Raw genomic sequence first — 134481 nt, 5'->3', positions numbered from 1 at the left:
ACGAAGCACCTTGTTACCAGAAACTGACAGTGACTTGTGAGTCAGCTGGCCGTGTGTGTGCTCTTCATGGTCCTTGATGGAAAGATGTGAAGACTGACTGCTGCCCCACCGATGAAACCAGCCCGATGTCTTCGCAGCGCGCTAATAATAATAACTAATAATAACTGATTAAAGCGTTGCCCTAAAACCACCTGGCATAATAATAACAATAATAACTAACATTTGTACGAAGCGATTTAAGCTTCTTAAAGTAGTTTACATTCCGGAGTTCTAATTTAATTTTTGCAACAATCTTAAGTGCTACAGATCAGCCAACAAGTCAACAAGCATTTTTTAAGCGTTTACAATGAGCCAGGGACTGTGCTAAATGCTGAAGGATCAAAGAAAGACAAAAATGCAATCCTGGGTCTCAAGAAAGGGAAAACAGACAAAATTCCTAAAGAGAGAGAGTACAAAACATACTGTAAGAAAGGAGGATCTAGGAACACCTTCTGCAGAAAATAGAATTTGAGCTGAATCCTGAAAGAAGTCAGGGGTGCCCAGAGGTATCTCCCTGGTAGAGGGAGATAATTCCGGGAATGAAGACTGACATAGTCAGACATGAGCTTTAGGAAAGACACTTAAGACCAGAGATTGAAAAGACTTGAAGCAAGAGAACCAATTAGAAGGCTGAAAGCAAGATTTGACGACAAATTGGATACGTGGTTGATAATATATAGGTATTAGAGTATTCCTACTTTATAGATGAAGAAACTGCTCCCCCACTCCAACAACCTCAGTGGCTAAATGACTTTTCCTGGGCGATAGAATCAAAAAGTACAGGAGATACAGGGTTCAAACCCAGAACTCCCTGTTGAGAAGCTTAGTAGGCTATACATTAAACTGCATTTTCTGCCAATCAATTATTTGTTTCAGTTTTAGCTTATGAAGTTACATTGCATTATTTTCTATAATTAATACACTCCCATGCTGAGCATACCCTCTTTTGGTAAAAATCAAACAAAAAGACATGAGTCCTGCTCTAGCAACTGGAGCAGATTGAAAAATCTACTTTTTTTTAAACTGACAAACTTTTATTTTCTTTTCCTCTCATCTTCCTTCTTGACTTCCTCAGGAGATAAAGAAAAAAAAAAGCTCTTGTACCAAATACATGTAGTCAAGTAAAACAAATTCTCACATTGGCCATGTAAGGAATTGTGTCTCATTCTGCATTACCCTCTGGAATAATGATTCCATGACTTCATTGACCAGAGCTCTTAAGCCTTTCAGAATTGTTCATTTTTACAATTGCTTCTGTTGTTGTGGTTGTTCAGTCACGTCTGACTCTTCTTGACCCTATTTGGGTTTTCTTTTTGGTTTGTTTTGTTTTTCTTGGCGAAGATACTGGAGTGGTTTATCATTTCCTTCTTCAGTGGATTAGGCAGAGTGTGTGTGTGACTTGCCCAGAGCCACATAACTAGTAAGTATCCCAATTTGGATTTGATCTCAGGTTTTTCTGTCTCCAAGCCCAGCACTCTATCCATTGAATGACCTAGCGGCTTCAATAGTTATTGTTGGTATAGTATAAATTGTGCACCTGGTTCTGCTCATTCATTTCACTCAATATTCATTTATACAGGTTTTCCCAGGTTTTTCTAATATTTCCTCTTCATCATCTCTTCTGGAACCATAGTATTCCATTACATTTGTGTAATTAAACAATAATGATAGTAAGAGCTAACATTTATATAGAAGTTTAAAGTTTGTGAAGCATTTTGCAAGTATCTCATTTAATTCTCCTAACAACCCTGGGAGGCAGGTATTATTATCTTACAGATTTTATAGATAAAAGAACTGAAGTTAAATGACTTAACCAGAGTCAACATCTAGAAAGTGTCTGATGCTGAATTTGAACTTAGGTCTTCCTATGTCCAGGGATCTATTCATCAGCCTACCATAACTTGTTCAGCCATTCACCAACTGACCGGTACCACCTTAGTTTCCAGGGGGTTTTTTTCCAACACAAATATGAGCTGCTATAAATAGTTTTGTACAAAGTCCTTTTTCTCTTATTGTGGTAGCTATTGCTGAGTTAAAGGGCAGGCATGGTTTAATTGCTTTGGGGGCAATTCCTAATTGCTCTCTAGAATGTCCAAGCCAAAATTGACAACTCTACCAACAGTTTGTCAATGTAACTATTTTCTCATAGCCCCTCTAACACTTGTCATTTTCCCTTTTTTTCTTTACCTTCACTAAAGTGGTGGGTGTGGAGTAGATTCTCAGAACTGCTTTCATTTGCATTTCTCTAATTATTAGTGACCTGGAGCATTTCATTAATAGCTTCTATTTCTTCCTTTGAGAACTCTTTGTTCATATTATTCACCCATTTATCAGTCAGGGAATAGTTCTTATTCTTATGACTTTGAGTCAGTTTCTTATATATCTTAGAAATGAGAATTTCTTTAAAAAAAAAAAAGACCCATGGGGCACAGCTAGGTGGCTGAGTGGATAGAGAGTGAGAGCTGGAGATAGTAGGCCTTGGGTTCAAATATGGCCTCAGACACTTCCTAACTGTGCATCCCTGGGCAAGTCACTTAACCTTAATTCCCTAGTCCTTCCCACTCTTCTGCCTTGGAAATTATGCTTAGAATTAATTCTTTTTTTTTTTTTATTAAAACCCTTACCTCCATCTTGGGATCAATACTGTGTGTTGGTTCTGAGGCAGAAGAATGGTAAGGGCTAGGCAATGGGGGTCAAGTGACTTGCCCAGGGTCACACAACTGGGAAGTGTCTGAGGTCAGATTTGAACCTAGGACCTCCTATCTCTAGGCCTGACTCTCTATCCACTGAGCCACCCAGGTATGGGTTTTTAAATAAATAAATAAAAGACTCTTGGTTAAGAAGTTAATTGCTTATTAAATCATCCTCATTAATACACTTTATAAATTATCCTTAGCAAATTTTAAGATGACATCCTAGCTTGTTTCAGCCACTCGGCATACTTACTTGAAGGCCACTTTTCCCCAGTGGCAGTGATAGTATACCAAGGAGATTTTAGTTAAACACATAAGAATACATTCACCAGAACAACCTAATGTGATTACATTTAAGTCTACTACCAAGGGAGTGACCAAGCTGAAATATATATAAAATCATAGATTTTAAAGCTGGAAAGGGCCCAATCCTCTAGTATCCAGGACTATCATTTTACAGATGAGGAAAATGAGGCCAAGGATCATTAAAAGTGATTTAACCAAGGGCATAAAGGCAAGCACCAGGGTCAGGATTGGCATCCAAATATCCTAATAATCATTGTTTTTCCCCATGTATCACACTGCCTCCCCTTTTCTTTGTACCTATTCTTTCTGTATATTCTAGACATTCAGTGAACACTCATCTACAGAGAACAAATTTAATCCCTTTTTAGGAGTAGGTGGGTAAAGACTGCTTTGCCCAAAGTCATGCAGTGGCAGGAGAATTTGAACCCAAGATTTGTGACACTGACCATGATGGTTCATAGACTAGTCTATTCCCTTAGTATACCAAAACCTTGATCTCTGGCCTCTTAGTAGAAGTTCTAGGTTGTGCTTGAATAGAAGACCAGTTGTCAGGTTATTTTCTTTAAAATCAAAAACTGTGAAGATCCTTTGTAATTCTACCACATCAAACACTCCAAGCTCCCAAAGAGTGTCAGTACATGTGATAATACCATTGGAACTTGCCACAGCCTAAGTATTACTGACTTGAAAGTTGTTTTTTTATATTCTTTGTCACCTCATTTGGGGTTTTCTTGGCAAAGATACTGGAGTGGTTTGCCATTTCCTTCTCCAGTTCATTTTCCAGATGAGGAAACTGAGACAAACAGGGTTAAGTGACTTGCTCAGAGTCACACAAAATGTCTAAACTGGATTTGAATTTAGGAAGATGATACTCCTGGTATTCTATCCATTAGGCAACCCAGCTCCCCTTGAAAGTGGTATTATCAGTCAATCAGTCAGCAGTCATTGTCCTCGTGCTATACGCTGAAGATAAAAAGAAGCTAGAGTCCCTGTCTTCAGGATGCTTACGCTTTAATGGGAGTAAAATGAGAAGATTGAACTAAATGATCTTTTAGGGTCCCTGCATGTTCTCAATCTATCATCTTGAAATTCATCGAAGATGTAAACTCATAATATTCCAATGGATCCATGAGATCATAGTATTCATCTCAATGTTCTCTTCTACAACACAAACTGCAAACCTGTAAGTTTGCTGCAGAATCCAGAAAACTAGGAGCATCCTCAAGTATCCACCCATCTTCCTTCCTCCTGGAACCACAGTAGAAGAGGTGATATGCTCAGGAAAACTGAGGCCAAGTGGGGAATAGGGCTGGTGCCCCACCCCCCTCAGCTTCCACCCAGGAGTCCTCCTCACCAAAGAGAGGATTGAGGAGCAGGGATTCCTCCTCTAAGGACAACCATAGAATTCTGGGTCAGAGGCAACTGAGGCTTTTCATCACCACATAGTATAAACCCTTGGAATCATGAGAGCTAATTGAAAGCAGTCAGAGGACATCAGCCCTAGCTCTGAAGGAGAGCATAGGATGGGCTCGGTTTGGGGAGCAGCTTCCATTCATTAAAATGGAAGCTGCTGAGAGGTGGAGGGCTATATGTGAAAGCCTTTTGGGGACTTTGCAGAGAAAGTGAGAGGCAGGAGTTAAGAAATATATGGTTGTCACAGACTGCAAGACCCAGCCTCGAATACAAAGTATTATAGGGATAAGCATAAATTGTTTTCTGGAAAGCAACTGTGATATGTCTAAATTAAATCTACCAATCTATTTAAAAAAAGAATATCTTGATTGTGTTGTTGGAGATGAGGCAGACAATGTGAACAAGCCTAATTTGAGAGACTTTTGGGGTAAATTTCCCAGATTATAAGCAACTTCCACTGGTGAAGATGGAGGTGGGGAAAGAAAGAGACAGAGCAGAGAGAGACAGAGAAGAAGGAGGAGGAGGAGGAGGAGGAGGAGGAGGAAGAAGGAGAGAGAGGGGGAAGTAGAGAGAGGAGAGAATGAGAAAGAGGAGGGAGAGAGAAGAGAAAGAGAGAGGTAGTGAGGCAGTGTTATATAGTAGCTAGAAAGTAGGCCTCAGAGTCAGGAAGTCAAAGAATGGCTTCCTCCACACATACTGGCTGTATGACCATGGGCAATTTATTTAAACACTCTGTTCCCTTAGACAACTTTCTAAAACTATAAGTTGAATAATTAAGTGCTAGTCTTCATTTTTAGAAGGAATTTCCTCATAGAGTTCCTTCCATGCAAAAAAAATTTTTTTTGAATGTCTGGTTTAAAAAAACAAACAATCCTCCAGAGGAAAGGCCACAAGAGACAAGAGATTGGCATTTTTGGAAGGACAGAGAACAAAGGAAACTTTTTGTGTTTGTTTGAATTTTTCTCAACCACCCTACACACTTAAGGTAGGGTGAGGTTAGGTATAAACCAAAACAGGCCAGGTATGGATTTGTCATTCATAAGTAAAAGTGTAAAATCCTTGGCAAATTGCTTCACCCGTCTAATTCTTTTTCTTCATGTATAAAACTAGGGATTTAGACTAGATGATTCCTATGTCAAAACCCTCTGATACTAACTTCTTGATCCAGTCATCTTGTGTTTTCTGTGCCCAGTCCAGTGGGCACGAACAGTGTGATCTTGGCTCACCTAGACAGGAAGAAAGGGAGGAAAGCAAGTTGGATTGTCTTTGGAATATTGGGCAGTGCTTTTCAATGTCCCAGATTTCTCCCTGAAACTTTGTTCCATCTTTTTGGCTTCCAGTTATGATGTATTACTCTAAATCATAGTATGTTACCTTCTTGAAAGAATAAAAGTTGTGTATGTATAATGGAGAGGTTGCATGGTGAGCAGAACTGTATCCTGAAGCAAAATGCCAATTAGAAATCCCATGAGAGAAGCAAAGAATATCATCAGATATGACCAGAAAAGACCCTGGGTTGGTCACAAAGTGAGAGAGGAAGAATGGATGAAGGAAATAAGTACTTATTAAGAACTTAGAAGATATCAGATATTGTGCTAAGTGCTTTGCAAATATCTCATTGGGCAGAAAAAGCCTTTGATAAAATACAACATCCATTCCTATTGAAAACACTAGAAAGTATAGGAATAGAAGGGCCTTTCCTAAAAATAATAAACAGCATATATCTAAAACCATCAGCAAACATCATCTGCAATGGGGATGAACTAGAAGCCTTCCCAATAAGATCAGGGGTCAAACAAGGATGCCCATTATCACCTTTATTATTTAATATTGTACTAGAAACACTAGCAGTACCAATGAGAGAAGAAAAAGAAATTGAAGGCATTAAAATTGGCAATGAGGAGACCAAGCTATCACTCTTTGCAGATGATATGATGGTCTACTTAAAGAATCCCAGAGAACCCACTAAAAAGCTAGTGGAAATAATCAACAACTTTAGCAAAGGTGCAGAATACAAAATAAACCCATATAAATCATTAGCATTTCTATATACTTCAAACTCATCCTGGTAGCAAGAGTTACTTTTTTATTATTCTTTTTTAATTTTATTTAATTAGATGATTTAGAATATTTTTCCATGGTTACAAGACTCATGTTCTTTTCCTCCCCTCCCCCCACCCCCTTCCCATATCTGACGCACAATTCTACTAGGTTTAACATGTATCATTCATCAAGTCCCATTTCCATATTATCAATAATTGCACTATGGCGATTGTTTAGAGTCTACTTTACCAGTCATATCCCCATCAACCATTATGATCAAGCAGTTGTTTTTCTTCTGTGTTTCTTTTCCCACAGTTCTTCCTCTGTATGTGGATAGCGCTCTTTCTCATATGTCCCTCCGAATAGTTGAGGATCATTGGTATTGCTGCTACTAGAGAAATCCATTACATTCGATTGTGCCACAGTGTATCCATCTCTGTGTATAATGTTCTCCTGGTTCTGCTCCTCTCACTCTGCATCAATTCCTGGAGGTCGTTCCAGGCACCATGGAATTCCTCCAGTTCATTATTCCTTTGAGCACAATAGTATTCCATCACCAACATATACCACAATTTGTTGAGCCATTCCCCAATTGAAGGGCATCCCCTCATTTTCCAGTTTTTTTGTTTTTTTTTTGCCCTGGTAACAAGAGTTAGAGAAATTCCATTTAAAAATCACCTTAAATAATATAAAATACTTGGGAATCTCTCTGCCAAGACAAACACAGGAACTATATTGTGGAAAGTAAGACTGAATCAAGTTTTGGGCTTTTTGTCAATCATGTGGAACTAACAGCAGTTAGAATTAAAGAGAAGATAGTGACAAGAATGACAGTTGGTGGAGGAGGGGCAACTGGGAGTGGCAGTTGGTCTTGTGACTTACTCTCTTCCTGGCTCTGGGACTGGTAGGAGCCTCTCTCATTAGGGAATGACTATAAGTTATGGCATATGAACACAATGGAATACTATTGTGCTATAAATAGTGAAGGGGACAGTTTCTGGAAAACCTAGGAAGACTTGTATGAACTGATGCAAAGTGAAATAAATGGAACCAGTATTATAGCAGCATTATAATGACAATCAATTTCAAAATACTCATAATTCTGATCAACACAATGACCAACCACAATTCCAGAAGACTGATGTTAAAATATGCTATCAGCCTCCAAAAAGAGAACTAAATGAATCAGAGTGAAGATTGATTGAAACATTTTCTTTCTTTCTTTCTTTCTTTCTTTCTTTCTTTCTTTCTTTCTTTCTTTCTTTCTTTCTTTCTTTCTTTCTTTCTTCTTTCTCTCTCTCTCTCTCTCACTGTCTCTCTCTGTCTCTCTCTCTGACATGGTTAATGTGATAATTTATTTCAAATAACTATACATATATGTAATGGGTTCTTTTTGATCTTTTCATTGGATGAGGGAGAGAATTTGAAACTGAAAAAAAATTTTTTTAAATGTGAGGAGTGGGGAGGAAAGAAGATGGGGTTAGGGAGGAAGAGGAGAGGGAAAAGTTAACCAGGAGGCATAGAGGAGAACTTCTCTCCTGCAAGAGCAACTCCCTCTCAAGGTCCGAGGTCCAACTCCCAAAATGAAATTCTCTACTTCTGCACTGCTCAACTGTAAAAATATCTCCAACTTCTTGAAGTTTCCAAAAATGCGGTTAATTGTTTGGTTAGCTAGTCAGCTGTTCCTTTTTTGACTCAAAGAGCTTTACAAGGCTTAAACTGTTTTGTCTACACTTTTATAACATCATATGTGATGATGTTTTGTGATTATATTAACTGAGCTGAAGGAAAATCATATCTGCACTCCCTTCCATGCCCATGTTGTTTTCTCTGTTAGTATATGATTCCTTGGGGCCAGGTCTGTTTTTGTTTTTATACCTCTAATATCTTGCAGTGCTGATTGATGGAAATACTCCATATGAGGTTTGGTAAAAGAGGTCCTTAAACTCTGCTAAGTGTGTTGCTGTTAATTATTTTCCTACATCTTGAAATTCTTGAAAAATGTTTTAATGATTCTTTTTTTCTGATTGGTTCTTATTTTCTCTCGTTCTTCTTTCTCTTCCTTACCCCTCATATTCCCCTCTATGTGGGTATCCAATAAGACTGTTATATATCTGCTTTCTCCTGCTATATTCATTCCTTCAGTTGGCTTATCCACTCACTTCTACTTTTACCCATATGCTATTGGTTCCCAAATCTATATTTCTACATTAACTCCCATTCCTAGCTCATCTTGCCTCTTATTATCAAAAGTGTCTGAACTGATTATTACTTTTTTTAAAAACCTTGCCTTCTGTCCTAGATTCTGTATAATTATCAGTTCTAAGGTAGAAGAGCAATAAGACAATTGGAGTAAAGTGACTTGTCCAGGGTCCCACAGCAAGGAAGTGTCTAAAGGCAGATTTGAACCTAGGACTCCCATCTCCTGGCGTGGCTCTCTATCCACTCAGCCACTTGGCTGCTCCTATTTTTAGTCCTTTCTTTATCCCTACTCCCAAATATGTATTACATATTGCTGCCAGATTAATCTTCTTAAAAGTCTGCTTAAATGTTTATTTCCATTAGCATTAAAACTTAATAAATATAACCTCTGGTTGCCTATTGGTTTTTGTCAAAGAATCATAGAACTGAGAGCTGGAAAGGTCCAAGGCCTGATAATGCTCTTCAGTTGGTTACTCAAAGTCTGCTTTACTTATTCCATTGTTATCTCCTGCTATGAAATACCTTTTCAATCAGATGGATTTCTATCTGTGTCCTTACCACCTACTCACACCCAAACACCCCCACACACCATGCTTATCCCTCTTTCTATGTCTTTGCTCAGTCTCTTTCCCTTCACAAATTCTCCCCTCTTCTCTATCAATCATAGGATCATAGATTGAACACTGTTTAATCTAATCTCTTTATTATACAGATGAGGAAACTGAGGCTCAGATATGTCACATAAGAAGTAAATGATGGAGGCAGGATTTAAACCTCGGTTCCCAAATTGACATCTGCTTTTCTTTTAAATCACAGTGCTTGTCCAAGTCCCATATGTACTTTATGTCCTAGCTTAAGTTTTACCTGCTTACCTGACAACCTACAAGAAGGAAAATTGTATCTTCCCCTCCTGAATTCCTATTGATTAAATAAAACATTTCTTAAGCTCTTAACCATGCCAGGCACTATTCTAAGCACTGGGAATACAAACAAAAGTTAAAAAAGAGACAGCCCTTGTCTTTAAGAAGTTTAACGTTCCAATGAGTACATGTTATTCATCCTTTGTTTTTGAAGAGGACTAATGACATCACGCGGTTGGGGTCAGGGTATAAGGTTTTTGGCTGTGGCTGATCAGCCCAATATGGGCTCAGAAAGTTCAAAGGGGAATTGGGCATGAGTAGTTGGTTAGAACATTTGAGATGGAGATATGTCTGGATTTGTGCATTTCATGTTTGCCTTGAACTTTGCTTATGGACTACAATGCTTTCTTTGATGCTGGGCAGTCCTGTGCTAGTGTTTCCCTTGTCTTGTAATTGATATTGAAGTGTTTTATTTTTATTTTTTTAATGATCCTTACTTTCTGTCTTACAATTGATAAGGAAGAGAGGTAAGGTCTAGGCAACTGGGGTTAAGTGACTTGTCCAGGGTCACACTCTATACTTTGTTGTATCTCGTTCATCCTTAGAGGGCACAATCATTTGTGAACAAAAAGTGCATCAACACTCCTTTCATTTTAGATCTGACTTGTAGCTGTAGAAGAGTTGTTACACCTCAGAAAAACTGTCTTGTAATCACTGAGCTTAGGGAGACTACACGTAAAAGGGAAATGAAAAGGGGGTGAGGGAAGGCCCACAGACAAGATAGAGAAGTTGTCCAGAGAATAAAGAGCTGAGTCAAGTTAGAGGCAAAGTAGGCTAGCATGGAGGTTCTGACAAGGAATTTACCAATAGGTGGAGGAAAGCTGTAGGGGAAAACACATCTCTCGCAGGAGAAGGCAGCAATGATAGTTTGTACCATGAAATCTGGCTTTTGATCATGTAGTACCTAGTATCATTCTTTAAATTTCTTCAATGTCTTTTTGATCCTCAGGGTATAAACTCATAAGAGTACAAATCATATCTTCAATATCTTGTATCCTCCTGAGACTTTTGAATAGTACTGTGCTCTCAGTGGGTTCTTAGAAGACATATATTTAATTATGGAATTTATAGAAGACATGGTAAGACTTTAGAGAATGTATCAAATTGATTAGCTAATCAATGAAGAAGCTTTTTTAATTTACAGCATAAGTCACTGTGCACTTATTTCTTTGTTGTAAGCATTCCTTCCAACAATATGGATTATAGACATCTTCCTCGAACCATCTATGCCTTCTCACCCTGTATGAATCTCTTCCAAATACTCCCCCTAGACAGTCTCCCCACCCTAAGAACAAAGTTCAACTTTAACATAAAGTTCAAAATCAAGAAATAGGCTGGAAAACTGAACAAACAACAACAAAAGAACCTGACCATAAAAATATTTTATAGTAACAGGGAAGAGATCAAGAAACAAACTCAAAAGACAATTTCAGCTACAAGCAAAAACGTCAAATATAAAAATTTGAATTGGACAGAAACCTGGAAGAATTCCTGGATGAGCTAAAATTATTTTGAAAATCAAATGAGTGTAGAAGAAAGATTGGGAAAAGAAATGAGAGTGATGCAAGAAAATTATGAAAATATAGTTAACAGTTTGGTAAAACAGGCCAAATATACAACAAATTCTCCAAAGCAGGTCTGCCCAAAGTTGTTGTTTTTTTTGAGGGGGTGGTGGTGTTGGTAAGAGATCTTTCTTCAGATATATTCACTTTGTGTGTTTATCAGTGGATAACTTTTAAGCTGGCCATCAGTAATCCTTCAAGGCAGCTAGGTGGCACAGTGGATAGGAGTATTGGGTTAAGAGTTGGAAGATCTAAGTTAAAATATTACCTCAGAGCCTTACTATCTGTGTGATTTTAGGCAAGTCACTTAACTGCTGCCTCAATTTCCTGAACTATAAAATGGAATTAACAATAGTACCTATATCCCAGGATTGTTGTGAGAGTTTAATGAGATATTTGGGGTTTTTTTTTAATTTTTATTTAATTAGTTAATTTAGAATATTTTCCCATGGTTACAAGATTCATGTTCTTTCCCTTCCCTTCCCTTTGCCCCCTCCTATAGTTGATGTGCAATTCCACTGGGTTTGACATGTGTCATTGATCAAGACCTATTTTCATATCATTGATATTTGCATTAGGGTGATCCTTTAGAGTCTACATCCCCAATCATATCCCCAGAGACCCATGTGATCAAGCAGTTGTTTTTCTTCTGTGTTTCTATTCCCACAGATTTTCCTCTGAATGTGGATAGTGCTCTTTCTCATAAGTCCTTCAGAAATGTACTGGATCATTGTATTGCTGCTAGTAGAGAAGTCCATTACATTCGATTGCATCAGTGTATCAGTCTCTGTGTACAATGTTCTCCTGGTTCTGCTCCTTTCACTCTGCATTAATTCCTAGAGGTCATTCCAGTTCACATGGAATTCTCCTAGTTCGTTGTTTCTTTGAGCACAATAGTATTCCATCACCAACATATACCACAATTTGTTCAGTCATTCCCCAATTGGAGGACATCTCCTCATTTTCCAATTTTTTGCCACCACAAAGAATATGATGAATATTCCTGTACAAGTCTTTTCCCTTATTATCTTTTTGGGAAACAAACCCAGCAGTTCTGTGGCTGGATCAAAGGGTAGGCAGTCTTTTAGCGCCCTTTGGGCATAGTTCCAAATTGCCTTCCAGAATGCTTGGATCAATTTACAACTCCACAAGCAATGTATTAATGTCCCAATTTTGCCACATCCCCTCCAACATTTTTTACTTTCCTTTGCTGTCATGTTAGCCAATCTTCTAGGTGTGAGGTGGTACCTTAGAGTTGTTTTGATTTGCATTTCTCTGATTATAAGAGATTTAGACATTTTTTCATGTGTTTATTGGTAGTTTTGATTTCTTTATCTGAAAATTGCCCATACATTTTCCTTTGCCCATTTATCAATTGGGGAATGGCTTGATTTTTTTGTACAATTGATTTAGATCTTTATAAATTTGAGTAATTAGGCCTTTGTCAGAGGTTTTTGTTATGAAGATTTTTTCCCCAATTTGTTGCTTCCCTTCTAATTTTGGTTGCATTAGTTTTGTTGGTACAAAAACCTTTTCATTTAATGTAATCAAAATTATTTATTTTACATTTTGTGATTTTTTCTAACTCTTGCTTGGTCTTAAAATCTTTCCTTTCCCAAAGATCTAACAAGTAGGCTATTCTGTGTTCACTTAATTTACTTATAATTTCCTTCTTTATATTCAAGTCATTCACCCATTCTGAGTTTATCTTGGTGTAGGGTGTGAGATGTTGATCTAAACCTAATCTCTCCCATACTGTTTTCCAATTTTCCCAGCAGTTTGTGTCAAATAGTGGATTTTTGTCCCCAAAGCTGGGATCTTTGGGTTAACATAGACTGTCTTGCTGAGGTCATTTACCCGAAGCCTATTCCACTGATCCTCCAGTCTGTCTCTTAGTACCATATTGTTTTGATGACCACTGTTTTATAGTATAGTTTTAAGTCTGGTACTGATAGGCCCCCTTCCTTACATTTTTTTTCATTATTTCCTTGGAAATTCTTGATTTTTTGTTCTCCCATACAAACTTTGTTATTGTTTTTTCTAATTCAGTAAAAAAGTTTCTTGGTAGTTTGATGGGTATGGCACTAAGTAAGTAAATAAGTTTGGGTAGGATTGTAATTTTTATTATGTTAGCTTGTCCTAACCATGAGCAGTTAATGTTTTTCCAATTACTTAGATCTAGTTTTAATTGTGTGGAAAGTATTTTGTAGTTGTGTTTATATTGTAATATTTATAAGGAAATGTAGGGGATTGAAGAACAGGGGATATTGAAGGTTTTGTAACAGGGAATGGAGGAGTTGAAGGGAGAGAGGGAATATGGCTGCCAGTGAAGTAAAAGGAAGAAGATCCCCCCTGCTGAGAGGCTATCTTTGAAAAATGGGGTTCCCAAGAAATGGGCCAACTAAGATAGCCTGAGGGAATGTCTTCTCTATTGATTGATATTGAAGATACCCCAGAGCAGGTAAGCCTGGACCCTCCTGAGGGACAAGCCTCCCCGCAGACCAAGTTTGCCCAGCAGAGGTCCAATAAGGATCGTCTATGGTTGAATGGCTGTCCTGAAGTTCAGCTCCCTCTATATCCACCTGAAATGATAGTCCTCTTATCTGACTGCGGTTATTTAAATAAAGATGAATTTTAATAACAAGTTTGAATTCGGAGGTATCAGGGAAGAGGGATTTCCCTAGATTGGGTTTGAGTTTCTCTCAGCTTTTGAGCTGAGGCCAGGCCTCACAGGCTGGTGGAGGATTTCTTTTATTCTTGTATATGCTAATCTGTGCTAGTTTTCTTAAGTTCAAAGCCTTTAGCAGTAGACAACAAGAAGAAGAAAAGGTTCTGACCTTAAGAGCTGGTTGGGCCTGTCTCTTTGGGCTGATGCCCTTAAAGATCAGCCTTACAGTTCAAACTGCTTCCCTTAAGCCCTTTTGTTTGATGACACGATCACATCAATCCAGGTAGAGCACACAGTTGGGAAAATCAGGAATAGAGGCACTTCTATCCCAAGACAGGAAGAGAGGCTCCTTCGAGGACCAGAGAGTGAATCAACTGCCACTCCTAGTTGCCCCTCCCCCCACCGTCATTCTTGTCAATATCTTCTAACATTCCAACTGCTGTTTGTTCCACCTGATTGGCAGAAAGTCCAAAATTTGCTTCAGTCTTCCTTTCCACACTAATTGATGGATAACCCTTCAGTTTCCAATTCTTTGCAATTACCAAAAGAACAGCTATAAACATTTTTATATATTTCCTCTTTTAAATTTCTTTGGGTTCAAGACTTAGTAGCAGTACAGATGCACAATTAGCTTTTTTGAGCAGACTTCCAAATTTTGAGCAGACTTTGGATTTATCATACACTGGATTAGTGTACTCATTTACTTCTATATATATTATGTACCTAATCTATTCCAATAATCATCTCTTTATTTCTTATTCAGTACCAAATTGTTTTGACAATTATGGCTTAGTAGTATAATATAGTCTAAACTGGTTAGACTAGTTCACCACTCAACAGTGCATTAGTATCCTTATTTTCCCACATCCCCTCCAGCATATATTTTTCTTTTTTGTCATCTTAGTCAATCTAAGGGGTGTGAAGTGATACCTCAGAGTTGTTTTAATTTTCACTTCTCTAATTATTAGTGATTTGGAACAATTTTTTATATGGTTATAGTAATATCTTGGATTTTCTTCCTCTATAAAATGTCAATTGCATATTCTTTGACCACTTATCATTTGGAGAATAGCTTTTATCCTTGTACATTTGATTTCCTATATTCTTGAAAAATGAAGCTATTATCAGATATTCCCCCTAGTTTTCTAGTAATTTTAGCTACATTTTATTTATGCAAATTATTATGCAAAACTTTTTAAATTTTATGTTATCAAAATTAACCATTTGGCTTCCTGTGATCTTGTTTGGTCATTAAATGCTCCCCCACAGATCTGACAGGTAATTTCTTCCAGATCTCACTGAATTTGCTTATGATATCACTCATTATGTTTAAATCATGTACTCATCTTGAACTTATATTGGTATATGGTGTCAGATGTTGGTCTACACCTAATTTAAGTTCAATTACTTTCCAGTTTTCCTGACAGTTCTTGCTTTATAATGAGTTCTTGTCCCAGTAAGCTGGAATCTTTGGATTTATCATACACTGGTTTAGTGTGCTCATTTACTTTTATTTATTATGTACCCATAGCTCTGAGTTTACACCCAGCTCTGAGTTTACACTGACCCGGGGTGCTGCACAGACTTCCCCAAACTAACTCGAATTCAGGTTCTCACCACAAGCTTTGGCTGGGACTCCTGACCTTGCTTTGGGTTTGCACAGATCAGGTACGTAACAGACTGCCTCTGCCTGGAATTCTAGACCTTGCTGCAGTCTTGCTTGGAACTTTACAGGTGTGTCAGGTTGTACTGCTGTTGGCTTAGGCACAGTCTCGGGGTCTGGATGTTGGCTTGAGCCCTGATTCAGAACCTGGCACAGTAGATGTGAGGGGTGGGGGAGCTTGTTGGCTTGTTCCTTACTCCTTGTAGCCTCCTGCAGGCTGTGCTCCATTCTCACCCCAGGGACCCCGATGCTCTCTGCCTACCTTTCAAGTTGTTCTCTGCATGTTCTCTATTTGGTTCTTTCACTCCCACATTCATTTTGTGGAGTTATTTTAAGATTGTTTGGAATTGTTTTGATTCTCATGGTGATTTTCAGTTTCCCTGCTTTTACTCCATCACCTTGGCTACACCTTCAATAATTATTTTTTAAAAGGGTATTAATGGGGGCAGCTGGGTGGTTCAGTGGATTGAGAGCCAGGCCTAGAGATGAGAGATCCTGGATTCAAAGGTGGTCTCAAACACTTCCTGGCTGTGACTCTGGTCAAGTTATGTAACCCCCACTGCCTAGCTTTACTGCTCTTCTGCCTTGGAATCAATACACAGTATTGATTCTAAGATGGAACAAAAGGGTTTTAAAAATGAAAATAAAAAGATATCAATACCATCCTAGAGACTTGGTTGGCTCAGTGGGGAAAAGCTGGGGCTGCTGACTTAACTCCTGGTCACCTGAATGTCAAGTGGTCATAAATAGCTCCAAGAACTCTCTCTGATGCATGGCTGGTATAAAATGATGGGCAAGGAAGTTTTGCTTAGCCAAATTAACTGGAAATTTCCTCAATGCCTGTCCTTGTTAAGTATCCATCTCCTGCTATGGCTAAGTGAATCTTTTATTGACTGTTGCACAATATGTGAGTATCTTGTTTTGGTCCAGTACTGAACCTAAACTACTGAGGGACAGGTCTAACTCAGGGGCAATCCCCCAAATCAATTAATTCTTTTTATGAGATCCCAAAAGGATCATCTAGCTTCTGAGTAAAGATCTCCAGGTATGGGGAACTCACTATGTATCATTAAAAAAAAAAGTCTTTACCTTCTGTCCTTAAAACTGAGACTAAGTGTCTTTGCGTTAAAGCCAGGCAATTAGACTCCAGGACTGGTGCTCTACCCATTGTGCAATCTAGCTGCCATTTTTGAACAACCATAATCATTAGGAAATTCTTTATATTGAACTGAAATCTACTTCCTTATAACTTGGCTTCCTTGTTCCTATTTCTGCCCTTGGGCCAAGCGGAATAAATCTAATTCTCTACCACTCCTCCCACCGCGCACACACACACACACACACACACACACTCTAATTTGAAGACAGAGATTATACCCTAGCAAGTTGCCTCAGTTTCAAAGGTCTTAATGGGATTGGTGCCTTCCTTTTATCCTCTGTCTTACCTGTTTCCCTGACTGTCTTGTCCTGTCTGTGGATTTCCTGGTTTATGACTACTCACCTGACTATTTACTACATTATAAACTCCTTTCTCTAGAGTAAAGATAATATCTTCTATTTTTTCTAAACCCTCATCCTCCATCTTAGAATCAATACTGTGAATTGGTCCCAAGGCAGAAGAGTAGTAAAGACTAGATGACTATGGGTCAAGTGACTTGCCCAGGGTCACACAGCTAGGAAGTATTTGAGGTCAGATTTGAACCTAGGACCTCCCATCTTTAAACCTGGCTCTCAGTCCACTGAGCCCCCTAACTGCCTCACCAAGGATTATATCTTAATCATTTCTTACTTGAAGGACCTAACACAGTGCCTTGATGATAAGGATGTTTAATAAAGATTATCAATCAATCAACATTTGCTAAGCACCTTCTATATGCCAGGCACTATACTAAGTGCCGGGGATACATAAAAAGGCAAAAGATCATCCTTGTCCTCGAGTATTTTATAGTCTAATGGGGGAAACAACATGAAAACAAATATATGCAAAGCAAGCTCTATAAGAATAAATGGGAAATAATTAAAAGAGAAAGCACTGGAATTAAGAGAAGGGTTAGGGAAGGCTTCCTGTATAAGATGGGGTTTTAATTGGGACTTAAAGGAAGTCTGAAAGGTCAGTAGAGAAGGGAAGAGTACTCTAGACATACAGGACAGCCTGAGGTAAAGCATGGATCTGAGAGATGCAATCTTTTTCATGGAACAGCCAAGAAGCCAGTATCGCAGAATCAAAGAATCTGTGTCAGGGAGTAAGGTGTAAGAAGGCTGGAAAGGTAGGTTATGCAGGGCTTTGAAAGGTGGAGTGCTCTGTCTTTGCTCCTGGATTAAATCTAAAAATGGGTAGATCTTCCTACTTTTAATTAGGGTGTTTACACTTTTGGTGATTAAAATCTAAAAATAGGCAAGGGTTACAATTTAATCTTCACAGTCAGGGGAGAGTTAATTATTTTCATTTTCATAATTAGGGAAAAGTTAAATTTAATCTTCATAAAACTCAGCAGTGGTATGGCTGGAACAAAGGGCAGACATTGCTCTTTGTGATGGCAAAAAACTGGAAAATAGGGGGGTGTCCATCAATTGGGGAATGGCTGAATAAATTGTGGTATCTGATGATGATGGAATACTATGGTGCTGAAAGGAATGATGAGATGTTGATCTAAATCTGATTTTCCCCATGCTGTGTTCCAATTTTCCTAGCAGTTTTTGTCAAATTCCATATTTGTTCATATTCCAAAAGTTAGGATCTTTGGGTTCATAAAAAATTAGTTTGTGGAGGTCATTTACCCCTAGTCTATTCCATCAATCCACACTTCTGTCTCTTAGCCAGTACCATATTATTTTGATGATCATTGCTTTATATTATAGTTTAAGATCTGATACTGCTAGTCCATCATCTTTCACATTTTTTTTCATTATTTACCTTGATATTCTTGGTCTTTTGTTCTTCCAGATAAACTTTGTTATAATTTCTTCTAATTCTATAAAAAAGCTTCTTGGTAGTTTGGTAGGTATGGCACCAAATAAGCAAATTAATTGAGTAGGATTGTCATTTTTATTATGTTATTAGCTCATCCTATTCGTGAGCATTATGGTTTTTCCAATTATTAGATCTAGTTTTAATTGTGTGAAGTGTTTTGTAGTTCTGTTCATACAATTCCTGTGTTTGTCTTAGCAAATAGATTCCTAAATATTTTATATTGTCTAGAGTGATTTTAAATGGAGTTTCTCTTTCTAAGTCTTGCTGCTGTTTTGTTTGAAGTATATGCTGATGATTTATGTGGGCTTATCTTGTACCCTACAACTTTGCTAAAATCGTTAATTATCTACACTAGCTTTTTAGTTGGTTTTCTAGGATTCTTTAAGTAGATCATCCAATCATCTGCAGAGTAATAGTTTAGTTTCTTCATTACCTACTTTAATCCCTTAAATTTATTTTTCTTCTCTGACTGCTACTGCTAGTGTTTCTAGTACAATGTTAAATAAATTGAGGTGATAATAGACTTCCTTGTTTCACTCCTGATCTTATTGGGAAGGCTTCTAACTTTGGACCTATACTTTAAAAAGTTCACTTTAGGGGCAGCTGGGTAGCTCAGTGGATTGAGAGTCAGGCCTAGAGATGGGAGATCCTGGGTTCAAACCTGGCCTCAGACACTTCCCAGCTGTGTGACCCTGGGCAAGTCACTTAACCCCCATTGCCTAGCCCTTACCACTCTTCTGCCTTGGAGCCAATACACAGTATTGGCTCCAAGACAGAAGGTAAGGGTTTAAAAAAAAAAAGGTCACTTTAGTGGCTGAACGAGGATGGCCTGGAGTAGAAAGAGAACTGAGGCACGCCGACCCATCACTAGGTTACTGCAATGATCCAAGTGTGAGGTGATGAGGACCTTCACTAGGATGGGGCATATTCAAAAGATGTTACAAAAATGAAATGGACAGGTCCTGGCAACAGATTGGATGGTGCAGGGGGAGATAGTGAAGCGTCCATTAGGATTTCTAGGTTGCTAGCTCAAGGAATTGGGAGGATGGGATTTTCTTGAGTTTGAGATACTTTATATCAGCCTCTTCCCAATGTACCCCACTGCAGAGAACCTTTCCTTATTACAAAGAAAACCAACCAATTAAGCAAATCCAATCAACTGTTCCTTGCAGCATATGCAGCACTCTATATCCATATATCCCTGTTGTCCTAATGTGTGGAAGGAAGAATATTATATCATCTGTTGTACAAGTCCCAAGTTTGATAAATTTGATTGATCTATTAATTAATATAATCAATCTAATTAAATAATTAATCTGATAATCAAACAACTGCCTTTTATTCTTTTTAATTTGTTGTTGTATTCTATTACTGTTGTTATAGTCTATTATTCTACTATACTACTGCAGGTAGGGGGCGCCAGAGTGCATATAGTGTACCTGTCCCCTGTACCTGTCCAAATCTTCCAAGTCTCTCACTCCAGTCAGGAATACCAGAGTTTAAATCTGGTCCCAGAACCATAGTGGGTGACCCTGGGCAGGTAATTTCCCCCTTATTTGCCTTGATTTCCTCATCTGTAAAATAGGAATAATAACACCTACCTCCCAGGGCTCTTGGGAAGACTAATTGAGAATAATTGTAAAGGCTTAACAAAAGTGCCTCCTACACAGTGTTAGATAAATGTTAACCGTTTATTACATTGTTATCCTGATTCAATTTTTTTTGTTTTACATTAATGCACATGAATCTTTCTACATCTCCTGAATTCCTCATCTTTATAATTTCTTTTGTTGAATTTTTGTTAGCCTTTCTTCAATGAGCATTCATTTTTATTACTAAGTATTTGCTATAACAAAACATTAAATTAAGCCAAATGTTAAATTTAAATTTAATCAAAATATTAAATTAAATGTTCCCTGCATGGTATAGTATCGTATTCCCTGTCCATTCAGGTTGTAAACCCTTCTGAATGCATTTTAACTATTTTTTGGAATGGATTTGCTAACTCTAGATGAAAGAACTCCACTAACATAAGGCAGCTAGGTAGCCCAATACCAGGAGTCAAGAACCAAGTTCAAATGCTGCCTCAGACATTTACTAGCTGTGTGAATAGACCTAGCTCCCTTCATTTCCTCTTCTGTAAAATGAGTATCATAGTAGTACCTGCCTCTTAGGGCTGTTGTGAGTATAAAATGAGATTTGTGAAATGCTTTGCAAACTTTAAAGTGATATGTAAATGCAGGTAGGCAAACATACTTGAGATGCAAAGTTGTTACTTGTTCAGGGTTACCCAGGGAGCATGTCAGGAACAGGACTGGAAACAAAGACTTGAGGCCAGCTCTCTGTCCATTAGGTACCACTGCCTCACCTCCAATGAGGGATAAGAACTGAGCACAACACTCCCAGGAAGTGTGATCTGTTTGGGGTTAGGATAGAAACCAGTGGAATTATCACTATTTCAATTTATATTCTTCTACAAATGGAGCTGAAGATTGTCTAAGTTTCTCTAACATCTGTGCCACAATGTTGACTGATGTTGAGCTTGTGAATGAATACTCTCATTTGCAGGTAATTTTCATATGAACTATTATAGAGCCACATTTCCCCCATCCTGTATGAGCAAGTATATTTTTAGAACCGAAGTGCAGGACTTTACCACTTATATCTCCCATCTGTCCACTATTCTCTGCTAACATGCCAACTACTACAGTTTAAGCCCCACCTCATCTCTCACCTGGATTATTTTAACAGCTTCTTGTTCTCTCTTCTTGAATTCATCTTTTATACAGCTGCCAAGACAATCTTTATAAAGCATAGAGCAGATTCTTTTTTCTATTTCTCCCCATATTATATGTCTTTTTCTCTCTCCTGCTCAAAAATCTTCAGTAGCTCATCAATTCCTCTAGGATAAAATACCAACTCCTTAATTTTGTATTTAAAGTCCTTGCCAATCTGATCTTTCTCATTTTACTTCCTTCATGCCCTCTACCTTCCAGCTAGTCTGACCTCTGCTACTCTCTGAAGCTGAATTTTCACCTTCTGCCTCGGAATGTGCCTAGAATGCATTCTCTTCCCTTTTCCCTTGGACTCTTCAGATTCCTCCAAGGCTCAGTCCAGATGTCACTGCCTATGCAAAAGCTTTGTTATCTACCTTGTTCTCAAAGTAGCTCCTATTTACCTATCTGTGTACCTGTCCAATTCCCTTTGCACTTTGAGGGCGGGACCTGCTTTTGATGCTCCCTACATCTGGGACTTCAGCAAAGTCACTTCAATTCTTTGGCTTCCACTTCTTCATCTGTAAAATGAGGTGGAAGGTACTGGGTAGCTGATGAGATAGATGGTTTGAACATTTCTTTCTAGCTCTAAAGCTATGATCCAGTCCTCATTATACCATCTTACCCATAAAGATGTTGGGAGAATTTGTCAGATACTTGTAGGGCTCTTCTTTACTATCTCTTTAGATAGCATGATGCTCACCTTTTTAGTGTGGAAGGGGAAAAATTAGCATTTGGTCATTTTGGGGACATATTCCTACACAGAAAGCTAAAGGGGCTTTAAAAAAAGATAATCTGGCACTACTGTTCAGAGCAGAGCAAATAGAAACAGGAAGAAGAGACAAGCAACTTTGCTATATTCAAAATATAGCTAAAACAAGGTGGGGCAGCTTGGAAAGGTTTCAAGAGATTTCAAATGTGGGGACTGAAATTGTGTGGGAAAGTGAAGGGGAGATCTTTTATTCCTATCCTTTGTTTTTCTCTCAATCCATGGCAATCCAATTTGTCAAAGGCTTTTTCAAAGTAAAAATAAAGCATGATTTATGTATCTTTATGCCTATGTATCTCCAAAACAACAAATAGATAAATCGGGCATGTTTCCCCTATTTATGATAAGTGATCATTCCATGATAATTTCAACCAGTTTCTCAGATATAGGCGTGAAACCTAAAGGGTTCCAATTTCCTAAACCTTCTCTGGAGACCTTATGAATAAAACTAACGTTGGCCCAGCAGTTGTTTGCTGCTACCAGATTTTTCCTGGGAAGAATGTTTGTTATTTAATATATGTTGTCCAAAATATTTTGGCAACCCAACTGCTTTCCCCAAGGATTTTAATTTCTTTCCATTTTTTTTCTTATACACTATTTTTTCATCTCTTCCTCCTAAGAAACCAATCAACCATTTATTAATTACCTGCTCAGTCTTGAGAACTCAAAAACAAAAGTAAAAATGTGCCTGCCTCCATTGATCAATGGTGGTAACCTTCTGGGCGGTACTGAACTTAATCATCACAATGGCTCCCTTCAAGCCCTGAAAACCAGAGAGAACAGAAAGATGATCTTTCCCAGTTCTAGAATTGGAATTAAGGGGGTAAAGGATGCTAGACAGTGTGATTCTAACCATGTCTTAGGCAAGTTTAAAGAAAGTGAGGGCTGGATCATTCTATTTTCAAATTAAGCAATTAAACATGATATCCTAAATTCCCCTAGTTCTAAAATTATTTGAATTTCTTCTCTCTTCATTCCCCACTCCCCCTCCATTAGCCACCTTAACTTAATATAGCTCAAACAGGAACTGTTCCTACAAAGAGACTTCCTGATCCCGATCCCTTCAAAAGTATACATTGTTCTTTTAATGTCTCAAGCCAAACTAAAGCAAGTTTCTCATCATGGTAACTGAGAATTTGCCTGTACCATAGTACTGATCACCCACGTGATCTGATTTGAATACCTGCTAGAATCTTGGCTTGTTAATAATTACAGATGGGAAAAATTCATCCGAGAAACCTGTAGGCACCTGAGACTAGTCGAAGGTGGCAGGACCACATTCTTGTGAGGTCAGAGTATGAGTCATAGAAGCAGAAACTACCAGTAAAGAATACAACTTTTCCCAATACCAGATCTGGGGGGCGGGAGGCAGGGCAGCTGTGCTATGGGTATCAGGATAGAAACTGGCTTAATGTAAAGCAATTAGATATTCTTGGAGGAAGCATATACACTAAAAGTGCTACCTACATTCGTATAATGTTTCACTAGTTAAACATGAAAAGCCATAAATTTAGTATGTGAGTAGTTATTCAACAAGATTGACTCATACACATGTAGGGGAAGGTTGGCTCATTCAGGAGAGTGTGCCAGCTGGGACAAGACTCTAGGGTTTTACTACTGATTGGGTAACAATGGGAGAATTACTTGGAATGAAAAAAATCTCCGTTCATTTAGGAACCCCCCCCTCCCCCCACCTGCCAATGAGGAAGCTAAAAGTCTACAAAGTTTCCACTGTTTACTCAAGGCTATTATGTTGACTAAGGTGAGAACTTAAAACTCCTGTGGGCTGTCCCATAACCCTACCCAACCCCACATTAGAAAAAGTCCAAGTGTACATATGCATGCTTTGCAATGCAATTTTTGTCAGCATTTAATTTCTACATGGCAATATCATTCACAGAGCTGAAAATGGAATTCTGAAAATCCCAGGATCCCATTGGATTGTAATTATAAACCTACCCCAATTCATGAGTAAATTGGAAGGATGTGGGCCCTAGTGACTTCCTAGGTATCTTTGATGTCAGATAACCAACAAATGCTAAGTATTCCCGCCCCGTCAAAGTTCTCTGGATGTGAGGTCAGCCTTCTAGTGACGTTCCCATGGTCAGCTGGGAAAACTTTTTTTCCTTTTTGAACTTCATGGATGGTCCTAGAAGTGGCCAGTGTGGGAGGGAGGGACTGATGTGCAAACACTAGCACAGCCTGTTAGACTGGTTCCCAGCTAAAGTTCTTCCTGGATAAAGTCTCAAACTGCATACTCCCTATTTTAGGGAATGCTTCTAAGCGCTCCTTTAAAGGCATGAAGCATCTGTCATAAGGTTTATGCTAAATTAAGAGTGGGTTCTCTAAACTCTATTGACAACTGGCCCAAGGACGTGAATGAGAATTTTCGATGAAAGAAATTTAAGTTATCAAAAGTCATGAGGTCCCATGCAAGATGGGACAAGCAGCAAATACAGTGAACTCTTCCAACATAACATCACAAATCAAATTTTGAAGCAGCAGAGACAACAAAAGGTTGGCGTGAGACATTTTTCCAGCCCAGGACAACTTAGGAGATGAGTGACACTGGGGTGGATGCCGCCACAGGGCACAGCACAGGATACACTAGCAGTAAAACTCGGAGGCAGCTCGGGCAGCAGCAGCAGTAGCTTCTGGAGGTTGGACAACTGGTCTGAAAGAGATGGCTAAAGATCTTTTGCTGGCACAGGATGCCCGCTGGCACTGATTGGCGACTCTGCTCATAAGCAGTTCTGGGTCATAGGCCAGGGAGGAAAGTGTTTATGGTCAGTCACAAGGAAGTAGCAGTCCTGGTCAAGGTTACAGGGCCATGACATAACACTAGCACTTCTGGCTGCAGGAGAGGGAAGAGCAGTTTCTGGGCTAAGAGAATGCTAGTGATTCTGGCTGCAGAGAAACACAAGCTTTTCCTGGGTTAAGAGGAGAGCAGTGACAGAGCCTGTTAGACCGGTTCCTAGTTAAAGTTCTTCCTGGCTCCTTTCCTTGGATCACACCACTTTGGAATGTAATAGATGATATTGATGGGTATATTTGATGGGTAATAGATAACTAATAGATCAGGTAGTTATCTTCCTTTGCCTACCCTCCTCCCTTTTATACTTCCCTTTCTCCTGCTTCCAATCTCCCTTCCTCCCCTCTTCTTCCCTTAAGTTTCCCTTCCCTCTTCTTCTTCAGTCTCCTTCTAAGTCACTCGGAGTGAGCTATGATGTTTCAGAGAAAATACTCTTTTCTTTATCTCAAGTAAGAGTTTATTGGGGAAAACAGGAAAGATAGAGGATAAGGTAAGAGGGTTGGAGGTTTCTCTATTATCTACCACGAGTCTTGGGTTGTAGGATATTGAGAGAAATGGCAATTCAGTTACTACCATGAAAAAGAGCCAGTCAGAGAGAGATATATGGACTACTGTCCTTCTTTTCTTCTGCCTTCAAATGAGCCAGGCCACTTCCAACTTGATTATCCCAAGTTCCAGAGAAAAGCCCAGTTTCTTCCTTCAAAGTCACCATCAGCCCAAAGACCTCAAAACCAGTCACCATTGGCTTGGCTCCAAACTGCTTTTCCTGGTAACATTCATTCTCAATGGAATCCTCATTTGACTGACAGCTGACCCATCTCCAGCTTCTGTCCTTTGCATGCCTGCCTCTTCCACAGAAAGCACTAGAAACTTGCAGACCCCCAGAACTAGTTGTGTTAACAATAGCACAAAAATGTCTGAAGCTTGGGAATGAACCTTATTCATCCCTAAGGGAATAGAGCCAATTTTTAAACAAAAAGTAAGTTCAAAATCAAGAAATAGGCTAGTAAAATGAGTAAACAGCAAAACACGCACACACACACACACACAAGACTATTAAAATTTACTAAGGTAGCAGGGAAGACCAAGACACAAACTTATAAAAAGACAACAGATACAACAAAGCCTCAAAGAAAAAAAATACTAATTAGAACCAAGGCCAGCAAGAATTCCTAGGAAAGTTAAAAAAATAAGAATGGTGGAGGAAAACTATGAAAAGAAATTAGAATTATGTAAGAAAATTACAAAAAAAAGTATTAATAGCTTGGTAAAAAAGGTATGCACACACAGACATAGACACATATAAAATACTAACATCTTAAAAAAACATAATTGGCCTCATGACAAAAGAAGAACAAAAATTCACTAAATTTTCAAAAATTCAAAAAAAATTCACTTTCAAAAAGACAACATTGGCCAAATGCAAAGAGGTATACAAACTTGCTAAAGAAAATAATGCTTTAAAAATTATAATTGGGTAAGGGGAACCTATTAACTCAGTGATACACCAGGAAACAATAAAACAGAGTAAAAAAAGAAAGAAAAGAAAATGTTAAGTATTTCAGTGGAAAAAACAACTGACCTGAAAAATATATCCAAGAGGAAAAAAAATCTAAGAATTATTGGACTTTGAAATCATGATCAAAAAAAGAACTTAGAAATCACCTTTCAAGAAATTATCAAGTAAATCTGCTGCCCTGATATTCTAGAACCAGAGGGCAAAATTGAAGAATCCATTGATCTTTTCCTGAAAGAGATCTCCAAATGAAAACTCCTAGAATATAGCCAAATTCCAGAACTCTTAGGTAAAGAAGAAAATATTGCAAGCAGTTAAAAAGAAACAGTTCAATTATCCTGGAGCCACAGACAGTATAACAAAAGATTTAGCAGCTTCAACATTAAAGGATTGGAAGGTCTGGAACATGATATTCCAGAGGACAAAGGAGCTAAACTACAACCAAGAATCACCTCCCTAGTAAAACGGTACAATACTTCAGGAGAAAAAAAATAGTCAACGAAATAGAAGAGTTTCAAGCATTTCTGATGAAAAGACCATAATGGAATAGAAAATCTGACTCTCAAATGCAAGACTCAAGAGAAGAATACAAAGGTAAACAGGAAAAAGAAATCAAGAGATTCAATATGGTTAAATTATTTATTGATATCTCTACATGGGAAGGTGATGCTTGTAACTCCTAAGAACTTTTAAATATACACAGAGGGCAAGGGTGTGAGTTGAATAAGATGGGATGAGAGCTAAAAAAACAAAAGTAAGGGGTGGAAAAGAGGAAGCACTAGGAGAAGAGGGAAGGAAGAAATAGAAATGGAGTAAATTTTATCATATAAAAGTCATGAAAGTGTTTTACATTAGAGAAGATAGAAGAAGTAGGGGGAGTGTGCTTGAACTTTGCTCTCATATGAATTGGTTCAAAGAGGGGAAATTATATAGATACTCAATTGGATCCATAAAACTATCTTACCCTACAGGAAAGTTGGAGGGAAAGGGATAAAAAAATGGGTGGGGTTGACTAAAGAAAGTACAAATTGGGGAAGGTGATGGTCAGAAGCAAAGCTAAACTCTTTTGAGAATGGATAGAATGAAAGGAAAATAGGATAAATGGGAGTGAAAATAAGTACGGAGGATAATACACAGTAATCATAATGGTGAAATTTTTCTTTTTATAAATCTCTAATCAAGGCTTCATTTCTTAAATACATAAGAGAAATGAGTCAAATATTTAAGAACACAAGTCAGGTAAGTGGTCAAAAGATATGAACAAGCTATTCATAGACAAAAGTAATTAAAGCTCTATAGTTATGCCAAAAAAGCTCTAAAAATCACTATTAAAGAAATGCAAATTAAAATAACTCTTAAGTACCAACAATCCCATACTTATCAGATTGGCTATTAAGACAGAAAAGGAAAATGACAAAATTTGGAGGGGATTTGGGAAAATTGCGATACTAATGCACTGTTGGGGAAGTCTTGAACTAATTTAACCATTATGGAGAGCAACTTGGATCTATGCCCAAAGAGCTATAAAACAGTACATACCCTTTTGACCCAGCAATATCATTACTATAGCTGCACCTCAAAGAGATAAAAAACAAAAAAAGGAAAAGGACCAATATGCCCAAAAGTATTTTAAAGCAGCTCTTTTTATGGAGGCAAAAAATTGGAAAGTGAGAGAATATCCATCAGTTGGGGAACAGATATGCTAAATTGTAACATAGGATTATGATGGAATGCTATTGTGCTATAGCGAGCAAGAAAATTTCAGAGAGCAAAAAACCTGAAAAGACCTACATAAACTAGCATAAAGTGAAGTAAGCAGAACCAGAAAGCTGTACAAAGTGACAGCAATATTGCACTATGAACAACTGTGAATAACTTAAGTTATTCTCAGAAATACAATGATCTAAAACAATCCCAAAGGACTCAAGATAAAAAAAAAGCCAATTACTTCCTGAAAAAGAACAAATGGAATCTGAATCCACACCAAAGAATACTATGTTTCACTTCCTTTCTTCACTTTTTATGAGTTTGTGTCCACAGAAGGACTAATATTGAGAAAATGTTTTATGATTGCACATATAAAATCTGTATCAGATTATTTACCATGGAGAGAATGAGAGACTCAAAGTTTAAAAAAAAAAGAATCCCATTAATCTCCTGAAGGGGATCAAAAAATGGTAACTCCTAGGAATATTATAGTCAAATTTCAGAAAACCCGGATAAAGGAGAAAATAGTGCAAGCAGCTAGAAGAATTCAAATATTGTGGAGCCACAGTCAGGTTTACACAAGATTCTGTAGCCCACATATTAAGGGATTGGAAGACTTGGAATATGTCATTCCAGAAAGCAAAAGAACTAGAATTACAAGTAAGAATAACCTAAGCAGCAATACTGAGTATAATCTTTCAGGAGGGAAAAATGGATACTAAGTGAAATTGAAGACTTTCCAAGCATTCTTGATGAAAAGATCAGAGCAGGGGAAAAAAATCTGGTATTAAAACACAGATCTCAAGAAAAGCATAAAAAAATAAACAGGAAAACAAAAAGATAAGGGACTTAATCTGTTTAAATTATTTAGATTCCTAAACAGAAATTAGATACCTATAATTAAGAACTTTATAACTATTAAGACAGTTATGTCTATATAGACAAAAGGAATAGGTGTAAACCAGTTATGCTGGGATGATCTCAAAAAAAGGCAAGAAAGAGGGGTATATTGGGAAAAGGGGGAAGAAAGGGAAAATGGGGATATTTTCTCACATAAAAGCAGCATTCAACAAAAAGTGTTTATAATGGAAGGGGAGAAAAAAGGGATGGTGTAGGAAGCAATGCTTAAACCCTACTCTCAATGGAACCGATTCAAAGAGGTAAGAAAAAATATATATAATACAAATACACACACACACTCAACTGAGTAAAGAAATCCGTCTGACTAAATAGGTAAAAAGAAAGGGAAGACGATAAGTGAAAGGGAGGAAATGACAACAAAAGGGAGGTTCAAATGAGGTAAGGTAGTGGTTAAAGCAAAATGAACTGCTGCAGGACAAGATGAAGAGAGAAGAAAATTGGATGGAGGGAAATATGCAATCATGATAACTGTACATGTGAATGGGATAAGCTCACCAATAAAAGGGATACAGATAGCAGAATGGATTACAAACCAGAATCCAACAATATGCCATTTACATGAGATACACTTGAAACAGAAAGACAAGAGTCAAAAAGGAATGCTAGAGCAGAATCTAATATGCTTTAGCTGAACAACAACAAAAAAGACAGTGTAGCAATCATGATCTTAAACAAAAGAAAATAGATCTAATTAAAAGAGATCAAGTAAACTACATTTTGTTAAAAGGTTCCATAAACAATAAATATAAAATTTTATATCAAGTTTCATTTATAAGGATCAGAGTCAAATTTATAAACAATGAAAATCATTCTGATAAAATAAAAAAGGAAACAAATAGGCAGCTTTCAAAAGAGAAAACCAAAGCTATCTATCATCAAATGAAAACATTTTCTAAAATCACTATTGATTAGAGATATGCAAATTAAGAAAACTCTTGAACACTACCTTATATTTATCAGAAATAATAAATGCCAGTTGAAGGAAAATAGCAATAAACTGCTGGTGGATTCAAGAACCACTCAAATAATTCTGGAGAACAATTTGGAACTATACTCCAAGAGCTATAAAACTGTGCATACCCTTTTACTCAGCAATACCACTATTAGGTCCAAAGACACCAAAGGAAATTGACCTCTATGTACAAAAATAGAGAGCAGTTCCTTTTGTGGTTTCAAAGAATTAGAAACTAGAGGGATGCTAATCAGTTGAGAAATGGCTGAACAAGTATTATTTAATAAAGTATTATTATAAGAAATAAGGGGGAGGTTTTAGAAAAAAACATGGGAAGACCTATATGAACTGTAACAAAGTGAAATGAGAAGTGGAAGATTATAGTGCACTTTAACAACAATATTGCAATGATAAATTGTGAAAGGCTTGACTCCCTTGGATGAATACAATTATCTAAAACAATTAACTCAAAGGACTCATGACAGGAAAATGTTATCCACCTCCCAAGAGAGAACTAATGAAACTCTAAGAATGCTCAAAGTATAATTTCCTTGCTTTATTTTTTTGCAATGTGCCTAATATGGAAATATATTTTTCATGATTTCACATGTATGATTGATGCAATTTTATTTGCCTTCTCAATGGGTAGAGAGAGAATTCTGAGAATTTAATTTTTTAAATAAAAAGAATGTTAAAAAATAATAAATTTCATTTTGAAATGCTCATATGAAAAAACTGCTAAAAAATCATCAATCATCAATCTCATAAGTCATCAGATTGGCAACATTAACAAAAAAGGAAAATGTCAACTGTTGCAGGGACTGTGGAAAAGCAGGCACAATTATCCACTGTTGTTGGATCCATGAATTGGTCCAACTATTCCAGAAAGCAATTTGAAACTATTAAACTGAGTTATTAAACTGTGTATACATACTCTTTTGTCCCAGTGATATGACTACTAAGTCTATACTCTAAAGACTTCAAAAGAAAAAGGGCCCACATAAACAAAATTATTTATAGTAGCTCTTTTTATGGTGGCAGAAAAGTGGAAACTGAGGGGATCTCCAATTATAATCAACTAAGGAATGGCTGAACAAGTTGTGATATGCAAATGTAATAGCATATAATTGTGCTATAAGAAATGATGAAAGGGAAATTTTTGAGAAACTTGGGAAGACTTATGTGAATTGATCAAAGGAAAGAGAAACAAGCAATTAAAAAATTGTAAAAACAAACACATTTTGAAAGACTTAACAACTCTGACCAAGCAATAATCAATCACTATTCCAGAAGATTCATGGTAAACATGCAAATCAACCTCTTGACAGATAGGTAGGGTCCAGATCCAGAATCACGATTTTTTTTTTTGATCTGGTAATGTAGAAATCTGTTTTGTAACACGAGCATTGCTATTCTTTCTTTTTCAATTGGGGTTGAAGGTTGAAAAGGAAGATTTTAATTCAATGGAGAAAAAAATGTAATCACTTTATTCCCCCCCCCGAGCAGATTCTGCTAGATCAGTGCCTCAAATTTCCTTCAGATTTCATTCCTGTAAGTTGCACTAGAAAAGCACTCAAGGGAAAATAGCATACTGAAAAGGATAATGGAAGTCTTGGGAGGTATTAGGAAGCCTGGATTTGAGTCTTGGTTCTTCCATTGTGAATTTTGTGCCAGTCATCTTCACTTTTTTAGACCCCAGGTTTTGTTAGACTAGTTAATTTTTAAGACACCTTTCCCCCTACACTATTTGGATTGTCTGTGTATGCATGGAATTTGTGGTAGGTCAAATAAGTAAACAATACCACCTCCTTCATGACCTTGAATGAGAGGTTGGGGACCTCTAGTGGTGGAAAGCTACAGGCTACAGAAATAGGCCTTGTTTATTATTTCAGATATCAGGCCTCAAAAACCCAAAAAAGTATTTCAAGATGAACATTCATAAAGCAGATTTCCTAATTTTTATTTTTAAAAATGTTAAAGAGACAGTGTTTGTGGACAATGTTAATCAGGGATTAAAATCCTATCTTTGACACTTCACACCTATGTGAACCTGGGCAAGTTACTGAACTCCTTTATATACCAAACTAATCAAAGGCTAAGTGTGAATCTACATTAATGAAGAGAGTTCCCCAATGTTACATAAAGATCTTCTAGATTTGTGTTGGCAAACCTATGGCACACATGCCAGGAGGCTGCTCCCTTCCCCCTTTCCACACACAATTGAGGACATTTCTCCCATCACCCACTCTTCTGCCCAGCATCCCAATGGGAGTGCTTGCTTTCTCCCTCCCCTGCCTGGGGTAAGACAGGGCAATGGTTGCAGTTTGGGCACTCAGTCTCTAAAAGGTTTGTCGTCACTGTTCTAAATATTCAGCACAGCAAACTGTCCACCACAGTAACAGTTCTAGGCTCAGAACCTATGGATATCTTTAAATAATTAGACTAATCTAAAACACTCCAATGAAACAATCACCTTTTGTGGAAAGATACAAACATTAAGGAATAAAAATAAATGCTAATGAATAAAGTAAGGAGTCTCTCTGGAAGTTAAAGTGTTTATTGATGTGTTTAAACTTTGTACATTCCCCACAGACCACACTAAGGAGTTTGCAGGTTAAGTTTAATCTGTGCATAGTGGGAGAGACATGGATGGGAAAAGGGAAAAGGGGGAAAACCCAAAGTCACAGGAAAATAGAAAAAATACACCACAGGTTACCAGAACCTCCAAATTTAAAAAAAGCTGTGAGCATCAACATCAACTATACAAGCATTACAAAGACATGATGGTGAATGCAACAAAAATTGTCACTGCTCTCCATGGTGTCTATAGATCCAGTTTTCTATAAAAGTTGCAGTATCCTTTTTCCAAATGAAAGCAAACATTCAAATTTTGTTATCCAATGACCAATGGGGTAGGGAGAGTGTTATAAGCAGCCTAGCCCCTCGATGACTACGCATCTTCTTCAGGTGGACACCAAATAACCTGGTGACAAGGGTAAGGGAGAGGTAGTGAGGTGAAAGCATATTTAAAAGGACAAATGCCAAAGAAGGCAAAAATTCAAAGCTTTGTTCAAGGAAGGTGAAAAGCCAAATATGAACTTGCTTTGTTTGAGGAAAGGGAAAGAAAGTTACAAATCAGATCAGAGAGGGATGGCAGAGCACTGAGCACAACTGCACAGATTTAAAAGAAAACAGATTTTAGAAGGAAAGTGGTTACAGCTACTCCCCTATCTGTGTACATCATGCTGGCAAAAAGGACTTGGCAACACAATGTTAGGTTCTTCAAATGTCCTGGTGCATGCAAACACCAAGTTACCCAGCAGTGGAAGCACCAGATCACTAAGAAACTAGTTCTTTAAAAAAGGAAGGTTGAAGAGATGCCACATAACGTGCTGTAGTGGCCGAGGACCACATCTCTACCTTTTGTTTGATCAGTTTGCAACTTTCCACAAGTTCATTTAAAGGAATACTGCTTTTATATATAAAAGCCAGAATGATAAATGAGCTACAAGTTCATTTATACAATGCAGCTGGTACAAATGACCTTCATATACAGTCTATCAGAAATAAAAATCAACATCTTCCATTTATATAGAGAGCTTGTGTGAGACAATACAATAGAATTGGATTTTCAGATTAATTTAAAAAAAGAAAAAACTACAGTCATATATCTGCAATAGATCAATTTTCATTTCATTTAAGAAGATTTATATATCATATAGTTATATTATCATTTTTCACCCATTTAAAAGAATGGAAATTGCAACTCTACAGTAGTACTTATAGTCTTAATGATCCAGGAGTTCTGAATGTAAGATGAAATCCTCTTGAAGCAACAGTTGGTCAGTAGTTGATCCAAAACACTGGACTCCTTTTGGCCCGCCTTTTACCATCTTCTTTCCCACCAGGAGTGCTGCATTTTCACATCATTTAAATCTGCATCTGCTCCAAGTATTTGTAAGTTGGATTCTCATAACCATGATTCTGCATTTTGTTCAGGTGGCGCTCCTCAGGAGTGAGCATTGGGTCAACCTGGAAAAGGAGTGGAGAAGAAGAATCAAGGCTACACAATTTAAAGTAGCTGAACTTTCACATCTATGACAGTGGAAAACTACCACCTAACAGGTGTATCTGAATTTCCTTTGCTCAAGGAGATGTGTTTGAAATAATTAAATTCAGGATCCCAAACCTAAGTTAGTAATCTATATGGTAAATAACATTAAATTTCCTCTTTCAATAAGGAATAGTGGGAAGATGATCCAATTATGAGTAAGGAGGAAATATAGAAAGAGAACCTTAGGGCAGCTAGGCCTTGAGATGGGAGGTCCAGGGTTCAAATCTGACCTCAGACACTTCCTAGCTATTTGACCCTGGGTAAGTCACTTAACCCTTATTGCCTAGCCCTTAATGTTCTTCTGCCTTAGAATCAATCCATAGTATTGTAAGGGTTTAAAAAAAATTTTAAAAGAGAGAAACTACTGTGCTCATTACTCATGTGTACTGAATTATGCTTCTTTCTTCTAGTAGTAAAATGTAATATTGGAAATCTTTATTGCCAATTTATAATCTATTCTTCTCAACCCGTTCCACTCTTCCACCAAAAAAAAAAAAAAGCATACTGCCTAATCTCAGAAAACAAAATAAATCTCTTAGCCAAATAAATACCCTTTGTTCCCATGGAAATTTCCTATTATCATTCCAATATGCAAAATCATAATCTCAACTAATATTTTAAATCTTAATCCTTGTGAAATAATTTAGCAACTCAAACAATGCTCAGGGAACAGCTACTCTACAGAACATATGATGGCGAGTGGGATACAAAAATGAGATGGCATGGGGTTTCTGGCTCTTATGAAACCTAGAGATAAGTGCATCAGAGGGGTACAAAGAAGGAAAAAATTAGGAAAGACTTCTTAGAAGCTTTTGTATTCCCTTGGGATTTAAAAGATGAGTAAGAATTCAATAAGATGGGGAGAATATTCCAGGTATAGAGAACAACATGAGATGGGATCATGATGAAAGAGGCACTACAGTGTAATGAAGAGGGCACTAGGATAAAATCATGCCTAAGAATAATGGTTTAAAGGGTCACACTTACTAGCTGTGTGACCCCAGGACTTGTTTTCTCATCTACAAAATAAGTGAGTTCTATTTGGTCACCTTCTAGCTCCATGTATAGGACACATGGGAGTAAGTAGTCTTATTTAGCTACTCATGCACCTTAAGGAAAGATAGAATCAAGCTTGAACTTTTATCTAGTAGATTCTGAGAATAGAAGGGGAATGATTACAGATGTTCATAAAAATAAAGTGCATGCATGGTTCTTAGGAAAAATAAACAGTTTGGGTTTGGACAAATAAAATCAGCTGTGAGCACCTTTTACATAAGATTTACTAATTTAATGAATAATGCAATTAAAAACAATATGTCCAGTACTCGTGAGGTTAAGATGATAAACTTCTAAGAAATATCTCCTAGGAAAGACTAGAAGCCTAAAATCAAATCTAAGTAACAGAAAGCATGGCTTCTTACCTCCACAATCCCATGGCTGATGGTGCCATACTGCCTTTTCCTCAGCATCACCAGGCTGATGACGATGACAGTGGCAATGGCTACTGCAATGACCAATAAGCCAATGAGAGCACTACTGCTGAGGCTGAAGTCATCTCGTAGTGATCCTTCAGACTCCTGAAATAACAACCCACCAAGAGGGGAAAAAACCAGCAAGAACCCTCAGGTTACCTTCTGTACATGATGAACATTTCCCTAGGAGCTCGTGCCCCACTGAAGGCACTCAAGTAATGTTTGTCTATAACAAACTATCACATCTCTCCCTTATATATACTGCACACATACCAAGGCTCTCAATCAAACGAACATATTTACACACTCTAGTACAAAACTCCAAATATGTGCCCAAGTGTAAGCCCCTACAAAGTTTAATGCTTCTATCTCCCAGAGGTCTGTGAAAATCAGGATCAAACGAAGTGCTGAAAGTATGTTAAATGTAGGTTCAATGAAAGTCTCCTTTTCCAGCTTAAATGAAGGAAGGGGGAATAGAGAAGCCTCAGAAAGAAATGGCACTATGCCCTGGGACTACATACATACCGGCTCTTCCATAAGTCCTCCAACTCTCTCAGCATTGAAAATCATTTCTTTAACATCCAGGGTTTCGTCAATGACCTAAAACAGTCATGAAGGTATCAGTGACTGTGCAGAAGGGGAGATTTAGCATGGAACACTTGGGAGATGTTGTTTATCCTCTGTACCAACAGGAATGTGGCAGAGGAAGTCTGATATATCCCTCTGGACACCAGCCACTTGCATTGCCCATGTTCCATCCCCCAAATGAAGGGACAAGTATGTAGGCAAGACTATGTTGCAGCTGTCCAAGTGGTTTTAGAGTGTTAGCTCTTCAACCTGTCATGAAAATTTTCCATGATCATGACACTGAATTAAGGTTTAAAAACCAGCCACACATTGGTACAGTAGAAGATTTTGGGATCCACAATGCCGGGAGATTTGGCTTCAGTATCCAACTTCAATAAATACAGCCCAGAAGTTAAAGCTTTAAGGAATGGGGCCATGAAAACAAGGCAAATCCCCAGGCAGTCTGAGAGTCAACGCTAACTCTTGCCCCTCAGTCAAGTTACCAACCCTCCATTCACTTGAATGCGGCCTCTATCTAGTATCTCATTCGGTTTTCCAGCCATGAAATATATATTCATACTTCCGCAAGCTATGGGCAATGAAAAGCCCTGCTACTGCTGTAATAGAGGTTCTCTACTCCCTCTTCAAACCCAGATGTGAATCAGCATAGCAAGCCTGTACGTCGCTTCAGCCCAGACCTACTGCATCTTCTGGCACCAGAAGGATAATGCATACACGGTTAATCATCTGTAAAGCATCTGAAACAATGCTACTCACTTAAATTACTCTCAAAACGAAAATGAGAGGGGAGAAAAGAAAGAAGACTCACCACATTCTCATCTACTTTATTCTTGCTGTTAATCACTTTCTCTTCAGCGCCAATCAGTCCATCAAGCTCTGCCACACCAGATCCTATGCACAAAAAGATTGCGAATGAGATTCTGAGAATTTGCTGGCCTATATAAACCTCATGATGTCAAACACCACCGAAGAAATAAGTGAGCCTATCGCACACAACTGCTATTAAACGGCTTTTTCGCTTTTATTTCAGGAGATGCGCCATGAACTATAATGAGGAGTGACACTGGTGCTTTTTGGAAGACTGGTATGGTTATGATGGAAGGGAAGACAGCACTGACCTAGAAAGATGGGAGCTGAAACGCTGAGAGATTCCCCGGGTATGGTGAATAACCTACACAAAACCACCTGCCATAATGCTGATCACTTTCTATCAATCCCTAACTGCTCCTGCAGTGGAATGCTGGTGACCTTCAGAATGTCCAGAAATGCTGCCCCATCAGAGATGAATCAAGCCACTGACCCAGAGAAGGGAAAATTCCTAATATAAAGGTGACAAGGAGGATATCCTTCCAAGCCCAGAGTACCATCAGCCAACATCACACATTTATGGTGCTATGATACAGCGAGTATCGCAGTGTGAGCAAACTCAGAGCAAAAGCACAGAAACAAAACCCACGAAGAGAAAAAATTCCCTATTATTTTTAGCTTGAAAACACAGAGACTGATTATAGGCTTAGGGAAGGAAAAGGGAGAAGATAATGGGGGTAGAAGAGGGGAGGAGGAGAGAGAAAGAGGAGATGAAGGCACAAAGGGAAGGAAGGGGAAATAAAGAGTTCTAAACCAATAGGCCTGCTGGCATAGTATAATAACAAAATAGTTCATATCCAAATATCAATACCATACAAAGATATGGTCCTTCCTAGAGAAAAGGACAACAATGCTTTAAATCAGAGAAGCAAAGCTTTTTAGCTCACAAACTAAAACGGTTCTTAACATTCAGTAATTAATAACAGGGCTACCAGAGTTGCTGAGTTTGCAGCTTTGCTAATTCATGACGCATTAACTCATTATATTGAAGCCAAAGTGGGCACAATTTTTCTCAAGCCTCCCTTTTAAGGAAGAACAGCAGACTTGGCTGTTGGTTAAGTTAAATAAGGACGGATTTTATTGTCTCAAAAATGCCAAGGAGACAGCAAAGCTGTGCTCCAACTATTTGAGAAAGAAAAACCTGGAAATTTATTGCTTCAATCAGGAAGATCACTGTTAATGAATTCTAATTTTAAAGCTCCCATTTGATGAAGTTAGAGGCTTAGAAAAGAAATGGCAGCATCAAGTTAAATGAGATAAAAATCTCAACTACCAACTGAGACTGGCTTAATTCTTTTTGTGCTACAATTTAACTGTTTCTTTAAAATGAGAATTCATTTTGATTTTATGGCTTCAACAGTTATACAAGTAATTTCTAAGAACCAAGAGGTAGCTAATAGCTTAGGAAGCCAACAATTTACTTGAAGAGATGATTTAGATGTTAAGTTAATTTATTAGTACTGAGGAAGTACATTCTACAGGGCGTAGCAACAATGTTCTCTCAAAACAATTCTGGAGAAACAACTCAATTTCACTAACAGTCCAAGTGACATTTAGATGTAGACAAATTCCCTGGAAAGAGACCCTAAAAATCTTCAGTGATCTACTTAGACCACTGAATTAAATTAGGAAACTGGTTTCAAATAAGAAATTCACTATGAGGTAGCTAAGGATACACTTATATGAATGTACTATCCAGACCCATCTAGATAGATGCTCTACCAGAGATCATGCTAACATTTAACTACCTCTAATCACCACAGAATGCTTACAGGATGCTCTTGGCTATATCATATTTACATAAGGATTCCAACCAAGAGAATATTAGTGAACTCTCCTGATGCTACCAAAGGCTGTTAAGAGAATCATAAAGGGTCCTACAACCACCATCTTATAAACGAGGTGCTGTTCTAAGTGTTGAGAAGGATCATGATACCGTGGAAAGAGCACTTGATACAGGAGTCGAGAAAATTGAGGTTTTGAGTAGCAGCTCTGACATTTAATAGTTGCATGACTGAACAATCTCTCATTCCTAGTTTCTCCCAACAGTAAAACAGGCATCATACTTGTACTATCTAAAAGTATAAGAATAAACTGAGGACACATAAATGTGGAATATTTTGGAAAGAACCAACAATAAATGACTACCCAGTAATGGGCAAATCTTGTTATGGAAACTTTCTCCATAAGTATGAATTAGTAATCAACTTGTAGTTTATAATCTTCAAGTTACTTTTGACAGAGACTTGCTCATAGTCACATAGATATTACTTGACAGAGGCAGGACTTAGAACTAAGTCTTTCTGACTCCAAGGTTATTCACAGAGTCTCTCCCATTATATCACGCTGCCTCTCAAAAAGTGCTAGTTCCAGAAGTAAATAAATTTCAAGTTTATATCCCAAATAAGCCATTTCTACCATAATTTCTAAGGATTTGTGGAATGCCACAGACTAGAGAGAAAAGCCTTGTAAAAACTCAGGACTTCTAAAAAGATTAAGGATAAAAATGATGAAGAAATGCTGAACAAGAGATCAATGGCAAAGACTAATACTTCTTTCTGACCAAAAAAACCCCACAAAACACCCCTCAATAATTCAAGACTAAATCTAAAAACACGCATAAGCCCATCAATAGGCTGGACCTCAACTAACATCAGATATGCAGCAAGAAGGCTAGACCAATTCTTGAGCACTATGAGGTAGGGCCCCCTTTGGCTCCACTCAGTGCCACAACTGAAAAATGAGATGGAAAAAAAAATCAGGTGATGGTATGAAACATAAAATGAAACTACCAGCACACTGAGGAATTGGAAAGTGATGGAAGGCTTACAGGGAGGAGCAGCTTTTACAAACCAACCTTTTTTCATTGGGTGGTACAAATCCGGCTGGGTGTCTAGCAGAAGGGAGAACAACAAACACAAAATAGCAAAAAAGAGGAGATTAAGAAAAAGAAAATGGCTCTCTTCAAGATTCTTGTTTTAGAACTATATAACAAAACAAAAACTCCATTCTTCCCTGAATTTAATTCCTGAAATCTCCTAATATTAAGAGCTAAAGATTTGTTAGAGAATATTCTGGTGGAAAAGAGGGGAAAGTCTGATATTTCATGGGTCTTTGAGGGTAACTACAGGATAACATGCCCCTAAGAGTTCGTGAAGTTCAGTCTACATAGTAGAATTCCTTGGGGGGGAGGGGGGATCTAAATTAGAATTATCTGTGACATTTTGACAAAATAATATGCCACTTCTAAGTATCCAGTTAGATGTCTAACCAAAACAGTGTGCCCTTAGAACATGAAAGAAACCTAGAAATGTGGCCAACTAGAAGGGTATACATTTCTGAGGTTATTGTGTGTGTGTGTGGGGGGGGGGGGGGGGGGTTTGCGCACACAAAGATAGGTTTAGAGATAAAGCAGTAAAACAAGGACACCCTTAAATACTGCTTGCTTAATTGAATATTGTTGCATACCAAAATCAAGAAAATGGGAGTTCTTATTGATCTTGTGACCGTTAGGCAAAGCCCAATTCCACCACCGTCTCCTTTCTGGTAACAAAACTAAGGATTTCATACAACTACAATGGTGCATGCCCACACAAGCAGCCTGTCAACAATACTTCTCAGTGGGCACCAGACCCAGGAGCTTGTTGACTTTCAGAGAACATTCAAAGCTTTTCAAATCCTTTGTGGAGACATAACCCTCCCTGCTTCCCATCAAACCCAACTCACTGTTTCAAATAAGTGAGCTCAATGTCCTACTACCAGAAGAGAGGTCACACACTCAGCCACACATACCTTCACTCTCAGGTAAGGAGGGGAAAGGATGTAATGAATGAAAAGGTGGAATCTCATCACTTTCTTCAGAGCTAACTCTGACATCTACTGGAGACTCTGAGATGGATGAGGTAAATTGATCCATATCAGCACGCTGTTCCTGAAGTAGTTCATCTAAAAAAATAAGAAAAGAGCAAAAAGAGAATTATTTTTCACAAGCCTCTAGTTTTCAGAAGTTTTCAAGGGAGGACATTGTTTCTAAGGTACAAATTAACGTGGTTTTAGAGGATTAGATAGACGTTCTTGGTTTGGTTGAAAGTAAAGGAATGGGGAAGAAACAGCACTAAGAAAAACCACTGTGGGGAAAAAAAATATTAACAGGCTACTTTCACACCCTAGATTTAGATTCTTCCTGTTCTCAAATAATTATACAGTCAGTGAAACAGAAGGCATTTGTGGGTCAGAACAGTGACTTCTGTGTCACCTTCTTAAGCTTGGAGTGCAGGTCCTACAAAGAAAATTTGTTTTCAGTCTTCAAATGTATAAAGTACTAGCATGATAATTCTGTTTCATCACACTTAGTTTTCATCCTCTCTAGTTTCTCCCCACCATGATTAGTAATGACTAATCCTAGAAGGAAAAAACTTAGTTGGTGTACCTACCAATTTCTTCCTGGATTTCCTGGGCCACATAAGGTACTTTGTATAATAGGGACAGGCTCTGATTTCGTCTCTCTTCAATCACATGGAGATGTGTCATTACCTAACCGGGCATAAACATAGTTAAGCTGGTAGCTTTCATTTTTCAATAGCCACCTCAAAAGTTTATCTCCCTGGAAGACAAAATACACAAACATTTCCAGACCTTTCAAAATTCTAAGCTCTTAAGACTTACTAATAAGAATGCCCTCACCTCTAACAACTAAATTAATTCTTTAATATCAAAATATAAAATTCATGCCCAGAAGTTATCAATAATTTAATCAAAACATTCCTAGATATATTTCATTTAAAATTCCACCTATCACTTATTTTAAAACCTAAAACAAATACTAATTAATTTGCATGGTTGGGGGAAAAAAGGTTCATCTAGCCAATTCTTCTTCTAAAATACAGTGACCTTTAACCTATTATGAACTGTTATGGGGCCAAAATATCCAAATCATGGATTATCCCAAATTCTTTATTCCTGCACTTCTCTCTTTCTAGAATTGCATGAAAAGACAATGGTAAACTCAAAATAATTTTAGTATCTCTGATACAAGATCTCAGATAAAAAGTCACAAGGAAAAAAAAGGATAAAACTATTGCTAAAAGTAATTGTCACCCCAAAGCCCAACTCTTCCTGTTCTGGACAAAAACATAACAATATTCAATTATTAAAATCTATAATGATACTTATTACAAAACCACTGCTAGCTAATTACTTATACTAATAATTTATCAAGGTCAAATACAGAGGTTATTTACATAATTATCCACCTTGATAATGTGAGAGGAGCAGTAACACTGTAATAGTCAGCAAGGAAAATTATGATCCACTTTTAAAAATAAAAACAAAACCCAAGTACTATATTTCAGAAGCCACAACTCCTACTTAGGGAGTCCAAGGGATGACTGAACTTGTACTAACAAATTTTTCCCCACAGAGGGTGCTCCAAGTTAAGAATTCAAAATGCCTGAACTAGAAAATTAAGTTAAATAGAATGCTTTTATTATAAAGTCTCTTTGACCTTTAAAAGGATGAATGCAATTTAATTTTATATTTGCCAGTCTGTCAATCAAATAAATTGATGGAAAAGCAGAGTGCCTGGGAGAAATAATGCAAGCTGAAATGGAACTTTACCACCCCATCTTGCTTTAAGTATGTTGATGCTGTACATTTTCCAGATGAAGTAAAGGACTATAGAAAACACACCAGCAAGAACAATGCAAGAGACAAAAGCTAACAAAATGAATTTCTTTGCACAGCAACCTGTGGGTGGGTTATAAGGCATAAAAGTCCATCACCTCCAGGATCCTATGGAGATCAAACTGAATAACCACCTCCAGATTTTTTAGCAGTGGAGGCTGTAAGGGCATGAATAACAGAACAGTTTATGCCCCTGGTGGGGCCAATCAAGAATCTGGAGGTCATGAGAAATAAAGGCTAGCTAAGAACATGATTGCTGCTCTCCTGAGCTATGAATACTCAGTGGAAGAAGTCTTCCTTACCTACCATACTCAGTCATATGAATCCATACTGCAGCCTAGTGACTCATATGAGAAAAATTAATTTAAATTTAAAACATAGGGAGGCAGCATGGAATACATGATTTAAAAAAAAAAAGAAGGGGTAGGGGCACTTCACAGTCAAGAAGGCCCTGGGCGCTGGTCCTTTTCTATAATCCTGGCAGTCTGACCCTGGGCATTTGAAATTCTCAGAGGCTCCACTGGTAAAGCACAGTGCTCATTGGGACTTCATATGTTGATGAAAACGCAGGTCCAGCAAAAAAGGAAAAACATCAATATACTGATGGGAATAAGGCCAAACAATGAATAACCTATCCTTATCAAGTATAGGCCACGAATCTAGTACAATTCTCCTTGTTTACATATCTCAGCCTGTAAATCCACAATTCTAATTAGCTGTATATCCAGAGAGTCAGCTTTGAAGGGAAAATGTTGTTTAAAAACTTTGTAGTAGCAAAAGATCTACAAAGAGGAAGTCTATCCATTTACTGGGCAAATATGCTTGCCAGTACCTCCAAAATGATAAAAGTAGAGAAGGCAGATCCTACTATGAAAGAACGATGAACACCGAACAAGATGTGATCATCTAGTGGAAGGAGTGCAAGAAGCCATAGACTAAGTATTTAAAAAATATTCCCTCTGACTAGCAAATTTAAGAAAATAGACATAGATCTGGCAAAGTTATACTTGGCCTGTGAAATGTATACATTTCTTGCCTAGTCCCACAAGCTCCCTAATTCTATCACTGACTAAACAACTTTTGAAATGTTCAATGTCAGCTAAAGAACAATAATGTCAAATTTTCAGGCTCCATAAAATCAATTCTAACAATGGAAAAGTGCTAATTATTAGTCCATTCTATGTACAGAGATTTTGAGAATCCACCATCCCAATGGCATTATGTTAATAACTACACGAGAAATTAACCAAGCAAAAGTGATTTAGCTGCAAGGCCTGCCCTCCATTAAACTACTTCAGTGAGCAATGACTAGGATGGATTACTGGACTGTCCAGATGCCACTGAATTTCCCAGTTTAGAAGTTTATCAACATAATGTAGCTTATATCACCAGCTATAAGTGAATAAACTACAAGTCAATGCACTAAATTACACTAGTACTACAGTACTTCAGGCAATATACAAAGTCAGCAGAAGCTAACCAAGCTGAAAAATTCTTGAGTCAATTTGGAAATTATTTCTTCAGGATATAAACACATAAATCTAAACTTTTGATCATCATGGGTACTTAGTATGTAAGAAACATACCCCATAAATCTTATTATCCATGGATTGGCCCGTCAAAATATTATTAATGTCCAGCCAATTAATCAAAGAAATGCTAAATAGATTTTTCCAATGATTTCCACTAAGAATCACTCTCAATCTGACAATTTTTCTTAATATTTCTATTGTACCTGGGATTTCATCTGGGCAGCCTTTTCTGGGTCAACTGCCAATACATGCTGGTAATGGCGGATGGTATGCAGGCGATCTTTATTTTCAGCACGGACATAACGCCTCAGGGCCTGGAGGATACGATGGGGCTGCAAGGGGGAAAGATGAAAAAATCCAGTGATTATAAACTACTAGAAATAGACTGAAAATCACAATGAAAAGTCTAAGTGTTGTGCTTTAATTTCTGCATGTTTACTCTGATGCCAAAAGTTTCAGCATTATTTTCACTGACACAGTAAAGGGACAATCCAACTTTTTGTTGGGCACATACACAATTCTCCATTATTAGCTGAACTTCTAACCTCAACCCATCACTTCTAGTCTATTTTTCTTGCCTTTTCACTGCCCTTCCCCCTCAGATCAGTCCTTTTAATCAGCTCTAGATCTATTAATACAAAAGTCCAAAAGTTAATAGTGGTCACAATTCTTACTCTTAAAAGAATATGGACATGACCAGTCTAAAAGCTTAGCAAGGAGTGAGGGTAGAATAACGGAATGGAAGAATTTTGAGACCATGGGAATGAATCCTTTTCACTTTAGAACACTAGCCTTTCACAGTTAGCTTGGAGACCAAATTCTTGTTATTTTATGCCACACTTTTCTTACATGGAAGGATAGGGAAAGCTGCTAGGATATTAAATGTTCTGTTCAATTTAGAGGGGCTGCTTTATATTTCTACTCCATATATTTCAATCAGACTAAAAACTACCATGTAGACATGTTTACTGATGCACTATATCACAACTTGGGTTTACCCTCCTCCATACTGGCAAGTCATAAGCATAAAGTAGTCTCCAAAGGAGGTAACTTGTTAAACAAAAATGTATTTCATCAAGTATTAACTCTGAGCACAGCTTACCCGAGGTGGGTCAGACTGCAAGGCAGCCAGATAATTCTCTAGAGCCATGCGACGGCGATCATTCAGCATAGCCTCCACTCGAGCCAAGTGAGTCTCTACCAACTGCTGCTTCTCACTGGCTGCTTCCTTCTCTAGAGATTTAACCATTGCCTGGAAGTGCTAAATGAAGAGAAGTAGATTTTTTTTAGTAGAAGCCAGAAATAGATATAGAAGAAGAAACTAGAAGTAGATAATTTACTAGAAACCAAAAGGTTGCATTATAGGCAGGGGAAGAGATATAAGTGCACAATCTAGACTTGAAAGAAAGCTAGGATTCTTCTACTTGAGTGCCTACTTGTAACAACTGATGTTCAATTTAAAATATTTAGGGAAAGGAAAAAAATTTAATTTTTTTCAAAGAACATCTTATCTGCTTAAGACAAACACTATGAATCATCTACCAAGAGGGTAAATGGGTTATGCTGAATCATTCCGATTCACTTGTAGGATAATTGGCAAGAACCTTTAGCTGGCCAGGTTCGAGGTGTTGAATAGTTTCTCCATGAAAAACTCATTGGTGCACACAAGAATGAGAATTCTTTGACTTATGAACATCATGACCTAAACCACTGACCCAGATCTATACACAAGAAGTAAAGACATAGCTGAATTGCTAACTATCTAAAGTAAAAGGGTTTTGAAATGATAAAATAATTCTGCTTTTAAGATGTCGATGATTATATTAATCAACCCATATGAAATCTTCAATTTTATGATACACAATAACAACCTCCTTTTGTCTAGATATTCTTTTGATCTCAAATAGAAGAATGTTTTGCTACTGATGCTTGAAGGCTACCTTCTTTGAAAGCTGGAAATCAAGTTTATCAGGAATTTTCTCTTTTCAACAGATAAGGAAAAAATAAAATTAAAGTCTGTTAGGAAAGGCTATACTATAAAACTCTGAATACCAAAAGACATCTGGCAGAAAAGCAAAACAATGCAGAAAGCCCTTAGGCACCTCTTATTATTAGCTAGAAGATCTGAAGGAGAGTTCAGTTTCTTCCTACCAGAAGTGAGGTGGTCAGGGTCACACATGAAAGGTGAAGACACCCAAAGTGCAAGCACCTAAAAATTCTTAATGTGAGCTCTCCAACTAAGCATCCCATTTTCTCATTCCCCTGGGTTTGACTAAAGCACATTCTAAAGCAGAAAAACGAAATGTTTTTCAAAACCAGTCTGGTTACTCTTACCTGAATTAGAGTCTGTCTTTCTGCCTTGGGAAGGTCCTTAGCTTGATGCTCTGCTTCTTCCCATTCCTTCTTTACCTAGAAAGTACAACATCAAAGAACATTCTTTCTCTTTCTCTCCCCTCCCCTAGGTTGTATTTTTTCCCTCCAGCATTCAGAGAACTCTGTAAGGGACATCAGTCGGCAAAGGTTCCCACCATATTTTCTACTGGTTATTTCCCAAAAGTAAAATAAGTCTGATGGACTAGGCCCCATCCAATGATAACAATACAGGGGAATAAATCTGCTAGGGCTTTTGAAGAAAAATGTTCATTTTTAGAGTATTTCCATGCATCCACAGCCTAATCTCATATTCCTGTTTTCCTCCTCCACAGAGTAGACTCAGCTGATCATTTTAGACTGAGCTATCTGCTTTCTGAATATGAAAAAAGGTTGGAGTAAAACCTACACATAGCTTGGTGCACAACTTTAAACTGCTAGTTTTAATGGTCTTTTAAATTAAAACTGTGCCTCTATTTTCTAAAAGCACTTCCAGGAATGACTTTCTTATGCAAAAAACTATATACAAGTAAACTGTGTCACATAACTGATCATAAAGATCAATGATATTTTACTGTATTTGTAGAACTAGTACCTGAAAATAAATCTTATGCCTGAGACAAGGAAAGAAAGGGGTTTATTAACTATGGATAATTATAGAAAAGTGTAATTAAATAGAAAAGTGTAATTAATTTTTCTAACAAATTTAACAAAGCAAAAATATTTGAAATGCGTGGGATATGAGAAAAGTAGTACAAAAGAAAAGTTCTGTTTATGGTACTAAGGGCTGTGGACTTCAGTATTATCTTTTGAAAAATGTAGGGGGGGGGGGGGAAGATCCCAGATTAGATAGCTTCTAAGAATACACTACCAGGTTTTGGATTTAAAATTCTATTGTCAGAGCATTAAATTGAGATTTTTTAAAAAATGGCAAAGTCCTTGCTTACTCTGTCCATGCGATTACGATGCCGAATTTCCAGTTGCTCCTTGGCCTTCTGGAATCGGGCATGCTCATTGTCATCTGCAGAGGTCTCGAAATACACATCAACATCATTGGTTGGCAGAGGAGTTGGAGGAACTGAAATAAAATTAGAAGGAAGGATCTGGAATCAAGATCTACTGTTAAAAGTGTCTGTTCCTCTGCTATTGGGAGAAATGGAAGCTTAGGACCTGCAAAATTGACTTAGGTTGTCTTAAGTTATGCTAAGGAGTACAGTTTCTGTTGTCTGCCAAGACTTCACTTTATAATATTGCAACCAGCAATCTTACACACAGAAATATTAAATAACTATGTCAGTTCAAATTAGTACAGAAATTTAGTAGTATATCAACCAGATATCTAGGATATTTTCAGCAACAGCAAGGCTCCAGTTCATGAGTGAAGGAGAAAAGATTCATTTATTCTTTATCCCTTCCGAAAGTTTCTTGTAATCTTAAACTGTTAACCACTAATTCAAATGCTCTCTTCACCAAAGGTACAATCTAAACCAAGATGGATCTTGAGGGTAAAGTTGTGACCCTTTGAAAACCAACAAGTGAATAAATATTTGATTTTTAAATTATTCTGGACTGGATGTTCTGGCTTTATTTCTCCTTCTGGTCTCCACCTTCTTATTTCTTATTTCATTACCTCCTTTGGAAGACAGGCAAGGTAAGAAAGAAGATTCCAGCTTAAAGAGGCCAAACTATGTTCTTGTTTTATAGGTTTTGTGAGGACAGAAGCTAAAACAATTAACTAAAAATTAAGTGCTGTGTATTACTTATAGGCACCCATGTTATAACAAATAGTTACTAGGAGCATGGAAAATTAAACTGTCATATTGCACAAAGACAGGAGACAATGACTTAAAGTTACATTTGAACTTATAAACTCGTAAATCTGATTAGCATCCCCTGGCCATTGCATAGGAAACAAAGTTATGTTAAAAAAATGAAAACTTTATTACATTAACTGTTACCAGCCCCAGGAAAGTAGATATGCACAGTTGATTCTGCCAACATGCTAAGAAAAAGAATCAATGAAACAAATTGTTCTTGTCAAATCATTTCCCTGAGATTTCACAAGTTAGGAAGAATGTCTCTCAACTTGTTAACGTAATTCATAGTTATTTAATGCACATAAACTTAAACTTAAGATAAATGCCAAGAACCTATATAATGACATATTCACAAAACCCCTAACCAACCTCTGAGACATTATAGGAATAAAGCAACTAAGTGACAAGCACTTATTCCGAATTCATGTACACAGACTTAACAAGCTAGTACAAAAGTTTTTTCTGTACCTTGTCAGGACAAATCTTTTTCTAAATAATCCCTTTCTCTTTCCTATGTTGAAGATTAGCTGATTCAAATGCTAAAAATACTCATCATAACAAACTTTTAAATGAGAATAAGCAATCTGGATCATTATTCTTCTAAAGACATGTATTGTAGAACAAAGGCATTTATAATGCCATATACATCAATTTAACTGGAAATATAATGTACAAAATCTACTACTCCTAGTAACTCAAGTCTTAACCAGGAAGGTAAACATATAACTCAAAGGTTTATATATTAATAGGTGAAAGGACTGGAAGGTACTTCACAGTGGCTTTCTAGTCTAACCCTTCATTTTAAAGATGAGTAAACTGGTGCAACTGAGTGACTTTAAATAAATGACAGTACAGAAACACATAAGCTGCTGCCACCAACCATCCCTGACTTGTATTAATTATATGATATTTGGCAAATGACATCTCTTGAGCCTCAGTTTTCTGAGGTACAAGATGGGGAAAAAAAAAACACTGACAATCAGACTTATCTCATAAGGCTGTTGGGAAAACCATATAGGAGGAGTGGCCAAGTGACTCAGTAGATAAAGCTCAACCTAGAGACAGGAAGTCTTGGATTCAAATGTAGCCTCAGACACTTCCTAGCTGTGTGACCCTGAGCAAGTCATTTAACCCTAATTGCCTAGCCCTTGTTGCTCTTTTGCCTTGAAACCAATACTTAGTATCAATTCTAAAACAGAAGCTAAGGATTTAAGAAAAAAGCAAATGGGAAGGCATTAAAAAAATTAACATAAGGTGTTTTACAGTTTTACAAAGCATAATTCTCACAACTGTGGAAAGTAAGTGACACAATTATTATCCACAATGTATGGATGAGGGAAGATTCAAAGGTGGCCTAGCCAATGTTTACACAGATGGGCAACAGAGTTTAAACATAGGAGGTGTCCTCTCTTGTTCCCGAGTTCAACGCTCATCTACTAGAATGCATCTCCCTCTCTATGTAAAAACACCAAGTGATCATCAAGTACTAGGTTAGGTTCCTGTTAATTCAACTTCTGTTCAAGCAAAAAATGACCTACTAAAAAATGCCTACACAAACACACACACAAACACACACTGGCATAATTCTTCTCTACTAGGGACAACAATTTTGTAGATGGAATAATTTTTAGTCTTGAATAAATTATTCCAACCTCATCACCCCAAATGAATGCCTCAGACTGGTATTACTACCTCTATTTCAAGAAAGATATACCTTAACAGGTTCTTACAATCTACTTCCATTATAGCATCATCTCAATTCAATTCCAAGTCCCAGCTAGAAATAACTTCTAAACACCAAATTCTCCAAAGCTATCAGGTCTATTCCATACTTTCCAACTATCAGCCTATTAAAAAAAAAGTCACATGTATGAAGCTAGAAGAAAAAAATAGTCCAATTATAAGCTGTACTTCAAAATCCCCCAAAACACAAAAGGCTTTTAAAAGATGTTTAATGGGACTTTAAATGAAGGTGTTAAATTAGGTATTTTTTAAATTATGAGAAGTGGAAAGAATGTTATATTTGATTAAAAGCTATCAGAAGTTAAAATTAAACTCTTGAGAGCAAATTCCAGGATCAAGTAGCAGCTAGTCATTCTAATGAATTCCGGAGTGCACGTCAGAATGGCCTATTCACAACAACTGCAAGTAAGAGAGGGAAGTCTAACAAAAGGACTTGTCGCTCAGGACACTCGTGGGTCTTCTTACCCCGATCATCTGTGATACCTTCAGGTTGTCATTACAATGATTTCTTAGTTTTACAGGGGATTCTTCCTAATGTACCTGCCAAGGAACCTGGTAATATCAACCCTAGTAATATGAGCATTTAAATATGGGCAGTGAAACTCCACCACTGGCATGTCTTGATTTCATGGTTTTCCAAACTGTTATCTTACGTTTCCAGACACATTCCAACTAATGAGAGAACCAACACAACCAAGTCCTGAGTCTGCAAACCAAAATACTAAAAACAAATCTCCAGAAGGCTAGAGCCATACCAGAGAATACGCCAAATATCACCACTGGTAGCAATCAGACAAAGAATGGACACATGGAGAAACTGGTTCTTGCAACTGTCAAAAGGAAAGTGAAGCCTAAAATCTAGGAAGCACAGAGATGAGAAAACAAAATAACAAAACAAAACAAAACAACAACAGCCAACATCAGAGTCAGCGGGGCACGCTACACAGATGTGGTCACAGGGACTGGCCAGAGAAGAAGAGACAGAACGCTGGACAGGACAGTGGCTTGCTGCACAGAGCCAGCTTGAGGCAGGACTTACTCATCGTTTTACACACAGCCATACAATAGTCCTCAGACTCAAAATTGTTCCTGTTGCCTCCGCAGCCGCCATATATAAAGCGCACGCATTTTCCCTTGGAGAGGTCGAAGTACCAACGGGGCATCACGGCCCGGCAGGGCCCTGTCATCGCTTCCTGGGAGCAGACAGCTGTGTGGAGACGGGTTAGAATGTCAGCAGGGAAGAGGTAGCAGCTTCAAATGCTTTTAACACGCTACAGACCAGCAGCACTAGGTAAGGTTAATGTTGTATGATACGCAACATCCAGGAAGTATCAAAACTGGAGATTCGGTGGCAAGCACTTTATCAGTTACTTGACTGCTCACAACCTCAAAAGGTTCCTAATTTAATAAGGTAAGCAACTATCAAGAAACTGCAAGTTAAAAGACATTTGGGCTAGATGATGCCTACAATAACATCATGAACAGATGGTGGTATGTGCAATATGCAGCTAGAAGCCTGATGTCTTCCATATCTCTACTTCCCTAAGAAAAGATACTTAACTATATCCTAATTACCCTCCAAATATGCCTGTCTTTGTTTTTTAGTTCTCCACTACACTCTAATATTCAACCTCCAGTTTCAGGAAATTCTCTTATCTTCAGCATACTGCTATTAAACCTATCACAAAATTTTTACCTGAGGGATTAAAAAATTTTGCACTGAACCAATCGTATACAGGTAAATTAATTTGGCAATTAATATTTCCTTTCAATGGAAATGTAGTTGTATAACCTATATCAAATTGCTTAACCTCTTGAGGAAAAGGAAGAGGAAAGAGTGAAAATTTAGAAATCTAATTTTTAAAAAAGATTACTAAAAATTATTTTTATATGCAATTGGGAATAAAATAGTATTGAAAAAAAATTTTTTTTAATGTAGCTATGGCCACTGACAACAACCTACACTTTGGGGAGAAAAGAGAGGCTAAAGTAACTTTTTGAAAAACTGCCTCCAATTCAGATGGTACTTACAACATACATACATAAAACAGATAGAAATACAGTTATCTATGTCTATTGATATAGCTATATATCTTTATATACGGAGAATGAGGAAAGGAACTTTCCATTTAGGTCATGTGGAAGATGACATTAGTATGTTTAATATATGCCTAACATAGATATTAAAGCAGAATACCTTGCCTCTGGTTTTCTAGCAAAAGGGAGCAAGAAGTCTTAAAAAACCAAACTAACTATTCCAATTGGTGGTAAGGCTTTAAGTGTGCCTATATCCTGTTCTATAATTAAGTCCCAAGAAAGAAAATTGCTTGTGATTCAATCTAGCACCTCTCTCACTAGATGTGTCAGCTGCTAGGGGCTTCCTGCCAAGAAAACAGCCTACCAACTGTCCCAAATGCGACTACCGATGCCACAGACCATTCATTTCACCTTCAGTGCATACAACCACTATTTCTTAATCTCTGATTTACACAGTAAAGTTTAAGTACTAACAACAAGAAGATCCAATTTTATACAAATATAGTTGATTGATCCTATCCACAGACAAGCCAGGAATTACCTTTAACATCATGAGTTATTTCCTTCTCAGAGAGAGTCCCATCACTGCTAGGTTCAGTTGGAGTCTCTTCAACATAGCTATCTACTTTGTAGTTGTTATCATAGTAATAATCACGATCTTCTACCACTTCTTCTTCTTCCTCTTCTTCTTCTTCTTCCTCTTCTTCTTCTTCATCCCTTTCTTCCTCATCATCTTCCACAACTGCTGCTGTGAAGTCTTCTAAATCTGCCTCAGTAGGAAATTCACTGGAAGATCACAATTAGAAATGAGAGTTAATTTTAATTCCTCTGAATCTACTCCAGTAGAGCCCTCATCGACTTTCAAATAAAAGTTTCAACTGTCAAAACTTAGTGATATGACTGGAACAGTATAAATGTTAATAGTCACTAATGTTCTCCATGACTAGATCCTGTTAAAATAAATTGGGAATCTAAGACTATTTCACTTAACTACTTGAGGAAGGGACCAATTTGGCCTCTGCATTCCCCTTCTAGAATTTTGCCCCTTTTAAAAGTGGCGTGTGTGTGTGTGTGTGTGTGTGTGTGTGTGTGTGTGTGTGTGTGTGTGTGTGTGTACACACATGGGTCAACAAAATGAAAGGGTATTCCCATGTTCAGAAAGACATTACCTTTTGTAAATGTCATAGTCTTCATCTTCTTCTTCATCTTCATCCTCATCCTCCTCTTCCTCTTTTGAGGTAATGGATTCAATTACTTTTGTTTGGGGACAGCACACATACTCAGTGCCATGAAACTGGTCTAGCCCACAGGGTAGCAGCATGCCATAACTGTACAAGGTCATTCCCTCAGACATACATGCCTAGAAAACAGAGACAAACATAGTTGAACAGACTTTAGAGTAAAGATGGCTCAAACATTTCCCCTTATCCATCACTTCAGTACATAAAAATGTCTTGTGAAGAATCAAACTATATCAATATTGAACACTGTAGAGCGCTAGAAGGACCTTGGATATAGACCACCTAAGTCCAACTTGCTTTTTTTTTTGTTCTTGTTTTTTGAACATATGAAAAACCTGATGCCTAGAGAGGTAAACGGAATTTGCCTAAGGTCACTGGGCAATATAGAACCACAATTTAAATTCAAATCCTCTAAGTCCAGTACTCTTTCCATTGTGCCTGTTTCTCTGCATTTCCTGAAACACACAATCATTTATATTGCTCTGAACAGGTTAGCATTGAAATATGTATCCTAACATCCATATTCAAGCCCTCCTCCAGCAATCTAAAATAAAACTATACGACTATCACTTAGGGAGATTCACATACTTTGTTATAAATCACTCTGGGGTAACTATCTAGAATCAGTTTTTCCCCCCAGTAACTTTAATGAAACAGATACAAAAAACATGATTTCCATTGCTACCTAAACAGATACTCTTAACATATGCCTTCAGTTAGGGGCTATTATTAGTCAGTTAATAAGCACTTATTAAGGATCTAATATTTGTATCTGAACTTAAACAACCTATCAATTACAAGTCCAGTGTGTGCCCAGTATACCACTAACCAACTCTGTTCACAATAACTAATTTTCTACTCTCGTTTTCTAATTAGAACATTCATATCATGATAAAATATTAAATACTAAAAAAAAATCAACTAAAGTACAAATTATGATCTTAAGTATTTATATTTCCTATTTAGACCTAGCTTTATGTCTTCTTTTACCTCTTTTGTTACAGCTTGCCAGTGCTGGTGATATTCACACACATCTGTTTTCTCTTTATGGAAAAATTGACACCTCTCTGGAACCAGCAGAACATCACTCACAAACTCACCCACTGGAAAAAGAAACAGGATTGTCAGAGGCAATTTTGCTTTTCAGATTTGTTGATGAAAATGATCTATCAAAGTAAGAATAAATACTCAAGGCTATTATAGGAATAATGACTCCTCTGTGAGCAATTCACTTAGAAATTGCTTAATACTCCACAGCCACCCCAAAATAAACTGGTTTCAAGTAACCTTGTTGGTCTAGCAAAATTTAAATCTCAACCAGCACCTCACAGCAAATAACTATGATAAGCCCGAAATGGATACAGGAACCAAATATGAAAGGTCACATCATAAACTAATTAAAGGAGAAAGAAAAGTGATACTTTTTTTCTGACTATGAATTGAGAAAGATTTCCTGACCAAATAAGGAAGAGAGAGGATCATAGAAAAGAAAATACACAATTCTGAGTTCAGGAAAGCTAATAGCCTTTGCACTAACAAAATTAGTACACTAAAACCAAAAAGAAAATGGTGAAATGGGGGACAGAAATTCTACAGCAAGTTACTCTGATAAAGGACTGTTACTCAAAATATACAGGGAACTGATTAAAATATCAAGAACAAGAGCTATTTTTCAATAAATAAATGGCCAAAGGACATAAACATGAAAAGCCAAGTCATGAAAAATCACATGAAAAATATCCCAAATCATTAACTAAGAAAAACTATAAATTAAAATTATTATGAAGTTTTATCACATACCCATCAAACTGCCAGAACTGACAAATGTTGGAGTAATAGGAAAATCACATTTTTTTGTGGCAATGTTGGCAGAGTTGTGAAATGATTCTGTCATTCCAGAAAAATAGTCTAGAACCATACTAAAAAAAGTCACTGAATGAAAATACATACCTTTTGACCCATAATACACTATTAGGTACATACTCCAGAAACATCAAGCAAAAAGGAAAAAGATAAAGTGTGTACAAAAATATTCAAAGTAGCACTTTTTTCCTATAGTAAATAACTGGAAACTAAAGCTATGCCTGTCAAGTGGGGAATGACTGACCAAATCATTGCATATGAATGTAATAGGATTTTGTTCTGTCATAAAAATGTGAAAGAATGAATTAGAAAAACTAGGGCAAGTGATAGAGGAGGAAAAAAACTAGAACAATATATATACTTAGCACCTACACAGTAAAAAAAAGCAACTTAAGAACTTGAGAATAGTGATGCCAAAAGAAATAATACTGAAATCAATGAAGTATTTTTTAAATGCAGAGAAAACAAAGAGGTTCAATGAGGAAAAAAAAACAGCTGCAATAACATGCTAAATGTAGTATATATATCCTTTTAAAAAAACAAGCTGTAAGTACTGAGATGAAATAGTTTCATAAAGTCTATTCTTTGTATATGAAAAAAAGATTCTTGTTTGTACAGTTCAGAATAATGAGAAATAAAAGTAATCTTGCTCTATTAATGAAGTTTACTTTTCACATATCCTAATATATAGCTTCTGTAAAAACAAGGAGTTTGGGGGCAGGAAGGTAGTTTATAATAAAAAGTAGAACCAACATAATCAAAAAATCTAACTGCTGATTCAGTTAGATCTAAAATTTTATGTGTATGTTTATATGTAAAATGTTATATGTAGAGGATTTATATAACTCAGTCTCTGTCAATCAATTTCAGAGTCTATTGTGGACTCAAAAATGGATAAGGATCAAGACTGGATCTGTGAATTTAATGGCATAAGAGAACTCCAAGAGGAGCAACTTCCTTTACCATTGCAGGTGAACAGCTCTGCAAAATGTTGTTTTATTAATTTTTTTGTTTTTATATTATTTCATTTCCCCCATTCAATAACAATATATTCTCTTTCCCTACCACTCACCCCTTGAAAAATAAAGAAAAACATAAGCCTTCAAAGAAGTATGTATAATCAAGCAAAACAAAGTCTCAAATTAGCCAAGCCACACTATCATGCTGCATATCAGTCCTCTGGAATCATGGGATGGTCATTACAACAACAGGAGTTCTCATTTCAAAAGTTTGTCTAGAAAATGTTGTGGATCAAATTGGCAAAGTTGACCAAAAAAAAGAAAGTGACATGCTGGAGGAGCTATGGGAAAATGGGCTCTTTAATGCACTGTTAGTGAGCTTTGTTGAGTCACTTAACCTGTGTTTGCCACCGTTTCCTCATCTGTAAAATTGGGCAACAGCATCTACCTATGTACCTTGAAGGATCAAATGAACTAATCGTTGTAACATGCTTAGTGTACAATGCTTAGAACATAGAAGGTCTTATATAAATGCTTATCAACAAAATTTGCCAGTGATTTTTTTCTGGTATTTTTCCCCTTCTAATCTTAATATAACTCGTTTTCTTTATTAAAAAAATTCATGAATTTATATAATCAAAAGTGTACATTTTATGAACATTTCCCTAATTTATTTCTCTAATTTGTTAAAGGATTTCCATTTTCAGGATTAGAACAAGATAAATAGACATGGATGGATTTCTATTTTTTTCTCCACAAACTTTCCTATTTCCTTGGAAGGTACTAAGATCTTTCCATTCTCCTACCTTCTCAATTGCCTCCCTCTCCTTATCTATAGATCCACAAGTAAACTAAAGTTACCTTCTTCAAAGTTAATAATGATCTTTTAGTGATAAATCTTAATTTCAATCTTTTTAAAAAACCATTTTTGCTATATTTTATTTTATAAATATTTTATATTTACTGGATGCACTCTCCTCTCCCAGCCCACCCTCCACCCTCTTTTGCCTCTCCAATCCTATCTGACAACCTTGCTCCTTTCCTTAGCTGATAATTATCTATATTATGCCCCTAAGTAAGGATGTGACCCAAAGCTGTCTGCTTTTGGTTTTCTACCCTCTCACATTCAACAACTTTACCAGATCTCAAGGATTTACTTTTCTTCTCTATGCAGATGACTCTCAGGTCCATTCTTAATCCCTTTCATCTCTCTCCTAAAGTCAAATCCCATGTCATGAAATGCCCATTCCACATTTTAAACTGGATATTCTCTGCTCAAACCATCCTTCTGAACTTTTCTATTTCGGTTGGGAGTGCCACAATCCTTTCTATCACCCAAGTTCTCAACCTCGGCATTATCCTTGATTCCTCACTTTCATTTAGCAACATATCCATTCAGTTTTCAAACAACTTGACACCTGACTCTTTCTCAATCAATTCACAGAGATCACTCTCATGATCTAATTCCCAAACTACTGCCTCCTTGCCACAAGCCACTACCCTATCTCAACTAATCCTCCCAAGAACTGGCAAAGTGATTTTTCCTAAAGCATGGGTTAAAAAATCTAACTCCAATTGGGTTTTCCTAAATCTACTTACTTTAGGACAAAATATTTTTTCATTCATATCTATAGCTTTTAAAATTTTCTGGTTTTGCTTATGTTTTACAGTCTACACCATTAGTACAGTTGTACAGGTATACAATTAATACACGTATTTATGGGTGAATTTGCAATTTTAAAAAACTGATAGGAGCACATTATCAAAAAGTTTGGTGACTACTAAAAAGTTAAGCAGCCTTCTCCCAGGTCGCATGGTCAGTCTGGATTTGAACTTAACTCTTATAACAAGCAAAATCTGAAATGAAAAGCTTAATCTTCTGAACATATCAACTTATTAAGCAACACGTACCAAGTGCCTAATAAACAGGGATCATATCCCCTTCCTCAGCTGAGGACTGGACCTTAAATACCAGGGGAAGACAGAATTTTATACATAAAAACAATCAAATAAGACCAATTAAATAAGGGAAATAATACAATATTAGGTCATATGATTTCTAATTGAATGATAGCTATGGGACTTTCCAAGTTGGGAGGGGGAAGAGTGAGCAGGTACAATTCCTGAATTCAGGAAAATCCCACTCCTCACAGGTATCTGTAGACAATCAAAGGAACATGGAAATAATACCTGACTGATCACTATAGGGCCAGTTTGCGGGGGGGGGGGGGGGGGGGGGGAGGCAGGGGAGGCATAAAGGTTGCTTGAGATGTACAATTATGAGAAAAGTCCTTACACCAATATTAAGATATGACTGTATTTCTGGTCAACATAACCTAGGGACTGGGTTAGGGGTCTCTAAATAACAGGTACAAGCGGTCCACTTTCCCATCTATGTGGGGCTAAGTTCAAACAATGCAATAAAGTCTTTCTCCCAATTCCACATAATTAAATTTTTCTCACAAGACATAATTTGGATTAGGCCTATAATTGAAAAGAAAGAAAAGTAAACTAGCTCCAGAACTGAGTCAGAAGATGGAGTCAGTGAGGTTCAGTCAATTATCACAGTTAACTACTTGCTCCAAATCTCCTCAATTTCTCAGTCTACCTGGCTCTAAAAGCCAGATCTCTTATGTTTTCTAGAATAATATTATAAAAATTAAATACTTAACTCAACACCAATTATAAACTTAAATACCAAGTTGTAATAATTTATTGAATCAATTACAGCAGATTAAATGGGAAAACTTTTAAAATGTACTAAAAGATGTCCATTTTCCAATCAATCAATTCTGACCAGCTTCGAGCTCAACCAGCTGTCTGGTTATCTGTGTTGACCTTGTTTATAATCTTCACAAGAATTCCAGATGTTGTAGGAAAAGAAGAGCTAAGATCCCCTAGACATAAGAATTCTGTTTTAAATTTTGTGGAGAAGGGTTTTATATGATAGGATCAATATAGAATTTATTAACTAGAAGTTAGCAACTCAACTCTGGTTCTGATTGACAAAGATAAGACAAGTATGATCTAAAATGTCACAAGACAATATGAAGCCAACACTATTTCTTTGCATTTTATCAGCCTACAAAAACAAACCATGTAAAAACATGGCATAAATGTACATAAGATTCTAAATTATGCTAGAAGCATTAAACCACAATTATAGCATATATGCAGTTTTCAGCTCTCCTACCTTTGTACTATGAACCTCTTTGACGCACAGTAGTGCCTAACTGGGATCTGGAGTATTTCTCTAGCTGCTAAAGTTCTTTTTAGTGACAAAAGACTGTCTCCTGCTCCCAATAATTCCCACTTCTCCTCTGATATTAAATCCCAAGAAGGTGGAAATAATAAATCTTATTCCTGACTATCATGGTTTCAAAGTATGAAGTTTTCTAAAGATTAGCCTCACTTGCCAAAGGAAAAACAGCAGATTCCACCTTGCCTGGGAATATGCACTGGGGGCAGTTTTGAAATAACCTGCATTGGAGAAGTAATTCTCACCAATAAATATTTACTTACTATAAAACCAACTGGGCCTCAAGGGTCAAGTTTTCCATGCTATGGTACATTTAAGTTTCACAGAACATTTTTAAATGGCTCAATAAACTCCAGTGAGAACTAAATCTTTAATATAGAGATCATCTATCCTTTAAGACACCCAATTGCAGTTTTTGAAAATTGGTATATCATTGCTTCGAGAATCAGTTTTGATGGGCTTTAAAATTAATCAGCCCAAAAGCTAGCTATAGCTGGACATTTGCAAGAGATCTACAAACCAATTCTGAAGTATTTATTAGATTACAATGGTTTATATACACTCAACCACACTTTTTAAACCAATAAAGCAATGCTTACAAAGCATTATTTTTTCAGCAAATACAATTTTACCTTTATACTTCTGAACCAACTGTCCCCACTTCCATCATTTTATCATTTTTTACTACTATAATTCAACAATTTGCAACTACTGGCAATTTAGGAAATAATAAAGGCTGGTAAATACTGAATTAAAGCTGAAATTAAACCTGAAATATAGTAACTTAAGTAGAAATCCAAACAGTTTTAATGAAGAGTATCTCAGTGTTCTGTCAGGGCCCAGGAAATGGAAAAAACTTCAAGGTACTTATGATAAAAAAGGAGTCTGTGGTGTAGCTGGGTAGCTCAGTGGATTGAGAGCCAGGCCTAGAGACAGGAGGTCCTAGGTTCAAATCTGGCCTCAGACACCTCCCAGTTGTGTGACCCTTAATCCCCACTGCCTAGCTCTTACCACTCTTCTGCCTCGGAACAGTATTGATTCCAAGACAGAAGGTAAGGGTTTAAAAAAAAAGAGGAGAAAAGTCTACAACATAACAGATTATTATACTTTAGTCATGTCAGTTATCAATGTCCTTAAACCACTTTGAATCAAGGCAATATTTCAAGAAGTCCAAGCTTAGGAAAATCAATATCTTAAAGCTGAGAGAAACCATTTCTAAGCACCCAAAATGACTGTTAGAGGTACTCTGCCTATCAAGAATAAAACTCTTCTTCATCCATATCTTCTTTCATTTTTTCATCTCTATTCTTTTACCCCTTTCTTTCCTCTGGTATTACCAACACAGTCACTTCTAGCCCACTGACAATCTAATCCCAAGAGCAGTTTGAACACAAAGGGGAAACTCATTTTGATCCCCCCCCCCAAAAAAACCCCACTTTTATAGATTATGTATAAAGCACTTTATTAGGTGCTCAGGTGGAAATATAAAAGTAAATTTAAAAATTGTCACTGTCCATAGAGAGGCAAATTCTGAATAAATAATACACACAAAGTACAGTGGGAAATATAAAAAGGTTCAAATGAGAAATAAATAGCTAGAAGCCACAAAGGATTAGGAAAAACTGATCCCTAATAGGCTTTGATAGCTCATAGCAGAGATGTACATAATCTCATTAGAAAAGGCACTAGGTCCTATTCCCTACTTAAGTTTCTATTAAGTAATACTCTCTTAGCTATCTAAGGAATACAAATAAGGCTTAGTGGTTAGAAGTCATTAATGTAAAGAATACAGAAATTCCATATTGTTATCAGTGCCCAGGTTGTACTGGCTACTGCACTGAGTCTAGCACTAAGAGGAATCTTTCCCAATGTAACAATTTAATATATATCAGTCTTTTAAAGTGATTTCAATATCACACCAACACTGTCAGGTACAATTCTCCCTAATTAAAGGTAACAGATGAATGATATCTTATAGGACCCTATAAGGAATAATTTCAAAAACTTCACCAAGAAGATTTACTAAAGAATCCTACCCCCCTCATCTTATTAAGTTGACATGTCTATTCAGTGATCATAAAGCAAACAGATTCGGGAGACCTAATTCTAAAACACAAAGATGCCTTTTACACATTTTCTTGTTTGACAGTATCACTATTTGGCTCCGTAATTGTTACTTGAAAATATCTGTCATTTTCAAAACAGATCATAAACCATCTCTGACTTAGTAGGTGGTCTGGAATAGTTGTGATTGCCTAGTATTTCATTAGGCAACAAGTCTTTCTCTAACTTAGCTAAGCTGTTCCTTAGTTAATACTGTCTACTTAAGACTTACCATCTCAATAGGATCTGGCAGAGGTTGTAGACTACTGACATGACCATTAAGAACTCAGGGTCGGGGGTAGCTTGGGGGCTCAGTGGATTCAGTCAGGCCTAGAGATGGGAGGTTCTAGGTTCAAATCTGGCCTCAGATACTTCTTAGCTGTGTGACCCTGGGCAAGTCACTTAAAACCCCATTGCTTAGCCCTTGTTGCTCTTCTGCCTTGGAATCAATACACAGTATTGACTCCAAAACAGAAGGTAAGGATTTAAAAAAAAAAATAAAGAATTCAGAGTCATCTCCAATGTATAATAAGCTACTGGATTATGACATTAGTGGAGGAAGACGTTAAACAATTTGAAAAACTCAAGTTACAGCATTTGGCAAATGTTTTGGTATAAAGAAACATGTATTTGAATAGTCTATCTTTTTTCACTGGTAGTCATGTAGTCTTAGCAGTATTTCAAGGTAATCATCATGAACAAAAAGCCATCTTGTTAAAGCAGGAACAAAAAAAAAATTCTAGTGGTTAAAAAGGTATCTTTCTGCAGAATCATCAGGGACATCTTCTGAAGCAAATCAGAAATTTTTGCACAATTAGCAAATGTTCCTAGAGTATTAAACTAGTGCTTATACATAAAAACTTGGCTGGTTCATTGTGGCTCTTTTTAAAACTGAAGGGGATATTGTTCTACTTGTAGACAGAGACACCTGCTATGAACTAATGAAAATTCAGATCTATGTCTTCTCCAAGAAAGGGTGTATAGTAAAAGCAAACAATCTAATAAGATTTTTCAAGAGTTTTATCCATAGAAATATTGTATTTAAACTAAGTATCAAAACACACAAACTTCTTCCTTTCCTATTCAGTAAGTAACCTAAAACAAATAGCTACTTGTTATATTTGTTGAATCTTTCTTTTCCCTATTGTGAACTACTCTAATTTTCCAGATTAAGTTTATTTCCAAAATCAGATTGTAAATATGGTAGATTCAATGATATTGTTTCACTAGATGAATATTAGATGGTATAAATCAATTGAGCACTTGAAGCAACAATCTTATTTCTAGTTCCCATTTCATGTGGGGCAACACATAGCTCCCTTCACTCTCTAAGATAGGTATAATTCCTCTTTCCATACCCTAAAGCACCTATCAAAATGTTGATATGACCAAAGAAGTCTATATTTTATATATGTTTCTTCAAGATCTTATCCTCAAATAAATCTAGATATAATTGGATTATTTTAAAGTTAATATGACTATTTTGTGCCATTAAAAGATAGCACTATGTTTGAACTTCAAATTGAGACTCAGAATGAAATAGTAGCAGAAAAGAAAGCCAGATATCAAGATGTCATGAAATAAAGATTGCTTTCCCTTTTTCCCTCCCCGTACACCCATCTCCCTTTTGGGCCAAGAGAAGGAAGGTTTAAAGAATAAGACATACATAGAAAAAACGCTCACCTATGCACTTGTAGGGAATAACGATGTGAGACCGAGGCTTGCACTGCTTCTTGCCTTTCTTGCACCAGTTGTCAATAACGACCCGTTTGTTTGCTTCCATCACATTGGTGATCTCAAGTTCTGGATACATCTACCAAAGAGAAGGAGGAAGAACAGAAAAATCAAACAAAAATACTAGTTTTGAAGACATTCAAAACATGCCAATCTAGAGCAAATAGATTCAGAAGGTCTTTCCACCTCTTTTCAGTATGCCTTTTTTGTACCTCCAATCTCTATTTACAAGGTGACATCAATCTACAAGGTAATATGGATGAATACAAAAACAAAGCAGGAAATGATCCCTACTCTCAGAGAACTTACATTCTATTGGGGAGACAACAGTGACAAATATTAAAACCTTTGTAGAACAAGTATGAAGATAATTAACACAAAGTAATTGGGAAGATGTCAATCAGTTTCAGGGATCAAGAAGTGATTTGTATAGAAAGTGATACTTGAGATATGTCTTGAAGGAAGAACACGAGGATACTAATCTGGGAAAGAGTTACATTATTAAATAAGGTCCATTTTTTTGGCAAAGCAACTTTAGATAATATTCACAGTAATATGAGGAGGGCACAAAGATGAATAACCTCTACAAAGATTTGAAAAGAAAACTGGTATTAGGCTAAAAAAAATCCTTAATTAGATTTTAATTCTATTGCTTTTTTTTTGCATAAACTTTAATATTCTAAGCTAAAGATTTTTAAATTAGAAGAGCCACACTTCCCTACATTCATTTTATTGAGATCTTATACACCCACAAACCCACACCAACAACTTTTATCTAACAAAATTTTCCCCATTAAGGTAGAATTTAAATGATTATTTTGCTAAGTAAAAATCATTCCACTAACACTTCTAAGGCAGGATTCAATAAATATATGCTCCTCCTCCCCAAAACCTGAAACATTTTCTAGGCTAATAAATGAGATTTTCTAGGTTAAATGCTATTTTTCTGCTTTATTTTTAGAAATTGAGACAGGGAGTTGGAAGCCTATAACCGCTACCACCTGTTAACAATATACAACGAGGGCTTTCTGGAAACCAGGACATCTTTGTAGACTACAAAATCCTTTTTTAAAATGATCCTGGAGTGAAAACCAATGTGCCTAAAGTGAGCTCCCATTTATTTACCTTCACTTAGGGATACACTGGCAAAGGTCCTATTCTCAAAACAGAGCTCTTAAAGTACACAGCTAAAGCTGCTATGAGGTCTTAAAAACAAACATGGTAATAAAGGGCTGTGAGTGAGATGCTGTAGTCATATTATATTGACTAACAGCAAGGTCCTAAAAATGTGTCTATTTTTTATATAATCCAAATTGCAGTAAAGAAAGTAATTAAGCAGAAGATTTCAATATCTCACCTCCTGACAATACTGAAGAACTTCCTCTCTTGTTCCAAAGCAGGTCTTGGTTCCTGTTGGATCTGGTTCCCATTTCCCAGTTTGAATGTTGACATGCATGTTCAATTTTCCACAAAACATTGCAATTTGAGGCTCAGCTACAGCAAACCCTGTTCCTGCATTTGCTGCAAGTGCCTACAAAGAAAGTAAAATTGAACTTATTTTTATATTTGCTTTATAAAATAATCTGATGTTTCATTGTGAAAAAGTGCTGACCGTTGATTTTCTTTCTTCTTCTTTTTTTTAAACCCTTGCCTTCCATCTTGGAGTCAATACTGTGTATTGGCTCCAAGGCAGAAGAGTGGTAAGGGCTAGGCAATGGGGGTTAAGTGACTTGCCCAGGGTCACACAGCTAAGAAGTGTCTGAGGTCAGATTTGAACCGAGGACTTCCCATCTCTAGACCTGGCTCTCAATCCACTGAGCCACCCAGCTGCCCCCTGATTTTCTTTTTTAAACCCTTTCCTTCCATCTTAGTATCAATATTAAATATTGGTTCCAGGGTAAGGGTTAGGCAATTAGGGTTAAGTAATTTGGATAGGGTCACATAGTCAAGAAGTGTCTGAGGCCAGAAGTGAACCTAGGACCTCCCATCTGTGAAGATTAAATTTAACTCTTCCCCCTCCCCATTGTGAAAATTAAATTAACCCCCCTGCCCATTTTTAGATTGAATCACCAAAGGTATAAACACCCCATTCACCATTGAGTGGGGGGTGTAACGTGTGCAATGGTGGATGACAAATCAGAATTAAACTTATTGCCCCTGGGCAGTCCTAAAGCAAAGCTTCAACTGTGATTGGCAGATGTAAAATTAGGGGAAGGCATAGGCAGTGACTCAAAAGAAAATGTCTTCAAAAGGGAGTGACAACTTCCTGAGTGCAGTTCTACTTGGAGTTGAACTTCCTGTGAGAGACAGTTCTTCATCTTTTGGAGTTGAGACTGGAGAAGAATCTGCTGACTGGACCTGAGACCCTGTTCCTGGTGAGACTGTCTATAAATCTCTTCCTTTGGACTGACACGTGGTGAGTAAAAAAGCTGACTCCTTTCCTGGATTTTTCTGACGAGACTAGCCTCAGTAGAGACCTATCCTCTTGAGAGACATCCCCAGGTCCTCAGCTACAAGGGCCAAAGCCTCCCTGGTTAAGGACTAAACTCCCCTGCCCAGGTTGAGCCAGGGGTTGGAGTAAATTACTTAGTGCTTAGGCTAGATATCTTACCCTATCTTCTCTTTCATTTTCTTCACTCTTTCTATATTTTGTAAATAAATTGTAAATAAATCTCTTTGGAATAAATTAAATTCCTGGTGACCCTATTTTAAATATAATCCAGTCCAACCTTTTTATAAAATTAACCCCTTTTTTCCTTTTAAACATCTCTTGCTGCTCCAGTGACCCTTGATTCTTGAAGGATATCACAACAGAGCTCTGGCAGGTTCCACTATGTTTGAAAGGCTTCAAAAATATGTCTCTGGCAAAGACTCGATCTGTTGCCAGAGAATAAACTTAGCTAAAAGGGGAGCTTCATCACCAGTATGGCTGGCAACAAAGGTGATAAATTATTTGACCATGGCAACCCATGAAAAGGGGAAAAAAAATCAATCACTTTGTGACCTCATCAGCTTTCAGAATGATGGTGATTTAATGGCACAAAAGGGAGCAGAGGGTACTAAGCATTACACTATTTAAAAAATTGTCTACTGGCTCTCTAAATGACGTCTTTGCCCAGTGATCAACGAATCAAACTATGGAGAGTATCTCATGTAATTTTGTTTTAAACCCTTACCTTCTGTCTTGGAATCAATACCGAGTATGGGTTCTAAAGCAGAAGAGGGGTAAGAGCTAGGAAATTGCCCAGAATCACATAGGTAGGAAATATTTGTGGCCAAATTTGAACACAGGACCTCCTATTTCCAGATATTTTTGATTCTGCAACTTCTTAAAAACAACACATACCTGAAACCTGATTAGGAAATACTACATCTGTGTTCTTCAGTTAAAGAATGTCATACACCTGAAACATCTCATGCCTTCATTATAAAAATATATTAAAACTATTGTCAGGATTTGGTTCCTGTTAGATAAAAAGAAATTGAAAAAAAAAAACCTATTTATTTGGACTGGATTATATTTAAAATAGGGTCACCAGGAATTTTATTTATTAAACATTAGACTCTTGATGACCTAGTTCAAATAAGATGAGAATTAACAATTAATGTAAAAATTAGATCCAAGTTAATAGAGCTAAAAATTATCTTCCTACATTAATCTAAAATCTGAATCCACCTTCTTCATTTAACCTTTAATGAACATTTCTAAGAAAAATATTAACAATTTTTATGTGTTGATAGAGTTGCTATATTTTTCCTCTCTTACTTAAAAAAAAAAATTGTTATAAGAGTTACCAAGAGAAAGAAGAGGAAAGGATATAGGAAGAAAATCTAGGCAGGCCATGTTTTTTAAAAAATATTTTTAAAAAATTTTCAAAGTCATTCTAGTAAATCACTGCAGTAAGGAGGGGCCCTGGATCATTGACTATTATATGAAGCAAAGCACTGGTTCTGATCACAAATTTCAATTAAGATTCAAAGGTTTCAAGTATAGGCCTAAATAAGACACTCTTCATTAACAGAATGGTTTTGCTATATTATAATAAGATGTATTGCCAAAGTTGGTTGCTAGATGATGGAAACTTTTTTTGTCCACAAATAAGATTGTTTAGATTCTCCTTGAAGAAAAGCAAATAAAGGATTTTACAGACTTCAACAAAACAAAATATTTCACAAAACACTTAATTCATAGTTAAATGTCATATGTTGAGCTTAAGTAAAACATCTATATTAAAGACTGCCATACCAAATCTGTGACAAAGCAAAAGGAATCAGAAAAATTCTATTAAGGACCTGAGAGGATCCTCCAAACTAAGTAGCATATGCCTTAATATTTGATGATTTTACGTGTAAGTGGATGTAGGGGGCAGTTAGGTGGCTCAGTGGACTGAGAGTCAGGCCCAGAGATGGGAGGTCCTGGGTTCAAATTTGACCCCAGATACTTCCTAGCTGTGTGACCCTGGGCAAGTCACTTGAACCCCATTGCCTAGCCCTTATCACTCTTCTGCCTTGGAACCTATACCTAGTATTGATTCTAAAATGGAAGGGAGGGAGGGAAGGAGGGAAGGAGGAAAGGAGGGAGGGAGGGAAGGAGAGAAGGAAGGAAGGAAGGAGAGAAGGAAGGAAGGAGAGAAGGAGAGAAGGAAGGAAGGAAGGAAGGAAGGAAGGAAGGAAGGAAGGAAGGAAGGAAGGAAGGAAGGAAGGAAGGAAGGAAGGAAGGAAGGAAGGAAGGAAGGAAGGAAGGAAGGAAGGAAGGAAGGAAGGAAGGAAGGAAGGAAGGAAGGAAGGAAGGGAGGGAGGGAGGGAGGGAATGTAGAAGAAAATTTCGTTTAGGAACAAGAAATAAAAAAGGCCTATAGCTGCTTACTATCCTAAGAAACCTATAGTTTTGTGTACATCTATGTCTTTAAGAGTGTGTGGTAAGAAAGTACTCAGTTACAAGTATAAACCAACAGCACAAAATAATTAAACTCTATCTTGAAAAAGAAATGACTAGTTCTCAAAGCAGTAATCACTTCAAAATAAACTATATATTTAGATCAGACTGTTTAGAGGCAAAAGGTCACACTGAGTAGCATATTGGAAAAAAAGGAAAAAGATGAGAAAACACTATAGTATTATAGGAGTTTCAACTGACTTAAATATACTGTTGAATCAGAAAACTGGCTATGAAAGGAACTATTTTAAGCAATTGCTGGACCTGAAAGAGGCCAAAAGAGATTAAAACAAGCAAGATTTTATATCCATGCCATGTGGAGAAACATACTAGTCTAAGCTAACTTTTTTGCAAAACAGTATGGGAGGTTTACAAAAAACATAAACAAATATCACCTCATTGACAGTAAAAAGCAGCCGAGATGAAAATGATCTTGCAATGAGCTTAGAGTGAGATCTAGCTAAAACAGACTTTCCCAAGAGAGCTTGTACATTAAATTGAAAGAACAATAAGTATACATAAATGGCAATTATCTCCTGATATTTCAATATTCATCTATCTGTTCTCAATGACAATTACATCTGAATTCTAGCACTTCAATGCCCAGTGTAAGAGATAAGGAGGATACTAAAAGTATGAAATCATGAAGAGAAACTATACGTATACTGAAAAAATATAAGCAGGAGTTAACAATATGAGATCCATTTTCAAGTTCATTAAAGAACAGGAAGATCCCAAAAGAATCAAAGAGATTAAATGGCCTTTCTACATTTCTGCCCCTACTAAACAGGTCAACTGAGAAGAAAATATCTATTTCCTCCTATCTAAGATGTTTTTTTAAATGACCTATACAGGGGGGCAGCTGGGTGGCACAGTGGATTGAGAGCCAAGCCTAACAAAGGGAGGTCATCCTATGTTCAAATCTGGACCCTTACACTTCCTAGCTGTGTGACCCTGGGTAAGTCACTTAACCCCCATTGTCCAGCTCTTATCACTCGTTTGCTTTGGAACCAATACACAGTATTGATTATAAGGAGGAAGGTAAGAGTTTAAAAAAAAATTAACTATACAGGCTATAAAACTGTGCATACCTTTTGATCTGGTAATACCACTACTAGATCTGTATCCCAAAAAGATAATAAAAAAGGGAAAAGGACTACTTGTATAAAAATATTTATAGCAGCTCTTTTTGTAGTGGCAAAGAACTAGAAATTGCAGGGATGTCCATTGACTGGGGGATGGTTGAGCAAATTGTGGTAAATGTTGGTGATGGAATACTATTGTGCTTTTAGAAAAGATAAGCAAGGGGCAGCTGGGTAGCTCAGTGGATTGAGAGCCAGACCTAGAGATGGGAGGTCCTGGGTTCAAATCTGGAAGAACTATACACAGTAATAGCAATATTGTACAAGGATTATCTGTGAAAACTTGGCTACTCTCAGCAATGCAATAATCTGGAACAATCCTGAAAGATTTATGACAGGGAATGTTATCCACCTCCAGAGAAAAAACTGTTGGAGTTGTCTTTCATATTAGTGTATTTATGGTTTTATTTTGGATTTTGGTTATGCATGAATGTGCTGTTACTACAATGTCAAAAATGGAGTGTTTTGTACAACAATAAAAATAAAAAAGAAAATAACCTATACATCTAATAATGTAATCCTTGACATTACGATAGATTTAATACAGAGATGATTTTTGTGTGAAAAGTCTCTTCAAGGACATGGGCTGGTCATGTGCAAGAGTCAGGAATAACAGATGGACAATCCAAGTGTTCCACTGGTCCCCCATGAAGTATTAAGGGAAGCAGAAAAAAGGTTTCTAGTTACTTGGATGGATTATCTATGGAGATTTAAAGGAAAACATGTATAAATCACAAAGGATTAAAAACAATAATAATAGTGATGGCTTGTATTTTGTACCAGTATAAAAGCATGCACACTGAAAAAGGCATGGATTTGTCCAAGTATGATTAAAAAAGCAGAGGGAGGGGAGGGGAGGGGAGGGGAGAGAGGGGAGGAGGGGAAGAGGGGAGGGAGGGAGGGAGGAAGGGAGGAAGGAGAGAAGGAGAGAAGGAGAGAAGGAGAGAAGGAAGGAAGGAAGGAAGGAAGGAAGGAAGGAAGGAAGGAAGGAAGGAAGGAAGGAAGGAAGGAAGGAAGGAAGGAAGGAAGGAAGGAAGGAAGGAAGGAAGGAAGGAAGGAAGGAAGGAAGGAAGGAAGGAAGGAAGGAAGGAAGAGAAGGAAACATTTCTTTCTGGCAGAAAAGATCATGTACTTGAGGATTTCATTGCAATTAAGAAACTAAAAATAGAATAATTCAACTCCCAGTTTCCTATTTCTATAACCTACAATATAAGGTGAAAAAAATCTACAAAGTCATAAGAAATGGGAGAATAAGGCAAGTAAGGAAATCAGAAGGAAAAAAACTTTTAAAATAATATTCTGAATACAAGCTACTAAGCTAAATTATCACAAAATCTAAAAGATGATTCTCACTTGGGTCCTTACATATTTTTACACACACAAAAAAGTGGTAATAAGAAAGCAAGTTGGGGGCAGGTAGGTGCCTCAGTAGGTTGAGAACCAGCCCTAGAAATGGGAGTCAAATCTGGCCTCATACTTCCCTGGGCAAATCTCTTAATCCCCATTGCACAGCCCTTACCACTGTTCTGCCTTGGAACCCATACATAGTATTGATTCTAAGACAGAAGGTATGGGTTTAAAAAAGAAAGAAAGAAAGAAAGCTACTATCACTAGCTTTCATCTGGCCTATAGTATTTAATCCTTTAAAGATATAAGAGGAAAGTGAACATTATACTTAATCTTGGAAGGGAAATAAAAGATCTCAATTAGTCAACTTGTATCTCAGAGTCATGACCCTTAGAAGTGGTCAAATTTAGTGGAGGCAGCAGTATATTAGCCCAAAAAGATTATGTTTCACATGTTACTCATTATGGTCATTGACCAAAAGACCACAAGAATTCAGAGTGTATAAATGTTCAGTTTATGGGTCAACCACCAAGGTCAATATGCCAGTGGTAAGTGCATTGGATTTTTGTGCCGAGATGGTCAGTTATTATCTCTCCTAAAGAGATTGTAAAGTACCAGAGCTTAAAGCTACAGGAAGAGGCAGGCAACCAATGACAGATCATTTCAGTTATTACCAAGAAAAAAAAAAAGGACCATATCTGGAATCATTCCAGACAGCTAATATGCTACAGTGATTCACTTTTGAGTTCAGAGAGATTAATCCTTGTGGTCATGAGAGACTCTCAAGGAGTTATCATTTGAAACATAAAAAGCCTCAGTGGGCCATGTCTAGGAATCAACTCATCAAACATCCACTACCTTCCCTTCTTCCTCACTCTTTCCCCACTAAGGCTACACAGAAACATAGTTTATTTTTCTATAAAATTTCCATTTTCTCTAACTTTTCCTCCCCCACTAAATGCTAAATCTATTCTCTCCATTTTCTTAAGAATAAATTGATATAGCCCATTTTATCTAACACAAATCAATCTGTCTGTTACAAATGGTAATTCTGTCTTAAGTCAGCATTTTTGATGTCCTATGAACCTGGAAACCTCCAGAAAAGAAAATTAATTGTAGTGCTTTTTGGCACATAAACCAGTGTTCTTGCAATCTATGCAGATTGCAGCATTTTTAAGGGCCTAAAAACAAACTGCACTCAACTGCTTTCTTGGTCCAGTACTTCCATTTTAGTTAATAATTTGGCATCAAGTTTGAAATTTCATTTTCTAATCAGGCTTGCGAAAGCCAAGTTTAGCTTCTCAAGGACACTAATCCAACTTGATGATATAGGTTTTTGAAAACTTAGAACTTAAATTGTTAGAAATTATGAGAAAAAAATTTCAAGTTTGAATCACACCAAAACCCTAATTCAATCCAATACAAAAAACAAACCCCAGCCATTAAGATCAATGTTAGGCCCTGGGCATAGAAATCAAACAAACAAAAGTTTACATTTTAGGAGGTGAATCCAAGATAAATACAATGAACTTTCAAACTTGAAAACTGAGTGATAGAGAAAGCCCTCTTCCTTAAGAGAGTAAGAGAGGGAGTGTACACTTTGAAAGGAAACTAAAGATTCTGAGTCCAAGGTAAAAATAAAGTGTATTCCAAGAAAATGTACAAAGGAACAGAGACAGAAGATGAAAGGTTCTGTGCAATCAATATTTATTAAGTACCTGTTATGTACCAGGCTAACCTGGGAATCCAAAAAGAGATAAAGACAATTCCTGCCCTCAAGGAGCATATAAGCTAACAAGCAACCTATATACAGAATGAATAGATAAGTAATTAACAGAGGGAAAGCACTAGAATCAAGAGAGGTTGGGAAAAGCTTATGCATTGCAGCAATGCAATGATCCAGGGCAATCTAGAGGAACTTATGAGAAAGAACATTATCTAGGATCCAGAAAATCACTGTGGAAACAGAAATGCAGAAGAAAAACACACTATCGATCTCATAGTTTGATAGTAAAGGGGGAGAGGAATCATGAATCATGTAACCATAGAAAAATATTCTAAATTTAAAAAAAAAAGAATAATTGGACTCCTTGAAAATCATAATGGGTAAGATAAGGAAGAGGAAGCAAGTTAGAGAAGCTTGGACACTATTTCAAGAAATCATAAATGAAAACTGTTCCCCTCTCTTAAAAATAGAATATAAAGTAAAAATAGAAAAAAACAGACCTATCAACCACTCTGAAAGGAATCCCCAAAAGAAAAGTAAGGAATGTCATAGCAAAAATCCCATGTCAAAGAAAAGGTGATGCAAAAATCAGAAAGAAGCAGTTCAATTACCAAGGAACTACAGAGTCAGGATCATACAAAAGAATTGGCAGTTTTATTTAAACAAGATCTTGGAATACAATATTCCACAAGGCAAAAGATACAGACTGAAAAACCAATACTAACTTCCTCTGCAAAAATAATCCTAAAAGAAAACAGAACCTTTAATGAAAGAGAGCCTCAAAAATTTCTGGGGGAAAAAAACCCTAAAGCTTAATAAAATCTTTACTTTGAATTTTTTTAATTGATATCTTGGTTTTTTACATTAGTAATTTCCTCCTTAATCTCTCCCCTACCCTTCCCAGAGTAAGCTCATTAAAAATAAAAGACAATTTTTTTGGAGAGGAAAGAATAAGAAGGAAGGGAAGAGATGGTTGAAGAAAAGAAGAAAGAAAAAGAAGAAAAAGTGGACACAATTGACCAATCAATGCACTGAAAAATCCTCCATAGAGTAGGTTGGAGAAGTTCTCTCATATCTTCTAATTCAAGACATACTTAATTCTTATAAATTTTGCTACATTCACTTTTGTGCATGATTGGGTTTTCCATTTACATTGTAGTTATATATATTGTTTTCTTGGCTCCATTTACTTCAGTCCGCATCAAATCACGGAGATTTTTCCAATTTCTCTGTATTAATAACATTTATCATTTCTTAAAGTAATACTCCATTATACATAGACCACAATTTGTTCAGCCATTCTCCAATTGATGGGTACCTAGTGAGAATTTTGAAATACAAATGTTAAGAATCCAGAGATGCCTCTAAGAAATGACGAAAGAAAAGATTTCAGAAAACCCTAGGTAATATGCATTGATGCAGAGTGGAATGAACAAAAGGAGAAAATTTATACAAGGCAAATATACGGGGAAAAAAGTTTAAAAAGACTTAAACAATGAACAAGTCACTGGCCAAACGTGCCTTCAGAGTAAACCTTTGCAAAAACATTTTCCTTCCAGATGATGGAATCAAAATACCAAATGGGGACCTGGCCATAGTGTGAAATATTTTTTAAATGTACAGTAGAGAAGGAAGTTCATGAGGAAGCATATACAAATAGGAAAGTTCTTAAAAAGAATGTGTGAAATGAAGATTAAGTTACATATGCAAAAAACTATTTTACTCCTATTATAAACTAAATCTAGATGTTATATTTTGTCATGAAATTTAAAATGACTGATCTAGTTAATCTGACAGAAGACTGAAAGTTGATGAGGGTGGTTTGTTTGTTTTTCCTTTCTTAACCCAAACACAAAAATATTCTTTTGCATTTTTAAATGCCCCCAAATAAAATTTATCAATAATTTTTTTAATGAACATATAGAAGGGAATAATACAAAGTAAGACTGGAAAGGAATCCTATGGCACAATTCTGGAAGGCCTTAAATGCCAATCTGAAGTTTATACTTTATACTAAATGCATATAAGGCACCACCAGAAGGGAAATAATATGGTCAAATTTGTTCTGTAGGAAGATAGTTTTTGTAGCTTCATGGGGAACAGATTGAAGAAGGGAAGAGACTAGAAGCACAAATGCCAAATGAAAGGCTATTTTAGTAGTCCACTCAAGAAGTGATCGAAGGTCTGGAAAATGACAGTGATTATATGAAAACAGAAGGAATGGATGGAAGAGATGTGCAAGAAGAATCAACAGCATTTGGCAAAGGAATATGGTAGTCAAGGATAAGAGGAATGTCTCTGAAGTTAAACCTGGGTGCCCAGGATATAAACAGAAAAAGAAGTCTGGAGCAGAGGTAGAGGATAGAAGTTTATTCATTATTTGCACAGGCTGAGTCTGAAATACTAATAGGATATGAGAGCAAAGATCTCCAGCAAGCAATTAGCAATGTTTGATTCCTATTCTGGAGAATTATGTAAAATTGGAAATATAGTTGGCAGTGATTTTCATAGAGATAATATTTGAAACCATGGGCCTTATGGTAAGATCTGAATCTTACTCTCAAGATGCAACTTATAGGTGAACACTGTAGTAGTAACAGCAAAATGTTATGATGAATAACTGTTAATTACTCTCAGCAATGCAATGACACAGGACAATTCTAAAGAACTTAATGACAAAGAATGCTATTCACCTCCAGAGAAAGAACTGTTGGAGTAGGAATGCAGATCAAAGAGGGTAACTAGGTGGCTTAGTGGATTAAGATCCAGGCCTAGAGAAGGGAGGTCCAAGGTTCAAATGTGACCTCAAATATTCCCTAGCTATGTAAACCTGGGCAAGTCACTTAATTCCCATTACTTAGCCCTTACAGCTTTTCTTGGATGCAATTCACAATAATAATTCCAAGATGTAAGGGAAAGGTTAAAAAAAAATCAAAGCATACTATTTTTCACTTCAATTTAGTTGCATTTTATTTGGGGGTTTTGGATTTATGAGAGTATTCTCTTAAAACAATGAATGAAGTTTTGCATGGTAATAAATGTAACGATGATCCAACTGCCTTTCATTGCTGGAAAGGGAGAAAGGAGAGAAGGCAAATTAAATCTTATAATTTCAGAAAATGTTTGTTGAAAATTGTAACTACATGTAATTGGGAAAATAACCCCTGAGAGGCTGAAGATCAGCCTGAGCTCAGACCTTCTGGAAATGTAGATAAGACTATAAGTATTCTATTCCTACCTGTAACTAAAACTATCATCTCAGAATCAAATTGGAATCCAAAGATATAGAATATTAGTTTCATATGAGTAAAGTGCAAGAAGAATACCCAAATCTCACCATCACAGAATGAACTCTATTGCCCCAATGTGTATAGATGTACTAATGAATATCAATTATTCAGTCAAGTGAGGCTATTAACTTTTTTAGAGTTACTAATTTTGTTAAATATGAAATGGGAATCATCTCCACATTACTACATAAATTATCACTGTCTCTTTTTAAAAATCTATTCATCAAAGACACAAGCAGTACTTTTACTCCACCTGAAGGAGCAGAGGTTCTAACTGTTTCACTCTAGTCAATCACACCAATGAGTAGAGCCTTGTGGACAATGTGACTAAGCCTGATATCTGTGACTTTTCTTCACTATGGAACAGACATAAGGGAATTCGCAGGTAAAGTCTTATTAGATACCTGAATTTAAAACTGACATGCACAGCATCTATCTAAAGGATTTAGCTGAGCAGTTCTCAATTGTGCCAGAAGGAACACCCCTGCTGTCTTATGTTACGTGAAAAGGATTTATAAGACTTCTATGTAAATATTATTGTGTCCTCTAAAATAATAGATGTGAAACCATGTATCAACATGTTAAATACAAAAACTTTATAACATGGAAATACTTTTTCTTTCTTGCTTTTCTTTTGTCCTGTGGTCAAAGAATTCTATATTCTCAGAACCTCCAATCTATCAGTTTCCTCAATATAATCCAAATCCCAAAATGTTTAATGGTTAAGGTCTAGGAAATGATAGGGCTAGAAAAGAACAAATGTATGTTTTAGGGAAAGCTGAAAGGATAAGAAATTTACTAAGTATATTCTCAGAGGTAAGAGTTACTACCTGAAAAATCCTATATTTATCTTCCTAATATTCATCTATTTATACTAAAATTCTCTATGCAACTCTATGAAATCATAGTTCCCACTGCAATATGAAAACTATTTCCTCTGATAAAAAACTTAATAAGAAATATCAGCCTAAGTAGGTTCAAAATGATGATTACTTTTAACAAGGCCTACAGTCACATTGTCAGAACCCTAATAGGCAATAAGTGAAGATTAAAATTCAGTACCTAAAAGTTAAGCTTTAAACATTCCAATCTACCATTTAGAAAAATGTCAGGATTCTTTAAAAAAAAGTGTGTTTGTTTGTTGGGGAGTGGGGTGGGGCAGCTGGGTGGCTCAGTGGTTTGAGAACCAGGCCTAGAGGCTGGAAATCCTGTGTTCAAATATGGCTGCAGACACTTTCTTGCTATGTGACCCAGAGCAAGTTACTTAACCCCCATTGCCTAGCCCTTAAACCACTTTTCTGCCTTGGAACCAATACAGAGTATTTATTGATTCTAAGATGGAAGGTAAGACTTTAAAATAATAAAATAAAGAGGTTTCTTGCATTGCAATAGTGACGGTTTTGCATCATATTTTTAAAATTCTCAAATCTTTCATTTTAATCTAATTCTAATTACAAATATCTCCAAATTTGGTCTCAAAATAATCTCAAATTGTAAAAGGCTGACTGAATGACTCATCCACCGAAATCTAACAGCTGCTTGCTACTTTTATGGGCCTAAATCTTACACAATTAACCTCTGCTTTTAATAGAGCATTAAATATTAAAATATAAATGAAGTAGCATTTCCAAGAATGAAAATGGTAAGGGCTGTCGCCAAAGCTTTTTATAGGAACATGATAATTTGTCCATTTTGGATCACCCTGGGAAGGATCCAAGAACCAAGATTCAAAAAGAGTTTAATTTTTAGTGTCTGGTCTAAAAAAGAGGATTCTTTCAAAGAATAAGTTATTAGGAGAACGTCTTAAGAAAATTCTACCCTCTGTGACATTCTATTTCCTAATGCTTTAGATTAGTCAGCCATTAAAGTTTAAAAGTATTATACATGCTTAAAAGTAAAATAATTTTCATCTTTGTGCCTAAGATTGTTTTTTTAATACAGCATTTTTATAATATGAAAATAGGCTTTATGTTCTTAATCATCCTTTCTTTATCCTGGGAGTATTTAATATTGCTGGATCCCCCAAACTAGCCTTTAAGAGACTATCAATGTAATAATCAAGTCTTGAAATGCTTTATGGTTGAAGTCTTTTAAAACTTTATGGATATATAATTTCATCTTACCAAATACATAGACAATCAATCCATGTAACTTATCTGAAAGTTTTCAAAGCTGCTTTAGCCACAGACAACCTAGTGTTAAGCTAAAACACTATTTAAATCAGGGGTCCCCAAACTTTTAACACAGGGGGCCAGTTCACTGTCCTTCAAACCACTGGAGGGCCAAACTATTAAAAAAAAAAACAACTTTGAACAAATCTGTACCTGTCTGGGACAGTGGAGGCTGCAGCGCTGGCTGGGATGGGTCTGTCACACCTTACTCAGGCTCATCATCGCCACCACTATACTGGCAGCAGTATATACAGTGCAGAATCCCCTCCCCCAGATCACCACTCATCATGCTGACATCTTCCATTGTGCAGCCACATAATCCTTTGCCCCGTGCCTCGTTCTCCTTCAGTTACTCTCAGAACAAGACACCTCACAAACCAGAAGTTAGTACTGTGCGTGAGCTTTGCGGAGCTGCCACATGCAGTGAGTGCTCCTCTCACTGACCACCAATGAAAGAGGTGCCCCTTCTGGAAGTGCAGTGGGGCCTCCAGCTGCATGTGGCCTGCAGGGCGTAGTTGGGGACCCCTGATTTAAATAATCACAAATCTTTCAAGGCTTAGTTTCCCTACAGAAGCCTTCCTTGCTGTCTGTCCTCAAATTACCTTTTATTTACTAATCTATGTTTGTACCTTCTCTTCCTTTCCTCTTCCCCAACAATGCTAATTACATGAAGGCAAAGACTATTATTCTTGGTTTTATATGCCCAGTGTCTAGTACAGTTCCTAGCATAGAGAAGGCACTTAAAATTTTTTTTTTGTTCTGAAGTTAAATACCAGAACCAAAGAGCATTTCTATACATATAGCAGAACCAAAAAAAAAAAAAAGAATTTTCTAAGCAAAAGGTGAATATCCATTTTCTATAATATGTTTTTTAAGCATACAATAAATTCTACATTTTCATTTTTTAAACTATCCTGCTTGTCTAGGCTTCTCTCAATTTTCTTCTGTTCCGTGATGAGCTTCAATGATGTGTTGTTTAAATGACTCACTTTTTTTGGTGGGGGGCATCTTTACTGCTAACCCCCTTTTCTCTACCCTCAACTAAATTAACCAAGAGAAAGAAAGGTAAGAAAAAAATCCTTGTAACAAACAGTATAGTTAAACAAAACAAATTGCATGGTTCTGCATATAGCTAAACAAAACAACTTGCATGTAAAAATAAAAATGTATCTTTGCATCTTTTGTTTCCATCACCTCAGTGAGGAGATGGGTAACATACTTTCTCTTTTTAAACATTAGAATTAATACTGTGTATTTGCTCCAAGGTAGAAAGAAGAGCATTAAGGGCTAGACAATGGGATTTAAGTGACTTGCCTAGAGTCACACAGCTAGGAAGCATCTGAGGCCAGATTTCAACCTAGGACCTCCCATCTCTAGGCCTGGCTTTTAATCCACTAAGCCACCCAGCTGCCTCAAGTACATATTTTCATCATGGAGCTATAGTTGGCCTTTGCTTTGAAGAAAGAGTGTAAGTGTTCTTTTAAATGAAATTTTATTTTACTTTCAGGACAGGTTTCAAAACCCATACAAACATGTATAGTCAAGCAAAAAAAATTACCATGTTGGCTATCTCTCTTTTTTTTTATTGCAATCTATCAAGAGTACTTAAATCTTTTCAAAGTTGTTTTTGTTACAATATTGTTGTCCTTGTATAAACTATCTTCTTGGTTCTGATCACTGTTTTAATTCATAATTATGTAAGACTATAAAAATTTAGGTTTTTATGCTAATATGGAAGTTCTAAAAGTAATATTGTGGTCACTATACTTTATATATATATTTTTTTTCATATACATATATACACATATAAAATACTCCTATACTGTAGCTTAAGTCAAAATAACTTTTAGTAGCTTTACTTACAAAGAGGTGGAAAAAATGAAAGTAGAAAAATATAAGAAGAGGGTAAAGAAAATATCTAGCCTATCACCCTAAGTGTTGCTCTGGTGTCTGGTTCAGCCCCAGCAGGGCTCAGTAATCTTTAGCCAGAGGACCTTGTGGTGTCTTCAGGAAGGGTTCCACCAACTCAGCCTCCTCCAGGAAAGGAAGGCCTCTCCGGAACCAATCTCTCCAAAGCCAGGAAAGGCAGTCCAGCTACTAACTCAGCAAGCCTACACAGGATCCAGGGGAAAACTCTCTAATATGAAGTCCTTCAAAGGTGAAGTCCAAAAACCAAGTCCAAAAAACAAAGTCCCAAAGAATACTCTTGGATAGGAAGTTCAGGACTTTTTGTAGTCCTTTTGCCACATCACTTCCTGTCCCTTCTCCATTTTACAGGAACCAATCATAGTCTTTCAATTTTCCTAGCACTGCCCACAGGGTGGTCAGAGGCCTCTGGAGTTGTCACCCACTCTGGCAAGTGACTTGTGAACTCTCATACTTAGTGTTAAGTAGGGGTGCTTAAGTTTTTGATTAACTTAAAAGTTGCTGATTGATAGACAAAGAAAGTTTGATTCACTCTTAAGAATTTCCAGGACTCTCTGAAATCATGTCTTTTGTCATTATTTAAATAGTTTTCTGATGGCACAATGGACAGTGTTGGGCCTCAAGTCAGAAGGCTCTTATCTGCAAATTTGGCTTCGGACAAAACAGTGAAACCATAATAGGTAAATTATTCAGACACAATAATAGCACCTACTTCCCAGAGTTTTTTGAGGATTGTATGAGAGTATCTGTAAGCTGCTTAATGGAGTATCTGACACATAGGAGGTGCTAAACAAATGCTGCCCCTGACTCCACTCAAAGTTCCTGTACCATTATTTCATCAGAAAGTCGTCTATTCCATTCAAGGTCTATTTATTATACAAGATAAGTTACTTTGCTGGTAAACCCATATCTCTTACCTGCTGGATCTCTGAGTTTCAGGGCAGTGCTTAGAATATTAAGAGTTTCTGAGTCTGGACTGTCTAGGTCCAAGAACTCTGGCACACATTAGTTGGCACCCTGCTTGTAGCTATGCAAAATACTGCCACCCATGATTTCCATGATTCCCATACCAGTTTTCTTAGAGTCTTCAATTCTTCCTGCCCTATAGACAGGCTCACAAACCATACAGGTGTTATCTGAACACACTGGCATTCACTTTTGCTATAAGGGATCCTTTTCCTATTGTCCTAGATTTCTGCCCGTCTTTGTGCAGTTTTGAGGTGGAAGATGGCACATATTGTAGTTTTTTGTTGGATTTCTTTATCATTATGTAGACTGATGAAAACTTAAGGCTTTGCTGAAGTGTGTGTGTTTTGGAGCTGGGCAGCTTGCCTCCTGTTCAGGCAACAATTTTGGCAGGATGTCCACATTGTACACATAAAAAGGTTTGTTTAAGTTGAACTTAGGAAATCTTGATTTAGTCTATCATATATTCTAGATTTTGAGAAAACATGTCAAAGGGTTCAGAGAAAAGACACATCAACTGGCTAACATGCTTCAGGAAAAGTTAGCTCAGAAGACAAGGCAAACTCCAATAAAAACAAATTCTCAACACAAAGGAGAACAGTGCCAATGAAGAAGAAAACATTTCCTCAATCAACTTTGATCATTAAAGGAAATACACAGAACATGACAGCAAGACCAGGCAATAGTCAAATAATAAAGAGTCATGGTTCTATTAAACATATAAGGAGTGCAAAGGAGTACAAAAGTTGGGAGTGAGATGGAAAAACATGCTAAGGTAAAGGAAAAGTCTTTGTTTTAAGTAATATTAGAACTAAAAGGAAGATCAAGGAAGAAACAAGGCCACTATTTGTAGTGGATGAAATGAAGCTAATTAACAACAGAAAGAAAGTAAAGCTGCCCCAGTCTTAATTAACTTATTTTCTCTATTAAAGAGAATCTCCTTTATACCAGAAGTGATTTAAAAAAAAAAAAGGACCAACAAGTATTTGATGGTCAAAAAATATATATAAGCTTGATTTAAAAAAAGCAAACATACCTGAATGAATTCAAGTCACCTGGTCCAGGTGAACTACATCCTTGGCTACTACTATAAGAACTGACAGGTGTTAAGTTTCTGAGTTGTTTGCTAATGTTATCTTTAGGATTATACAAAATAAAGAGATGCAGCACAAACCCAGAGATGGGCAAATGTCCCAAATTTCAAAAAAAGAAGTCTGAAAACTATAAGGCTGTACTTTAATTCGTGGTAAAATTCTAGGACAACTCATTAAAGAAATGGTTAACTAACATCTAGAAAGTGAAATAGGAATTGCAAATAGCCAGAATGTGTTCATCAAGAATACCAACTTAAAAAAAAATTTTTTTAAGAATGCCAGATTAAGCTCAGTTTAATGTTGTCTTTTTGGGGATCGGGAGGTGGCACAGAATGTCTAAACTAGTAGGTAAAAGAATGCTGTGAATACTTTATAGTTACTGTATTTTTTTCTTCATTGTATGACATAGTTATCTAAATTTTAGCTGACCTCTTGAAAAATGCACCTCTAAGAAAATGGAGATAAGATAATAGGACGAAATGGATTCAGAGCTTGTTGACTGGGGTGATTCAGTTAAATTAATGGTTAAATATCAACACATCAGGATATCTGTAGTAGAGCACACACACACACCCCCAGCTGTGCTTGGCTGTGTGCTGCTAAACATTTTATCCTTAGACATAGGGTAAAGGGATTTAGAGAAGCATAATCATTTTTTTATGTTGCCCCAAACTGGGAGGGATACCAAGCACAGTTGGATGGGGGCCTTGGGATTCAAAAAATTTTTGACAGATTAGGATACTGAGCTGAATCTGTAAGTTTAAATTCAATAGGCATCAATGGAAAAAATTTCATTTGGATTAAAAAAATGCAAATGGATTTTTAAAAAGCAACATTTCAAGTATAAATTAAAGAAGAGGCATGGCTAGATAGCAGTTTCAAAAAAGATCTGAGAGTTTTGGGAAACAAGGAATAAAATAAGCATTCTAAGTCCTTTCTATGTGTCAGAGTAGAGTTTAAAAGCAGGAGATACAAACAAGAAAAAAGACAATCCTTGACCTCAAGAAGACTACATTCTAATGAGGAAAAACATACAAAAGAGAGCTGAAGACAGGGTAGAGAAAGGGTAAAGGGGACACTATTTTGAATCCAAAAACCAGGAAATCTGGAAGGAGAAATGCCAAATATTACCCTACTACAAACTCCATTGAGTTAGCAGTGGTAGGTGGAAGACAACCAAGCTAAATTGATCTTGGGGTACATTGAGGGGAAGGGAACAAGTCACTTTCAGGAGGTGAAAATGTCACTGTTATTCTACCCTTATCAGATCTTGAAATGGGGACTGTTCTCATTTCTTTTGAAGTTCAAAAAAGATTTGACAAACTGAAATGTGTCCAGAGGAAGGTAATTGGCATGAAGTGCCTTAATTTCCTATCATATGAATGTTGGCTGAACTGAAGGAACAAGGTTTGTGTATAACAGGGTGATATAGTAGTTTCAGGAGGTGAGGGACACATGACAGCTAGCTTCTAGTATCTGAAGGAATTTCACGTGAGAAGAGATTAGTTTTTTCTGTTTGGCTGGCCCCAGTGATTAGAACCAGGGGTAATTGAGTAGAATTTTCAAGGAAGCATTTTGTGCTTGCTATTAGGAAAAACACCCTAACAATAGGAGCTGTCAAAAAGTGAATAGGCTACTCTGAAAAGCAGTAAATGTCTCCTTTCTTGGAATTCTTCAAGATGTTGGACAACCGAAATTGTGAGGTATGTTTTCATTGGGATTTTTTTATCAATGGACTGAATTAAATTGCTGCTGAAGTCCCTCCCAATTCTAAGAATTCTTTGAACTTAAATCTGTAGGATGGTTTAATATCTCTCCCCACGTGTAAATTACACTCTAATTTAAAATATAATTAAATAGGTATAACATTTTGTTAGGTATTATAATATTCCAGATATGCTATTTGAATATGTTTGAAGCTGAATTCCCCAAATATAATTTCACTTAAGTAATTCAATAGGAATTTTTAAAGTAAATATAAATTAATTCAACTCTAGCATTTTTTAAAAGTCCCATTCAATGTGAGGTACCAATAAGGACAAATGATGAACTACTAGTTCCAACCTCCTAAGTTCTGGCTCAGTTTTTCCTTGGTAAGGAAATAAGGTGGAGTTGTAGCTACAATCACCACTAGCAAAGACATGAGAGGTGCAGTAAAAATCCATTGCTTCAAGTTTTCATGTCAAAAGATCACTGATTTAGAATTTAAATGAACCTGTTAGAAATGGTCTTATCAAAGGCAATTCTTTGCGACTTTTGACAAAGAATGTCATCCACCTCTAGGGAAAGAGCTGTTGGAACCAGAAGGCAGATGAATCATATGATTTTTCGACTGTTTATTTGGGTCTATGTTTTAGGTTTTGGCTTTATAAGATTACTAACTTACAATAATGAATATGGAAACGTTTTACATGATAATACATGTATAACTCAGTTCAAATTACTGCCAGCACCAGGAAGGGGAAGGGGAGGGAGGGAGGGAAATAAGTTAGGAAAACTTGTGTGGAAATTTGTTGGTAATAAATAAATGTTGCTTTTTTAAAAAAAAATAGCCCTGGCAAGTGGGATCCATAGAGATGGAAGAGGAAAATGAATAAAATGTTGGTGAAATCATAAACCATGGAAAGATTTAGTCCCTATAGTAAGTTTGTTCAAATTCTTTTTCTTACACAAATTAGTTTGAATACAAACTCTTGCTGATATGTTAGTGGAAAATAAATATGAATATGTATGTACATAGAGCATACAATGAAAAATAGAACTGCAATGAGATTTTATTCAAATCAGATTTGGTTAAGTAGTCCTTGACCATGACATACATATAACTTTATGTAAAATGGAAATTTGAACCCTGGACTTCAATCCCCAGAAGTCCTTGGTACTTCCCAGAATTCCTTATAATCTCACCTGAGTGCGAGAACACAATTTAGTATTTAAAGGACTCTCTGCCTCTCAAGCTCTTTCTTCTTCCTCTTCTAAGCACACTAGTCTCTCTACTGGGCATGCAAGATGTAGTAAGTGAAATGTGAATGGGCTAATCAGCCCTAGACACATGCTTTTATTATTCTGTATTTCTTTATCCTTGATTTCTAAAAATCTTTAATAAATTTCATAAAATATAATATTTTTTATCAGTAGAGACTAATTTAATTTTTACATTTTCAAGCAAATTTTAAGAAAAAATTAACTATCACACTTCCTCTCAAAGTGTCCCAAAGTGGTGTTTATTGTAGTCAATATAGGACATTACTAGAATGCTTTCTCTTAGAGAACAAAAAATAAAAATTTGTGACTATCATAATCTAAGTCATCTGGACTTAACATTTACCAAGTCAATGAAAATATTAGGTTTATACTTGCCATTCATTGAAAGTTGTGCAAAATAGTTAGAATTTTCAGTATATCTGAATATAGCCTGCATGGGACTTTCAAGCGTGCTCATATTTGAGCAGACTCTGTGTTCAGAACAGTATAATGAATATGAAGACTACATAGTGGTTACCTGCATATCATTTTGCTCTATTTATTGAATCGAATCTGTACACAAGCCCAGACTACCTTTCATTTGTATGGCAGAAAATAAGTTCACTTTTTTTAAAGTGCTTTTCTTACAATCCTGTGAGGCATGTAGTTGAAGTATTACTATCTCATTTTGTAGTGAGGGAAACTGAGCCTAAGCAATTAAGTAACTTGCTCAGGATAATAGTAGTCTGATTCCAAGTCCAGCATTCTCAGAATCTCAGTGCAAGAGTTTATACTGGATGATTTCTAAGATCCTTTCTGTCATCCTCTGTGGAAAGGTAATTTTTTTGCTAAATGGTCTTGATTTTTCTTTGTGCTATTATTTGTTAATCGTGTATTACAATTAAATAGGATTCCCTATTCCAACAGGAAAACATAGATGAGAAAAGAAATGTCAACAGATTATTCATTACTTATTCAAGGTTTCTGGTCACTCCATTGAAACCAACCTGTAAATAAGGCTCAGAGTGAAAGAGAAATGTGATTGGCATAGCATCAATGGCATTCTTTTCATTCACCTTAGTTCTGAGAGCAAGTGTAACAGAACAGCACTGCAAAAGATAGCTATATTCATTTTGGCAGGTGTCTGCAAACTTAACTACCAATAAATTTCCATTTACACTCTTTGATTGCATTTGCATTCCTTGGTGCAAGTACACCAACCTCTGGTCCCTTGCCAGAAAAAACTGCTTCCAGAATCACAGTCATCATCATAAACAATGGGCATATGCACAGTGCCTAAAGGTTAAAGAGCACTTCTTTCAAACAACCTTGTGAGATAGTACAGGTATCATTTCACATCTCAGGGGTAAGGGATGCACAGCTGCATGCACAATCTGGAAAATCCAAGTAATAATTTTTGGACCCTCCTTTGTACCATAAAAGTATAACTTTTTTCTTTTTCTTTTATGGGGTGTTAATACTATTTTATTGTAAAATGTGGGTTAGGTATTTGGTCACAGGCTACATTCAGGTCAATGTCAATATTTATAAACTTTTTGTGTCATCTGCTAGCTGTTGTGTTCTCACAAGTTTGAATTTTTTCCTTATTTTAACTTTAAAAAGAAATTGTGTAGATTTATGGCATTAAAAGATAAAATGTGATATTACAAGATGCTATACATACATTTTATGCATTTGAGTTTTTAAAACTTTTTCGGTGTCATTTGCAGCTTCTGCAAAACTTCCCCAAAAATTCCCATTTAATTTCTTATGCTGATCCTTCAATATAAAAAACCTCGATGAGGAAAGTTGCAATCTGGAAGGGATACCCATAATGTGTGAAAAATCCTTTTATTCCCTTCTTTTGAGTCTCTGCTTACAGTTGCTATGTAGTTAAATTTGGAACAATCTTTGATACTGGTTGGAATTTTTTTTTAATCTCACCATCATCACTTCCTGATTAAGGCTTTTCTCTTTTTATTAAAACAATAACACTGTTTATATGCATCTGTGCCAGGACCAGGTACTCCACAAAAGTGGTGGGCCCTGCTTCAGCTTACCCTGGATCACCTGGCTTATTGGACTGCCCTCTACTTCTCTGTGGTAGGGCCCCCTGGATCTTTGAAGTTCAGAGTACAGATATTTAGAGCACTCTCTATAGTCTCAGGACAGTGTCAGTCAGTCTGTCAATAAACATTTATTACATACCAATTATGTGCCAGGCAATAAAAAAAAAAAAAAACCACATCAGAACTCCTGAGTCTGGCTTTGTCCAAGCGAGCACTATGAAACTATGCTGCCACTATGTACTGAGGTACCCTGGAGCTTCCTCTGGGAAGCTTTGTACTCTTACTGCATGCATCCAGGCCTTCTCAGATTGCATGGGTGCTCACTTGGCTTGAGGGGCCACCTTTCATATTGCCTGAGTCCTTATCACTGACTTTTTGTACCATTCTGAGTGGAAAATGTCACTTAATGAGTTTCTCATTAATTTCTTGAGCAGCATCATTCAGACTGACTACATCTTCAGGGTTTTTCTGGCATAAATTATTTGGAAGCTCTGGGAGTTGGGTGGTCTGCCTTCATTTCTAGGTAATACCTAAACCTAAAACAAACTATTCTAAATGACTAAAAAATGAACTTTTCCCAAATATACTGATTTCTATAAGAATTGTTAGTCTAGGATTATATGGAATCAGAAATGCTAAAAAACTTAAAACTAAGTAACATGTACAATGGAAAATAAGAATCAACTAAGTTTTTTTAATTGTAAAAAACAAAATTGATTAAATCATGCATGTTACTTTCACAAAGAAGGCAAATCACAATCAGTATGCACTGCAAAACTTCTTTATTCAAAACCAAACTGTAATTTCCAAATATCCACTTTACCAAAAAAAACTTTAAAAGGATGTTTAGTAATAATAACAAGGGAAGGAGAATTACACAAAAACTAAACTCTTGGTATCACCTCTCACTTTTATTTTCTTATTTCATAGTAAGCCATAGTGGTGAAGAAAAGATCAGAAACAGCTGCAAATACTAAGTTCAAAGGATGCAAAAACTGTATCTTTTCCATGATTTATGCAAGATTAAAATTCAAAAGCAAATAAAAGGGAGCATTATCAGCTCACACCAGATCTACTTGCAGACAATAATTCTTCCTGTCTTGGACCCCTGCCCATATGCATTATTGTAATTATCGGCAATTTTAAAAAATAAAGCAATAAAGCTAGGATGAGCTGCTCAACTGTAGATTTACTGCCTGCTGGGTCAGCCATTAATTAGTCTGCCTGGGTTCAGGCCACCATGCTACTAAATAAATGCATAAAGAGTAGGGGGAAAAACAGAAAGGGGAAAAAAGCCACAAAGAGAAAATAAGCACAAATGAAAAATTACATTCCCTTATAATATACAATCTCTTCGACCATTTATGCTTTAAATGCAGTTCTCCAAGCACAATGTTAGGACTATTGCCAAAACACAAAAAACCTCCAGGTGCTCTTAGAGACTTATTTTTTGGCACATTTACAAAAAAGTACTATGTACTTTGAAATATAGTACAAATACTAATAGTTCTAATAATGACTTCTAAGCTTGAGTGATTTGTTATTAGGGAAAATTCTTCCAATTAATTCTGTAAAGGTACTTGTTTTTATTAGGACACAAACATCACCAACAGTTTAGGAACTATTGTTTTATGACCATTAAAAACTATACCCAACCTAAAGACTGGAGAATGTCTAAACAAATTAGCATATATAAATATGATGGAATATTACTATGCCATAAGAAACAATGTAAAAGATGAATACACAAAAGCACAGAAAGGAAAAGATACAGAAATAAAGCAAACATAATGACTAAAACATAACTATAAATAATAAAAAAATGACTTGAAAAACAATAAGCTTGCCTCTAGAGAAAAGTTGCATTATTTTTTGTTTTGGCTGGAAAATCTAAGAATGAATTAAAATCTATCAATAGGTTTTGTTTAATTTTTTTTCTGCCTTTCTATATTTAAAAAATTATTTGTTAACTCTTTATGAAACTGAAGATCAAAATAACTGGAGAAATATTCATTGTTCATGGGAGGCAACTTAGTGTCCCAGTGGATAAAGCACCAGGCCAAGAGTCAGGAGGACCTGGGTTAAAATCTGGTCTCATACTTCCTAGCTGTATGACCCTGAGCAAGTTATTTAACCCAGTTGCCTAGCCCCTGATCACTCTTATACTGGGGAACTGTTTTGAAAGGAATATTAGAATTTTTGACACTACTCCCCCAAATAAGTTTGTCTTATAAAGATGTGTATGTCTCTGGGAGAGGGGAAACTTAGATAGCATAAAAACAAATCATATGAGCAAAAAATATTAATTTTTTTTTCTATTCAGGACTAGATGTTACACAGCAAGTATATTTTGTTAAGGGAGGAAAAAATGAAAGGGAGATTAGAATTGGAAACTGATAATTTTTTTAATTATTCAAAGAAAATGTAACCTTTTAGACACAAATGTAAAATTTTATTCTTGGGTTTAAAAAAAATGACTATCAGAATAAAAGAAGAGAAAGTATGGCTAGACAATAGTTCAAAAGGATCTGAGATTAAGGTAAACTCAGTAAGTCAAAAGTGAAATAGTAGCCCGCTCCGAAAAAGTTATATTAAAAGCAATCTAGTAAAGGCAGCTAAGTGATTCAGTGGATAAGAGTCAGACCTGGAGAGGAGAGATCCTGGGTTCAAATGTAGCCTTAGACATATCTAGCTCTGTGACCCTAGGCAAGTAACTTGACCCCAAAAGTCTAGCCCTTACCCTTCTGCCTGCGAACAGATACTTAGTATTGATTCCAAGACAGAAGGTATGTATGGGCTTGAAAACAAATAAATGGATGAATGAATAAATAAAAGCATACTAGTAAGAGTGAAGAAAGACATACTCTGACTTGGTAAGATCACATCTGAAAAAGTTTGGGCAGCACATTTTAGGAATGCTGACAAACTACATGATTCTAAGATGACCAAAATGGTGAGGGAGTGTGAATCCATATCTTGCCAAGATAGGCTGAAGGAAATGGAACTTAAAGGGATTTAGCAGCAAAAATAAAATAAAATAAAAAGAGATTTAGCACTGACATAACTTCCCGTGTATTTCATGGACTTCCTATTGAAAGAGTTTAGATTTTGTTTTTCTTGGTTGCATGTGGCAGAATTTAATCAATGGATGAAAGATTGTGATGGCAGAGTGTGAGTGGACATAAGAAAAAAATTTTAAAATAATTTAAACTGTTTAGAAATAAAATGAGCTGCTTCTGAGGATAGTGAAATATCACTGGAGGGTTTCAAAAAGGAAGCTAGTTAACTCCTTGTCAAGAATGTTTTAGAAAAGGCTCTTGGCTCCTGTACATGATTTTTAGTGCTGGTATCTAGACTATAAGGTAGGTAGGCTCCTAAAAAGGTTTTAGCACAACATTCTCATGACCTAAGAAGAAGAAGAAAAGTAGAAATTAAAACAAAACTGTAATACTACTACAATGTCCAATTGTGACTTCTGAGGTCTAGGTAAAGCATGCTCCCCCAACCTATCAGAGGCAGAACACTATAGGAAAAGAATGAGGCATAAAGCCAATGCATTCATTTTTATGTTTAAATTAACTTTTTGTTACAAAAGGAGAGTAATTAGGATGTATGCTCAAAAAAATAAATAAATTTCCAAAAAAAAGATAGTTGGTAAGGCAAAGAAAGGAAAAGTTCATAAAGTGAGCAAAAGAATACAAGAGATGGTAACAATGTGAGAAGCAAAATAACAATTCCAAATTGGAAATTCCCTCATCCTCCACATATTTTGCAACATTTCTTGAGAGGAATCTACTACTAAGAAAGGCAAGGCTCTCATAAAGATGGAGAAAATGATTCATTTTACATTAATTTTAACTGCAATATTTATATCTTTTGTCTGTTACCTAGTGACTATATGTGTTCAAAGAGCAGATTCTGAAAAGAAGGTTAACTGGCCTCTAAGAATGCTTCTTTCTCCTCCATTCTACAATGGGAAGACACAGAAAATACATATAGTAGTAGTTGGTGATTCCTTTCTAAGGGAGTACCATGGCACCTATTTGTAGAAAAGGGAACAAAAAAAGAGGAAGTTTGCTGCCTTCCAAGAAGAGGTATCCAAGATGCAACAAAGAAATTGCCCAAGACTTGTCAAATCAAAGGATGACTAACCACATATTATTTATGTGGGCCCATATAACACTGCCAGAAAGAATCTAAAAAGCGCTGCTAAAGTGCTTTAATGGAATCCTGGACAAGTAATAGAAGGCCTTAGGGACACAAGTGGCAGTTTCATAATTTCTGCCACTCAATCACTACCTCTCAAGGGAATCAGAAAAAGCAAACTGTTAAGGAAACAGCAAGGCTAAGATGACGTTATAAACAAAATGTTCTCAAAAGAAAAATAGCAAACTATATTAGCAAATGAAAATAACCCTAAAATCTCACCTCACCAAATTGGCAAAAATAATATGGGGATAATCAATGCTGGAAAGGTTATGCAAAGATAGATATATTAGTGCCTGTTTGATGAACTATAAATCAGTATAATCATTTTGGAAAACAATTTGGAATTTTGCAAATAAAGTAACTTACAATGACCATAAAACCCAGTAATTCCATTACTAGGTTATATCCCCACAAGCAGGCCAATGATAAAAAGTCCCCATACCAAATTATCTATAGCAGCTTTGTCATTCTGTTATGCCCAATTCTTGGTGATCCCATGAACAATAGCACACCAAGTCTTTCTAATCTCCACAATTCCTCAAAATCTGCCCAAATTTGTGTCTATGTCATTCTCTGCCATCTCCTTTTCCTTTTATCTTTAATCTTTCCTAACCCATCAGGGTCTTTTCCAAGTCCTGACTTCTCAAGCTTCTGTATTTGACCTTCCAATGAATAATATGAATTAATTTCTTTAATGATTTCATTTGATCTTGCTGCCCAAGGTACTCTAAAAGTCTTCTCCAGGACCACAATTGAAAAGCGTAAATTCTGGTGCCTGGATTTAAAGCATCACTTTTTCCAAATGGCAAAGAATTTGAAACAAAGTAAATGGGGGATAGCAGAACAAATTGCAGTATAAACATGTGATGGACTATAATGGTTGTGTAGGAAATGATTGATGTGATGATACAGAAAAGTGTGGAAAAATATAAATGAACTAATGCTGAGAAAAGTAAACAGAGCTAAGAAAACAATATATATTAAAAGACAATGATAATGTAAACAGGAAGAATCCAAAAAAAGTCTGAAGTAAATGTTGCAAAATTATAAAGAACATGCATGGTTCAAAATAAGAGATGAGGAAACACTCCCACTGCTCATCCTTTTGAATGTGAGAGTCCACAAGTATTGTATACTACACAAATTTTCATACTTTTTCCGTGTGTTAATTAGTTGTGCTGATTTTTTTCCCCTCAAAAACTGCTATTTGTGTTATATGGAATGGTTCTCGGGAAGGGGGTGAAATATGTTAAGAGAAATTGATGATGTTTTTAAAACACACACAAAAATTTTTTTAATGTCAGGAGGAAGTGTCTGAGAATGCAATTTGTATTTCTGGACCATGACTTAAAATAAAATAATGACAGACTCCTAACCAGGGGTGAAACATACGTAAAAGGGGCCAGTAAAAACATATTTGTCTCAAGATTACAGATATAATTAAAAGGGCTTTAAAATTAAAAGAGTGGGAGAAAATTGCCAAAATATAGTAAAAAAAAAGTAAAATGTAAAGTGAATGGTGAGAGACATAACAGAAGTTTCTAAGACATATAATCTAAGAATGAAATTATTAATAGAAACTCATTGCCTTAGAAGTTCACATAAGTGTACAAAGTATTGGGGGGGGGGGGAGACAAGATAAACTGGAGATGTGACTAGAGTTGTTGATTTGACCTCTTAGGCATCACTGCTGCTTGATGAGATGAGACCAAATCATGAGAATATGGCTTTTGTATATACCTTATACAAAATAGACAGTAAAGTCTAAAAAGTAAAGTTAGGGGAAACCTGTTTAAGTTATCAAGTAAACTCAAGGAATGTTCAAAGATCATTTCTGGTTAGGTAGCATAAGGAAAATGTAGGAGAAATTAGTGAAGTCAGAAAGAAAAAATTTTAGGCTATTAAAGAACTCTTCAAGAATATGTTGTAGAGGGAGATTCTTGTTCACATTTAAATTCTAAAAATCCTATAATCCTAACTACCAAATTTATTGACCAATATCAGATTTCACTAGACCCCCACAAAACTATCACTGAAAAAGTGTTACTTGCCAAGTAAAATCCAAACACTGACATTTAGCCTGGCATTCAAGGCTTTCTTGCATACATATAGCCTTTCCTCCACCTGGACGGCATTCTAATGATTTCACACACACTCCTACCCCCTTCAAGTCATACCTCTACCTGGTGAAATCCTACCTGCCATCTAAGAAACAGCTCAAATGGAAATTACTCTACAAAAACATTGTTTGTTTATTCCACTAGGCCTGAGTTCAAGTCCTACTCAGACAATGAGGTAATATCTATAAAGTACTATTTTTAAAAACCCCTATAATTATTAAGGACTGTGTGACCCAGAGCTTAATTTCCTCATCTATAAAAAGAGGATAACAATAGCACCTACCCTACCAGATTGTTCAAATAAGATAAATTTGTAAAATGCTTTGCAAACTTTAAGCTAGCAATTACTTAAGTAAGATAAATAAATCCAAATAAATTTGAAAAGTAGATGAAGGTTCATTGTTTACTAAGGGAGATTAGACTACTGGCCCTTTGGAAGAAAGAGAATAGCTAAAAGCTTGAAGAACCAGAAATTATATCCCTAAAGGAGGGAAATAAAAGAGATTTAGGATATTTTTTTTGGAGCCACCAAGGACTATGATCATGGAACACTACATATATTGTCTTAGTAATATGGTTGGTTTTGATGAACCCTCTTAACTATTTGTTATAAGAAATTGGGGGATGGGGTAAAAGGAGGGATTAACGGGAAAGATAGATGATTTTTAAAAATCAACACTTTCTCCCTCAGTAATCTTGAGAGCAGGAGTTCTTGTCTTGCCTCTGTATCTACAGCTCTTAGAACAATACTGCATATATAACAGGTACTTAAGATGAAGAGAAAACAGCATCATTTTTGTGATAGCCAAGAATTAGCAACTAAGTAGATGTCCATCAAGTTAGACAATAACTAAAGAAATGGTGAAACATTAATGCAAGGAATTACTATATAACAAAGAAATGACAAATTCAAAGAGTTTAGAAGCATGAGAAGACATGAAAGGATACCCGATAATGATGAACAGAAAAATCAAAGAAAAATAAACAGAAAATACACTCAAATTGAATGCTCTGTAATTATGACCATTTTGGTACCCCAAGAGAACTAAAGACTATGCATCTCCCTAACTTCTTTGCACTTTAGACAGCAGTATCTGCCATTGATTTTTTTTAAACCTTACCTTATCTTAGAGAATCAATACTAAGTATCATTCCAAAGCAGAAAGCAATAATGACTAGGAAATCAGGTTAAGTGATTTGCCAAGGATCACACATTTGAATGAGGACCTCCTTATCTCTAGGCTTGCCTCTATATCCACTGAGCAGCCCAGCTGCTCCATCTGCTACTGAATATTGAATAAATTGCCAAACACTTTGATGTGTTGGTTGATTATGCTTAACTACATTTTCCCCTATTTTAAATTCCAGTTACAAATAGAGTAGAGGGAAATATTAAAAAACAAAGTAAAACTAAAGATCTCAATAGAAATAAAAAACAAAATGAAAGTAATACCTGTAGTACAAGGTTGCTATAGTCAAGATAGTACATATAATGCTGGACTAAACTTTTAAGCAAATCAAGCTTCAAATGCCAGTGAAGATTTTTTTCAAACTTTTGAAATAGGATTTTATGGCAGGAGAGAGAACTTTAATTATAGGATTTTGTGACCAGAAAAAAGAAATTTAATCATAATTAATGATCAAGGCTATCCCACAAAATGTAAGAGTAGTAAAATGGATTAGAAAACAAAACTCAACAAATGCTATGTACCATAAATACATTTTTAAAAATTAAGATTAACCAAAAAATGAAAAGCTCAAGGAAATTTTATTATGCTTGGCTGAATCCAAAAACTAACGATATATTATTTTAGACAAGATAAAAATAAAAGCTGATACTGTCACAGAAAAGAAAAACAATGACAAAAGAATAGAAAAGGCTCATCATTTGCTATTTATCTAATATGGTCATAAGCAATATGATACAAAAACAAAATACAAGACAGTGCCTGACTTTATGGAGCTTACATTCTAATACTAAGAGAGAGGAGACATCATCACTTAAGAGGAATGAGAGGAGGGAAGAAGAATTTGGTTCACTATTGATTTGATTAGAATTCTAGAACAGGAAAGGGGACTTGGGAGGATATGTATGTGGAGGTATGAATGGGGTGAGATGTACACCACAGGAAAAACTACAGATATGAGATTAAGCTCTCTGCCTGTCTATCACACGCATGACAACTGCATGGACAATTACAAAATAACTCATTTTACCATTTCCAAATTTTTGACAAATCAGTAATGTTCTGAAATCCTTCCATTTCTGCCACATTTCATGGCACAATTACAACCTAGGACTCTTCCCATCACAATTGGGCCTGGCTCTCCATCCACTGAGCCATCTAGCTTCCCCCCAACTACTGGTTTTAAAAATATCTATAAGGCATCATTCTAGATTATCTTTAAGATGAAGGAAATTTGGTTTTCCCAACATTAACCACAGAATGACACACAATTGAACCAATTACCCTAGAATTTATCTAGTAAAATCATCTACTTTATTTCCTTCTCTTCACTTAGTTGTCTGGGTACAAGGGCCAAGAGACCAGGTGTTTACATAGCTTTCCTTTTCTTTAACAAAGGGTAAAGCCACATTTACTATCAGTAGAAGTCTCATCGTTTATGCCGTTTTTGCTAAGGAAAAATATTGTGGGGAGATTTCTTGGGTGAGTGTGTCAAAGCAAAATTTCTTAAAGGGGGGAGGGGGGAAGAGTAAAGATGCCCTCCTAGCAAAGATCATTCTCAACATTACCACTAATTTTTAAATTTAAATTTTATTTTTATTAATTTTATGTATTATTTTGTTTTTGTTATATATTATTAAATTTTTAAAAAGATAAAATACTTCAGCCAACTTTCAGTATAAAGCCACAAAAATCATCAGCCAGACTATATATTACCAAAGAAAAAGAAATACAAAATGAGAAAGGAAGATCAATTAAAACATTTAAAAATTACACAGAAGTTCAGAATGGGACACTGAAAAGGAAGGCAATGCTGGAACCATAAAGTTAAAATATACACTAAACTGGATGTAACAGAGATTCATGGGGCCATATATACTTTTTCTATTCTTTATATGAGGAAATATTAAATATTAATTGGCTGACTTTGGAAAGTTTATAATAATATAAAAATATTTTATTTTTAGAATTAAAGATCTATATGATTGAAGGGTTTCTGTGGTTTGCCGAAAAAACCACATTTGGAGTCAGAGGAAACTAGGTCCAAATTCCAGATGAGTCCCTTAATCTGTGTGACCATCAGCAGTTGCAACTTCTCTGCATCTCAAGTTTTCTTCTCATTCAAAAAGGTTAAACTGTATCAACTCTCAAGTCCTTTCCAGATATCTGAAATTTAACATTAGATCCAATGGATTCTTAAGTAGGAGACTAGCAAAGTGACAGGATTAATTTAACAAAAACAACATAGAAGTAAGGGAACAGGGTAAATGGAGGAAAAAAAGAGCTGAAAGTCAACTAACCTAATCACAGCCCTACAACTATGTAATCTTAGAACACAAAATTTCACCTGCAAACCAATTTCCTAAACTATAAAATAGCAACATAGATCCCATAAGGTCCTTTCAGCTCTAATAAGTACATAATTTTAAAGCAACAACTGTACAGGAGATCTAAAAAATTATTGCAATAATTCAAATAATGCAAGTTCAGTAGACAAAGAGAATTGAAAGGGTTAAACCTAGAGGCATTTTCAGGAAGAGACGAAACTTTTAAAAGATAACATTTACATGTAAAGAATGAAAAATAATATGCTAAATGACAGATCTTAAAAGATCAGTAGACAAAAATATGCCAATTTTAACATGATAAAATTTAATAGGGAAAAAATATAAAAGTCTTGTATTTAGGTTCAAAAATTCAATGGCATGAGAACAAGACAGAGAGACATGACTAGATAACAATTCACATAAGAAAATAACACCTTACTTGCATATTCATAAGCCAACAACATGACTTAGTTATCCAAAAAATAGCTAATGTAATCTTAAACTACATTAATAAAAGTATATATTGACCAGAACAAAAGGAGGCAGTGTTCCCATCATACTCTTCTACACTAGTGAGGCTAGTTCTGGACAGATTTTAAGGAAAACAATTGCACACAGGAATATCTCCAGAAGTAGGATACTAACTAGGTGATCTAAGAGGTCTGAAAACCACATTCACTTGGAACTACTAAAGAAATTGGCCATATTTAATCTCAAAATGAAAAAAATTTAGGAGGACATGAATGCAATCTTCAAGAATCTGAATGACTTTTCTATATGTAATTACAGAGGTAAGAACTCAGGACCAATAAAAAATTTTTGTTGTTCTTCAGTCGTTTCAGTAGTGTTCTTCTTGACTCCATTTGGGGATTTGTTTGCAAAGACACGAGAATGGTTTGCCTTTTCCTTCTCTAACTCATTTTACAGATGAGTAACAGGAAAATATGCTTAAGTGACTTGCCAAGGGTCACCCAGCTAACAAGTGTCTGAGTTCAAATTTGAACTCATGAAAATGAGTCTTCCTGATTCCAAGCCCATAAATAAATATTACAGGGAGGTAAATTATAGCTTAATCCAATTAGAAAGCACTCTACAACAATAAAATTCCACTCACATCCCTCAAACACAGCTGATTCTAGTCTAAAAATCTATGTTGATAGAGCCTAAGTTCTAGCAATTCATAACAACTGAGAAGGCTTTGAGCATGGGCTCAGTAACTTTATGTCAATAGTTAAAGGACTGGCATAAATAATTCCAAAGAAATTTGATACTACATTGATCTCAAGGTGAATTTTATAGTTATGTTAATGCTCAATAGCTTCCTACTAAGTACACTGTACAGATCAACATAACAGATATAATAATGAAAAGTTTTAAATATTTTGAAAATTACCAAAATTTGACAAACATGATGTGAGCTATTGGAAAAATGGCACTGACTGACTTGCTCAGCCCAGAGTTGCCACAAGCCCTCAATTTGGCTTAAAAAAAATTCTGTGAAAACAATAAAGCAAAGTATAAGAGAAGGAGGCATGCCTATAATCTTACTTTGAAGACTAGCCTGATCAAGGACTTTTCAAGGCTTCTCCCCAGCATTCCTACAAGGTAAAATATAAATGGCCTTAGCTAATCATTCCAGGCCTTCCATCATCTACTTTAGAAACCTTATCCCACTCCTCTTGACTTTGTCTATCATAGTGAAACTTAAAAGAATCAACAAATGCTAGAAACTAGAATCAACCTTTGTGGTTATTGTTTGGTCATTTCAGCTGTTTCAGCTCTTCATGATCCCATTCAGAGATTCCTTGGCAGATATTGGAGTGGTTTGCCATAGGCTTCTCCAGCTCATTTTACAAATGAGGAAACCAAGGCAAACAGGGTTAAATGACTTGACCAGGGTCACACAACTAATGAGTGTCTGAGAACACATCTGAACTCAGAAAGAGGTATTCCTGACTTCCAGGTGCAGCCCTCTTATCCACCTATTACAAATGAAAAGACTGAGAAACTAGTTATTTATTCTCTAATTTCATCTCCTCTACTACCTCTTATATACCTGCCCAGGTCATTCCCTGCATTTAAAATGGATTCCCTCTATATCTCCACTTGTTGAAATCTTTCTCTTCTGCCAATACAGTGTCTTCTTTTCCATAACTCTTGATTTTCATTCTGAGCTTTCCTCTACACCTATGACATGTATTCTTGCTAGTTATTTCCCTTAAGTCCAACTATAATGGAAACTCTTTGAAAAAGATTTTTACCTTTGTATTTCTAACACAATAATTAGGACAATTATAATTATAGCTGACATTTATTTAATAGCTACAATGTGCCAGACACTTTCTTTTAAGTACTTTACAAATATTGTCTCATTTAAACACATTGACATCTGATACAAAACGTTACATATAGTATAGGCTTGTATTAAGACATTCATCTAATTGAAATAGGGCTTAAATAATGTGTAGATAGGGTGAGCTCTTCTTTTTCTTCTTACTAATGTTTTGACTACTTTCATATTAATCAATACAGGAAGATAGGTAGGAAATAAGAAAAAAAAACCTGAGACATCAATTTATCACTAAATCAGTCTATTAAGATTTAGTTTGTTAAAAAAAAATATTGACTGGCTTAAATGGTATTTTTTGCAATATGTATGGATTTCATTTAAACAAGAATGACTATTCCCAGGGGACAGCTGGGTAGCTCAGTGGATTGAGAGCCAGGCCTAGAGATGGGAGGTCCTAGGTTCAAATCTAGCCTCAGACACTTCCCAGTTCTGTGAACCTGGGCAAGTCACTTGACCCCCCCCTTACCACTCTTCTGCCTTGGAGCCACTACACAGTATTGACTCCAAGATGGAAGGTAAGGGTTTAAAAAAAAAAAAGAATGACTATTCCCTATTTACAAATTATATACAGAGTTACCTTCAATAATCAGAATAAAAGTACTGAAATGTATTTTGCTGGTTTTCTGAGAATTTTCCAATTTTATTCCAAATATGGTATCCCAGGATATTTTATAGCAATGTCAACTATAAAAACTGCTATTTTAATACACTTTTATTGGCTTATTCCAACCTGACAGTTGACAATTTGTCCTGCTTTTTCAAGTAAGCACCAAAGCAGCGATTCAAAAATAAAGCACCATTTTTTAAAAGTCTGCATTAACAACTAAATAGAGCTAGAAATCTAAGAGTAATGAGATAACAACTGGAAGTAGAAACTTTTGCTATCAATATTGCCGTGTCTTATTTTCAGGAATAGGATGATTATAAAAAGGGACTTTGAGTCAGAGAGGACAACATAATAGACATTATAGGCCAATGATGGGGAACCTTTTAGAGGCTGTGCTGGACTGTGCCCTGCCCCCCAATGTGTACAGTGCCCTGTTCCCCAATGTTGATAAGGGAGGGAGAAAGGGAGGAGGGGTGGCCTGAGGGCTGCACTGAGGGGAGGGATTAAGTGGAGAGGGGTGGGGGAAGAGAGCAACTCCTGGGAGGGGTGCAGGTATGCCCAGAAACATCCCTGCATGCCATCTTTGGCATAAGTTCCATAGGTTCACCATTACAGTTACAGGCTATCTTGTCTGAAACCTTCATTTCTCATTTTACAGATAAGTAAACTGAGGTCCAACCTCATTCAATCAACTCTAGCATTTTCCTATCAGTGACATGATCAAAAAGAGAGCCCAAAGCACTTCATTCCCTGGCCCCTTCCGCCCTTTCTAGTCTTTTTTTTCACAGGTCATATTTACACCTTACATTACCCTCATGACTAGAATGTCTTCCCCTCCTCATCTCTGTATTTCCTGGCTTCTTCCAAGTGTCAGTTTAAGCCCCACCTTCTTCAAGAAACCTCTCTCCATCCTATTGAATCTTGTGTAATCCTTCAGACTATGTCTACATAGCGGTTAGCTTGTTGTCTCTCCGATTACGCTGTGGGAGGACTTTTTAAAAGACTGCCCATTGCTTCTGTATCCCCAGTGCTTAGCAAAAAGCCACTCACATACAGATACTTTAAAAATACTTGATTGATTTACTGACTGACCAACTCATCCTTTTTACATATACAGTTCTTTGATGACATTATTTTACTTCTCTCATTTTATTGAGAATGGCTCAACTTGGCCTCTGCAACATCTACTTCATGACAATGACTAACACCTTTAAGAAACATAAACCTAGTTTTATACCTCATTAATACTAATTAGATGAGATTCAAAGTTTTCAGTGTTCAAGAAATCTCATGTCATTTTTATATTTATATGATAACCACCTTTTTGGGAGATTAATCTTTGAGACCTCATTATGCTCTATAAAATAAAATGCTTTTGAGAGGGGGAAGTACGTCATGGTTTTTTTGTTATTTATTTTTATGTATAATATGTAACAATAATATAATACATATGAGGTTATAAATATTATGTAAATGGAGTTTTGTGCCCCAGGACTACATTCCCTTGAATTACATTCCCCAAGTTGTGTCCTCACATTTTATAAATAAGTTTGCTGTAACTCCGCCCTCGCGCTCTCTTCTTCCTGCACTTTCCTCCTTGCTCTCTTCCCTCTTTTCATCATCTGGGCAACTCCTCTTTTCTAAGGCTACCATTCCCTTTTCTTCAAGTTATTATTAATAAATTCTTATAAAATATAATACTTGAAGTATTTGGATATTAATTTTTAATGTTACTATATGTAATAAATTATATTATACTAATCTAAGAGAAACAAATTCTCACATTAACCATATCTAGAAATGTGTCATTCTTTTTTCCACCCTTTTTCCTACCTCTCCTCCCTTCCCAGGAAGGTAATATGAATGACATGGGTGGTACATATATTATCATATAATAAATATTTCTTTGTCATATTGTTAAACAAGATACATATTGCTTATAATTTAGAAAAACTTGTGGAGGAAATAAAGTTAAGAATGTTATTGTTTTTCTGCATTCAGACTGTTTTTTCCTTCTATTGTAAACCTCAAAATTCTTTAGACTTATAAAAGTTGGAAATTTCACCATTGGGATATTTCATACTTGGAAAATTTCTTACTGATAGTCTATTGGAATGGGAACCCCATTGGCATGGGAGGTTCCTTCTCTTCCCTTCTTAAGATTACTTTAGGACAGAAACCTTTTGCTGAACAATGGAAAGGACTTTGACCTATGCTTAAGCATAGAACAGGAATTTCTTTGAGTCATGATTGATTTTAGAATTGATACAATGGAGATACTTGGAATCAATCTCCACCCTATTCAGTCCTAACAGGATTGAGTAAGGGCTGCAGCCTAGATCAAAATTTAATTATTCCAATCTCTACCCTACTCAGGTTAACAGGCTTTAGAAAAGGGCTGTAGCAAAGGAGCAAAGATTTAATCATTTGAAAATATGACCTTCAACAGACATGTGCAAAGCCTCTGGGCGGTCCTGGGTTAAGCTAGAGCCTCCATTGGCACAGGGAAATTGAGGGACAGTGATTGGTAGATGTGAGGACTGAGGGGAGGCAACTTGGATGGTTTTCCTTAAAGATAGGGGGTCTGGGGACTCGAGAGGGTGGAGGAGTTGATCGGAGTGGTGGCAGTGTACTCTGAGAAGCTTGCTCTGAAGGAAGCTGAAGGTGGGGGCCTCTGAGACTGTTTCTCCATTTTGGTCACGTGAGTAATAGGGACTGATCTCTTTTCTTTGCCCCAGCTATCTAAGGGCTTGGGCCTTTTGGCCAGCCTAAACAGAAGGGGTATTTAAGCCCTATTCCTTTCTCTCCCTTTTTCTCTCTCTCTCTAATTCCTTTCTTCCTCCTATTGTAATTAAACTCCATAAAAGATTGACTGCAAACTTGAGTTTTCATTTAGGAATTACATAGCTGAATTCCTTGGCGACCTTAAATTAATATATATCAGTCTTTTAAGGTGATTTCCTTGTCACACTATGGAGGTGGGTTTCCTTTTTTAATATGAGTCCATTGGAGTTGTCTCCTGGATCCTTGCCTTATTGATTAACAGTTGAGTCATTCACAATTGATCATTTTATACACACACACACACACACACAAGCTATTATTACATAAAACATTCTCCTTCCCTTTATATCACTTCATATTGAGAGTCAGTCCCAGAGACAGGTCTTGGGTTCAAATTTGACCTCAGACACTTCCCAGCTGTTTGACTCTGGGCAAGTCACTTAACCCCCATTGTCTAACCCTTACCACTCTTTGCCTTGGAACCAACACACAGGATTGATTCTAAGACAGAAGGTAAAGGTTTAAAAAAAATTATATGCCACAACTTCTATAGCCATTCCTCAATTGATGGACATCCCTTTGGTTTCCAGTTCTTTGCCACCACAAAAGAAGTGCTATGAACCAGGCGAACACTGTACACAGGGATTGATACACTGTGGTACAATCGAATGTAATGGACTTCTCTACTAGCAGCAATGCAATGATCCAGGACAATTCTGAGTGACTTATGAGAAAGAACACCATCCACATCTAGAGGAAGAACTGTGGGAGCAGAAACACAAAAGAAAAACAACTGCTTGACCACATGGGTCGATGGGGGACGTAGACTAAAAACGATCATCTTAGTGCAAAGGTCAATAATATGGAAATAGTTTTTGATCAAGGATACATGTAAAACCCAGTGGAATTGCGTGCTGGTTATGAGAGGGGGAGGGAGGAGGTGAGGGAAAGAAGACGATTCTTGTAACCAGGGAAAAATATTATAAATTGACTATTTAAATAAAATTTTCAAAAAAGAAAGAATTGCTATATTTTAGAACATATAGACTCTTTTCCTTTTTCCTTGATCACCTTAAGAAATAAACGAAGGTGGTATTAGTGAGTCAAAAGGTATAGTTTTATAACCCTTTGAACATAGTTCCAGGTTGCTCTCCAAAATGTTTAGATCGGTTCAGTTCTACTAACAATGTACTAGTGTTCCTATTTGCCCTTTTATCATTTTAGTCAATTTGATAGTTGTGAAATGTTATTTTGATTTGCATTTCTCTATTTTGAAAATATTAAATAACATAAGTACAATGGAATCTTAGATTCTTTATGTCGTCAGATATGTGATAGTAAAGACATGGACATCTGTGAAATATCCCTTTTAAAAGGTACTTCTGTATAAAACAAATCAAGTTAAAATTAGAAGGAAAACAATTAACTGGGGGGAAGAAGGGGAACACATCCTTGCAGCAAGTATCTCTGATGCTTCATTTCCAAGATAAATAAAGAACTGATTCAAATTTATAAGGACAAGAACTACTCGCCAACTAAACAATTGTCAAAGTATATAAAAAGGTAGTTTTCAAAGGAAGATTTAAAGCTACCAACAAAACTACTTAAAATGCTCCAAAAAAAGGGACAGCCAGGTAACTCAGTGAATTGAGTCAGTCCTAGAGACAGGGGATCCTGGGTTCAAATTTGGCCGCAGACATTTCCTAACTGTTTGACTCTGGGCAAGTAAGTTCCTTAACCCCCAATGTCTAGCTCTTAACAGCTATTTTGTCTTAGAACCAATCCAGAAGTAAGATTTAAAAATAAATAAATAAATAAATAGAAACTACATTCAAAAAATAAATAAGCTTTGCATGCTAACTTTGACCCGGCGAAACTGCTATTAAGCATATTCCCCAAGGAAATCAAAATTAGAGGAAAAAAGGTCAATCTGTACAAAAATATTTATACCAGCCCTTTTTGTCACAAGAAAGAACTGGAAATTAAAGGCATTCTCCACCTATTTGGGGAAAGGCTAAACAAATTACTGAAGTAGATAAATGAAATGGAATATTAGTATGCCATAAGAAATTATGAAGAGAATAGCTTCAAAGAAACCTGGGAAGATGTATAAAAGTATAGTTTAGTAGCAAAACCAGAACAACAATTTATATTAAAATAACATTGTGAAGACAAACAATTTGGAAAGACTTGGAACTCTGGTCAATGCAGTGCACCATAATTCCAGAAGACTAATAAAAAGCATGAACCTTCTAACAAAGAGGTGATAGAAAGAGGTATAAAATAATAAAGACATTTGGGAGATATAACCAATGTAAGAATTTGTTTTGCTTGTCTATCCATGTTATAAACATTTTGTAACAAGGAAGAAAAAGGCAGAAAATACAGATTTTGATTAGATGCTTAAAATAAAAATTTTAAAAATTTTAAAGCAATTTGGAACTATGTCCATAAAATCAATGGCATACTTAATGTATATACTCTTTGATCCAGCAATACTATTAATCAGCATATACCACCAAAAGGATGGAATTAAGAAAAGGACTATCATATGTATAAAAAACTTTTATAGTAATAATTTTTATAGTGGAGAAGAACTAAAACTAATTGAGGAATGGCTGAACAATTATGCTTGACTAATGTAATTAAATATTAGTAAAGCATTAACAATTATAAAAGAAATGGTTTCAAAGAAACCTGGAAAGGCTTTTATAAACTTAATACAGAGTGAAATGAACACTAACAGGACAAAAATTTATACAATTACATTGTGAAAACAAACTCTACTTTCAGACTTAAGAACTTTGGTCAACATAGTGATTAATCAGCATGCTACCTCCTAACAAACATCCAATGATGGACTCAAGGGGCATAATGAGGCATACATTTTTGAACACAGCCAAGGATGGAATTTGCTTTGCTTGACTGTTTTGTTCTGTTTTCCTTACTCCCAAATGGGTACAACATAGAAGGTGAGACACAATCCTAGACAAGGCCAGCTTTAAAAGTTAAATGTTGAATTTTTTATCTGCTTTAAAAAAAATACCACACTCTACGATATAGAGATTTGGAGTTTCATGTGCAATCCTTTCCTATTCCAAGCTATATGCTCATTTTTATTTGGCAGTTTAAAGTCAGAATAAAAAGAAAAGAAAATGTACAGTTGCTCCTAATAATACCTTTATCAAGTAAGCTCCCTATATGGATATAGATTATTTTCACAAAAATTATATAGAGAGTAGGCAGATGTGCTGGTTAATCATCTTTATTCAGTAATCAAATCTGACTCCACACAATGCACACATATCCCCCTAAGGTATCATCTTCCTTCTTTTCAACCATCTTAAAACTCTATTACTTGATATCTTAAAATTTGTTTCATCTACTGCATGACTCTATACTTTGTTTTCTTCTGTTCCATTTTCTCTTTCTTTGCAAGTACACCTATGACTGTAACTTTCAAGTCTAAATGAAGTCATTCCACTACCCTTGATAGTGAAAAATTAATTATTAAAAAATAAAAAACTTGACTTAATATGAGAAGTCAATGTTGTAGGGGTGATGAAAAGACAAGCACACTAATGCATTTTTGGTGATTAGTACAATCATCTTGGAAAAGCAATTTGGAATTATGTAAAATAAAGTGGCTAAAATGTCCATAGTCTATGAAGCATATTATAGAGTGCTTTCTATAATATTATCTCATTTGATCCTGTCAGTTCTGACTACATAAAACTTAAGTGTTCTACAAATAAAATAAATGAGTACAAAAGAAATAGAATGGGGAAAAAACATTTACATCAATTCACTGATAAAGATCTAACATCCAAAATATATGGTGAAGTGGCACAAATAATTCTCCAATACATAAATAGGCAAAGGATATTAAAATCTTCAAAAGAATTGCAGATTTTAAACAACTTCATAAAAACAAGCTCTAAATCCTAAAAAAAAATGAGAAATGCATATTTAAAATGACTGATAATGCTAAGGGAGTAGATAAATTTGACAAGAGATGTCTAAATGCTTTTAATTCAATTCTATTTAAATGAGGTCAAAGAACTTTTAAAATAGAAAAAAAATTATATCACTTTATTTCTTTGAGCATTTTTGTTAAGAAACTGAAATAATTCTGAAAAAGCTAATGAATATCTGTAATGTGGGGTTAATCAGCTAATAATAATTAGAATAAGTCCACATTGAGTATAAACTCTCATTTAACAGCAATAAAAAATTAGGTAAATAAGTTTTTTAAAAGAATCATAAAATAGCAGTTATACAGAACTTCAGTAGTTATCTGGTCCAATCTATATCTGGGAGAGTATCCTTCTCTGCAACTCTGAGGCTTCACCTCATTCCATGTAAACTGGCCAAGGTGACAAAAGCTGAAAAGTTGTCAATGTTGAAAGGGCATGGGAAGATATTCCTAATAATGTACTGCTGGTGGAGGTGCTACAGGTTTCAATTTTATAAATCAATTTGAAATTATACAAGAACAATGATTAAAGTGTACATATCCTTTGACCCACAATGCCAATATTAAGGACATAACCCCTCCCCAAAAGAAGTGCAAGATAATTACAATTTATAGGACTTCTCTCCCAGAACAGCTCATTTCATTTTTGGCTAGCTCTGTGTTTTCCTTACATCAAATCTAAAGATGCTTCTTTATGGTTTTCAGCCACTGTCCCTAGTTTAGCCCTCTATGGCTAAGCAGGATAAGCCTAATCCTTCATTTAACAAACCTTCAAATACATGAAAACAACTTTCAGGTGTTCCCTCTACCTTATCCCTAGTCTTTTCTTCTCCAAGAGAAATATTCCCTGTTCCCTCAACCAATCTCCTTATGGGATGAACCTGAAAGCATTCAACATCCAGATGATCTTCAGTTTATCAGAAGTCTTTCTAAAATACTGTACCCAGAAGTGAACAGTATATTTCATATGTAGCATGATCACCACTGAGTACCATGCAAGTTTCTCCTAACTCTGGACATTATTCTTAGGCTAAATGAGGTAGACTAATATTTAAAAGTAAGATTCTATGTTTGGGCTGTTTTTATCAGCCTGCTGAGTCACTGAGCTTGCAGTTCACCAAAACCACCAGATCTTTTTCAAGTAAATTGCTTTCTAGCCATGATCCTCTCAGGTCTCTCCCCCTCCATCTAAGGTTTCTATATTTCAAAAAAGAAAAAATTATACTTATTATTAAAGTTCATGTTATTAGATTTAGCACACTGTTCTAGCCAGTAAAAATTCATTCTGGATATCCCACACCTTAGCTATCCTTCCTAGTTTTGTGTTATCAGCAAATCTGATAAGCAAGCTGTCTGTGCCTTTATCTGAGTCACTGACAAAATCGATCAACAGCACAGGACCATGCACAGGTGGCTCCCTGGAGTGTTCCACAACTCTTGAGGGCTCTACATTCCACCAGTTCTAAATCCACCCAATTGTACCATCACCTAATTCACATTTCTCTATCTTGTCCACAAGAATAGTCACATCATATTTTTTGCTAACAGCTGGACAAATCATGGTTATAGCAATCCCAAATATATTAGTCTAGCTCTTGGGATATGTTGATGGATCTCTGATCTCAATCTGGGAACTACCAACCTACCTACATCTTCTCATCCTGAGACTAATCCAGTTCTTTTCAGGATGGGCAAGTTCATTTCTCAATTTACATATATATATATATATATATATATATATATATATATAAATAAAAAATTCAAAAATAAAAACCAGGTTAAGAAAGGGTTTTTGGAATGGTGAGTGAATGGAATAGTTCCATTTTGGAATGGTGAGGTACATTTTAGAACAGTCAAATAACACAATCATTTGTTTTGCTCTTTTTAAAAGCTGACTGAATTTAATCCCAAATAAAATTCATTAGATGAAGAAACCTAAAAATAATAGTGATAAAAGAAGTCACTTAAAATTAATCCAGTATGCCTATTCAAAAGCCAAGAATCTCCGAATTATCAGTTTAGGAAAACAAAGCCACTAAAAGTGTCTCAGGCTAATTTGCAAACTATGAATATAACCTTTTACTGATATGCTAGTGATATAAGTGAACAGGCCAAGAAGGGGAGTCTATGGTTTGAAGTTAACAGGGATGGCAAAAGCAAGCACTTGCTTCAACATATATAATTAAAAAATAATCATTCCAAAGATGCATTGACTTCTGAATCACAGAAGTTTCTTCTGAAGCAATCTTTCATTCTCATTTCTAGTATTTTTGAGAATTCAAAGGAAAGAAGATATTAATACAAGTACAAAAATATATCCAAATTCCTCTGAACCCTGCTTTTGCTAAAATACCAACCTGCTATTTAAGAACACTATAGCAACTCAATGCCAAGACATTCCACTGCTAGATATATAGCCCAAAGAAATCAATTTTTTAAAAGACCCAAAACCTAGCAGCATTGTTTGTGGTACCAAAGAACTTGAAACAAAGTAGAAGTTCATCAATTGGAAAACAGCTAAACACACTGTAGTATATGAATGTAATATAATATTACTGTGCTCCAAGAAATGATGAGTATATATATTCCCCCATAAAGGTTATGCGAAATAATACACAGTGAAATAAGTAGAACAGGATAAAACTATATACAATTATTTCAAAGATGTAAATATAAAGAACAAACAAAATTATAACAGATAAGTCTTGGTCCAAACTACAGAGAGAAGAAGAGTTCATGTCTTCTTTGCAAAGGGGGGGTACCACTGCATGTAATGCTAAACTTTTCTAATATGTAGTTTAGTTTTGCACAACTTTTTTTCCCTTTTTTCTGTATATGGTTAGAAGGATAAAATAGAAATGTAGATGATGAAAACTAAAATAATATCAATATTATTTTTTCCCAGATCTGCCTATTTTCCTCCAATGAACACTAATCCCATGAAAGACAAACCACAACAGCAAAATAAGTGGAAAAAAAATTTGGTAGGTTAACTACTACAAGTCCTTTAAAATCAGACTCAAAAATTCCACATGAAGCAGAATGACCTCCAGGAATTGATGCAGAGTGAAAGGAGCAGAACCAGGAGAACATTATATACAAAGACTGATACACTGTGGTACAATTGAACATAAAAGGACTTCTCTACCAGCAGCAATGCAATGATCCAGAAGTATTCAGAGGGACATATGATAAAGAACACTATCCACATTCAGAGGAAGAGCTGTGGGAGTAGAAACACAGAAGAAAAAAAAACTGCTTGATTTCATGTGTCAATGGGGATATGATTGGGGTTATAAATCCTAAATGATCACCCTAGTGCAAATATCAATAATATGGAAATAGGTCTTGACTAAAGACACATGTAAAACCCAGTGGAATTGTGCATCAGATATGGGAGAGGGTTGGGGAAAGGGGAGGGAAAGAGGATGACTTTTGTAATCCTGGAAAAATGCTCTAAATTAATCAATTAAATAAAACTTTACAAATTAAAAAAGAGAAAAAACTGTTAGAAGTTAGATGCAGATTGACTCATACTATCTTTCATATTAGTTTATTTGTGGTTTTATTTATAGGACAATGACCAATATGGAAGTATATTTTGCATAATAATACATGTATAATCCATATCTAATTGTTTGCCATCTGTGAGGGGGAAGGAGGAAGGGAAACAACTTGAATCTTATAACTTTGGGAAATGTATGCTGAAAATTGTTACATGTAATTGGAAAAATAAAATAACTTTGAATAAAAAAATCAAAATAAAATCATGGTAAATTTATAAAAATTCACATAGCAACTTTTAAAAAATGTAATGCTCACTAATTTTTCACATAGATAACTGAAAACTTACCATAGTGTCTACCTACTCTCTGATCTTGCATTCTGGATGTCTTAATCACATTTTTGAATAAAGAAAAAAATTATTTCAAAAAGAAACTTTGACCATGTTAATCAAATCAACTGAATTAGCTTCTTTTAGGAGAAAGACAATCAATCAAAGGGCCAACTTTGTACCAGCCACTGTGTTAAATCCTAGGGTTACAAAAAAAGAGGTAAGAGTTTATGCCCTCAGAGAACTTACAATATAATGGACTAGAGGCAGCTAGATGTCTTAGTGAAGAGTCAAGCCTGGAGACAGAAGAGCCTGGGTTCAAATATTTCTTCAGAAGCTTCCTAACTGTATGATCCAAACAAGTCACTTAATTCTAATAGTCTAATGCTTACTGCTCTTCTGCCTTGAATCCATTCCAAGGCAGAAGGTAAGGGCTTTTAAAAAAGTATAGAATGGGAGAGAAAACATGAAAACAAATATATATAGAAAGCAAGTTCCACATGGGATAAATAGGTAATTAAGAGAGGAAAGAGACTGGAATTAAATGAGGTTAGGCAAGGATTCCTGTAGAAGGTGGGATTTTAATTGGAATTTAAAGAAAGCCAGAAAGAGAGGGAAGATAGCAATTCACACATGGGAGACATAAGCAATATTAAAAAACCCACCTATGCTACCTTTGGTAACCTACCTAAACTCCCTAGGCCTATTTTTTTAATCTGTAAAATAAGGGCGCTGGACTAAATAGCTTCTGAGGTCCATCAAAGAAACAGTTTTTATTAAGCATTTACTAGATGCCAAAGAGGGATAAAGCCAGAAAAAAGTTCCTGCTCTCAAGGTGCTTATACTATAATAGAAGCAACACAACATAAAATTTCACAGGTGAGGTAGATAGAAAGGTCGAGAAGTCCTAAGGGTTAAAAAATAGGGCAAGACCCAGTGGCAGGATAAGGTATGTATGGTCTGGTAGTCTTCTATCTCACTGGAAGGAACAAAGTTGTTAACTCCTATCTCATCCAAGTGTTAATCAAGGATCAAAAGAGAAGGGAACAAACAGAGAAGGGAAAAGGCATCCATTCTCCTTAGAAGGTGAAATTATTGCCATCATCACTGAAATATGTTAAAAATCACTTTACCAGCTTTAATTTCTATTTTATGCGTTGTAATTTTCAAAGATTGCAAGTCATGAATGCAATTTATGAAAACAAATTCAGTCTTTTCAGTGCAAAAATACACAACAATCAAAAGTAAACAGCTACATGGATATACTCACAGGAAGGCAAAAGGCAAACTTGCCCTTTCTTAACACCTGTGCAAGTCACACAAGATGAAGGGATGGCATCACCAGAGATCGAGGTAATGCCCAGACTGAATTCAAAGATCCATGAATATAGTAAAGTGCTAGACCATTACATTAAGGGGATGGGGGGATTGACATAACTATTCTTGTAGCAAGATGGGAGAACTAAGATAAGAGATTCAAACTTCAGAGCCTAAAATTAAATGCAGGATTGCAGCAGTTTGTCTGATCAAGCAGAGTACAAGTGGGGACCTTCCTCATTCAGGACAGTATGTCTCTTTATGAAAATAAGGAATTATGCCCTGAATCATTGAGAATGTCAGATGATGACAAAATGAGGACTATAATATAGGTCTTCTCCATGCTGGTATTCTTCCCTTCAAACTACCTTTGAAATTTAAAGCCACCAGAGCTTGAAATGACCCATGATGCCATGGAAAGAGCAGTAACCATGGATAAATCACTTAACCTCTATTATTAGCTTTTATTTCTTCACTAATATAGAAGGAATATTAAAAAATAGCTTTGGTGGTAATGTGTGTAATCTGCTTTGCAGATCTTATATCAACCATTATTATTTTAGCTCATATACAATAAGTATCTAATAAATGCTTACTAAGAAATAAGCAGAAACAGGAGAATATTGTACACAGTAACAGGAATGTTGTAAAATGATCAACTGAAAAACTTAGCTACATTCAGCAATACTGTGATTGAGGACAACCTTGAAAGATTTATGACAAAGAATGCTATCCACCTCCAGAAAATGAACTATTGGAGTCAGAATGGAGATCAAAGCATATTATTTTTCTTAGTTTGTTTTTATTTTGGGATTTTGGTTTTATAAGTATTCTCAATCTGGAAGTAAGCTTTGCATGATAATACATAAATAACTCCTATTAAATTGCTTAGAACTTTTTACATTCTCATCACTATTGCTTTAGACTATGCAACATAATAATTAGCAGAACTGACCCGGCTTAGATTGAAAGGACTATACAGCCTGGAAGGGAATAACATTTAAAAATACACTGGAACACTGAAATAGTTTCAAAAGGATGAAAAATCTTAATTTCAATTAGACCCTATAAACGGCTAAATCTTATGATTACATTGACTTTTTTTTTAAACTCTTACCTTCCATTTTAGACTCAATACTACATAATGTATTGGGGGTCTAAGGCAGAAGAATGGTATAATTAGGCAATGAATTAAATGACTTGTCCAGAGTGAGAGGACAAAAAATTATTTTATTTCATCCTCCAGAGAATAGGTACTCATGAGACAGGGTTACAAGTGTTACTTGCTGGATAGCAAGCAAGTACAAAATATAAGAGCTGGCAGCCTTCTTTTATTCTAGTCCTTGATACAAAAATGGTCCCTCCCCTCATTCACCATTGGCTGGTTATTTGAGAGTTATAATCTTATCCCAGCAAATTTACAAAACCAATTATCCTAATTATTCAAGCAAGTTTTAACCAATCAACACCAAGCCAGTCTATCTATCTGTATATCCTATAGTCTTTTAACCAATCAAAACAAGGACTATTTCACTCTTATCTATGTGAAATAGAGTTTAGGTGGACACAAATTGTTTTTTGCTGGAAAGGCTCCCTGACTCCATCTTAGTGATTCATTGAGAGTCCACCATCTTTCTCAACATCTCTCACAAAGGTCATACAGCTAGGAAATATCTGAGGTCACATTTGAACCCAGGACCTCCCATCTCTGGGCCTGGCTCTTAATTCAGTGAGCCCCCTAACTGCCCCCAATAAACTGATTTTAAAGATCTAAATTATTTGAATGTCCTAGTCTACAGTTTGATTCCTATACCCTTACATGAAATTAACAGGCTTCTGTATAAATTTAATCAAAATCTCTATGAAGAAAAAGAAGTAAAAATAGAATGAAATAATGTAATGGCAATTTAGAAGGAAAATCTTTAAAACCTATAGCATTTTTACCATATTTGGTAGTTAGGAGCACCAATGACACACAGGCAAGCATTCAATAAATGCTTGTTATGATGATTATCAGTTGACTCAACTTGGTTTGCAAATAGTCTGACAAGATGATCTCAAGGGTCCTTAGGAGCACTAAAATTCTGCGAATCTACAAAGGTAGCAATGTTCCAAAAGTTCTTTTTCAAGTACAAATCTAAATAAGAGTTGTACAAGTCTGTCTAAATTTTGGGTCCTGGAATAATTTAGGACGTGAATGCAAGATGTAAGGAAAAAATAAAAACTCTTTACCTTCTAATGACTCAGTTAATCTACACAGATGCTGAAGTGATGGGTAGTCTCTGAAGTTCAAGAGGTAACGTTCATTTTAAAAAGATGATGTTCACCAACCCTACAGACCAAGTAACTAAAAAATTATTTCACTGTGGACAAAAGCATATGGGGGCTGAGAGGCTATCCTAATTAAGATTATATATAAAGTTGCTCTTGCTTTCAACAGCTTTTCTTTCTAGAGTACTACAACTCACAAATAGAACTTTTACACAAGGTTTTTCTACAACTCTTTCTGTGAGTTGCAGGAAGTAGACATTTATTTAGTTGTGTCACTCAAATATGTGTGCATTTTATAAGCCAGGTACAGGCTTCTCCTTTCAATTCAAAAAACCTATTCAATTCATCTTAATCAAGATCCAATTCAATTCAACTTAAGAAGAAGACACAGTATACAAAAAAGAAAGGGAAAAGTCCTCATAGCTTTTGTTGCATTGAAGGATATAAGATCCCCTAGGAAAGCAACCAAAAGTAATCTAGTGGCAAAATAGGGCTCACTGAGATGACTGAGGACATCTTCGTGAATGAGTTTCATTCACCCTGGATTTGAGCCATCCTTTACAATGAGTCTAAAAAAGGGGGCATGTAGAACTGCCAAGTTTCAGTTCAGGAGAAAAATGGAGAGAAATTGAACAGAGACCTCTATCTCAAGGCGGAAAAGCCTGTCTTTCTGCATAGCTCAACAGAGGTCCTCAGATTGAGAAATAGTAGCAGCTGGAGCTGTGGAAGGGTTGCAAGAGTTCCTAGACCCTTTGACGACAAAGAAGCCCAAGAGATAATAGTCCTGATAAGATTTCTCGTACAAAGAATCAAACATTGGCCCCAACACTGGAAAAAAACAAGAGCTGCAGAGCACTAAGCTACAATCAAGACATAGACTTTGCCCTTCACTCAGTCACTAAAGATATGCAGGTCCAACTGAAAGAGGAGGAGGTTTTCTAACAATCCCCAAGTCTGTTTCTGTTCCCTTGGAGAGTCCAGTCTCTTAAGATATTAAGGGTAGCACTACTATAAGGATGAAGGTCTAAAGTTAATGTCTAGAATCAAAAATGGGCTTCTGGAGTGTGAGGCTGACTCTAGATACCCCAAATTTATGCCTTTTCTGAGAAGAGAGGCCAAACACAGAGTAGCACAAGAAAGATAAAAGGCCTGTAAGGTTTTTGAAGTAGCAAGTGAGACACAACAGAGGCAGGAAGGAGTGTTTGGATTGTTTCAGGCTCCTGTGAGTCCTTTTGGGTTTTTAGGCACCACTCCTATGGGGTAAAATAAAGTTGTCCAGTTCTGACAAGTATTGTCACTGAGTGTACTAAGTGCCTTCAGAAGACTCGTACAGAAGCTATGTTTTAAGACTTCCAAAAGAACCTCTGGGTGGGAACCAAGAAGCCAAAGGAAGAGGGGGAAGCAGCCAGCAGGGTGGGAAAAGAAAAATTAAATTTAACCTGATATTTATATTTCTAAGACCAGAGCTTGAGATTCTGGATGTGATACAAATAACTAAATACGAGGAAATTTGATGGGGGAAAGAATGGAAGAATAAGGATTTTAAGAAAGGAGTTGTTTCAATGCTGTCTCCCTTTGGTCTGCAAGTTCTTTGAGGTTTGGGTTTTGTTTTGGTTTTGCACTTCAATCTCTGATGACTAACTAGAACAAAGCCTAGAACACAATAGGTGCTTAATGAATCTTACGGTAGAGATGTCATTACCTACCTTCTATGGAAATGCTATCAATCAAGTTCACCAAAAGTTAATGCAAAAAAAGAAATTATAAACTTGTTTCTCACTTTGAAGAAACAATGTTGATGGCTAGCATCTTTAGTTGTTTTTTTTTTTAGGTATCAACTTTAAATACATATGTAAGGTAAGGTTAGCAGTCTAGGTGATATTAGCTGACATTATCCATATATCTATATTCTAATAGTGTGTATACTGTAATAACATTTAGGAACCATTGATTCAGTGTCAGAAGAGAGCAGTAAACTCATCTTCATAATGACAAAAAAGAATAGAGGATTTATGAAAAATAGAACTTTAACAGTTTAAAGCGTCACAAAAAATAGATGAATACAGTTGACAAAATAGAACTATAACTATTTGATTTGTAGTCAAACGTTGATTATGATTTTGACTGATTGTGGCCAATTAACATAACCTTTTAAACCTGTTTCCTCATTATACACTAATTCTAAGTAGGATCCTCCTAAAGTTTAAAAGGTTAATCATTATAAACCAAAAAAATGTTCCAATGCTAATGGAAAAGACAAGAAAACAGAACAAAGGTCACAAATACTAGTTAATTCCAAGGTATATTCTTCTAACCAATATGAAAAGGGGCTGAATAACATACTTAAAAAAAAAAATCCTTATCTTACTGAGTATTGGTTCCAAGACAGAAGGGCAATAAGGGCTAAGCAACTGGAGTCAAGTGACTACCCAGAGTCATACAGCTATTAAATGCCTAAGGTCATATTTTGAACCCAGGATCTTTGATCTCTAGGTCTGGATCTCAATCCACTGAACCACCTAGCTGCCCCTTGAATAATACATTTAAGGAGGGGCAGCAAGAAGCCTGGGGTACTGGTTTGAAATGGCAAGCTTTACTATAGTTTAAGATTGCTGCTTTATACTTGCATACTTTGTTTTTCTTGTTTTGTGTGTCTTTTACAACATGGCTAATATAGAAATGTTTTATATAACTTCACATGTATAATTGCTATCATATTGCTTGCCTTCTTAAGTACCCCTTGAGAAGGAGAGGAGTTGGGAGGAAGAGAATTTGGTATTCAATTTTTAAAAGTGAGTTTTGTTTTGTTTTTAAGTTACATATACCTGGGAAATGTTTAAAGAAATAAAAAAAAATTTTTTTAAAGACTGCAAATCTGGCCTCGGGCACTTCCTGACTATATGACCCTGGGCAAGTCATTTAACCCCCATAGTCAAGCCCTTACCAGGCTTCTGCCTTAGAACCAATACATAGTAATGATTCTAAGGTGGAAAGTAAGAGTTTAAAAAAAAGACTGTCTGCTTTACTCCCTTTTCCTACAGAAGATCTAAATAAAAATTGCTAATTACTTATACTACATTTATTTCCCTTAGGGCAGTGATTTTAATAGCATAATAATGTACATAAAAAGAATTTCAGAATGTGGTATCCCAAACTTTCATTAAAGAGTTATTTTTCTCAAAAGCTTTAGGACAATGTCTGTAACACTTTTTTTTAAGCTGATAGAATTCACAGTTGGATATCTTTTACATTCTTGCTTACCCCTCTCCCCTCTTCCCCACTGCCCCTAGATATGTATAAAATGATGAAGTTGAATGATATGTTTTCTAATTTTTTAACTCTTCTTATAGTTACTGAGCTTTTGGACTGACAATATTTCGACTTATTGTAAATTATGAGTTTTAAAATTTAGATTTCAATATTATAGAGCATAGTAGTATTAGATCATATTTGTAGCATTTGAGGTTTCTATTCATCCCATCTAAATAATAATGAATCATTCATATTAGAAGACTCCTCCACTAACATAAAACTGCCCTATAAATGTAAAAAAAGGGGTGATCCTAGATTCTCAAAGACCCACAAAGAATATGTTCTAAAAGGACATAAGCTGAAAATTTTTTAAATATGGGTCTACTGGTCAAAAAGCATCATCACCTGACTAGTTATCTAACTCTTGTTCTGGCATTTAAAGGTCCTTCCGGAGTCATACTACCTTTTCAGCCTTATTTCCCACTACTCCTCTAAAAATACCCATACTGGACTACTTGATATCCCAAATATGAACCAGCTAGCTCCAGCACTTAGCTCTCTTTTTGGCTATTCCTTCTAACTGTTCTATCTCCTAATAAAAGAAAATTCATCAAAGTTCAGTTCAAATACCACCTCCTTCATGAAGCCTTCTCCAGTTTTCGAAAACAAGGTTTAAGATTGGGAAGGGATCTTAAAAGATATCTTGCTTCCTTGAAACCCCTCCTCTTTACAATATTTATTATATTTTGTTTTGTATTACACTTATCTGTGTAGAACTTAGTTCTTGCCCTATTCAACTGCAAGCCTCTTCAGGTAAAGTTTCTTTCATTATTTAATATAGTAAAAGCAACTATTAATAATATTAATATTAATTGATGAGATAATCTAGTAAAAAATTCCAATTAAGAGTAGAATTGGGGGGCAGCTGGGTAGCTCAGTGGATTAAGAGTCAGGCCTAGAGCCGGGAGGTCCTAGGTTCAAATATGACCTCAGCCACTTTCTAACTGTGTGACCCTGGGCAAGTCACTTGACTCCCATTGCCTAGCCCTTACCACTCTTCTGCCTTGGAGCCAATACACAGTATTGACTCCAAGACGGAAGGTAAGGGTTAAAAAAAAAAAAAGTAGAATTGCTGTATTTGCTACAATTCAAGTAACACAAAAACAATTTGGTTTGACTATATCTTCATGTGCACTTTAAATCTAAGTCATTAATCAAAAAGTACTACAATAAATACATTTAAGGCTTAAGATGATCTAATTCGTTTCACTAAAAAAAATCTACTTCTATGCAAAATGAGCTGTTTTCATTGAAGGCTGTTATATATATATATACATACACCAAATTTGTTTATTTCTTAGAGTTCTTATAAACAAAACAAAGCCAGAAGAGTAAGGAGACAGTTTGAAAATGTAAAGAGCACTAACAGGTTCCTGATTCTAGCTTTGTCACTAAATATTATTACCTTTTTTGGCTTTCGTTTTCTCAATCAAGGAAAGATAATGGAGATAATAAGCATGCCTTTCACTAATATCGCTCCCTACATTGGCTTGGTGGTACCATAAGAAATAAAAGGTAATGTATCTGTTGTCTTTCATTGTCTCACCTCTTTTCCCTCTCCAAGAGAATAAATCTTTTAGTTTGATCTTTGAAAAATATTAGGGTTCAGACAATTAAAATTCATTGCTTTTTCCTTAATTTTAGCAGACTTAATACATGAATTTTTTTAATTTTTAATCAAATGTGAGTAAATTGTAAATCTCAAATGCTATGTGAGCTACTATACTAAGTAATACTGAAATCTAAGTTTGAAAACTTGCAGTTTACCAAGTCAAAATATAGTTGGTCCAAAAACTCAATAATAGTTTAAAATTAGAAAAAATAAAGTTTAACTTCATCATTTTAACTATCTACTAGGCATTGGAGGACGTGAGGATCCAAAAAACTATTCAATCATGAAAACTACCATGTTAAAAAAAAGGAAGTGAAATATGCATTGTTCTAAAGCTTTTAAGGGAAATAACTATTTAATAAAGAAATGTGCAAACTCAGGATAACATCCTGAAATTCTTTTAACAAGCAATGTAATGTTAACACTACTGCCCCCTATGTAGTACATAGATTTCTCTCCAAGTCATAATTAAACAAGACACTCTCTATACTGTCTTTTAACCCTTACAAAACAAGGCTGACTTCCTTTCTTCATAAGAATGCTCTCATATTTTGACTTCAATGTCCTGGAAGTCATTAATCGCAACTATCACCTGCTTTAAAACATGAGAGAGCAAAACAGCTCTTCCTTTATAATTCTAGAGTATGCACTGTGTGAGGTCAAACAATTTCAGCCTAATATTCAGACTGCCAAGTGGGAAGATGAAAACTACCTTGTATCGGATGCAAAAGAGGAAGTGACCTACAGGCAGAAGAAGTTTTTCAACAGGTGTAAGAGATTAATTCAAGCATCACCAAGCAACGCGCTACAAGTTTTCCAACCAGTAATTCTGTGCCAAGCAACCTGATCAGGCTTTGGCCAGAATCCCTTCAAAGATTCATAACAAGGACTCTTACTATGTTCAGAACTTCCAAAGGCTTTCTCAATTAAGCTTCTCACCTTAAGTTTCAATGTAAAGAACTTCTCTTATATGCAAGGCAGAGAAAAGAATTCCATTACCCTCATAAGGAAAAATGTAACTTCTGTTAAAGAAAACTTGAAAGATACTTTTCTAAGTAACAAATGATAGTCCCAAGTGATAATGATTTTCTCTCTAGTGGAACTTCCAAACTGCCTAGGAAGAGGCTTTTGTTTTAGTAACTGCCCCCTTTTACATCATTAGGTTCCTGATGAATTTAATAAGATAACTAATTCTCAAAACTTTCCCTCTTTTCTCTTTAGAAGGACTAAAATGTCTTCTAAAATTCATAAGTGTTCAACATTTTGCTTAAAGTGTAATAAAGTCTATGCTAAGAAAAGAAGCATCGAATTTTAATTTAACTGAAGCCAAATGTTTTCAAAAGTCAAATTTAAAGGAGTGGGGGAAGAAAGGTGGGAGTATGAAAGACAATTGCTACTCACACCCTCTTTACTTAATTTCTTATATATCAACTAGTCAATAATTCAGGCTGAAAACTAAATCCCAACTTTGGCAGATTCCTTTTCCCCTTCCTCCCTGCCCCATCCCCCTCGACCCAGTCATTTCCCTAATCAAATCTGTTTCCCAGCTAACCCATTCAGGGAAATCACAAAAGCATGTTTTTTTCCCTTGAAAATGATGCCTTAAAATTTACCAACACAATTATTTTGGGGTATGAATGTTTATTAAAAGATCATCAAAATTATTTCTGGGTATATAAATGTTTATTAAAAGATAAAGTATGTTTAATGTGTAACACAACTGAATTGAATACTTTATTTAAATTGTAGAAAGTAAATGTTCTCTTTTGGAAAAAAGATTTTAATTGGAATTATTTCATAGGAAAACATAAGCTAATGCTAGGCTTATTCAAAATGAGCCTTATATCCACCCAGGAACACAAAGGTCAATTCTAATTTTTTAAGGTAGCGAATAGAAGCGTGAAGTCAACCAAACAAGAAAACACATTCCAGTGCAGCAGTTCAAACACTATTTCAAGAACCCGATTATTTATAAAGTCCCACATCTCACTTGGCAACCTAAGGTTTACATAAACCAGCAAACTCATGACCACATTGCAGATTCTTTAAAGAACCAAAAGCCCTGTATGTTCCAATAACTTGAATTATATCTGAATAAGCCAGGAAATTAAGTTACTGAGCAAAACCTCACAGAATAGATTTCACAGTTTACTTCAGAATCAGAAAGAGTTTTGGTATATAAATACTAGGGAGAAATAGGTTCCGGCTTTAAGACATTTACAATATAGGTTCCTCATTTCCCTAAAGGGATCAAACGTCTGGGGGTTGGCAGAGTCCTCCCTCGAGTAGGTGTTTAAACACCTTAACACACCAATGCGAGGGAGGACCACAGTCGTTTATTCCGTTTAGCAGAAGTGTTTTCTTGCTTATCAGATTTAGATAAACAGGTCAATATCAAAATTTCTCTGGAAGGTCTACGGACGTTTACTCGGTTTAGCAGATGTTTTCTTGTTTATCGGATTTAGATAAACAAGTCAATATCAAAATTTCTCTGAAGGTCTGCCACCCGAAGTGGTAACTTTTCATTTTAAAAAAAGAAAAAGAAAAAAGGAAGACTACCACTAATTAAGCAGAAATCCATAGGAAGCAGGAAAGCAGAAGGAAATTGACACGCACACCCAGCGTGTAGCCCTAGCCTTCCTACAACCCAGCCCAAAGCCCCTTTCACGCCCAGGAATCAAGGTTACTTTTTTTTTTAAAGGACAATAAACCAGGAAATCCGGATCAGAAACCCACCTAGCCAAGCTGGAAGCTTCATCCACAGCCTCGTTTTTCAGTGGGGAATCCCCTGCCTCACCCTGGCCAGACACAGAAGACTGTAGGAATTTTTAGGATACTGGAAAGAAGGCGCTTGCCCTTCTCTTCCAATGTTATCCTTGCCCAAGATTTTATTTGTAAGAAGATGAGGTTGGGAGTGGGGGTATCCAGGGGAACCAAATCATCAAGGGCACCTCTCTTAGGGTCCCCCACTTTACCTTCCCCCTCCGGGGAGGGAGCAGTCACACAAAGGTCTGGGAGCTGCAGTCCCAGATGAACAGCAATCGCCTTAGCCAAGGCGGCTAAGCCGCAAAAATACTCGCCAGGGAGAGGCACACATACTCCTGCGGGAGGGTGGGAAGAGGGAGGGAGCGCCACGGGGGATCCCCGGGGATTGGAGAAAGCTGGGGGGAGGGCAGTGTGGGGAGAAGAAAGGGTGGGTGCAAGGAAGGCGGGAGGGAGGCAGAGCAAGCGCCGTCTCCCCTTCTTCCTCACCTGCGACAAGGGGGAGGGGGGCCGTTCCCAACGTGCGCACCCCCTCCCCCGTCACCCCTCTGCACCCCCTCCCCCCCCCCCGCCCCGATGCCTTTCATTTGGCCTCTGCAGCGGAGGAGACGACCGACCTCCAGCACCGAGCACTGCGCCAAGGAGGAGGAGGAGAGGCGGGCGGGGGGAGGACTGGCCCCGCTCTGCAGCACCCGACCCTCTCCATCACAGGGATTCCATCCATCACGGGGGGAATGGGAGGGGGAGGTCGGCGTGGCTCGTCCCCGCCTCCAAGCACACGCAGGCCTCCCTCAGGAGTGGAAAGGAGGGCAGCCCCCATGGGGATGAGAACGATGCGCCCCCTCCCCACCCCCAGCACACACACACATTCTCCACACCCTAGGGCTGGAGAAGGGGGCATGGGAGTAGGAAGAGAGGGAGGGTCCGTGCTCAGGCCCATGAAGGCAGGGAGAGAGCACCTACCTCGATGTAGCCGGCCAGCACGGCCGAGGGCGCCATGAGCCCGAGCAGCACCAGTGCCAGTAGTCTGCCCATTGCGGCGGCCGACCTCATCGCCGCCGCCATCCTTTTGCCGAGGCTCTCTCGTTCCCAAGCTCAACGAACCACACCACAAGGACGGCAAGCAAAAGAACTTTTCCCTCAGCGACCCACAAGCGACTGAACCCAGTCTGCCGCCGCCCCGGGGGTTTTACACCAACCGGAACTGACTTCACAAGACCACGCCCACCCCCTTCTCAGGCCCCCAATACTTGGAGCCTGGAGTTGGCCCAAACACCGCCCCGCTATTGCCTGTAAAGCCAATCAGAGAATGGAAAGGCCCGAACCTGCTCCTCCTCAACTACAAGCTGTTCCCGCCCCATACCCCCAGCCCATCCCTTATGTAGGGATGGTTCTGCCAACTTCCCAACCCCAGGCTATGTGATAGAGGGATAGGTGCTTTTTTCTTTCTTTCTTTTTTGTTTTTTGGAGGAGGTTAAAGCATAAACCCACTAAACGCGGATAAACTGCAACAAGCTATAGAAGAGATGACCCCCCTCCCACTGTGATCAACCCTATTTTCGCACGTGTTACCACCTCTCTTGCTCCTGATGGTCATTATTCATGTTACGGGCACCCAGGAAGCTTTTTCCCACCCGCTATCATAATGCTGCAACGGGGACTTTCTTTCTAAGACTAGGTCCATACAATACTGGGGGGATCTTCTTAAATGCCTCCACCCCGCTTCCCCAGTCCAAATCAAAGATCATTGTTTCTGTGGTGGCCCTTGGCTTCTGGAAGAACAAATTTCCATCTCCCAGAAGGGATTATGCTAAGACATTTTTTCTGGCTAGTGGCAGAACTCAGAGCCTCATCCCTATCATTCCAGTTCTGGGCATCGCTTAAGCCGATGGGACAAGCGTAATTCTCCTCGTGACCTGAACAAATCCCCTTGTGTTTTGAGAATAGGTCACTTTGGTCTAATTTACTATAAATCAAGAACACTAGCAAGACTGTTGCTCAGGTTACCTTCCTTTCTCATTTACATTCCAGTTGTACAGGAAAAGTTTTCTTGAATCATTTTACAAATGGTATGAAATCACTAAGGCAAATTGGTAATTTTCAAGACAGTTATTCACCTAAATATTGGTTTGGATTCATAGTAATAGTCCATTAGCATTTATGTGCCAGGCACTGTGTTAAACCTTAGATCTTTTCTTAACTAAATCTCAAAGAGCTGTCCTAAAAAATAAAATAGGAAAACATGTAACTGTACCTGTGGCACCTAGCATAGTGCCTGACACACAGTACCTACATGTAGAGTTTTGCATGTTTGCAAAACATCGTACATATTTGAAGCACTTTGAAAAGCATAAAACTTAGGCAACTCCATCTCCAGATTCCATGCCTTTGCACAGCTAGTTCTCTCTGCCAGAATGTACTTCTTCCTCAAATTTGTCTACCTGAATCCCAGGTTCCCTTTCGGCTCTAGTTCTGGTACCATCTCCTACATGATAGTTTTCTGATGTCAACAGATGCTAATGTTCTGTCTCTTTCAAAATTATTTTGCATATATTTACCTGTGTACATATTGTAGTCCTCCACAAAATGTAAGCTCCTATAGAAATGAAAAGATAACTAGAAAGAAGTTCAACTCCAAGTAACTGCAAAATCAGTACTGTCTTAAAAAACAAATAAGGAAATAAGCTTCCCTCTTCCCAAGAGAAAGACAGGAAACTTCAAGAGCACATGTACACATTGACAGAGTGGTCACTGGGTCTAGTATTTTGGACTGTTATCCTTTATTGCAAGGAAGGATTATTGATGAGGAGGGGTTATATAATAATAATAACAACAACAACAAATAGTATTTATATAGTTCTTGAGGTTTTGCAAAGCACTTTACATAATTATGTCACTTGATCCTCACTACAGCTCTGAAATGAGTGATACTATTATCACATATAATAATAAGAAAACTAAGGCTGATAAAAGTTAAATAACTAGCCCAGGGTTATACAACTAGTAATGTCTCAGGTAGGAAAGAGAAGGGAATGAACATTTGCATAGCATCTGCAGCCAAGCACTGTGCTATATAAATATGATCTCTCTTGATCTTCACAATCACCTTGTGAAGTAGGTACTATTATCACCATTTTACCAGTTGAAGAAATTGAGACATAGAAAGGTTAGGTGACTTGTCCAAGGTTACCTAGCTAGGCAATGTCTCAAACTAAATTTGAACCCAGATCTTCCTGACTCCCAGCCAAAATATACATATTATGCCACATTGTTGTTATTGTTGTTGTTATCCTTGTTATTGGGCAACTAAGTGGCACAGTGGATAGAGTGGGTGTGGAGTCAAGAAAACATTTTCCTAAGTTCAAATCTGGCCTCTTATGAGCTGTGTGACTCTGAACAAGGCACTTAACCTTATTGGCCTCAGTTTTCTCATCTATAAAATGAGCTAGAGGAAATGGCAAACCAAATGGCAAATTTTCTTTGCCAAGAAAACCCCAAATGAGGTCACAAAGAGTAGGACACAACTGCAGAACAGCAACAAACTTCCTGACTACAAGTCCAGCATCCTATTTCTACTATACCATCTAGCTGCCTTCATATCCAGAAATGACTGATGTTAAAATGTGTCAAAATAATAACAATAGCATTTGTAATTTTCTTTAAGCTTACAAAGTGCTTTACAAAGCACTTTTTCTTATTTTTTTTCTTTCATGAATCCCCATCTCCTTAACTTTGCTGAATTGAATTTGGTGAACATGAAGCACTAGATTAATCCTGGACATTATTATTATGTGAAAGCATACTTAAGAACATGTACATGAAAAGCAATCTAGCAAAAGGTACAAATTTATATATATATATATATATGTATGTATGTATATGCATGTATTAGCCTTCCCTCTGTTTATTATCTCCAATTATTCCTGTAATTAGCTTGTTTGTATATATTTCTTTGCTTGCTATCTCCCCCATTAGACTGAGTTATTTAAGAATGGGAACTATCTTGATTTTCTTTGTATCACTTAGCACAGTACCTGGCACACAGTAGGTGCTTCACAAATATTTATTGACTGACTCCATGTATACTTAGACTGCCAAGTAAAATAAGATATGAGTTGGGTGGTACTGCACATTCAGAATTGTCCTCTGATATTGTGGAAAACAGGAAAGGGAAATTGAAAAGCATAAGACATAGATTTAAGGGCCTGCAATCTAAAAATCTAGGGAGCCATTTAGTTAGGTTCTGCAAGAAGTACAGTCCCTCTTTTAACACACTGAGGGACCCTTGAGGTAGGTGTTATTACCCTATTCATCAATGTTCTTGACTTTTAAATGTTACCCTTTTTGTATTTAGTGAGGCTGTTAGAACATTGCTCATCTTATGAAACTCAAACATCAATTTCTCATCGCTAAATATGTTCATGTCAACAACTTATAAATTTAGCATGTTATGTTTTTAGCTTTATAAATTCATGTGTCAAAAGTGAAAGTCCCCTAAAAGGAACCTCTTATTTTCTTTCCCTTTACAGAAAGGTTTCTCCCTTTACAGCTAAGAGTCTCTTGGCATTCTAAGAACCTACTAAAAGAGATATATTTAAAGGATTCCCCACTGTTCTGGAAGATTACTCTGTAAACACATAAATTATCCTCTTGATTGGAGAGGTGGTATAACCTAAAATAGACAATCCCATTAGATCCTAATGGGGGCAGGGCAAAGGCTAGTATATTTGACCTCGGAATGTTTGTGCTTACATTTCAACTGACTTTGCCAATTGTTCTGAGGAATCAAAGAATTTACTACAAGACCAGGAAACTGACAGGGAGAATTGAAAAGTTGTACATATTCCCCACCTTTCTTCCTTTATCAGCTTTTCCCTGGTTTTATTTTGTTGTAGAGAAGAAAGATTATCACCTTTCAGTCTGAAGTCAACCCTAAAGTCAAGCAGATTTCACTTTATGTGGATTGAAATTCAGTCTGTCTTTTTTTTTTCCCAGTTGTGTCAGACTCTTCTTGCCCCATTTGGGGTTTTCTTGGCAAAGATATTGTAGTGGTTGTAGTGTAGTGTAGAGTCTTCCTGACTCCAGGTCTGGCACTCTATCCATTGTACTACATTTCCTTTCCTGGAAATAGAGAAGATAATTTAATAATAAAAATTTTTTTTTAATTTAAGAGGGCTTTTCTTTTAGCTTCTTCTGGACTAAAAATAGAAGCAAAGTATGTTCCAAAGTATGTTTCAAAGAATGATTGATTAAACCAAGTAGGTGACAATATTGATAAATACTTCAAAGCAAATTTTTTCAGATGAACTACCTAAGGCAACCGAGTTGATTTTTTTCAGGACTGGATTTAGGCATTAGAGAAGAGCTGATATATTGATTTAAATGTCTATATCTACATCTATCCACAGATACATATGTTTGTGTCTGTATACGTACATACATACATAATTTTATTTTCAAAGGTTATGTTCTATGTACACAATAGTTTTTGGAAAGGTCAATAAGGAAAAAAATAGCACATATTTCTACAACATGTGTTTAATGATTTACAGAGTGCTTCATCATGACAACACTGTGAAGATATTGAAGTACAATATTGGATCTCCTTCAGAAGTTGAGTAAAAGAATCAGAATGCTGCAAAATGACTTGCCCAAAATCACATACTTAATACATGATGGGGTTCAGGTTTTGAACTCAAGTCTTTGGATACGAAATCCAATTATTTTCCATTAGTCATGCCAAAGAGTATTTATTAAACACCCTACTATGTTCTAAGCACTGTGCTATGTCCTGGGGATACAGGGAATGGAAAAAATCAGAGCCTATTCTCAAAGAGGTCACAGTTTAATCATGGAGCAACTTGTAAACAATTATTTTCAAACAAGATATAGAAAAGATAAATTGGAGACAATGAAACAAAGCAGCCTTATAAAAGGAATTGGGAAAGACTTCTTTTAGATGGGAAGATTTTATCTTGGACTTAAAGGCAGGAGGTGGAGATAAGAAGGAAGAGAATTCCAGAGATGGAGACATCCAGTGAAAAGATGGAATTTCTTGTTTGAGGAACAGCAAGGAGGGAAAAACAGCATTACATGAAAAGCCTTAACCATACAGTGGATATAAGAGGTATTTTAATTTATGCTCCTTGGAGAGTCTATCATTGTTTGTGCCTCCTTGACCCCAGAGCTAACCCTTAAACCTTTCAGAAAAAAAAAAAGAACCATTCCTTTCCTAAGTGCTCACTTGATCTCAGAGATCAGAGAGTATTTCTTCAGTATTTTTTTTTTAATTAAGAAAAAGCCAGGGGGAAGCTGGGTAACTCAGTGAATTGAGAGCCAGAGGTAGAGATAGGAGGTCCTAGGTTCAAATTTGGACTCAGATACTTCCCAGCTGTGTGACCCTGGGCAAGTCACTTAACCCCCATTGTCTAGCCTTACCACTCTTCTGCCTTGGAACTAATACACAGTATTGATTCTAAAACAGAAGGTAAGGGTTTAAAAAAATTTAAAAAAAAAGAAAAAGAAAAAGCCACAACTAGAATCTTTACCATGTCTTTCTTCCCTGCTTAAAGATATCAACAGGCAAAAATAGCCTTCATTTCAAGAAATTACCATTGTCTAAGCAAATAAACTAAACACCGTTTAATGATCAAATTTAAAATAAATATATTAAATACATGTAATATGTACACATGTATGTATATGCACATTTGTATATGTGTATATATACATATATCTCAAACAACTGCTAATTCTCTTTCCATACCATCCTTCCAGACCCTGATATATTATCAAGACAGATCCCAGATTGTTGACCATAACTAAACCTGACTGACCATTTGAATGAGGTAAAAGAAATATGAATCCACTCTCCATTATATGTGATATTAAAAGGATACAGATTCTCTCTACCTTGTCTCATCTCCCTACCCCCATACCCCAATCATTCTGTTTTATTTTGGAAAAGCCTTTTAAACCAAAATATTTAATTGTTCTATATTTTTTATATTTTTTCATTCCTTTTTCCTTGTTCTTCATTTATTATCTTTCTCATTGCCATTTAGTTCATAACTTTTCTCTCCAACTAAATCATAGGCTCATTGAGGGCAAAGGTTTTATATTAAACTTGTTTGTGTCCTCATTACCTGAGGACTTAATTAATATTTCTTGATTGACTATTTTGCTTAGGGTAATAAATTAAAATTAATTTCTCTTCCTTTTGTATGCCAGTTTTTTAGAAGATAAAAGCTTTTCTAGATATGAACTACAATGGTCAAATATGGAATCTTATAAATTTATGGATGTATTCATATCAGTATACATAAAGGTGTGACAATACTGAAATGTGAGCCAACATTGGACAACTTTCTTGCTACAAAAGGCAGGAAGTTTTCATGGAAAGAGCCCTGGATTTAGTTTCAGAAGTCTTGCATTCTTCCATTGATTCTTTCTATAACTAGCTGCATGACCTTGGGCAAGTTACTTGACCATTAGGGACTTCAGCTCCTTAAATTACAAAATAAAGGGGTCAGACTATAACATGATCTATAAGGTAACATCCTACTATAAGATGAGGAGACTGAAGGTTAATGTGGTATAACTTTCCCAGTGTCACACAGGGAAGAAATGGCAGAGCTGAGTTTCTTGAACAAGAATCCAATTAATTGACAAATCAATAAACATTTAGGAAGCATCTATAATGTCCCAGATACTATTCTAAGCCCTGAGGAAACAAAAAGAAGCAAAAAAGTCTTTGCCCTCAAGAAGCTTACAATCTAATGGAAAGGCAGTATGCAAACAAATATATAAAAAGCAAGCTTTATAGAAGATAAATAGGTAATTAATTGAAGGAAGACACTAGAATTAAGAGGGATTTAGGAAGGTTTCTTGTAGAAGGTGGAATTTTAGATGTGTCTTAAAGGAAGCCAGGAAAGTCAATAGGTAAAATTGAGAAAGGAAAAGCATTCAGTAGATTGGGACAGAGAAAATGCCTAGAGCCAAGAGCTCGAGTGGATTATATGTGAGACATTCAAGAAGCCAGTGTTATTGGATTGAAGAGTACATGTCAGGAAATAAGGTATAAGATGACTGGAAAGGTAGAAAGCAGTTAAGTTACAGAGGACTCGAAATACCAAACTGTAGTCAAAATTCTATGGTACTAAGATCCATGGATAGGAATTCAGTCCATTACCAGTAGAGTATGATCTAATTTCCTAGCATGAGTGAGAGCCAGACTTTCAACCCAGGCTCTTTTTTCTGGAAATGGCTTTCCTTGGACCAGATGGTCAGCTTCATGACTCCCTGAAACCATGAGCTGCTCAGCTTTTCACTCTTCCTCAATACCAATTTGCTATTTTAAAACCAAATACATCTTTAAGTCTAGTAGCTCTGCTATTCTCCCTCACAACCATTTTATGTCAGATTATAATATGGATGAGGATAGTTTCTTATCCAACAAAAACAGCCAACTTTTATAACAGAATATTGTACCACAAGCATTTTATAAGCCATAAGGCACTTTAGCAAAGTAAATTATTATAATCATTACTGACATCAACAATGTTGTCTATTATATGATATAGAAATCTTTTGTTTTTGATTTGGGAAGAATTATATTATCTAATGCTAAGTGAAGTGAACAAAAGAGAACACTTTATACATAAAAAAATATTGTAAGGATAAACAACATTGAAAGATTTAGGAACTCTGAGGAACATAATGACCAACTACAAATTCAAAGGATTAATAATGAAACTTGCTACCCACTTCCAGATAGCTAATAGATTCAGAGTACATGTTTTCCTTCCTTCCTTCCTTCCTTCCTTCCTTCCTTCCTTCCTTCCTTCCTTCCTTCCTTCCTTCCTTCCTTCCTTCCTTCCTTCCTTCCTTCCTTCCTTCCTTCCTTCCTTCCTTCCTTCCTTCCTCCCTGCCTTTCTTCCCTCTCTCCTTGCCTTCCTTCCTCCCTCCCTTCCTCCCTGCCTTTCTTCCTTCCTCTTCCCTTACTTTTTCCTTCCTTTCCTTTCCTTTTACATATGATTTTTTAAGCACAAGTCACAGTATACTCCACCGTTCAGTAGGCTTCAGGGAGCCTGACAATTCTCAGGCAATCATTACATCTATAAGCAGTACACTACCAAGCTGCAGAAAATCCCATATGTGATCCTTGAGATTATAGCCTGATTTTCATCCATAACTACTCTCATTTCTCTAAAGAAAACAACTCAAAGGTCAACTATATCTCACAACTTTAGCAGCAAAAGATCTGGAATAACAAGTTGATTATATTAGCAACATAATTATTATACTCTGTATAGGTATATGTATTTAAAGCCCTATTGCGATGCCAATAGAAATTAAGTTCCTTGAAAGCAAAAACTGTTTCATTTTTGCCTTAGAATGCCCAGAAACTAGTATACTGTTTATCAGATAGTATACTGATACTTAATAACAGCTTATTGAATGAATGATTAAATGAATGAATGTCAAGAGATCAATGAATTGATCCTATCCTTCTGGGAAATAATTACAATTATATTTTTAAAGTAATTACAATGTCTATTACCTGAGCCAGAGATACCACTGCTAGATCTATAGTCCAACAAATTCAAAGTTCTCATATTTACACAAATATTCTAGAAGTACTTTCCATCATAGCAAAGAACTGGAACAAATCACAGTACATGGAATATTGCTATTCCAAAAGAAGCAATGACTATGAAGAATTCAGAGAATAATGAATGTGAAAGTTTATAAGGACATATTGAAAAAGAGAAATAAAAGATTATAGTAACCTTATATTTGAAAATTGTTTAGATCCACTATTTTTAGGATAAGAACTCATTATTTAGTAAAAAAAATGCTGAGACAGAAAGTAGTTTAGCAGAATCTAAGTACAGATCAACATCTTATATCATTCATTAAGAAAAAATCAAATTGGATCCTTGACCTATATATAAAAGGAGATGTCATAACAAATTAGAACAGAGAACATAGTGCCTATCAGATTTATGGATAGGAGAGTAATTTATGAGTAAACAATAGATGGAAAGCATTGTGAGACATAAAATGGATGATTTTGATTACATTGAATTAAGAAATTTCTGTATAAATAAACTAATGCAACCAAGATTAGAAGGAGAGCAGAAAATTGGGAAAATCTTTTATACACAGTTTCTTGGATAGTGGTCTCATATATAAAATATACAGAACTTTGTGAGATTTATAAGATTAATACCATCCACTTATTGATAAATGGGCAAAAGATATAAACAGTTTTTGAATAAAGAAATCAGTCATATTATAGGTATATGAAAAATGCTCTAAATCACTCTTTATTAGAGACAGGCAAATCAAAATTCTGAGATATCATTTTATACCTATCAGATTGACTAAAATGATAAAAGGGCAAAATGACAAAATTTGGAGGACTTGTGGGAAAATGGGAACACTAATACATTGTTGGTGGAACTGTAAACTAATCCAACCATTGTGGAAAACAATTTGGAATTGTGCCCAGAGAATTATTAAACTGTATATACTCTTAGATCCAGCAATACCATTACTAGGAAAAACAAAGTTCCAAGATATTTATAGCAGCTCTTTGTGGCGGCAAAGAACTAGATATTGAGGAGATATTCATCAGTTGAGGAAATATTGGACAAATTGTGGTATATGATTGCAATGGAATACCACTGTGCCATAAGAAATTATGAAGAGGTTAATTTATTTTAAAACTTGGGAAGACCTACATGAAGTAATGAAGAGTGAAATTAACAGAACCAAGGGAACATTATATACAGCTATAGAATTAATATTTGAGAAAGAAAAAGAACTGGACCAACATCCTGAGCCAAGGATCTGACTTTATTTTGAGGGTACAAAATACAGAAATCAGAGGTCTATGGACACTCCCATTCTATTTTGCATAAAATCTCTAATGTCTAGGTAACACAGGTTTCATAAGTTTTGGGCAATTACTCAGTAGTGGTTATGAATAGGGCCAGGTGTTCAGAACATATTCAGAACAGGGGTCTTGAATAGGCTGATGAAATGGTGTTTTTAAGAATATATTCCAATAATAGGGCTTATGACCAGGGCATCCCCCTTTTCTCCTTTCCCTTTTAGGGTGAGTTGGTTATGACACAGCAAGACCAAGGGCCCAGTCTCCTCATGTCACATCTTCTAGGGTATATGGCAAGGAAAGGAGAAGTGTACAGAGGCTTTTAATACTATTTTTATTACTCATATATCTTATTTAAATCACACAGTTACAGCTTTTCAAACTATTATAAAGGAATTCTTATAAGTATAAATTCTTATAAAAACCACTTAATTAAATTTCTTCTTATAAAACTTTTGAATGTCCACCTCAGAGAATGAACTAAAAAATAGAAACATGAAAGACAAAACCTATATATATGCATATCTTTTGTCAGATAATAATTTCTATGGTATAAGGAGGGGAGGGGAAAATGGAGATATCTGGGAGTAAATTCTATTAAATAAATAAAAATTTTAAAATAAATTTTAAAATGTTTAAAGGAAAAATGTTTATGTGAACTCATGTAGAATGGAGAAGAGGAGCCAGAAAAATAATATATACAATGATTACAACAACATAAATTAAAAGAACAATAGAACAAAACTGAATGTTATATATAAATATAATGACTAAATTTGGTCCTGAAGAAGAGAAATATATCTCTTATCTTTCATTGAAGAAGCAGAGACTTTTGCTTCTGGAATGTGGCATATGCTCTCAGACTCAGTAAATGAACTGGTTGGCTTAGCTGAAGAGTTTTTTTTTTTTAATCTTTGTTACAAGGAATGGTTCAATGCAGAAGGAAGTAGGGAGAAGTTTATTCAGAAATCAATGTGATACAAAAGCAAAATATATCAAGTTTTTTAAAAAGGAAAGAAAAGAAAAGGAAGATTTGGTAGAAGACCATACTAAGCCAGATCATTTACAATAGTATTTTAAAATTAAACTGGAAGGAAGATAACAAATAAAAAAGAACATATTTGCTAGAATTTCTGTAGCAATCTATTCTTATCATTGATATAGGTGAATCACCATATTTGGATTCTAACATTTCAATATCCAATGTGTTATATGAGGAAGTACAAATGTCACTTATGATGAAGTCTGAACCAAACCAAAAACAAAAATCAATGATAGGTCAGGGTGATGGAACTATGTGGTCACTAAAGGAATGATTTTCAAGATAGTTGAAAGAAGGGACGATGTCAAATCCTTGGGAAAAAAACTCCCACAAATTACATAATCACCTAAAAGTACATCAGTAACTATACATATGTGTTGTTCTTTCTCCTGTCTATAAAATATATATGATAATGATTAAAACTCAAATCAAGAGTAGATCTGTGAAGAAAATAAAGGAAAGAAACAGGCAGATGTTCACAAATGAATTTCCACAGAAATCCACAATTTCAAAGTCATAAAACTAACTAAAATGTATAAAGAATGTTTGTTATTTCTCACTAATCAAAAACCAGTTGGTTTAGTAAAACATAACATTAATTTAAAGGCTACAAGATGTCTACCATGCATGTGTTAAGGTCATACTAGACTAAATAAATATAGTCATGGGATCAACTTTGTTCAATATCCTTTTATTATCAATATCCACTGAAGAATAAAACAGGTAAATATCCACATCAAAGGTATTAACTCTTGTCATAAAGAATATTCTATGAAGGGTTCAAATATAGGAAAGATTCCATATCATTTAAATAGTAATGTTTCCAAATGTTTCTGTTTTCCTGATTCCCACCTCATCCCCAGCTGCTAGTGCCATCTCTCCCTCCCTCCCTTGTATTGAACTACTTTGGATTGATCTATATGTAT

General features: G+C 36.2%; 1 protein-coding gene across 8 annotated transcripts; it reads right to left on the bottom strand.

Moving 5' to 3' along the window:
• Positions 1-32472: 32472 nt before the first annotated feature.
• APLP2 (amyloid beta precursor like protein 2) lies at positions 32473-122858 on the bottom strand. 8 transcript variants are annotated; one of them, XM_007495132.3, is made up of 18 exons: positions 122577-122858; positions 64670-64843; positions 63262-63391; positions 54385-54497; positions 53323-53513; positions 52695-52939; positions 51156-51323; positions 47504-47634; positions 46521-46595; positions 45289-45447; positions 44390-44518; positions 41406-41505; positions 40765-40917; positions 39830-39865; positions 36914-36996; positions 36043-36117; positions 35467-35622; positions 32473-33963 (listed from the first exon to the last, which is right to left on the bottom strand). In XM_007495132.3, the coding sequence occupies exons 1-18, from the start codon at positions 122676-122678 to the stop codon at positions 33862-33864; spliced, it is 2322 nt and encodes a 773-aa protein (XP_007495194.2). In that variant the 5' UTR covers positions 122679-122858; the 3' UTR covers positions 32473-33861. The 8 variants fall into 8 exon arrangements, with proteins under 8 accessions (XP_007495194.2, XP_056650602.1, XP_056650601.1 ...); XM_056794624.1 differs by lacking the exon at positions 36043-36117; XM_056794623.1 differs by lacking the exon at positions 39830-39865 and having other exon boundaries at positions 122577-122840.
• Positions 122859-134481: the final 11623 nt, after the last annotated feature.

Source organism: Monodelphis domestica, chromosome 4 (genome assembly GCF_027887165.1).
Source record: "Monodelphis domestica isolate mMonDom1 chromosome 4, mMonDom1.pri, whole genome shotgun sequence".
In the NCBI taxonomy this organism is placed as follows: domain Eukaryota; kingdom Metazoa; phylum Chordata; class Mammalia; order Didelphimorphia; family Didelphidae; genus Monodelphis; species Monodelphis domestica.
The sequence above is the reverse complement of the archived record's forward strand: the minus strand, read 5'-3'. Positions and strand labels throughout refer to the sequence as shown.

Coding starts and splice junctions, on each gene's coding strand:
- APLP2 (XM_007495132.3), bottom strand. CDS start 122,678: ATGGCGGCGGCGATGAGGTCGGCCGCCGCAATGGGCAGACTACTGGCA. Junction 52,940..53,322: donor GACTATGACATTTACAAAAG/GTAATGTCTTTC, acceptor GTGATCTTCCAG/TGAATTTCCTACTGAGGCAG. Junction 45,448..46,520: donor AAAGACAGACTCTAATTCAG/GTAAGAGTAACC, acceptor CTCTTCATTTAG/CACTTCCAGGCAATGGTTAA.